Below are 121,896 nucleotides of genomic sequence, written 5' to 3'. Positions count from 1 at the left end.
AGAAAAACCTTTAGAAAGGAGGTAAAGGCATTGGCTGCAGATGTTTTTAAGAAGGTGAGTAGACTATTAAACCTGGAAGGATCCTCAGAATCCATCTAAATTAGCTCCTAATTAAACAGAAGAGAAATAGAAACAATCCACTCATTCAAGTCACACAGTTAAATAATACCAGAGCTAGGACTTTATTCTAGGACTCCTGGCTCCATTCCTGAGCCCTTTTACAACATGATGACTCTAGGTTCACCACCCTCTTCAGAGGGATAAAAGTTTAGCAAGTGTAGTATGTGGTGTTTGGGGAGCCTTATGTCTCTATAGCATATGAGAATTTATCCTTCCATCTTTTCTCCCTCTATCTTCTCCCTTCTGGTTTCTTCCTTCCTTCCTTCCTTCTTTCCTTCCTTCCTTTCTTCCTTCCTTCCTTCCTTCCTTCCTTCCTTCCTTCCTTCCTACCTACCTTCCTTCCTTCCTTCCTTTTACCTTTATTATACACTTACAATATCTCTGTGTTTTATCCTGGGAGAGCTACAAATATTAAATAGAACATGGTAATTGACTTCAGGAAGCTTACAGTTGTGAGTAGAGGCATATTAAATTTTAAGGTAAATAATAAAATACTTGATTTTACAAAAAGAAAATAAAGGAGACAGAGAGATAATGTCACAGGTCAGGAGACAGGTGAAATTTGATACAACAGGATGGGATCACTCCCAACTGGAGAGTATTAAGGAAGGTTTCATAGAAAAGATGTGCAAAGTGTCACAAACTGCACTAATTGTGTATTGAATTGAGACTTGAAGGATGGACAGTACTTTCACAGTTGCATTCTAGGGAAAGGCCTTCCCGGCACAGAAAACAGTAGAAGCAAAGGCATGATAGTAGGAAAACAAGGGAGTGCTAAGTTATCTGGTTTAGCTGAGGATTTGAAGGGGAGTAGACTGAATCAGACTGAAGTCAGATTGTGGAGAGCCTAGTCTGGCAGGCGTTTGGAAGGTCCCCAGCATGCAAGGTAAGTCACATAGGGACATAACCAGGGCTGGACTTTAGGGAGATTGATGGGAAACTCCAGAAACCTAGAGAAAGAAAGAATTGTTTTGAGATAGAGTAGGTGAAAATTCAATCCCTCCTACGATGGTACATAGAAGGATTCAAAAGAGAAAATTGTCTCCAGTGATGCTCTAACTCTGGTACCCAATGGACCCTGAAAAAGCAGCTGAAGGATGCGATTAGAACAAGCCTCTGTGATTGCTGCATTGTAGCATCTTCAAGAGCCGGGAGCTCTGTGGCAAAGGAATCTGTAGAAGTCAAAGCCTGAATGCTAGTCAGTACTATGAGCAGTGCTCTGGGACATCTGCAAAGAGTTTTGGATGCTTTTTGTTTCTTAGCATCCAAAGACCCTGGTTGTGTGACTTGGGGCTCCTCTTTCTGAGGATTAGCCTCCTAATTTACAAAGTAGAAATAATAATAATCCTTGTGCTACCTTCTTCCCAGGTGGATATGGGAGAAGGCTTTTTAAGCCAACTCCTGTTGATGTGGGAATTGTTAATATTATAATGACAATCCCTTTGAGGGCCCAGCTAATAATAAATTTTGAAAATCTACCCAATTGCTACCTCAAGGCAGTGCACTTGCTAAGGAGATGTGTTTCCTATCAGGGGAGGAATAAGTGGGATAGCTAATCAGGGGCAGGGGAGCTGTGGGGAAGGTGAGGTCAGGTTGCTGGAAGTGGCTCCCCAGCTTGTGCTGCACGCTGGGTCCTGTGCCTGGGACTTCTCCTCTCAGGGGGCTGGTTCTGCCTTTTCAGAGCTCTTGGATCTCCCACTGCTTCGGCTGGCCTTCCTGAAGGATGACTTGATCTCCTGGTTCACCATTTCTTGCCAGGCGTCTCTGGGAAAGGAGAGAAACATCAAGGGATGGGAGGAGGAAACGACTTCGGCCAAGAGGAGCCAGTAACCCTCTTTATGATGATCTAGGAAGGTCGACTTTGAGCTAGGAGTGCTGGTGTGCAGCTCTGGCTCTGGTTACCTGTGGTGCTCTCGTTTCTCTGAATCCCAGGCTCCTCAGCCACACAGTGGAGTTAATGACACTTACCTTACCTCAGGGCATTATGGAATCAGGTGAGAATGTGTATAAAAGTGCTTTTTTATGATGAATATGGAAATATGTTTAGAAGAATTGCAGATGTTTAACATACATTGGATTGCTTGCTAACTTGGGGAGAGGAAAGGAGGGTGAAGAGTGAGAAAAATTTCAAACACAAAGGTTTTGCAAAGGTCAATGTTGAAAAATTATCTTTGCCTGTATTTTGAAAAATAAAATGCTGTTAAATTTAAAAAAAAGTCTACATATTCAAACTAGAAAAAAGTGCTTTTAAAATATTATATAATATAGAAATAGGATTATTATAAGCAGGGGATAATGAGCTGAACATCGGCCCATACATCAGAAGATCTGGACTTGGCCACTAACTAACTATATAATGTTAAATAATTCAATTCCCCTTGCTGGGCTTCAATTTCCAATCTGTCAAATGAAAAGAATTGAACTAAATGCTCTTTCAAAACCCTTCTGGATGCTACAATCTATGTTCTCCAGTCCTTTTCAACTTAATAGTCTATTTGCTAAGAGCGCCTTCCAGCTCTTTTTTCCCTTCCAGCTCTAACATTCTGTGTTCTAAGATCCCTTCCAGATTTGACACTCTGTGTTCAGAGGTCCCCTTTTCACTGGTTCCCTTCCAGTGCTGCAATTCTTTGTTCTAAGGCTCCTTCCAGCCTGATATTCCACGTTTGAACATTTTGCCTTTGAGGATTCCTGCCAGTAGATATTCTATAACTTCAGGAAAGACGGCACCGTGCACACAGAAAGACTTCATGGGTCAACGACCCTCACACCAGACCTAACGATTGATCTTTCTTAATGGTGCATGTAATAGCAATGTCCACATATAGAAATGAGGTGTCTGTTACAAAGTTAACCTAAGATGCTCCCAGCCAAGCTGGAAAGCAGCCCTACAGTCCTCCAAGAAGAAAGGCTCTCATGAAGCTTCCTGGATCTAGGCAGAAAAGGTGTCCTGAAGGGTCGGAACCTTGAACCAGGTCATTTTGGATCTCATTCTGAGTCTCAAAACACTATTTCACAATGCCTGGTATGTAGTAAATACAAGCAAATACGTGTCAAATGAATGACTGTAATCACTGACCTTTAAATTATTAAGACATCAAAATGTCCCAAGCAAAGCTTAAGAAAGTTGGAAAGAAGCTGTTGATTGGTTCACACAAGAGACAACGCCAAAGAGATCAGTCTTTGTTGGGAGTTCAAAGCTGTCTGGCAAACCCATCAGAGCTTCCCAGCCCCCTCTCTGACAGACCTGTCCCAATCACCTTCCACCCAAGTTGCCGAATGCATTTTCCAGATGTCATCATTGGCCTCTTGGGGAGGGCTGTGTCTGGGCCCGTGGCTGGATTGATGCATCGGAGGGAGGCGGGGGGTGGGGGGGCACGGTGAGCAGGTCCCAGCAGTAGAAGAGCACTATATCTTGGGTGGGGGAGTTATGTGAGACAATCTCATTTCCCCCCTTACAAAACATGATCCTCTCTGTAGTGCACTCACCCCAAGAGCCCCCCTGCTGACTCCCAAGGCACTGGGATGAACTCTGTTTCCTACCTCCCATCTCTCCTATTAGATTTGTGACTTTTTTGACCTGTGACTTGACCCAGAAGAGTCTCTCATTTACTCTTTCTGATCACAACTTGTATCACATACTCTTTTCAAAAGTGGGTCACCCCCTTGGACCTTGTGGATTCCCTTTAGTCAGCAGCTTATATTAGGGTCTGTTGACTTCAAAAATGGGCTCCCTTTCTGTAACAATACCAGTATAAATATAATAGCTAACTTCTCTATAGCACTATAAGGTTTGCAAAGCACTTTACAAACACCATCTCATTTTATGTTTAGAGCAACACTGAAAGGGAGATGCTAATATTATCCTCATTTTACAGATCAGGAAACTGAGGCAGATAGTGTTTAAGTGACTATCTGGATAGTAACTATCACAGTTACTATCTGGATTTGAATTTAGGTTCATGTGACTCCAGATCCAATGCTCTGTCTACCTCCCCACCCAGTTGTCTATTCTAGGATGTGCTGAGGTGAGAGACTGGAAGATCCTGAAACCAAGTATTATAAAAATGTCCTTTAACTTGTTGAAAAGTAAGTAAGTTTCCTATGGACTCTGGTAATAACTGAGTGGGGGTGGGGTAGAAAATGGCAAATCTCGCCAGTATCTGTCCAATGGGGCCATACTGAAATGCCTGAACAACAGAAAAGAGTAGGAAAGCTAAAATGATAGGTCATTGTTGTCTCCTCCTTAGCCCCTATGACACGGACTTTCTCTAACCTTCAGAGTTAGGTCTAAAGCTCTCTGCTTATCTTCCAAATCTAGGAGTGAGAAACCAAAGTTATTAAGCATCTAAGATTATTAACTAATAATTATTATTATCTAAGATCAATAATAACTACAGAGAGGATTATTGATTAAACTGCCTCTGCAGCTACACCATTGTGTATATTTCTTACAGATGGTACTACTGAGGCAATCTGTGGCAATCTCTACAGCTGCCTCATGCGCCACAATAATGGAAGAGGATTCAACTCAAGAAACAATGTGTGTCCAGACCTGAGACTCCCACCTCCACGAGTCTTTCCCACAAGCCTTTTAAGCTTACTGGGCAATGTGTTAAATTAACTTCCCAAAGCACTTTGTTACCCAAATAATGAACAATCAGTCTTCAACACCACCCTCTTACTCATACACCAGTGCCTTTTAGATTTAGTGCTAGAAGGGACTTAAGCGATCAATAGCTCTGTTGGCCGTGGAAGTGCCCGTGATCCCTGCCTCCAGTTAGATTGAGGCTGGTGGATCTCTTGAGCTTGGGGTTCTGAGCTTCAGTGGTTTATGCTGAAAGAGTGTCTGCACTAAATTTGTCATCAATATGATGGGCGGGGTGGGGGGAAAAGCACCAGTGTATCTAAGGGAGGAAATGAAGCAGGTCAAACTTCCCTGGTGGTTAGAGTGGAACTGGGCCCTGCTTTTTCAGTCTGCACCTGATGGGGAGACCGGGTCTTAAACAAAAAATAGAGATCAAGCTGTTCACCCCCCTCTTTTTACATATGGTGAAGACAGAGAGTGCAAAGGACTGGCTTCAAATTACCCATCTGGTTAGTGGTAGAGACAGGAAGCCTCGCTAAAGAAAGGAAAAGTTTCTTCAACCAAAACCATCTCCTCCACTTTGATACCTAGATGTCAGACATGACTGCTATTAAAACCACTCCTTGGGATTATGATTTTGATCTCTTCTGTGCTGAAGAAGAAAATACTAGAGAAATGGGTGTATATTGGGAAATAAATATTTTCTTCTCAAATTTACAAAAGCTAATAGCCATAACAATGCTAAATCTATATCAGCTTGCTTGCCTTCTCAAGAAGAGAAGAGAGGAAAGCTGGAGGGTGAAAACTTGGAATTCAAAATTTAAAAAATGAAAGTTAAAAATTTTTGTTTACATGTAATTGAGGAAAATAAAAATAATTTTATTTTAAAATAATTATGTCTTAAGATCGGGTCAGTGCTTTACTTAGGTTATCTTACTTGATAATAACCTTATGAGGAAGGTGTTATTATCTCTATTTTACAGATGAAGAAACTAGATTTAAAAGATTTTCTCAGAGTTACCAAGCTTGAAATCATATGAGGCAGCATTTGAACTCAAATCCAGCCCTATACCCATTGTGCCATAATACCTGCCTACCTGGAGGTATGAGCCAAACTCTAGTTACCACATGCACAGAAGTCAATCAACAGGGATTAATTGAGACCCCCTATGTGTCCAGGCTGGCACTGTAGGGATGCTGAAGAGAAGCCCCTGAGCTCAGAGAACTCTTGTTGGTGGGGTGCCTATGTTTGAATGTAATCATGAGTGAAAATGTACAGGTGTGCATGGGAACCTGTGAATATGAATTTTGTTAAGTATAAACATGTATGAGTAAGACTCTTTTAGAGGTGAGGGTCTGGGTGTGAGCCTGTGTAAATGAAATCACTTGTCAAAGTGTGTGCAGATGTGAATGAGTGTCTAACAGATGTCCCTGAGTGTGAATGAATGTGCGGAAATGAATGTGTGAGTGTGAATGCTTATACAAGTATGTGGAATAATAATTTTGTTGTTGTGGAATCATTTGCGTCATGTCCAACTCTTCATGACCCCATTTGGGGTTTTCTTGGCAGAGATACTACAATGCTTTGCCATTGCCTTCTCCAGCTCATTTTACAGATGAGGAAACTGAGGTAAGCAAGATTAAGTGAGTTGCCCAGGGTTAGGTAGCTTGTAAAGATTTAAGACCAAATTTGAACTCAGGTATTCTTGACTTCAGCCTGGTACCCAGCAGTCCATAATAATAATAACTAACTACTAATAGCCAATGTTAAGATATATATAATCATAGTGATTTGCATACTCAGACATATTTATACTCAGACTAATAGATATTTACACAATATCTCACATACATTAGAGATTGTCTATTAAGCAATTAACAATCAACAAGCATTGATTTAGCACTTACTAAGTACCTAGCAAAGTGCTAAGAGCTGGGGATACAAAGAAAGGCAGAAATATTCCCTGCCCTTAAGGAGTCTGCATTTTAACGGAGAAGATAACATATAAATAATTAGGTAGGTACAGATACATACATACAGAGTAGATGGAAGGTAATCATGGAGGGAAGACTTACTTTAACATTTGCAAGGTATTTTACAAATATTTCATTGATCATCCCAACAATCCTGGGATTATTGGGATTATTATCCTCACTTTAAATGCTTATTGTTTAATTTTACAGGTGAGGAAGCTGAGGCACAAAAGGCTATATTACCTGCCCAAGGTCACAGAGCTAGCATCTGAAATATGGTGGAAACCAGATATTTCTGACATCAGGTCCAGTGCCTCCCAGGCAAGTTCAGGAACTCAGTTTCCTACTCTGTAAAAATGTGGAAGCTAGACTACATAGTCTCCAAGGTCTCTTTTGGGAATAAATCTATGATCTATGCTAGAGACTTCCCTAGTTTCATATTCTTCCCAGAGATAACATTCTGCAATTCCAGGAGTAATTTTCTCAAAGAACACAAGTAGGAATGAGTTGCACCTGGAGACAAAATGGCACAGCAAAGGGTTGGGAAACCACCCCCATATTCCCAACCACTGGAGGATAGCCTTCAAGCATCCAGGCCAGTGGGGCACGTTGCCCAGACTGCTCCATCAGCAGGAAGTGCTCCCCCCACTACATTCCCCCACCCAAGGCTCTAAGCCTTGGCACCCCTCATCAGCATCCATGGAGCGGAAGTACAGACTGATGTAAGTTTCCTCTGCCCAGAGAAAACAATTGGACCCTTTCAGAGAAGGTCCAGCCCTGTCTGGGGTCAGGGGAGTGGGGAACAAGGTCTTCCGCCCTCCTGTCATTAATCTGTCCATTTGATTTCCCCATCCCTACACCCTTCTGGTTAAGCCCTGGTGATGAATGGGAGGCCCTGGGAGTGCAACTCAGCAGGAAAACAGCTAGATCCAGACCAGAATTTTCAGTAGTTTATATCATTCCTGCCTTTTTTTCCTTTCTCACTTCAATTAAGACTCTCTAATCCTTCTGCCTTTTTTCTCCCCTCTCCAAACATCACTTCCAGTGAGGAAACCCCCTTTACCAATGCAGATGGGCACATGTTCTGTAACTTAAATCCTTAGAGAGTTCTGTAGTCAAGAAGAGCTTAAGTGATTTGTCCAGGATCATGGTATATGTTGGTATTACTTCCTCCAAGATCACTTTCCTATCCACTGCTCTACCTCAGTGACACACTAGCATGGTACAGTCAATGATGTGGCTACAGATGGTTAGTTTAAAGTAACCCCCTGTGGTAAGGGTTCTCAAACTGGGGCCCATGGATTTCAGGGAGTCTGTGAACTTGAATGGAAAAAAATGGCATCCTTATTTAACTTTAACTCTAACTGAAGTTTTTAGGAGTTTAGTGGATAGAGCACTATGCCTAGAGTCAGGAGGAGTTGATTTCAAATGCAAATTCAGACACTTATTAGCTGTGTGACCCTGGACAAGTCACTGAACCCGCTTTCCTCAGTTTTCTCATCTGTAAAATGAAATGGAGAAAGACATAGAAAACCATTTCTTTGCCAAAAAATAATAAAACAAAACAATTCAAGTGGGGTCACAGAGAATTGAGCATAATTGAAAAGTGACTAAACAACAACAACTGAAATTTAGCATTATTCTGAAAAGTACAATCTTCTTAGGTTTTACTACATTACCAAAAGGGTCCACAATGTGAAAATGATAAAAGAAACTCAGGCCAGTAGCATAGAAATATGCTCCCCATTAGTAGGACTGACCCAGGAGTTAGGATACATCACATAAAGCCATCTACACTTTCTTACCCAATCACCACCTTCAATAATATCCTGCCTTTATCCAAAAACATGAGGACTATTTGGATTCTGGGGTCATTCTGGGACCTGGATCAACTCAGTCTGGATCCTAAGGTCAGGCTTCAGGTACAGGGCTAGAGTCAGGGCTTAGAATGGGGTGGAATATAGCATTTATTCCTTCTGCTACCCATGTAGAAATCAAATCTTCCCCTCTCCCCTTTTCCCTATTCCCTTCCCCATGCCTTATCCAGGATGCCAAATACTGGCCTTTACCAAATTCTCTCATATCTGGCTTTAGAGCTAGATAGAGGAAGAGAAGGTCTCTTGAGAGTAAAACAAGCCATCCTCTCCTGCTTTTCTCTGTACTCCAATACTCTGGAGTACTCCGTACTCTTATTACCCCACTGCTCCTCCACTTAAACTACGACTGAACCTTCTAGGGAAGTACTTGGGGTAATTGGCTCTGGAAATTTCTCCAAGTCCATCTCCTCTCCAAATCTCATTCATCTTTCAAGGTCTCCCTCCTTCAGGAAGGCTTCCTTCACCACCACAACCCTCCTCTGAAGCTCCATGAGATTTTAAAATGACTTTTATCTCTTACCTATAGTGGATTCCTTGCTCCTACAGGTTTGTGAGGTCCCTGAGATTAAGGTTTATAGCTTCAATTAAAATTCAAGAAACATTTATTAAATGAGCTTCTACTGCATGGACCTCTGTGAACAATGCTGGGGGGAGATGTTCTTGTGGAGTTTATAGTCTAATAATGAATGAGACTAAACATGTAACTATACTATGTGAAAAATGCACCCAAGAAGTGCCAACTAGATGCTATGGGGAGTCCAAGTGGGAGAGGTTCTTAATAACTGAAAGGAGAAGGTAGGATTCTGGCAGCTTTCCTGGAGAAGATGGGCAAAAATTCAGTAGATGAAGAGGTCAATAAAGGACATTTTAGGGATAAGGGGCAGAACCATGCTTTCCTGCCCACAGCAGGTACCTTTGAGGAACCCACCATCACCTCCCCTTGCTAAATCCCTTGTGCTCACCCTGGTTTGATATCCATGGGTTTAGGGAGTTCTTTTGGGAAGCCTGTTTTCCCCACTAGCCAATAGGTTTCTTCTATTCCTTTGCCCTGGAAAAAAATGAAAAAAATGTTAATGTAAAATCAAAACAAATGAACATTTTTATAACCTATTATAACTTGAGATTTATTTGAGAATTTAGAATCACAGAATTTAGATTTTTAGAATCACAGACTCAGACACCCTCCAACCCTTTCTGGCCAACTTATTCCACTTTTGTAAAAATTTTATTAGAGGGGCCCATATGCATAATAAGTCACTGAAAACTTCATCCACCAGCTATTAAAGAAAGTAGAGACTTCTCAGTACTTGGGCCTTTTGTAATAAATAAAGTCACGTTAGTGTCAACAAATCTTGAGCTCTTCCAGCAGATCCTGACCTCTAGAAATAATATTGTGTTAGTTGCATTGAATCCTAAGACAATACAGGTCTCCACAAGGAAATCCCTGGCCATAAAAGATCAGTCTCATCTTTCACACATGAAAAATCAAGTGGATGAAGAATGTATATTTTGCTTGCAAAGATTGGAATTGAGGGCTGCCAGTTTGTGTGGGTGTGCCTATGACAGAGCATAGAGAAATTACACGGTGAGGTAAATGAGGTGTGAAAGAAAAGAAGGATCTTAGCTTTAAATTATATGTTATTACAGACTCTGTTATAATATGTATAGCTAGGTGACTAATTGGATAGAGTGCTGGGTCTGGAGTCAGAAAGACTCTTCTCCTTAAGCTCAATTCCACCTCAGAGATTTATTATTAGCTGTGTGCTCCTGTGTCATATAATCCTGTTTGCCTCAGTTTACTCATCTGTAAAATGAGCTGGAGAAAGAAGTGGTGAACCACTCCAGGATCTTTGCCAAGAAAACCCCAAATGGAGTTATGAAGAATGAGACACGACTGAAATGACTGAACTGATATATAAATGTATGTAACATATGGTTTCACACACATGTTTTTGTCAAATGTTGGCCTTCTCTAATGTGAAGTTAGGAGGGAGATAGTTTGGAACTCAAATTTTAAATACAAATTAAATAAAAATTTAAAATGCCATAAATCAGATCCTTATTTCTATCATAACCCCAATTTCCAAAGTCACACTAAAAATTTGACAATGGGCCTGGCTGTCATGAGCCAGTACATCTGGCTCCAGCACCATCTGGAAGAACTCTCCTTACCTTCAGTTCAGTCTGACCTCTGACTTCAATTTTGTAGCCTTCGTTCAAGCTGGCCAGGGTCTGGACAGTACTTCCGCTGACGTGGATCCTGTAAGCTGGCAGAGGAGAAGGAGAGTCAGGACATGGGTGAGCTTTACTTTCACAACAGGTTCATCCATATTGACAAAATCATGGCAATGGAGAAAACCTTGAACTTGAGATCAGAGGATCTTGTTTCACTTTCCTGTATGATCTTGGGTAAATCACTACTTTATGGGGCAGAGGTTTTGATATTACAGGACCTAGATTCTGTTCAGAGTTATTCAATTTATTATAATCTCGAGCAAATGCCTTTACATCTCTCTCATCTGCAATTTCCTCCACACTAAGGGAGTGGAACTAGATAATCCATAAAGATCCCTTCTAGGTTTAAAGCTATGACCCAAGCTCCAAAAAAATGGGGGAAATAATCATTTTGTTTCCTACTTCACGGGGTTTGAGGCAAGGATCAAATTAAACTGTGTATACAAAACTCAAACATTAAGGGATTACTGTTCTATTGGTCTTCAGAAGCATCCCGATGCTGATAATGACCTCTTTTGGGCCCTCATGGCTACATCTCCTCTGCCACAGCTACCTTTGGTTCTTCTGGGGAAAGATAGAAACTGGACTTGGAGTGGCTATCTCACAATTTCTTCCTAGGAAATTCATTTAAGATCATGAAAACAATATTGAAACCAATGGTTCTAGTAGGACGCTGGCAGCCAGTAGTCAGATACCATAGTGCACTAAGGTAATGGGTACCACTAACCTATATAATTGGGAATAAGTCCACATCTCCTCCATATTTATAATATTATAAATATTGTGGTTAAATTTGGTCAAATATTTCCCAATTATATTTTATTGAGGTCACTTAGCAAGTAATATTGCTTAGGGACAGAAAGAATTTTAATGTTCAGCTAATTCAATGTCTTCATTTTACAGGGAAGGAAACAAGCCCAAGCAAGAGGAAATCAACTTTCCCAAAGTCACACAAGCCAGTTTATAGCAGAGCCAGATTTCTAATTTCATTTTTCTGCTTTTAAATCCTTATTTGCTCTTATCACAGCCCCTAAGGAGAGATATGGTTACCTACGGCAGAGCCCTGAGAAACCCAATTCATAGGTCAACTGACAGATTGAAACCAGCTGAGTGTCTGCTGAGTGACAGTAGACTACCATGCATACTATTGCATAGATAAACATGATTGTCCCCTTTGGGAGCACCTTGGAAGACTTTGTCAGAGCAGTTAAGTTCGGTTAACACCTCTTTAAGCATCTTTGCATTTTGCTCTCAGGCAGCTGAAGTCCTTCACACCCCTTCAATTGCTTTGGCTAAGCCAGCAGAGTGACTAGGATGATGACAACCAGAGCAACCCTCCAGACGGTAATAATGTTGGGAAACACAATACCTTACCACATTGGCTGGAATATAGACCTCCCTAGAATGGATGGATGTATACTTAGGTATGCAAAGATAGATGAATAGATGGATGATGGATGGATAGATGGATGGATGGATGAACGGTTGGAGGGATGAATAGACGGAGGTCAACCATATCCTTAAAATAAGTTATACTTCCAAGAAAAAAAAATGTATATAGGTAGATGATGGAGAAGAGTAGTCATTATAGGAATAGGACATGCTCTTGTTTTACACAAAAATTATAATAGAAGCTCTGTTTACATAAGACACTAGTCATCCCAGGGTAACTTCCTTTATTTTTAACAGGGTTGCTAGATTGGTGGTAGAACAGAAGAATGCTATAGAAATAATTTACAAGGATGTCCAACACATAGCTTGCTAAGTGACCTCAACCAGATTAAAATATAATTGGGAAATATTTAACCAAATAAGTAAAACCATAACAGGATGTAGATAATATTAAAAGATGAATTTCTAAGTCATTATGTCCAAGTTTGGTGGTCTACATTTCTACTTGAGTTTGACACCACTGGGCTAGATAAATGATATTATAATTGAGTAGTTTGGGAGCTAGTTTAAAGTCATTGATGGTTCAATATCATCTGAGAAGAAAGGCTATAAAATAATGATAGCTAGCATTTTATATAGTGCTTTAAATTTTCAAAGCCCTTTAATAATATTATCTAATTTTATCTTCACAACCAGGCTGGAAGATTGTTGCTATTATTATCCCCATTTTATGAGTTAGAAAACTGAGGCAGTGAAGGGATTTACTCAGATTCACACAGTGAGTGTCTGAGATTAGCTTTGAACTAAAGTCTCCTTAATTCCAGTTCTAGATGTCCACCCGTTGTGCCACCTGGATGCCCAGAGGAGCATAACAGGGACCTGTGCATAGTGTAATATCTTTCTCTCTGACTCAGATAAAGGCATAGATGGTGTGCTTATCACATTGGCAGAAGACACAGAATCCACTGGATGACAGAGCCAGGATCCCCAAAGATCTTGATAGGTCAGAACAATGAACTAAACCTAACACTGTAAAATTTAATAGAAAGAAATTGAAAATCTTGCATGTGGGCTCCGAGAAATCAGCTTCATGAATCTAAGACGAGACAAGAATGGCTACACAGTTGCAAATCTGAAAATTAATCAGTCTTCATGATGCTGAGAAAGTCCCATAATGAGAATGTGGAGACATGGGCAGCTGGGTCTTGGAATCATGAAGAGTCTTCCTGAATTCAAATCTGGTCTCAGATACTTACTAGATGTATGACTGTGGGCATGTCACTTCGCCCTGTTTGCCCCAATTTCCTCATCTGTAAAATGAGCTAGACAAGAAAATGGCAAACCATCCTAGTACTTCTGCCAAGAAAACTGAGAGGAGTCACAAAAAAAAAAATCACACATGATTGAAACAATTCAACAACACACATGCTGCCACCAGGGGTAGCTTTGTTACAACCTAAAAAACTGCTAGGCTTGTATATGTTCAGTTAAAAGAAAAAATGAATTTATTTTGGCCTTCTGTAAGAATAAAGGATGATTTTCATGATAATTTTCTCCACAGAAGCCCTCCTTTTGCACTTTCTTGTGGTGTGGCTGCCATCCTGGGCTCTCTAGGGGTTTGTTAATGGCTCTAAGATCAAGAAAGAACTTCACATATTGGCCTGACAATGGACTGTCTAACTATTGAGGCTCTTGCTGGCTCAGTATGATTGCTCAGGTTGTTTGGAAATAAGAAAAATTTAAAAACAAAATTTACAAAGTCACAGAGGGCTTGAGATCCAGGTCAGTGGAGGGAGGAGATATGCACATAAAATCATGGGGTCTTGAAGTAGTGACATCTCATCATGCAATCCCCTACTCACGTAGTCCTGTGGACTCCATCCTGGATGCAGTGTTTACTGTGTCTCCAAAAAGGCAGTAGCGAGGCATAGTGAGACCCACAACACCTGCCACACAGGGCCCTGAAACCCCAAATCCCACCCCAGTGATCACAGGAATTAGAAGCAGAAAGAACCTCACAGATCTTAGATCTTAGATCAGCCATAATCATCTAAGACCACAAATTTCTTGATAGTTTTTCAACTGATTAGATCTGACTTAATTTGTGTGGAAAGTGTTTTGTAGTTGTGTTCATATAGTTCCTGACTTTCCCTTGGTTTATAGATTCCCAAATATTTTATAGTATCGACAGTTATTTTGAATGGAATTTCTTTTTGTATCTTTTGCTACTGGACTTCATTAGAAATATATAAAAATGCTGATGATTTATGTAGATTTATTTTGTATTCTGCAACTTTGCTAAAATTGTGAATTATTTCTAGTAGTTTTTTTAGTTGGTTCTCTAGGGTTCTCTAAGAATATCGTCATATCATCTGCAAAGAGTGATAATTTGGTTTCCTCATTATCTACTCTAATTCCTTTAATCTCCTTTTCTTCTCTTATTGCCAAAGCTAACATTTCTAATACAATATTGACTAATAATGGTGATAGTGTGCAGCCTTGTTTCACTCCCGATCTTATTGGAAATGGTTCTAGTTTGTCCCCATTACATATGGTGTTTGCTGATAGTTTTAAATAGATGCTACTAATCATTTAAAGGAAAAGTTTGTTTATTCCTATACTCTATAGTGTTTTTAAAAAGAATGGGTTTGGATTTTAACAAATGTTTTTTTTTTTCTGAATCTATTGAGATAATCATATGATTTCTTTTAGTTTGGTTATTGATATAGTTGATTATGCTAATTAAGACCACAAATTTCAAAGTAGGGATTGGAACCCAGGTCCTCTAACTCCAAATTTAGTGACTATTTATCTCTGTCCCCCATAGAGAGACAACCAGGTGGTACAATGAATAGAGTACTGGATCTGTAGTCAGGAAAACATGAGTTCAAATTCACACGCTTATTGGCTATGGGACCTGGATAAATCATTCTGTATACTTCAGTTTTCTTAACTGTAAGATGGGGATAATAATAGCACTTGCCTCACAGGGATGTGGTGAGGATAACATGAGATAGTAGTTTTTAAAATTCTTTTATACTAGGATAAGTCACATAGTAGGTGCTATATCAATCTTTACTCCCTTCTTCCTTGTCTCAGGATCTAGGGGAATGCAAAGATGAGGCTGGGCTCTCCCTCCTGTTCAGCTGGTAGTTGGGGCAGAAAGTAGATAATAGGAAGTTATCATTGACATTTGGAGGCTAAAAAAAGACCTTGGTATGCTGACCAGCCCCAGACTTCCAGATCTGATCTCTTTATCAGATGCTTACTGGGCTACTTCCTACCTTCCTCCTTTTCCAGTCCTTTGCCCTTCTCCCACTTTCATCACTTGGGAAACACTTGGAACAGTGTTGGTAATAGCTTCCCTTCTGAAGCACAATCGAAAAAGGATTAGATTTGAAATTAGGAAATTAGGCTGAAATTTCGGATTTAATATCTACTAAGTATGAACTATATATGATACTGGGCAAGTCATTTAAATTTTTTTGGGGGGAGGGACTTCTATATTCTCTTCTGTAAATTGCAAAATGTTTGAAAGAAAGCCTCAAGATAGTGGGAAGAACATTGAAAATAGATCCAGGAAAGCTAGGTTAGAATCCAGACTCTGGCCCTTCCTGGCATGTTATTTTTCTAAATCTTATTTTAAAATAAATTAAGTAAAATAGCTATACTTATATGGTGTTTTTAGTTTTTTAAAGTGCTTTACAGACATTATCTCATTTGTTTCTTGCAACAGCCCTGGGAGATAGGTGCTACTTTTATCCTCACTTTATAGTTGAGAAAACTGAGGCAGAATTTTAGTAGTTTATCTAGAGACACATAGCTAAAAAGTGTCTAAGGAAGGTTTTGAACTCCAGAACTCATGGGAATCACTTCAGCATCTTATTCCCTCATCTGTCAAAGAGGAATAGTCAATGTGGAAATATGTTTAGAAGAATTACACGTTTTTAATCTATATTAGATTACTTTTTGTCGGGGGAAGGGAGGGAGAAAACTATGCAGCACAAGGTGTTGCAAGGGTGAATGTTGAAAACTATCTTTGCATGTATTTTTAAAAGTAAAAAGCTATTATTTTAAAAGCTCTTTATACAAATCACTTTATACAAAAGTATAAGTGCCTTTATACATCTTTATATAAAGTATTTCACAGGTAATTTGGAACATTGGATAGAACCTTAGGCTGGATCAGGAAGATCTCAGACACTAACTGTGTGACCCAACTTCTGTCTCAGTTTCCTCATCTATAATTTGGAGACCTACCTTGCAAGGTTGTTGGAGGATAAAGTATGTAAAGTGCTTAGTATAGTATTTGGCACACAGTATGTCCTTAATAAACATTCACTTCCTTCCTTCCTTCTTCATCTCTCCCTGCGGAAGGCACCATACCCCCATCCACAGCCCCTACGACCAGACTCTCCCGGAGCCGTAGGCTGGGATTCCCGGGACCCACTTACCCGAATGCAGGCCAGCCCGGATACGGACGGGCACCTCAGGCACGTGCCTCATGCGGAAGTCCCCCACAGAACTGAGGATGTCCAGGGCCAGATTGGCGATTTCAGCCGCATGCCGGGTGCCGTTCCGCCGAGGCAGCCCCGAGGCCACCATGTAGGCGTCGCCAATGGTCTCCACCTGCACAAGTCAGGGCACCTCCCCTAAGAGACTGTGCTTAGGAAGCAGCCTTCCTCTGCCTCCTTCAGGCTGCTCCTTCTTGACCCAAGAGCTTAAGGCCCCCGGAAGCCTTCCTTGGAAAGCTCTACTCGTTTTTCCCACCCAACCCCGACCCAGTCCACCTCCATGGATGGGGACTAGCCCCCTGTCTCACTCCCCTTTGCTTCCTAGCTTCATCTCTTTCACTGAAGCCCTGACTCGTCATTACCGGGCTCACGTGCATTTCTTCTGGTGGTGTTCAGCCTTTGTTTTCAAGGAGGACCCAAGGCAACATGGGGTGATGTCCTGACTGCTTGCATTGGATTTAAGGGAGCCTCGCTGCCTCTTCCTGAGTCACTGGATCCCAGTGGCAGGACAAAAGGCAGGATGACCGATGATGGCCCGGGATGCAGCTTTGGCAACTTTAATGTGTGACCAAGCTCTAAGCTTTTCACAGTACCTGCTTTAGCCACCTTGGTAGTTCTTGGAACAAATTGTTCTCATTCATCCAATCCACTGAGGGAAGTCTTTGGGGAAGGGAACCCGGCTTGGGGGAGACACCTCTTAGCTCCCTGATACATTTGAGGCCAGTCATTGCCCTCGACCCGGTTTATTCCATGTGCTGAGATGGTTTTACTGGGCGGTGGCCATCCCACCCTACAGCTTTCTGGAGCCATAAGTGGAAGTGGATCCTGGCAGACACCAAAGGTGGATGGCAGCCCTCTCCCCATTCTAGTGCTCGTCTTCCTGAGCACCCCATGCACTTTCATCTGTATAGCACGTAGTGTAGCCAGGTAGTACTAGGAATGCTCAAACTATTTCCAAGAACAGAATACTTGAAAGAGGAAGGGTGCCAGAGTCAAGATGCTAATTGTATGGCCATTGTTATTGTGGTTCAGTTGTACAGTCATGTCCAGCTTCCAAAACCCCATTTAGGGTTTCTTGGCAAAGGTACCAGAGTAGTTTGCTGTTTCCTTCTCCAGCTCATTTTACAGATGAGAAAACTGAGGCAAGCAGGGTTAAGTGACTTAGCCAGTGTCACACAGCCAGTAAGTGACTGAGGTTGAATTTGAATTCAGGTCTTCCTGACTCCAGGCTCAGAATTCCATGTACTATGCTACTTAGCTTCCCCAATATTATCTTTAATCTCTGTAAGTGTCATTTTCTGCATCTGTAAAATAAGAATGGTCCCTTCCAGCTCCAAATTTAAAAGCCAATGGATTTTTTTTTTTTTAATTCCAGAACCTGTGATTTCATTGATGGAGGGAATTCCTGGTAAAGTGACATAAGCTACCCATACAAAATGGTACCCTTCTCCCCTTGGGCAGCTAGGAGGTGCCATAGTGCAAAGAGCATGGGGCTGTGGTCCAGAAAACTCATCTTCCCGAGTTCAAATGCAGCTTCAGGCACTTACTAGCTATCTGTCCTCTGCAAGTCACTTAATCCTGCTTATCTAAGTTTCCTCATCGGTAAAATGAGCTGGAAGAAAAAAATGGCAAATCACTCCAGTATCTTTCCTAAGGAAACTCCAAATAGGGTCACAAAGAATCAGACATGACTGAAACGGCTGAACAACTTCTTCTATAACTAATAGTTTTAGAGAAGCAGTTTGGTGGGTAGCTCAGTAGGAACTCTGGGTCTGAAATCAGGAAGACCTGAATTCAAATATGACCTTAGGTCCTTACTAGCTATGTGACACTGGACAAGTCACTTAACCCCATCTCAGTTCTTTCACCTGTAAAATGAGAATCACAATAGCATCCACCTCCCAGGATTTCATGATGATGAAATGAAATAATAATTGCAAAAAGTGTCTGGAATATAGTGAGTGCTACATAAATCTTAGTTATTATTATTGTTACCTGAGTTCAAATCAAAACACTAACTGCATTACACTGCACAAGTTATGTAATCTTATCTGTAAAATGGAGATATTAGCAGTGTTGAGGATCAAATAAGATAAGGATTATAAGTTCTTACAGAATGCCTGGCACATAGCAGGTACTTAATTAATATTTATTTCCTTCCTTATCCTTCCTTTCTAGAGAGTTCCCTAAAGGCATTGAAAGGTTAAGTGACTTGCCCAGGTTTTTATGGTCAGTCTGAATTTTAACTTAAGTCTTCTTGAATACAAGGCCAGCTCTCTCTCCATGATGCTATCTGCTTCTCTATTGAATCATAGAATCTTAAAAATTAGAGAACATTAGAATCAGTCACAGAAAGTCAGAACAAAACCTTTGGAGACCCATGCTTGTTTCTCCTGCCTTCCTTCACATGGATGGGGGACTCAAGTGCAGAATATTATATATACTCTCATACTAAGTTGACTGATTGCTTATTTTTTGCTGACCCTCTTTTCCCTCCTCTTTTTTATTCTATGTGACAAGAAAAAGGTGAAGAGGGAGTCATATATTTGGAAATGAAGGAGATATAAAAATAAAAATTATTAATAATTTTTTTAAAAGTCATAGAATCTAGGAGTTTAAAAATCTCAGATTCTTAGAATTGCAGAAACACAGGATTCAAGAATGTTAGGCAGGGGCCATGGAGGTCATTTGGTGGAACTTCACTCTGTGCAAAAATTCCCATTATAGCATCTATCCAGCCTCAGCTCGAGCGTTTCCAGTGAAGCTGAAAGCTCACCGCCTCCCAAGGTAGCCGATTCTGTTGTTGGACAGCTGTGATAGAAAATTCTTTCTTCTATTAAATTGAAATCTGCCTCTATGGAATTTCTACTTTTTGCACATGCTTCTGCCCTCCGAGGCCAAGCAGAACAATTTTAATCTCTCTCCTCTGTGATGACAGCTGTCATTTCTATCCACTTTCAACCTTACCTCTCTTTTGCACCCCCCCCCAAAAACCCAACTTCCTACAGTACAGACACTTCTCTGGATATATTCCAATTTGTCAATGTCCCAAGGAGTTGGCGTTTGCCAGAACCCGCTTGCCCAGCTGTCTTTGTTGTGCTATCTCTGGTTTTCATTAGCATCCCTTGGGGTGTCTCAAAAGCGCTGGGTATTGTGATTCTTAGCTGGTGTCTAGCAAGACTCCTCACTCTTAACTTTCACCTTCGGCTACTTTGAAGTCAGGCTTGACTCACTCCTTTCACTAAATGACTTGAGAAACAAGAATGTACAAGACTGCTGCCCAAGAGCTGTGACTCTCCCCATTCTCACTGCTGAGAGGGTGACTCAAGCACTTTGGTTTAATGGAAAGGACTCCAGACTCTGAGTCAGAAATACGGAGTGCTGACATTTATAAAGCTGTGTCACCTTGGGCAGATTACTTTCAGGGTGTTAAATGAGACAAAAACCAGTCTCTCCCCTCATAGAGCTTACAATCTAATGGGGGAGACAACATACAAATAAATACATACAAAGCAAACTATATAAAGAATATATATGAAATGATTAAGAGAGGGAAGGCACTGAAATTAACAAGGGTTGGGAAAGGCTTCTTTCTTTCTTTTTCTTCCTATTCTGAGAATCTAATCCAAAATTGTGGTGAGATATCACTTAAGAGAGTGACATAAAGTCCACTGGAACCAAAGGGTGTTCTAGTCAAAGAACATATATAGCATCAAAAGATATGGATTATAATTTTAGCATTGCCACTAACCAGCTACATGATCTGAGTCGGTTTCTTCTTCTATAAATGGAAATAATCACAAGTATTATCTAGTTTCCAGAACTGTTTTGAGGAGTGTTTGTAATGCACATGTACTGTCTACTTCTCAGATCTGTTTTGAGTAGTGTCGTAAAAATAGAAGCTTGTAATTGTGGTTACGCTTTATAATAACAATGATTAATATAAATAGTAATAATTGAGAAAGAGAGACAAAAGAGAAAAAGAATGGATTATAAAACTAAAGAAAATTGACTATGCTGCTCACTGGCTAATTCAGTTCTGGGTGATTAGAGCCTTCATTTTATTCTGGTAATGAATATGCTGTGTGGCTCTGGCCAAGGTGTCAAGTCTCTCTGTGCTCATCACACTTCATTTTGGGTCACAAATAACTCACATTAATTATCCTAACTATTCCATTAGAACTACTGTGAGGATTAACACATGAAAATGGCTTCCAGCCTGCTTTGCAAACAATACCAGATAAACAGTAACAAGATCCTGATGGAGAGAAAGTCCACCCCTGAGGCATGAGCTGTGAAGGAAGGTTTCTAATAATGCTGGAAGGAATGGGCCTCTGGACATCTGGAAAATGGTGTGCATTTTTTGGCAGAAAGCTACAGAGTGATTGGAGAGAGATCAGAGAAAGGCAGCAGGAGGGATGATTCAGGAAAAGGGGAGATCTCTGTGTAAGGAAAGATTAACCCGAAAGGAATGAAATCACCCTAGCCTAGCTGGGGTGGGGGCAGGAATGACTCAGTACTGCATCCAAGTCTGGTTGGGGAAGTTGAGGAATGATGCTGCATGATCCTAGTAAGATCTTTTTCCTTCTAGGGGCCTCAGTATTATCAGGTGTAAAAAGGGAGAGGAAAGTCTGAACTTTGTAAATTCCACATCTCTTCTAACATTCTCTATTCTGTCTTCTAAAGCCTGTTTTTACTCTAACATAACATGTTTAAAGATCTTCTCCTTCTCCAATATTCTCAACTATAACATTTTCTGTTTTAAGGTTCTGATTTTCTTTATTCTAAATTTTCTTTCTATTCCGATATTGTATTCTAAATAGTTCTGACACTCTATATCTAGTATTTTTCTATTTTAACATTATATGTTCTAAAGTTCCTTCTGCCTCTGAAATTATGTATTTTTTGGATTTCTGCTCCTATAAAAATGCATTTGGTAGAAGGGGTCCTTTTAACTATTGGTATTTATTCTATTCTAATTTTCCCACTAAAGCTCCTCCAATATCACATAATGGTACAGAGAGGATCCTGAATTCCTCCTGAAGGTTGTTAGTATAGTATAAGGTCTGACATGTTCCTCCATTGTGAAAAGGCTTGGCATTCAGACCTGTGATTGCAGACACATATATTTGTCATCAAGGACCAGCCTATTCAAATTTCAAGAATACTCAGCCCTGAGGATTTGCTGAGCCAAGGATGAACCATTAAAAAAAAAAACCTGAATGATATCTTTTTGGCCATTGTAGAAACAACTATAGGATGTCTTCTACTAAAGAACAGGGAGGTTGCATGCTCCATCAGCAGTGGTTGAATTCATATTGATGAAATGAGAGATTTTAAAATGTCCAGGGACTTTTCATCATGATTATTGTATTTTATCCTTCTACTAGATTGGAAGCTCCTTGAGGGTGGGGACCACATCGAGCACCATAGGAAACTGATGAATGGAGCATGTCCCAAAGAGGGTGACTAAGAAGATTTGCTATTTAGCAAGTAGTTGAAATAACAAGCCTTACTTAGCTAGAAAAAAAGAAGGCATAGAGCAAACACGTCTGCTGTCTTCAGATACTTGAAGATCTGTCATATGGAAGAGGGATTAGATTTATTAAGCTTATCCATGAGAGTAGACCTAGGACGATGCAGAGAGACAGATTTAGACTCTATAAAAGGAAAGATTTCCCTAGACAGAAGTGGAATCAGATGCCTCAGGAGGCAGTGTGTTCCCCCTCACTGACCATCTTCAAGAAAAGATAGGCAGGCAATAGAGGGGATTCTTGGTCGGGTATGGATCAGGCTAAACAGCTTTTACATTTCCTTCTTATTCTGAGATTTTATGATTCTTTATTTGTGGCTAAGGGCCTAATGACAGCTAGGTGGTACAGTAGATAGAAATCAGGCCAGGAGTCAGGAGCATCTGAGTTCAAATCCAGTCTTAGCCACTCACTAGCTGTGTGATCCTAGGCAAGCATTTAACCTTGTTTGCCTCAGCTTTCTCAGTGGTAAAATGAGCTGGAAAGGAAATGGCAAATCTCTTCAATATCTTTGCCAAGAAAACCTCCCAAAAGACTCATGAACACAATTGAAAAATGATTGAACAACAAAGGGCCTAATAGTTATTAGGAGACACAATAGTGTATTAGACCTACATGGGACTTGAAGAATTCATGGGTTAGAATCCCACCTCTTCTACATAGTATGTGACTTTGACTTTGGTCATGTTTCTCTGCTTTAATTTTCTCACCTGTGAAATAGGGCTGATCAGTATCAATACCTACTTACTTCACAGCAAAAAACACTGTATCAGGGTTATCCAAAAGTAGAATATATGTTTCAGAAAGTGGTGGATTCTCTCTCACTTAGATATGTTCGATGGGAATTGCTTTGAGATATGATTTGGACAGTGTGATAGGCAGTGTTTGAGACAGATATATCTGGGTTCAAATACTGCCTCAGAAACTTACTAGCTATATCAGTCAATCATTTATTAAGCACCTTCTATGTTCCAGGCACTGTACTGAACACTGGGAACACAAAAAAAGATAAAACATGATCTCTGCTCTTAAGGATTCACAGTCTAATGGAGGAGGCAAAATGCAAACATCTAGGTACAAACAAGATGTAAACAGGTGAGAGAATATATTATTATACGATTATATCAGTAACTAAACATTAATTTGTGACCCAGGCTTTTCTCTCTAGTTTATGTTTAAAATCCTAGTTCTTGTTAGGGTCAGATTGTCGAGGACATGACTGGTGGATGAGCTTAATTAAGGAACAAGCTTACCAATCTTGGCTGGGGCTCATCCAACTAGGTGTCTTAATTTCTGTCTGCTTCATTAGAGTGCAGGGTGACTCAGCTCATAATGGAGAAAACTAAGCAGAGAAGTCCAGATAGAGTGCAGTTTGCTGAAGGCTGCTGCAGGAGAAAATCTCCTCCTTTAACCCATTTAACTCATTGAATGTCCACCAATCGGGGTTGAGTTTCACTCATTAGGGGAGTTTTCGTCAGAAAGTATTTAAGGTATCTTAGGGTTTCTTTTGGCATACTTAGTTACCAAGAAAACCACTGACTCAATTTATTGATTGCTAGCTAGTGTAATTAATAAATTGATTATTAATTATCCAGAAACTCTTCTAGAGAGGTTTATTCATCATAAAGGATGACGTGGAGATAATCAATAGAGGGAAGGCATCAGCATCAAGAATAATCAGGAAGGGCCTCTTGCTGTGAATGGGTGGAACTTGAGAAAGCAAAGGAGACCAGGAGGCAGAGATAAGGAAGGATAATATTCCAGGCATGGGGAAAAATCAGAGAAAATGCATAGAGTCAGATGATGGATTACCATGTTCCAGTAACAAAAGGAGGAGGACTCTGTCACTGGATCAAAGAATAAGGATAAGGAGGAGAGGGTGTAAGAAGACTGGAAAGGTGTGGAGGGAAGATAATTAAAGGCTTTGAACATCAGAGGAATTTATGTTTGATCTTAAAGGTGATAAGGAGCCACTGGAGCTTATTGAAAGAAGTCATGTTTGGTGGAGGGAATCATGATATAGCCAGAACTGACTTTATGAAGATCACTGCTGAGTGGAGGAGTAGGGGGAGAATTTATTCAACAGGCTCTTGCAATAGTCCAGGAGTAATACAAGCAGAATCCATACTAGGATGGTGCAGTGTCAGAGGAGAGAAGGGAGAATATGCAAAAGATGTTACTAAGATGAAATCTAACAGTCTTGGTAGCAGGTCCAATATGAGAGGTTAGAAGAATTGAATTTGACACTTAGATTGTCCACCTGAATGATAGAAAAGATAATTGTACTTTCAGTGGTATTGGGGAAGTTTGGAAAGAGAATTCTGGAAGAAAGATAATGAAGTTCAGTGTGGGACATATTGAGTTTAATGCATCTATGGGGCCTCCATTTTGATAAGTTCAGTAGGAAATCTGAAAATCAATAGTATAGAGATATGATTAAATCCATAAAAGCTGATGAGATCAACAAGGAAAATAGGATAGAGAGATAAGAAAGAGAGACTAGGACAGAACACTGTGGGATATCCAATGTTGATAGGAATGCTATACATGAAGATCCAGAAAAGGTCTTATGGGTAGAAGGAGAACCAGGATAAAGCAATGTCACAGAAATCCAGAAAAGGAGAAGAGGGTGATCCACAGTGTCTAAGGCTACAAGAAAAGTCAAGAAGAATGAGGATTGAGAAAAGGCATTAGATTTGGCAATTAAGAAAATAATGTTGGAGAGAGCAATTTCATTTGAATAATGAAGTTGGAAGCCAGATCATAAAGAGTTTAAGAAGATAAAGAAAGAGTTAGCAGCAAGATTATGTGATGATCAACTATGATAGACTTAGATGTTCTCAGCAATGCAATGATCCAAGACAATTCCAATAGACTTGGGATGAAAAATGCCATCTGCATTCAGAGGGAGAACTATAAAGACTGAATATGGATCAAAGCTTACTATTTTTACTTTTTTGTTTTGTTTGCTTTTTTTTCTTATGGTTTTTCCCTTTTGTTCTAATTTTTCTTTCACAACATTACTAATATGGAAATATGTTCAAAAGTATAGTATACATATAACAATATCAGATTGCTTACTGTCTTGGGGAGGGGGAAGGAAAGGGAAGAAGGAAGAAAAAATTTGGAAAACAAAGTCTTACAATAATGGATGTTGAAAACTATCTTTACATCTAATTGAAAAATACTGTTGAGAGAATAACAGGAGGAGGAAGAGGAGAAGGTAGAGAAGACTACTGTGAGAGGGAAGAAGAAGAAAAAAAAGAAGAAGAAGAAGAAGAAGAAGAAGAAGAAGAAGAAGAAGAAGAAGAAGAAGAAGAAGAAGAAGAAGAAGGAAAGAAGGAAGGAAGAAAAGAAGGCAGGAGGGAGGGAAGGAAGAAAGGAAGAAAAAAGGAAGGAAGGGAAGAAAGGAAGAAGATTATGAGAGGAAAGAAGGAGGAGGAGGAGGAGAAAAAGGAGAAGGAGCAGACATGGGAGAATGAATTACAATTGCATTTTCAGAGGGAATTCCCAAATGGATAAGATCATAAATCTACTTGTGTTATTTGAGTTTTTTTCTGTTTCTTTGTTTTGAAATATAAATATTGTCTCATAGTTGTAACAGTAGTAGTCAAGAGATTGGGATTCAAATTTGACTCTATTTTTAGCTTACTCTAGACAAATCACTTCCTTTCTCTAGTCCTGATTCCATCATTATTAAACAGGTATATTACTCCTTTCACAATCTCTTTCCCTCATAGAGCAGTTAAGAGGAAAGCACTTTGTAAATTTAAAATAATAAAGAAATGGTTATTATAAGTTTCATATTTCATAGTAGATAACAAACATTTATGGAATTAAATCAAATAAAAGTGACTGTTTCATTTGTCATTTATCTCACCCTCCTGTTTCTACCCTCCCCACCCCCAATTCCAAAGCAGTAAACATCACCCTCTGACTTTGATAATTATTGGCTGAGTGGCAATGGCCAATTCTCTTCATGTTGAGTCTCAGTGTGGTCATCTATAAAATTGTGCTTTATGCCTCCTAGGGCTATTGTGAAGAAAGTACTTTGTAAATTTCACAGAACAATCAAATATGGGTTTTATTAGATCTAATCTGCTCCTGGGGCTCAACTTACCTTATACACATCGTGGCTATTCAGGACAGCATCAAACAGTGTGTAGAGGTCATTTAACAGGTCCACCACCTCCATGGGCTCACTCAGAGCTGAGATGATGGTGAAGCCAACGATATCACTGAAGTAGATTGTTACCTGGTCAAAGTACTCTGGGATCACAGTGGTCCCAGCCTTCAGAGCCTCTGCCACAGATCTGGAAGAAGAAAAGGATGAATCAAGCCAAGTCCAGGGGAGAATTGGCTTTGTTTTAAGGGATGGTGTAAATGATGGGCATTGTATTACAATAGCATCTTTCATATCTTTGTTCCTCTCCACTGATATAGCTGCTACCCTAGTTCAGATTGTAATAATTACCTCCTAATAGGTCTCCCTGCCTTAAACTTCTTCCCTTTCCAATCCACACCTGCCTAAGTGATTTTCCTAAAGTACAAGTCTGAAGATGTTGCAATATTGTTAAAAAAAAAAAATCCAATGACTCCTTATTTGATTTTAGGGCAAAATACAAATACCTCCATTTAGCTCCTTACATTCTAGTTCCAGTCAACCTTTCAAGATTTGTTACACATTGCTTCTTTCATACACCCTGTTAAAAAGGACCACCCTGGTTCTTTTATATTTCATTTTATCTCCATCATTGTGCCTTTAAATTGACTGATCTCCTCTTGCCTAGAATGCATTTGCTCTTCACCCCAGCCTCTTAGACTCCTTACCATTCTTGAAAGACCTGCTTTGTTCTCAAGTTCTATGGGAAGCCTTTCCTAATTCCCCCAGGTACTAGTGTGCCCCAAATTGTATATTTTTCATATTTCCAAGAATCTTTTTATCTATGAGTCCGTTTTTGTCTTTGGATACCCTGTCTGTAACAATTGTGCCTAATCAATCTCTATCTCTTTCTGTCTTTGTTTCTGTCTCTGTTTCTCTGTGTCTGTCTGTCTGTCTCTGTCTCTATTTCTGTGGGTATGTCTCTATATAAAGTCATACAAAACACATTTTTACATTAGTTATATTGTAGGGTAGTGGGGAGGCAAGAAAACTAAAGAAAGTAAATGAAAACATATTTCAATCTGCACTCAGTTAATCAGTTTCTCAGTTTGGGGGGTAGTTAACATTCTTCATAATGAATCCTTTGAAATTGTTGTGGATCAATGATTGATTATAATAGCTTAGTCTCTTATAGTTGATGATAATTATAATATTGCTGTTGCTGTGTACAGTGTTCTTTTAATTTTGCTCACTTCACTTTGCATTAGCTCATATAAATATTTCCAAGTTTTTCTGAAACCATCTCTCTTTGTCATTTTTTTATAGTACAATAGTATTCCATCACCATCATCTACTACAACTCATCCAGCAATTCCCCAGTTATTAATGGGAATCCCTTCAGTTTCTATTTCTTTGACACAACAGAATGAGTTGCCATAAATGTTTTTTTTAATACATAATTTTTCTTTTTCTTTGATTGCTTCAGGGGTATAACTTTAGTAGTAGTGTTGATGGATGAAAGGGTATTCACAGTTTTATAGTTCTCTGGGCATAGTTTTAAATTGTTACCCAGAATGATAGACCATTTCACAGCTCCACCAATAGTACATGATATATCTATTTTTCTACATCTCTCCAACATTTGTCATTTTCCTTTTTTCGCATCTTTCAGAGTTGTTTTAATTCACATTTCACTAATTATTAGAGATTTAGAACATTTTTTCCATGACTATTGATGGCTTTGATTTCTTCTGAAAACTGATCATTCATGTCTTTTGACTATTTATCAACTAGAAAATAGTTCTTTTATAAATGTAGCTCATCTCTCTCTACTTGCTATAAAAAATGCCCCCTAATGTTCTATTTTCCTTCTAATTTTGGCTGCATTGATTTTGTTTGTGCAAACTTCACCTCCCAGGATCTCTTGTTAGTCATGAACTGATCTATCTCACAAACATAAAAAAGAATAAAATAAGAGAGAAAACAGAGAACATTAATGAATTATTTTGTGTCTTTAGAGGTAGCCTATGGCTACCCTTTCCTATGTGTGTTGGAAGTTGAACAAATTACTTCCCCTCTGAGAACATTGTTTTTTTCAGCTCAAGAAGGACAATGAACTCCATGATTTAGCCAGTCCTAAGGCTTGGATGCAGTCCCTCCTCCCCTTTGCTTCTTAGAATCTTTAGTTTTCCTCCAAGTCTCACATCAAAACCTATACAATGCAAAAAGCATTTACTAACCCACTCTGCCCCCTTCTCAGATTTTAGGGCCATTTTTCCCTTGTCCCCATTAAAGTAACCCTGTATCTGTTTTGTATGTATATTGGAAATACTTTGATTATCTGTTATTTAAGGATTGGTTGAAAGAATTAAGCAAGTTTATTAGCTCAGAGGGGACTTGATAGTGCTGTTCAAGGAGCTTTAGACTAGTCATGTGAGTGACTATACTTGTTCTCTTGATCCCAGAGGGGAGGAGTAGAAGAAGAATAGCTATCATTTGTAGAGCTTTTAAGATTTGCAAAGCTCTTTATACCTGTTATCTCATTTGGTTTTCCCATAATAAACTTGCAAAGTAGGTGCAATTATTATCCCCCTTTTACAGATAAACACAGAATGAGTTGCCCACGGTTACACAACTAAGAAGTATCTGAGGTAGGATTGGAATCCAGGTCCTTCTGAAAGTCCAGAAGTCCATCTACTTGCTCTGAACAGGGAGAAAGGAGATCAAATGGTAAAGAGGCAAACACTTTCCTATGACTGTCCATAAATAGAATGGGTTGCCTTTAGAGGTGGTTAGAGGTATCTTGAAGAACTTCAAGCTGATGCCAGATGACCCTTTGTTGGGTATGTTAAAAGGGAGGCTACATTTCATGTAGTATTGTTTAGTCATTTCTGTCATGTCCAATTCTTTGTGACCCCATTTGGGATTTTCCTGGCAAAGATATTGGAGTGGTTTGCCAATTTTTTTCTTCAGCTCATTTACAGATGAGGAAATTGAGGCATACAGGGTTAAGTGATTTGCCCAGGATTACTCAGCTAGTAAGTGTCTGATGTTAGCTTGAAACTCAGATCTTTCTGACTCCAGACCCAGTGCCCTACACATTGCTCCACCTGGCTGACCTATCCCTTTCATGTATAGGTTGCAATAATTTGCTGTGGAAGAATCTTCCATACTTGTGAACTCCAATGAGTACTTAAATACATTAGTGAGCTAGAGGATTTGCTAAGTAGGATCATGCTAAATTAGGCAACTGACATCACTTTGTAAGAATTCTAATAACCCTAAGTCTAGTGTTCTTTCCTCCATTCTATCACCTACTAAGAGCTTATGAGATTTCCCAAAACAAGACTAACACAAACTCTCTGGAGGTTTTTTGGGAGGCACTGGGTCTGAAATTAGGAAGCTTGGTCAACATTTTGTCATATTAGCTGTGTGACCACAAAGTATCTGGGTCATTTTTCTTTGCTCATCTGTAAAATAGATAACAATAGGTGCACTCCTTGCCACACACAGAGTAGTTGGGAGGAGAATACTTTGGAAGCATTAAATCAATAGAAGAAATCTATTTATTTCAGGTGTTTAATTTTGTCTCACTCTTCATGACTCCATTTGGGATTTTCTTGGCAAAGTACTGGTCTGGTTTGTCATTTCCTTCTCCAGCTTCCTTTACAGATGAGGAAATTGAGCTAAGTAGGGTTAAATGACATGCCCAAAGTCATACAGCTAGTAACTGTCTGAGACCATATTTGAACTCAGGACCTTGAGTTTTCCTGACTCCAGGTTCAGCACTCTGTGTACCATGGCACATTTAATCTATAGAATCTATAGAAGCTGCTAACAGTAATAATTAATGATAATGATAATGATAATAATAGATTTGCCTAGAATCTCACAACAAGTAAGCAGTTATGGAGGAATGGGTATCAGTCCTGCTGAGGGCTAAGTACACTTAAGCTGGTCCTTCCTACTTACTGGGGAAGCATCTGTGAGAGCAACTTCTCTGTCTTCTGTTTCTCCAGCTCCAGTTCTTCTGTCCTCGCCTGGACCAGGTCCTCCAGATCATGGGAATACTTCTCTAGCAGCCGTAGCATTGAGTCTGCCACACTGCTCTTCTTGCCTTGGTTGATGCTTTTAAACTAAAGATGGAAGGAAGATGTAGAATGGTTCCCCCAATTGAAAAAAAGCAGGACCCCTCCATTGGAAATTGTGCTCTACAGTTTGGAGAATGCTATATAGAACTCCAAGATGCTTTATAACTATAATGCTATATAACTCCAAGATGCAGAGTATTTTGAAGTTATGTAGTTTATGTAGCAATGAAGTTTGTGTAGCAATGGTGCATCATAATAATCACCATAACATTTATGGAGCATTTGAACATTTTTGAAGAGTTATTTATAAATTATTCTTTTGGTCCTATAATCCCAAGATGTAGGGGCTATATGTATTGGAGAGAAACAGAAACAGAGAGAAACAGAAGCAGAGACAGAGAGTAACAAAGACAGAGATAGAGGGACAGAAAGACAAGGAAAGATAGAGAAATTATCATATATAGACTTTCTATATAGAAATATAGACAAAGATGAAGGAAGATTGTAGACTTTCTCACCCAGGAGGTACTTTAGAACACAAACTATCAGGACAGAAAACTCCCTAGAACATAGAATGGAAGAACTGGGAAGAATTTTAACACAGTATCAGAGCAAAAAGGGATCCTGGAACATAAGATGTCAGAACTGAAAGGAACCTTAGAACATAAAACATTAGAGCTGAGACAGAGTGCTAAACTTTTTTTGTCTCACATACCTTGTTTGGCAATAGCTTCACAAGACTATGGACTTCTTGTCAAAATAATGTTTTTAAACAAAATACATAGGAAATATTTATATCAATCAATCACTTATTAAGTACCTACTATGTCTGGACACTCTGCTAAGTGGTGGGGATACAAAAAGAAGTTTAAAAAAACAGTCCTTGTCTTTAAAGAGTTTAAAATCTAATGGGAGAATGAAATAAAACAAATAATATACAAAGCGAAACCAATTATATAACATATAGAAAACACATAGAAAATCAATTGAAATAGTTATCAAAATATTAAAATTTCCAAGTTTGTAGACATACAACCTCCACATCTTGACATTATAACCCAGGTTAAGAACTTCTGTCTGATGTAGTTCAATCCCCTCATTCTATGGAAAGGGAAACAGGCCAGAGAAGGAAAATTTATTGCCGGAGGTCCCACAAGTCAGTGACAGAGCTAGGACTCCTCTCCCTTCTTCTAGCTCAGGCCTTTCACTGCATTCCTTCTCTCACTTGGTTAACCTCTTTTCAACAATTTTTCTAAGAGTAGGGTGGGGATGGGGATGAAGAGGAGGGAAGCTGATGAGGAGGGGAATCAGTGGAGGAAGTCATACTGAGTGAAATCAGTTGGTCCCCTAGGAGTCATTACCCAGTTCAGTCAGCCTCACACAATCCATCACCATGAGGAATATAACATGCACAAACTTGTTGGGTCCCCTCTGCTCCTAATCTCTGCCCTCCTGGGGCTACTACATCATGGACCACAACAGAAGGCCTCACTAGGATTAGAATTAGGGAATGTTAGCACTGGGAGGATCCCCAGAGACCAAGCTGTCCAAGCCCCTTATTTTAGAGGGGAAAGAACAAAGACTCAGAGAGGGAAGGGACTGGGAAAGTAGTATACCACAGTAGAAAGAGCACTGGTTTTTACCATCAATGGATCTCAGACATTTAACAATCTGGATCACAGAAATTCTCTGCACCTCAGTTTCCTCATTTATAAAATGAGGAGGGTGAACTAGATGGCCTCTAAGGCCTCAATGGCAGAAACAGGACCAGGACCAGACCAGGGCTGTCTCTATCACTCATGAATGCCTCAAAGGTGATAGGGATCATGGCCATCCTTTACCATAGAATAAGTATAGGGCACACAAAAACAATGCATAAGTATGAACTGGAGAGGCAGCCTGGGCTAGGGCAAAGAGCTGGCTTGGAGTGAAGAAGATCCAGGTTCCAATGCTAGCTAGGTGATCATGGAGGAATCACTTATTCTCTTAAAGGCAACCCTTTAAGACTAAGTGGTTTCCACAGCCAAGGGAAAAGGAAAGTTGATACCAGGAATAGGAGAGTTTGAACCAGGAATTCCCTGTGGAGATGACTAAATAAATATAAAATGTGTGAATCGTTGTTGTTATTATATAGTACTTTAAGATAAATTTAAAATAATTGTGAGATAGTGTGAATATTATTATACTCATTTTTTTCTCATCAGGATTTAGGAAAAGAACACAAGATGATCTGAGGACCTGAGTTCCAATCCTGACTTTGCTCTTTATGGACTATATGATCTTGGACAAATCACATCGCCACTCTGGGCTAAGTTTCCTCATGTGTAAGTTGAGGGAGATTGAACTATTATGCCCATTTTGCAGAGAAGAGATGTAAGGACCAAATAACCAATCGTCTGACCTGCTCAGGGTCACACAGCTAGTAGGAACCAGTCTCCAAATCCCCACCCTCTTAACTCTGAGCTCCATTTCCTTTCCCCTTCATCATACTGCTTTGGACAGAGCAGACTGTTAATGAAAGGAAGTAGGAGATGGGAAGGAGGGGCTGGCTACTTACCTGGCTGAAGATGTCGTCCAGACTGGGTCTATCTTCTGGATCTTCACTCCAGCATTGTTTCATCAGTCTGAGGCACTCAGGTGGTCCCTGGTCTGGAGACACCACTGGACGGCAGAGGGGAGGAGGGGACACCAGCTTCCTGATGATTTCTGCAGCAGAGACGCATGGGGGTCTCTCCTCTGCATTTCCATGCAGGTGACCTTCCCCACCCCATGCTTGGAATGTATTCACTCATCACTGATACCCAATGAAATCTTCAAGGTCTAGCTTGGATTATGCTTCAGCCACAAAGCTCTCCTTTTGATTCTCCAGGAAATCTCTCCTTCCTCACCTGATTCAGAGTTCTTTGATCTCTCTTTAGCTCTTAACACACTCTAACTTGTGTCATATTTACTTATGTCCATGTCCATGACCATACATGTACTCCTCCTCTCCCCTAGCTCTGAATCAGATTGTAATAGGGGGAAGGCAAATGGCTACCAAGCCTCAGTTTTTCCACCTGTCAAGTGGGTTCTAAGGGCTTCTTCAGATATCAACTTGAAGCTTGATCATTCTCCTTTGTTTAACAGGGAAAGAAAGTGAAATCAGAATCAGAAGAAATCTCAAAATATAGCAAGTTACAGCTAGACAGGACCTAAGAGTTGGTTGAGTCCATTTCACAGATGGAGAAACTGAGGCTCAGAATGGAAAAAAAATTATGTCTACAAGGTCACACAACTGGAGCACAGCAGCACTGCGAGTTAATCTGAGACCTCTTCCCTTTAAGTCCAGTATAGACAACACTGCTCAATATAATGATGAACTCTTTGAACCTCTGTGTCAAGTGCCCAAACATGGGGCACAGAGCAGATGCTTATGAAATATGGTTTGAATTTGTTGGTTGTCTTCAAGGATCTTGGGATTTTATTGATATGGGAAGCTGTCCCAACAAACCACCAGTTCAGATCCTAAACCCTCTGTGACATAGTAGAAATTTTGATGCGTTTCTGTGGCTGAAAAATTAATTCCTGGTGGCCTGCCCTCTGGCGGTGAACCTTTCTACATTCAACTAATCTACAAACCCTGAGGGGCCAGTCCTTAAACCTTTTCCAGCTTGGGATGACCAGCTAGCACCTGTGTCCATCTAGCCTTTGGGAAAACAGAGGATTGCCTCCTACCAGGAGGCAGCATCTTTTAATTAACTAATCTTTTAAATTTATTCAATTCATATTTTAAAAAGCAAACACCCAACTTTCATTATATAATAGTTCCAGGTAGAAATTTTCATTCAGGATAAATAAAAAATAATTCATAGCAAATGAAATAAATCTTAGAATATGTATATTTAATATCTAACAATAATGATGAAATATAAAAAATAGACAATATCTGCAATCATGGTATAACGGATAGTAATTATTCACTTCTTGATTAAAAGAAGAGATCAAAATAATTATGCCCTGCTAAGGTAACATTTTTAATCACATTATAAATATAAGTAAATGTATGTACATAATTACATATATGTATACAGATACATATATGTTTACTTGCTATACCATCTTACTCCCAGTGGATAGAGAACTGAGCCTGCAGGCAGGAAGACCTAAATTCAAATCTGCCCTCAGACACTTCTGAGCTGTGTGATTCTGGCCAAGATATTTATTCTGTTTCAGTTTCCTCAGCTTTAAAGTGGAATAATAATAATAGCACCTCTCTCACAACAATGTTCTAAGGATCAAATAAGCCAATGTTTGTATTGTATTATTGTTTATGCTTAGCATAAAAGCTATGCTTAGCATAGTTTTTAGTTCATAGTAGGCGCTATTTAAATTTGAATGCTCTGAGCCTCTATTTTCCCATCTGTTAAAGGAACATAATTCCACTTATACTGCTTGCATTACAGAGTTGTAAGGGAAGTTTTGCAAACTTTAAAGCCCCATAGAAATGGGTGGTATTATTATTGTGATGACTGGTTTATATACCTCACCTTGCTTTTGCGGGACTCAATTTCCTGACCTAAAAATATTATTTCCTGACCTAGAAATTATTATTATTTCATAATAATATTTGGGGCTACCTATATTTTAGAATATTGTAAGGAACAACTTCCTAAGGGAAGCCTTTTCTGTTCCCTCTAATTTTAGGTATTCTCTCCCTTTTCAGATTGCCTTCTTTTGACTTATTTATAAGCATGTACCCATTTATCCCCAGTAGAATGTCAGTTACTTGGGAGCAAGTCTGTAGTATTTTTAGTCTTTGTAGTTGCAACACTCAGCATATATATATTCCATTGCCCTCAGCTCTTATTTTCCATGTCCCATGTTCTAAGCAAGAGTTGGTGCTTACTTAATAGATATTTCTAGGATTGACTTTGCAAATGACATTTTCCTTATTTTCCTAATTTAATGATAAATAGCCCAGTTTTACATAAACTTCCAAGGAGTGATGTCTGGCCTCGTTTCTAAGTCTTTGGGATTGACCTCTGGAGGCCTAATGGGGGTTGTTGGACAAATGACTGCTTAAAACCCCTTCCTCCTTCCTTCTCCTCCACCTCATAAATATTTGGCAGGAGCCCCAGCACCTGGAACACACATTCTTGCCTCTGGGTGAGTGTTTGTGGATGGGAGAGGGAAGTCCAAGCGGCTGAGGGGCGACTGAAGCTCACTGTTCCAGCCTAGGAGATGCTTGTACAAGACTTAAAGGTGGCAAACATAACTCTGCTCTCCCCACTTTGCTGAGTGAAGAGAGGTTAACATCTGCCTGGGGAAAACTCTCTGCTGGGGGAGGAGTAGGAGGAGAGGAGCAGTGCTAGAGGAGGGAGCAGGGCAACATCTGGAAAAGTAGGCTGTGGACCCCAGCAGGGGGGAGACATCATGCTGGGCTTAGTCTACAGGGATTCCTTGACAATATAACTGCCATGATGGATAAGATGAAAAGGGATGTAGTGTTTCATTCAGCCTGGTCCCCAAGCATCCAGGTCAAAGGCTGACATCTGAGGCTAATAGAGAGAAGAATATCTAAAGTCCAGGAAACCACAGCAAAGTAGTTCATTATTTTCTTATAATGTCAGGATCATAGTGTCATAGAAAGAAACTCAACTCAATGAATCATCAGACCCTGGGTCCCACTGATTCACTGTATGAACATGGGCAAGACACTTTCCTTCTCTGGGTCTCAGATTCAGCATCTGTAAGAGGAGAAGGATTGCTCCTCTTGATAGAGAGGTAGTCAACTTAAATTTTAAAATGAGATTTTTGTCATGATCAATTTATTTTACTTGATTATGTATATTTGTCACAACGATTCCATTTCTTTTTTCTTTTTCAGTGCAGGGCATGAGGAGGTAGTAGGAAGAGAAAATAAATGCTTATTAATTGAAAAATGTAATAGAAGTCTTTAAAAAGATGAGTCAGGTTGAATTAGGTAATTTCTAAAGTAGTTTCCAGCCATAATATTCTATTTCCAAAGGACCTTCCCATTTTATGTTTTATACTGAAATAGTCTACATTGAAGATTTCTTCCAATTCTATCTACCATTATATGTTCTATTATTTGAGGACTTTGTTATGCCTAAAAAATATTTTCTATCTTGTAATTTTCTAGGTGCTAATGTCCCTTCAAGCTCCAACATTCTGTGCTGTATGATCCCTCCCAACTCTGACATTTCACATTCCATGTTCTAAGTTCCCTTCCAGTCTTGCTATTCCATGTTCTATATCCTCAGCACCCCAAGGCAGAGGATAGTAGAACAATAGGGTATCTTGACCTAGACAACAGAATTTTTTTCTTTTGTTATTATTATTATTAAAGCTTTTTATTTAAAAAACATATGCATGGATAATTTTTCAACAATGACCCTTGCAAAACCTTCTGTTCCAACTTTTCCCCTCCTTCCCCCCACCCCTTCCCTTAGATGGCAGGTAGTCCAATACATGTTAAATATGTTAAAGTATATGTTAAATACAATATATGTAAACATATTTATACTGTTATCTTGCTGCACAAGAAAAATCGGATCTAGAAAGAAAGTTAAAAAAAAAAAAACCTGAGAAAGCAAACAAAAATGCAAGCCAACAATAACAAAGAGAGTAGAAATGCTATGTTGTGTCTCACACTCATTTCCCATAGTTCTCTCTCTGGGTGTAGCTGATTCTCTTCATTACTGAACAATTGGAACTGGTTTGAATCATCTCATTGTTGAAGAGAGCCACGTTCATCAGAATTGATCATTATATAGTCTTGCTGTTGCTTTGTATAATGATCTCCTGGTCCTGCTTATTTCACTCAGCCTCAGTTCATGTACGTCTCTCCAGGCCTTTCTGAAATCATCCTGCTGGTCGTTTCTTACAGAACAATAATATTCCATAACATTCATATACCACAATTTACCCAACCATTCTCCAATTATTGGGCGTCCATTCAATTTCCAGTTTTTTGCCACTACAAAAAGGGCTGCCACAAACATTTTTGCACATGTGTGTTCCTTTCCCTTCTTTAAGATCTCTTTGGGATATAAGCCCAGCAGTAACGCTGGACAGCAGAATTTTAATGTAGGTAGCTTCTAGATATTATATTTTTAAGCTGTGTGAAGAGTGGAATTATACACATCTTATATTTTGAATCTCCTCTCAAGATTACCACATTTCTAATCTGGAATTCTGACCAAAAAGCTATTAAATTGTTCATGCTCTTTGATCCAGCAATACCACAAATAAATATGTAACCCAAAGACATCAAAGAAAAAAAAAAACAAAAGGATCCATATGTACAAAAATGTTATAATACTTCTTTTTGTGGTGGCAAAAAGTTGGACATTGAAGGAGTGGTTATCAGTTGGGGAATGGCTGAACAAAATGTGGCATATGATTATGATGGAATACTATTGTATTATAAGAAATGATGAAATTGACGATCTCAGAAAAAATGTGGAAATATTTATATGAACTGATACAATGTGAAATGAGCAGAACCAGTACTGTGATTAGTACCAGTAATAATGTAAAGATAATCAATTGTAAAGGACTTAGCAACCCTAATTAATACAATGATCCATGACAATTCCAAAGAACTCATTATGAAAAATGAAAAAATTTCCAGCAAGAGAACAGATGAACTGTGAGTACAGATTGAAGTATATTTTTAACCTTAATTGTTCTTCCTTTTTTATAACATGGCTAATATGGAAATGTTTTGCATGATTTCACGTGTATAATGGATATTATATTACTTGCTTTCTCAGTGGGTGGGGCATAATGGGCTAAAGGGAAGGAGAACAATTAAGAATTGAAAGTTTAAAAATTAATACTTAAAAGGAAATTTAAAAATAAAAAGATGAGCACACTTCTTTGTGAGCAGTTAATATTAACAAATCTTGATTTAATTGATTTAAGTGACTGACTCATATTGAGTTTGCAGTCTTCTGAAGTTAATCATATCCCATAAGGAGAGTATAAACCTTCATAGCACACATAAGCAATAAGAAGTAAAGGTTATATGGTAGTTTGAAAGCCAATACTCAACGTATTATGTGAAGAGCTTTTCAGTGGTGGGAGATGGAAAAAAATGACAGGTGGGAATTTATCACAGTGGGACTGAGAGTTTGTATGTACAATATGTGATAGGGAGGTTATGATTACTTGTTTCTTAGCCTCTCTGCCTTGTACTTGTTGGTACCTTCTCTGTTTCTCTGAAGAATTGTGTGTCTTGTGCTATGTTGCTGAATTGCACAAGTTCTTAGGCATAGATGATGTAGCAATAATAAATAAGCTCTTGGCAGTGTCAGAACTCAGAGGAGCTTTATAGGCAGAGGCTGAAGGACCTTTATAGATACTGACTGACTCCACCTCCATAAAATAACCAATTACTGAGATCTCACAATTTTCTAATATTCTATATATGGCAGCACAGAGAGGTGAAAGGAGTATTGATCTAATTAGGCCCAGGAGACCTCAGTTTGAGGACTAGCTTTAACACTTATTACCCAATAGAATGTCAATTCCTTGAGAAAAAGAACTATTTCTTATCTTTGTGTATCCCATGAATCTAGCAAAATATCTGCCATTTAGTGAATGCTTAATAAATGCTTGCTGAATGGATAAAAGAATGACTGAATATGCAGCCTTGGGAAAATTCATTTAACCTCTATGGGCCTCCATTCCCTATAAAATGGGAATATTGACATTGTTCAGTCATTTCTGACTTTGTGACCCCATGGATTATAGCATACCAATATATCCATGGGGTTTTCTTGACAAAGATACTGGATTGCTTTGCAATGTCTTTCTCTAGTGGATCAAGGCAAACAGAAGGCAAGTAGCTAATAAGTGAGGCTGTATTTTAACTCAGATATTCCTTACTCTATATCCTACATTTTATCCACTGAGTTATCCAGTTACCTCTAAATATGGGGAAAATAACCCTTAGCTTATTTCCTTCATAAAGTTATTGGGAGAGAAAGGGATTTTTTTGAATTATAAAGAATTATGGCAATTGGAATTCTTGTATACATATGTGATCATGAGTCAGAGTAGCTTTACAATTCACAAAGCCCTTATTTTCGTTGTTATATATCTGCCAAGGTTTTCCAAGAGCTCCCATTGGGAGCTCAAAGACTATCAGGGAAGCAAATTTCCTATCAAACTATACTTCTTTCCTGCCAAACTGTACAGGTTTGGGGTTCAGGTTCAGCTGTAACAAGACTGGATATCTATCATTTCCTCATTGGATGGTGAATTCTGAGGAGGCCATAGCAATACACAATCTTTTTCAGTGAGATGAAGCTAGGCTCCTGGTCATTGGAAGGAAAGCATTTACATTGAGGAACTCTCATGGATCCTTGAACTTGGCTGATGTTTTTGGTATTGGCATAGGGAGCTCCAACTACTGACATTCCTCCATCCACGCAGATCAGACACTTGTCCACAATGTAAAGTTTTAGAGAATTGTCAGGAGCTTTGAGAAGGTATGTGTCTTGCCAAAGGTCACACAGAGGTATATGCCAGAGGCAGGGCTTCCTACCTCCAAGGACAGCACTCTTGGTCCTCTGTGCTACATTGCTTTTCTATCCTTGATTACAACATAATCATTGTTGGTTTCGATACATACAGTTCCCACCAATTTTAAGGAAAGGGGCATTTCTTCACCAATTGAATGACTGGGAACGTGTTAGTGATTAAAATGGGCCAATTCTCAGCGCTGTTTAGCTCTTTTCAGTACAATGGACAGCAGTTACCAAAGCCAAGATTAATCCCAAGAAATAGATTTCTAATGGTGACATTTAAGATGTTAGTGGGAGAGGTCATATTGGATCTATTAGAGGAGGTGAGGGTCCTGAATATACAAGGCCAGTCCTATGGAGAACAGAGGTAAGAAAACGACAGAGGATGAGGTCCTACCTTCCGCAGAGAGTCCTGATGTGCAGTAGGGTGGTCCCCGAGCCAGCACCTCTTGCAAAATTATGGCAAAACTATAGACATCGCCCTTGAAAGTGCCTCTCCAAGGCCCTTCTGCCTCCCTGAGCAATTCTGGTGCAGTCCACAGCAATTCTGCAAAGAAGGCAGAAGCCCAAGAGGAAAGGGGAGAAAGATGACTATGGGTTGCTTGGAAACCCTTGTTCAAATCCAAACTCTGACACTGATTAATTGGCCCACTCTGTGAAACTCAGTTTTTCCCTTCTATATCTCCCCTATTAAGTGAAGAATATGGACTGGATAATCTCTAAGATTCCTTCTAGCTCTGACATTAAAAATTCTAGCATTTCATGTTACATGGAATGGAACTAGCTATTCAGTATTCTAAACTAATGTCCAGTTCCAACTTTCTAAAATTTCAAGGAACTTGGCAAGGTATTCCCTACACTTATCCCATCTATTAGATTATAAATTCTATGTGATGAGAGAATAGGTCTTTTTAATTTCTGTCTTCCCCTTAGCACTAAAGTATAGGTCCTTTATAGGAGAGGAAGTTCAGTAGGGGGCAGTGTAAACAAAATGAATTTAGAATCATAGGACCTGAGTTCAAATCTCAGATTTTCCAGTGTACATATATCACCTCATATATCACCTCACATCTCTGGTCCTCATTGTTTCTCATGAAAAATTAGGAGATTGAATTAGGTATGGTCAAAACTAGGTATGGTCTATAGTTCTATAGATCATAATGTGTATTGATGGACAGAATAATAATAGTCAGCAGTTGCATGACATTTTGAGGTTTACAAAGCACTTTAAAAATATTTAATTTTATCCTCCTGGAAAGCCTAGAAGAATGCCAGTTTCACAGATGAAGCAATTGAGAATCAAAGATTTGTCAGAGGCAAGATTTAAACTCATTCAGGTCTCCTAATTCCATTAGTGCATGTACTATGGCTCACAGCATTAGTTGAAACCTATAAAGGAAAGGCAACAGCATGAAAAATGATGATGATGATAGTTATGATGAAGATCAGAGGGTGAACCTAAGAGGAAAATGGAACTAGACATAAATATTATGGAAACCAGACTTTTTACAGGAAGCCCTTTAGAATCTCCTTTGAGAAGCCTTCTCTGATCCCTTTTCCCTAGTAGAGTGTCATTTATATTATTGTTATATGTAATAGTTGTTTGTGCTTATGTTGTCTCCCTAATAGACAATGAATTAAATGTCCTTATGTGAAGGTCTAATGTAAACTCTTTATCTCTTCCAGATTAGGACTGGGATTTGCATACAATAAATACTTGATATATGTTTGCTAAATTATTGAACACTTTTCCATTGGGTCCTCCAATATATGCATCCAATTACAAGGAATTATAGAAGAAAAGTAAAAGAGATATTTGGATAGATATGGTAAGTTTCTAAGCTAGATCACCTCATGATTTACAACAGGCCACCTGTAGCTCCTAAGGGGCGACCCTAAGCACCAGATTAAAAAGAAATACCTACCTGGTCAAGAGTTCTCTAAGGAATAAGATTTCAATCTCCTGCTGGTCAAAATACCACCTATTAGACACAGTAGTTTTGAAGGGAGAAAGAACTATGAATAGCCCCTGGTGGACACTGACCTTCTGGCAGGGGCTGGGAATAAGGAACCCGCTGTCTCTCCAAGAGATCCAAATAACCATAGTCTGTGACCTTCAAAACAAAACGCCCATCCACAACACAGTTGCGAGACTTGAGGGAACCATGGGGAAACCCTCGATGGTGGAGATACCGGACACCCTGGAGGATAAGGAGAAGATGCTCCCCTATAATTTGCTGTAGAGCTGACACAGAACCTTCAAGTCCAGAATGTCTCACACCCTCATTTAATGGTAGAGTCTCAAGGAGGGGTTATAGCAGTTTGGAATAACAATATTTTTGATTGATGGAAAACTTATGATCTAGAATATCAAAACTATAAGGATCCTTAGACCCAAGAATTTCAGAGTTAAAAGGAACCTTAAAGCATAGATTATCAAAATTTGAGGAGACTTTAGAAACTAGAATGTTAGAATTAAAAAAAACCTTGAAAAATTGTCAGAGCTGGCAGTGGCCTTAACACAGAATGTCAGAAGGAACCTGAGATCATAGAATATCGCAGATGAAAGTGACCTTCCAGACCATTCAGAGACAACCACTTCCTTTTACAGGTGAGAGAACTGAGGCATAGAAGCTAAATTTAGTGCCAGAACCCTGAGTAGAACAGGTGTTCTGACTTCCATTTTATCTAGGGTCCTTCCCTATTGAGAAGATTATACTTATAAAAAATGCATTGTATTCATGGTGAAAAGACCTGATTTTGGATCTTTGCTCTACCAAGATATGTGGGGCTTTCCAAAGGAATTAAGAATTTATTGATTTTTCAGAATTTCTGGGTTGATGCAGAAGCTCTATTCTTTGGACAGATAAGGACAGCAAATAAGTTATCTGCTCATATGTCAAAATAAGGTCTATTTTTTAAAAGAACCAAATACTAAATATGAATGAACTCTCATAGTATGCTCCTGATGAATTGCTAGGGATATGACATTTCTAAGAGTACAAACTCTTAATGTGACAAAGTCACATTAACTTTGATAATCTTAATAGGCAAAATAATGCAACACATAAACATAAACATTCTATAAATAAATGGTCTGATTTATAAAAGAAACACATTAGAAAAATGGGCTATGTGATCAAAGTAAAAGCAAACAGACAGTAGATTCCTACAAAATTAGAATTTCAAGAAGAAAAGTTCTGGATGGAAATTTTCTCCAGTCAATCTCTGAAACTGCATAAAGGACCTCAAAATTATTCTGGATAATCCTTACAATGTAGCTACCATCTAGAAATCATTCATAAGTACTGAATTTTCCCCAGGGCCTAGCCATTTAAAACCTTTAAAAGTATGGTTAATTCATTTACTCAGTTTATTCATATTATTCCCTTATTGACTCAGTCAAAGGTATCTTTTAGTATTCACAAAGAAACCAAGGAATTCATGCATCCTTTTCAGTTTAATATCTCATTAATGTCCTATGACTATATTCTGCACCTTTCTTTACCACATTAACTTGGGGGGGGGGGTAGAAGAATATTCCCTTGTATATAAATAAATGATCAGAGCTAACCATTATTCATCATCTTGTTTTCATGACCACAAACACCTAAAGAATTGCTTCCCTTACTTTAATCAAATCCATCAGGAGGGATGACTTGAAAGTCCAGTCAAGCCTCAGGGCCTCATTTTTCAGCAAATCCTCCAAACTGCCTCTGCAACAGTGCTCAAACACAATGGCAGAAACACCCAGATCAGTAAAGAATCCCAGGCAGAGACCCACATTCTCATGTCTCAGATCCCTCATCTGTAGAAGAGAAGAGAAAACATAAAATATACTGGTGGGAAGCAATGAGGGTTCTCTTATCCTGATGAGTATAACAGGAAACTGAGGACTTCTCAGAATAATAACTGCTCCCACTCTTTTCAATTGTGAGGAATTATGTGGTTTCTCATAAAATTATTAACTAAGGTAGATTGAACCTATAATCTAAATTTAGTTTATGAAGGTCTGATGGGTTTGGGAAAATGAAATAGAATGCTCTTACTAGCTCAAATAAACAGTTGTAAACCTTGTAAAACTGACCACCATAAACCCATAAACTTAGGAAAACACACCTGCAAACAGTTGTAAACCCCGTGAAACTGACCACCATAAAATTTAGGTCAACCATATGGGTCTGACTAGAATTTAGCAAACCTGTGCTATTTCCAAGCACTAAGGAAGGTAGTGAGAATTAACCAGATAAGGGAAGGGGGTATGTGTCATAGATTCTTGTGATTTGTGACTATATAATTGCCTTTGATTTCTGTGGGAGTCGACCTCCCTTTACTGGAGAACTCCAGTGAATGGATTGTCTGTTTCTCGTGAGATCCTAATAAAACTTCTATTCGTCACTTTGAGATATCTCTGAGTATTTTTGAATTGGGTTTGGCATACCACACACTGAGTATCTTAGAATGCCAGAACTGTAACGGTTTTGGAGATCCTCTAGTAGTAAAGGCCTAGGGGTTGTAAGACATTTTAGAAATGTTCTAAATCAATTCTATCCCATCTCCTTCAGCAAGACTGCCCCCTTGTCAACCCTACTCTCTCACTTATCTTTAATTTCTTCCTGTCTACTGTCTGCCTTTCAAAGGCCCACAAACATGCCCATGTTTCTCCCACATCTTCTCATATCTCTCCTCCTTTATATAGTTAAACTCTTTTAAAACACTATCTATAACATGTATCTCTAACTTATTTACTCCCATTTTCTTCTTAATTTTCTATATTCTGGCTTTCCACCTCATCATTCTATTGAAACTTCTTTCTCCAACTTTACTAATGATATCTTAATTACCCCAAACCCTTCATTTCATCTCTTTACTGCACAGACAAAACAATTGGGAAACATAAATGGAAAACCACATAGCAAATTCATGAGAGAACCAAGACTCTTTTGACTTTTAGAACCTTTCCATTATACCACATTACCTTTTATTCAAGAATTTGAATAAATTGGGAACATAGAAGACTTTCTCCAATTCTTGCTGATTGGTTCATCTTTATGTATAGAGAGGGTAGATCTAAAATGCTCTTTGAAGGGCACCACCAATTTCTGTTATTCTTTCCTTCATCTATATTCTACAATTTTCCATTCACTCATATCTGAAAGCTATTATTAATTATTCATTCATTTGTTGTAATCATTTCTTTTTCTGAATAATATGTTTTGAAATATAAAATTCCCCTGTGAATGAAGATACTTCTTTTCTCCTCTGATAAGAGAATTGAGACAGCAGGAGAGCTTAAAGATCTCGATATGGCCTTGGGTGAATGGAAGAAAGGGTAGATAAAACGAGGAAGTGGAGGCACTGAATTCATCATTTTGCCACATCAAGTTTTCTGATTGGCTGATCCTCCTTGCTGACTATGTTGGTTTTTTTCTTGACATTTTTCTGGCTTTCTTTCTCTGAGACCCTCATGGAATGCCATGTGGCTACAGTTATGTCATTTGTAGGGAGTAAAAATCCCAGTATTTAAAGGACAGATAATACAATATATATTTTGTTCCAATGCGACAAGCATTTACTAAGCACTTACTTGAGTATCTCCACTTACCCCTTTTCATTTTCTTCTCTTCCCATTCATCCATACACAAACCAGGAGCCTGCATCTCTATATATCCAGTAACAAGTCAAGTCCCTGGATACTTTTAATAGATGTTTACTGAATGCTTATTGAACATACATTATGAACACTGGGACTGGAATCATTGAAGCTATAGAGATGAAAAATCCATGGTTCCTGCCTTCAAAGAATTTAGAATATATCTGATTAACTAAAATACAAAATGCTATCATGAGGGAGAAAGGTGGTAATAATGGTATAAGTAATAATCTTGATAATGGTAATGACAACCATCATTATGATGGTGACTATAATGGTGTTTATGGTGTTATTGGTGATGATATTTATGGAAAGTGGTAATTGTGATGATGATATTGATGATAGTGATAGTAATATTTATGTTATCAGTGATGGTGCTCATATTGGTAAGGTGCTGACAATAATGTTGATAGTAGTGGCCACTGTGCTATTGCTTTTCACCCTGTACCACTTATCACTTAGGGTCTTTTCAACCTATAACTGTCATACCTACATTTCAATATTTCTGCCATGCCTGCCCCCTTCTCCCATAGGTAAACTCCTTTGGGGACCTACATTTTGGAGATGAATCTAGGATAGTCATACATAATTTTCTTTATTCTCTTTGTGATTGTACTTTGATTTCTCTAAGCTTAACTACTGTGTCCCTATATGTATATTTTCTCTCCCAACTCCCAGTTTTTCAGCTCCCTTTTTGTGTTGTTTATCCCCCTTCCCTATTTAAATGTAAGCTCCTTGAGGGCACTGTTCCTTTTTTTGTTTGTGCTTAGCACAATGCCTGCCATCATGAGCATTTATCAAATACTTGTTTTATTGTCTGTTGCTTAATAAAAATATGAGTAATAATGGTGGGAGTGATGTTGACCATAAAATCTATAACTGCACATATGATCATATTGGTTATATCAGATTGAAGTTAAAAAGAAAAAAATTTGTAGGAATAAATATATAATCCAACACTTGGATTTTTAAAAATCATCTGAGACAGCTGGTAGCACAATAGATAGAATGAGGGGACTAGAGCCAGGAATATTTGAATTTAAATTCAATCTCAGATACTTGTTTCTTCAACTGTAAAATGGGGACCAATAACAGCACCTACCTCCCAGGATTGTTGTGAGGATCAAATGATGTATTTGTAAAAGTGCTAGGCATATAGTGGTACAATACACACACACACACACGTATGTATGTACGTATGTATGTTTAATCAGGATATAGTAGCAGAAAGCAGTTTATGTGGGGGAAAAAACCCAAACACATGAATAATAGGTAGGGAGATGCAAGCTCAATGTATAAATAGCATGCAGAAAATGGCAGAGCATTCAGACCTAGGGAAGTGACCAGCCTATTGTTCTCTATGTTGGGTAATCCCTATGCCATGACCCACTGCATCCTGGGCCATCATCAAGTGCCTTGACTTTTGTTTTTCCATTGGACTTTGATGACTCAGAAGAGAAAGTGAGGTTAATGATTTTGCGCAAGTTTGCCTTACTTAAATCAAATTCACATGCAAGTCAAGATATCAGCCTATGATGTCAATGGTCCTCTTTAAGAACAAAAAATGAACAACTCTACCCTTAGGGAGTATGGAGCCACATTTTAGGAGTGACATTGACACACTGAAACATGTTCAAAGGAAAGCACAAAAAATGACTGGATCATGAATGACTTTAGACAAGGCCTTATTAAAATCAGTCGAAGACCTGAGAACAATTAGAATGTAGAAAAGAAGATATGAAGGAGATGTATTCAGTTTAAATATTTGAATTGATGCCTTGTGGAAGAGGAATTTGATTTTTTTTTATGATTAGCTCCAAAAAGTAGATCTAGGAACAACAGGGTAGGTTAATTTTGTAAGATGGATTTGATGGAATATAGAGAACATTTTTTTTTTAATAATTAGAACTTACCAAAAATGAGATTGGAGCATTCTTCATTTCAGGTTTAGATAGTGGTAGTGAGCTTCCATCACTGGAAGCTTTAAAGTAGAAACTGGTTGGGCATTTATCCAGGATGTTGTAGTGAGATATCTGCTTTATGTACCTAGTATATCCCTATTGTCCTTTCTAGCTCTGGGTACTCTAACTTTTTTATTCTCTGATAAAGATAAGAGTTATAATGAGATTGACTATATGGTAATGATGATGGAGGATAATGGGTGATTATTGCAATCTCAGTGTTGCTGATGCTAATGATAGGAATAGTGATGAAGGTAGTGGTGAGGGTACCATAGCATTACAGAGTCATAGAACTTTCATGTTCATTAATATCTTAGGATTACTAGTCCTTAATTAATTACTTAGTCCAAATCTCATTTTAGAGACAAATAAAATGAAGTCCTCAAAGAAAAACCGAAAACAAAGTTAGAATTCAAGCCCAGATATTCTGACTTTAAATACAGCACCCTGTGAAGGTGATAGTGATGATAACGTTCATAGAAATACTATTTTTCATGGAGCTAAGAATAGGGACTAGATCTGTAATTTTTTTTAAATTAGAGAATTCTCAAATGGGGAAACTTTCTGTACCAATATAGACTATCACCTTTTATGAAACTTATAATCTTAGAAAGTTGTCTAGACATCTATCCCAAGGAGGTCATTGATAAGAAGATAGTCTCCATATTCATTAACATAGTTACAGCAGCAATTTTTGTGGTAGCAAAGAAGTATTCATCATACAAAGAAGCATGAAAAGATCTATATGAACTGAATCAGAATGAAGCAGAGCCAGGAAACCACATACATAGTAACTACAACAATGTAATGAAAAGAACAGACACAAAATGACTAATATGGAAAATTGCAACAATCTTGACTATACAAAAAAGACATCTCTCACTGTTTTGTGAAAGTACTAGATCCAGATCCAAAGGATAAAAAATTGTGTATATTTGCAAACATTTTTTCAAGGCTAGGTCTCTTTATCCCAAGGAGGCTTGAAGTTCAAGAAGCTATTCATAGTTCTGATCAAATTCTGATAGCTAGAAGATCCTAGACCTGCTTTGTTTCCTACTGAACTAGTTCTTTTGTCCTTGGACAATCTGGTAGCCCACCATTTCTGGAGGTTCATCATATTGGTACTAAACTTAGCATGGACACCTGATTGTTTAAGCCCACTATAGCTTAGAACTCCTGAACCTAAGAAATTCACTAGCCTCAGTCTTCTGGATTGCAAGGAATACATGCTTTACTTTTCAGAATTTTTCAGGGTATTGATTGATTTTGCTGATTTTTTTGGTTGTTTCTCTTTTTCTTTTTTCACTTCTAAAAATATCATTAAGAAATGACTTTCTAGAAGAAGGAAGAGGGAGGAACTCTAGGATAAGTTTTTAAATATAAAAATCATAAGATATCATTAAAATTTAAAACTTTTAAAAATAGAAAAGAGAGTTGTCTAAAGCACTGAGATCCTAAATGAATTGTCCAGTGTCACAGAGATGAAATGTGACATCAGTGAGACTTTGAACCTGGGTTTTTCTGACTTCAAGACTAGTACTATGACCTCTACAAGGTAGCAGAAAGATGATGGTGGCTATAGTTTATAGACTAAACCTTCTGGTATGAGTAGGGCTTTCTTAATGAAAAGGAAACTAGCAAGTTTCTGAAACTACGGTTGTACCTCAGCAAGAGTTCCCTTTACACACAGGGATCATGCACACATATGAACATGCACACACATACATGCACATATGATATGACCAAGAGTTTAGTCTTTCCTGAGCATTATTTCCCTATCCCTGCTCTTCCCCCTCCCACATTATGCCAGAGGAGTGCGCTTCCTCAATGTACCTTTTTCAGTAGCTTCACAGAACTCTGACGGAGCTCAGAGGATGTTCCAGTCTTGAACTTCTTCAGCCAAACCCAGTCTCCCTGTTGACAGAGTAGCATAGCTCATCAGGCCCAATCTTCCCAAAGAAATGTCCTGCCTGGGGACTCAGGCCTTGGGCTAGTGGGTTCTGATCAGGACTGCTGGCATTCAAAGTGTCTTCAAAAACATTGTTATCACATATGCAATCATTACCCAGGATAGCTAACTTTCTTGTGATGAGCCTTGGGGAATCATCCTACCTTGTTCAATCTCCCCTATCCCTCATATGCCATCTGTGATCAGATCTTGTCATCTGTACTTCCACATTATTTCTATATACTTCTCTCTTTCCACTCACCTTGCAAATCCCTAGGAATTGCAAGGAAACCTTGGAGTTCATTGAAGTGTTGAGGAGTGATATGGACAGGCCAGTGACAGGAAAATCATTTTGGCAGCTAAGTGGAAGATGGACTGGACTGCAGAGAACTCTGAGACAGGCAAAGCAATCAGCAGGCCATTATAATAGTCCAAGCATGAAGTGATAAAATCCTGAACTAGGTTAGTACAAGAGAGAATGTTGAGTGGAGGGAGTTGCCCCTCCCCACTCTATCACACCTGGACACCCCCCCCCCCCCCCCCCCCCCCCGCAAATGGAGATTGGTTTTAGCCAGAACAACTCAAAGTCTGTGAGCTGTATCAGTGACTAAAGGATTTATACTAATAAGATCATTGATTCTTGAAGTATTATTATCCTAATATTGAGGCAGCTAATTCGTGCAGTGAATAGAGTACTGATAGTTATAATCCAGCCTTAGACACTTACTAGCTGTGGGACACTGGGCAAGTCATTTAATATTTGTATGTCTCAGTTTCCTCATCTGTAAAATGGAGATAATAGTAATATCTACCTCATTGGGTTGTAATGAAACATTATTTGTAAAGCACTTAGTTTAAAGCCTCTCACATAGTACGTAGTTAATAAATATTTATTTCTTTACTTCCTCCCTAATGATCAATACTTAAAAGCTTTATGACTCTAGGCAAATCATTTCACCTGACTGAGACTCAATTTCCTCATCTGTGAAATGGCAATAATAATGTATGTAGTACCTACCTCCCAGAACTCTAGAGAGACTCTAAGTGTCTTGCTTATCCAATGTTCTCCTTAATGGACTGGTGATGGGAGGCCTCACCTGGTACAAGGCCATGTTGGAAGATTCTGGTGTGGCTGGGAGGGCCCTCCCTGGAGACTGGACATCTGAGCTAAGACTCTTGACATCTGAGGGATTCCGGGAATTGCTGAGGGTATCCAAAGTGAGTTTCTGGGAAAGGGTCAGAATCAACCTCTCAGGACAACTGGGGTAATAGCCATAACCCCCTCCCCAACCCTCACCACAAGAGGCCCCGTGTGAGCTACGGAGTTTACCCGCTGGTTCAGTGGAGGATGAGTGAAGGTGAGGTCTACCATAGTCAGTATAACCTTGTTGGGCCCTCCTCCAGGCTGGAACTGCAGAGTCCTGAATGTGGGAGAGACATTCCAGCTGAAAGATTCTGTTTTCTATAATCTAAGATTCCTTTCAGTTCTGATATTTTGTTTTTTATGGGCCCCTTCCAGCTCTGATATTCTATATTCTGAATTTCTTTCCAATTCTAACATGCTATGTCCTATGGCCCATTTCAGTTCTAAGATTCTATTTTCTAAGGTTACTTCTAACTTTAATATTCTATATTTTAAGATCGCTTCAAGTTCTGAAATTCCATGTTCTATATTCTAATCCTCTACCATCTGTGTTCTAAGGTTCCTTTCAGTCTTAACAGTATGTGTTCTCATTCTCCATTCTAAGATCTCTAAAAATCTCTAACTGTTCTAAGATCCCTTATAGTCTTGACATGTATAAATCAATGAGGCAAATGTTGAGGGGAATGAAAGGGGGATGTTTAGAAAGGAATCATCTTTACATGCAAGGTCTTGGTTTTATTTGAGAATTCTTACCTCATAAGGTAAATGAGACCCAGGCCTCCAAGCACTAAGGTAGACAATGATATCACAGCCAGGAGGGGAATCAAGGACCACCCATCTGCAGAGGGAGCAGAAAACAAAGATGCCATTTGGTGTATCCATGGAGAGTATCCATGAGAATACAGAGCTCAAAAAATATGGGGTTTGGGAAGAGTTATTTGGGCCTGGGTCTGCAGGTCATTTGTTGTCCTATGAATAGCCCTGATAAAATAGCTATTGTGAAGCACATTGCCTTGGGAGTCAAGAGATAATGGATTCTGGATTATTCATTGGATAATATATTCATACTAATTTAATGTGTAACCTTGTTAATGCACTGTACTAGTCCTAGGAGCAGAAAGCAGAGCAAAGAGAAACTATTTCTTTCAGACTCTATTTCTACCTGCAGACTATTCATTCATACCTGGACCAGCCTAGCTGTCTCTCAGGGTTTCTAAAGGGGCTAGTTGAAATGAGACTGACATGGAAGAAATGAGGCTTTTCTTCCCTTTACCAGTTTTTTTCACATCTTGAGGGTATATGGCTTGCTCAGCACCACTTCCAGATAAGATAACATCTAGAACCCACAGAAAGGAAGAGGGTTAAAAATCCCTGCTTTGTCATGGAAACCAAGGAATCAGAGAAAAAGTAAGTGCATAAAGTGTGGGGCTTAGAATTAGAAAGATTCTGGGTTCACTTTCCTCCTTTGATATTATTAGCTAGGTAATCACTGGTAAATCACATAACCTGAGTTTCAGGAAACTCCCTAAGACTGTAAGGGACCAATAGGTCAGACCTTAATATATAGACATATAACCTGGCTAATGTTGTGGGAATAAACAAGAGGAAGGTGGGTAAAAGCTGGGGCCAACTCAGTGAAGGGAACTGTGGCCTAGTGAGAAAAGTTCCGAGATTTGGTGACAGGAGACCTAAATTCAAATTCTCCTGATTCCTCTTACAAGCTGTGTGACTTGACCTACTGTTACCCTTGCATTTCCTACTTTACAGATGCAAATCAAAAGATCAGTATCAACGTTCTTTGTTAATCCCTCACCAAAGACTAGGGCTATTCTTGAGGGATTTAGCTAAGCATCAGCTAGCCCTTTGACCAGTCAAGAATCACATCCCAATAGAAAAGTGAAAATCTTTGATTGAGTTCTCTTAAGGCTGGGTGTACTTTCCTTACAGTAGTAAGGTGTGGGGCTGACTGAGCGTTATGGGGATGGTGGAGACAATCAACCCTTTAAACAATTGTCCCTTCCCCATTGAAGAATTCATAGAGTTTACATGTGAGAGTTTAGAGAAATCAGAATATATTATTGTGTTGTAATATATCATGATATATTATTATATTATAATGTAATATAATATAAAATAGCTGCCTTGGGGAAAGGGAAAGGGAAAGCAGGGAGTTTTATAAGATTGTGAATCAGAAATGTGTGGCAAAAAGCATTAAGCCTTGGGGAACTCTACATTAATAAAAAAGCTATACAGAATTTAGTCTCCAAGGGATCTGGTTGTTTCTGGAAATGTCTTCCACTGTAACCACTTGCAGGGATTAAGAACAAATTTTCTGGTCAGTAGATCTGTCTTATGTGTTGGAGCTGGGAAAATTCCTTTTAACAGAGACCATTGTACCAAAACTAGAAAAGCTTTTAGAAAAATAGAATACTAAATCTGGAAAGAACCTTAAAATACAGAAGGTTAAAACCAGAAGGGTCTTTGGGAGTGTATAACATAGAATGTCAGAGCTGGAAAGAACCTTAAGATGTAAAGAGGATTATGAATACAAGGCTGAAATTTTCATCAGGAAGACCTGAGTTGTCAAAATAGAAAACTTTGATTATATCAAATTGAAAAGTTTTTGTACAAACAAAACTAATGCAGGCAAGATTAGAAGGGAAACAATAAACTGGGAAAACGTTTTTACAGTCAAAGGTTCTGATAAAGGCCTCATTTCCAAAATATAGAAAGAATTGACTCTAATTTATAAGAAATCAAGCCATTTTCAAATTGATAAATGGTCAAAGGATATGAACAGACAATTTTCAGATGATGAAATTGAAATGATTACCACTCATATGAAAAAGTGTTCCAAATCACTATTGATCAGAGAAATGCAAATTAAGACAACTCTGAGATACCACTACACACCTGTCAGATTGGCTAGAATGACAGGGAAAGATAATGCAGAATGTTGGAGGGGATGTGGGAAAACAGGGACACTGATACATTGTTAGTGGAATTGTGAACACATCCAGCCATTCTGGAGAGCAATTTGGAACTATGCCCAAAAAGTTATCAAACTGTGCATACTCTTTGATCCAGCAGTGTTTCTACTGGGCTTATATTTATATGTAAAAATGTTTGTGGCAGCCCTTTTTGTAGTGGCCAGAAACTGGAAACTGAGTGGATGCCCATCAATTGGAGAATGGTTGGGTGAATTATGGTATATGAATGTTATGGAATATTATTGTTCTGTAAGAAATGACCAGCAGGATGAATAGAGAGGATTGGCGAGACTTACATGAACTGATGCTGAGTGAAATGAGCAGAACCAGGAGATCATTATATAGCTCAACAACAATACTATATGAAGATGTATTCTGATGGAAGTGGATTTCTTCGACAAAGAGAAGATCTAACTCAGTTTCAATTGATCAATGATGAACAGAAGTAGCTACACCCAAAGAAAGAATACTAGGAAATGAATGTAAACTGCTTGCATTTTTGTTCTTCTTCCCGAGTTATTTATACCTTCTAAATCCAATTCACTCTGTGCAACGAGAGAACTGTTCGGTTCTGCATACATATATTGTATCTAGGATATACTATGACCTATTTAACATGTATAGGATTGCTTGCCATCTGGAGGAGGGGGTGGAGGGAGGGAGGGGAAAAATCGGAACAGAAGTGAGTGCAAGGGATAGTGTTGTAAAAAATTACCCTGGCATGGGTTCTGTCTATAAAAAGTTATTAAAAAAAAAAAGGAAGACCTGAATTGGAATCACATCTCAGATACTAACTAACTATAAGACCCTGGGCAAGTCAATTGATTCAGTTTGCTCATCTATAAAATGAGTACAATAACAGCACCTACATCACAGCTTTGTTGTGGATCAAATGAGATGACACAAATAAAGCGTTTACAACACCTCAGTGTGCTATAAAAATGCCAGTTGTATTTCTTTAGTCTTTGGAAAATATTCTATATTTGAGGCACTTGAGAGATTCTATCTTACAGATGAGAAAAGTGAGGCTCAAAGATGATATTATCTAAAGCACTTTGAAAACTTTACTGTTACATGCGTGCCAATTATTCTTGTCATTATGATGCCATTCTCATGCTCTTCAATGTGATTCAGAGAGAAACATCCCAGGGACAGATTATTATTCCACCATTATGCTTAAATTAAGGTTCTATGAATTATTATACAGGGGAAGAACAAACAAATGCTTTTTTATAATTACATAAAAGTATTAGGCTGTAAGTATGTCATGTGTAGGTTCTTTGGGAGGCATCCTATGCTTGGTACACTCCAATAGTCCACAAGATTACAGGACTGAGAAGCATCTTATCATTTCCCCATGTGATTTTGATTTCCCCTTCTAGGTCTCAACATACATTTTGAAAGTTTTTTTTCCTCCTCTCTTCTAATACCTTGAAGCTTAGGTATTAAATCTCCTTGGTATTTATTTTTCAAATTGCTCTTCTTTTCTGGATTAATGTTATCTCCCATTGTGGGCAACAGTTCAGTTAGTGAGGATTATTATTAAATGGGGGTGAGAAGGTCACATGTGAACTAAGGTCACATGGCTAATAGTTAGCCAATACTTGAATCTTGATCTTCTGCTACCTAGACCAGTTTTCTTTTTATTTCATTCCATATTCTAGGACTTGACAAGAGCCTCCAACATGTTAAAAAATACTCTGAAGAGAATTTTGCCCAAGATTCTCCCCCTGCTTCCCTTCATATCTTCCAGGAAGCCTTTCCAATTGTCCCAAGTCCAGAAGGAGGAATTTCTAGTGTGAACCTTGTAGTCCTTTTCATGACCTTTTCTGAGACCCTTATCATACTGCCATGGGCACTAATTATTTGTCTCTCTATAGTGTATTCCCTAAAGGCAGGACCTCTGTTTTATCTATTTTTTCCACATAGGTTCCACATAGAACCTTCACATAGAAAGAACCATGATCCTGCAGAAAGCATGTCCTCAGAAAATATCTGTTGAATAAATTCACTCAATACTCTTCTTAGTGATGAAAAGAAAAATCCCCAACCAGACCATGTCAAATATTAAGGAAAGAAGGATCTCAGAAGCTATGAACATAATCTGCCTTCGTTTCTCTGTACCTTTTCATCAACTTGATTAGTTACACCATTCTACATGAAGAAAAATCCCCTCAGTGGAAAGATTTGGTTGGGTCCCAGGAAGAGTTTTCTAAACCCTAGAGATCTCAACCCAAATGCCGTTATTCCACTATTATAGTATCAATCTATTTTCCTTCTTTGATCTCTTTGAGGTCAAGGTATAGGTGTGGTATGCTGCTTAGTCAAAGGCTTTATCACCATTAATTTGGGGTATAACTCCAAATTGCTTTCTAGAATGTTTGGGCTCACTCACAGCTCTATTAATAGACATTAATATGCTTATGTGCTTGTTTTCCTACATTTTTGCCAATCTGATGGGCATGAGGTGGAACGTCATAATTGCTTTAATTTGCATTTCTGTAATTATTACTGACTTGAAGCATTTTTTCACATGACTATAAATATCCTGAGTTTCTTCCCTTAAGAAGTTCCTGTTCATATTCTTGGACCATTTATTTTTTGCAGAATGGAGGGATCTTGGATTTTGAAAGGCCCTTTTTCATTTTCCAAAGTCTCCTACACATGCTAATGTCCCTGGTAAAAGTTGTAGCCTGGAGCTCATCATGATCAATTAAGTTTTTAAAGATCAGTCGCAACCATCACAGAGCAGAAATGAAACCCACGATTAGGATCAAGGAATAGAAAGAAAGAGAAGGAAGTTAATCTTTAGCAATAACTTGGGTCTGCCCATGCTTGGCTTTTCAAAAGATGTTATGCACCCCTCATCTTTTACAGAGGTTGAAGACTAGGTGTCTAGGACATTGGCTATGCTAACAGAACTGGGTGTGTATGTGTGTTTATGTGTGCATATACACATATGCATGCATACACACACACACACACACACACACACACATAGATATATATATATATATATAGATATATATATTTGTATCTGTACTTAATTGTAACCCTTTTGGGGAGGGGATGAGAAGCAAGGGGGAAGAAAGAATAAAGTTTTTTTAAAAAATACACAGAAAGAACAAAAGAAAACATATAAGGAAGAAAAGAAAAGATGGCCAGTTATGAAAACCATGTGTAGTATTTATTATATAGGCTTTCTTGAAATGGAAATTTATTGCTTTATATTTTGAATCCTCTCAGGTTCTGCTGTACACATCGCTGTTTCTTCTTTTTCTATTTCATATTTATTTTAAATTAAATAATTAAAAAAAGAAAAAACAATTGTTTACTGAACTAATGTTTCTGAGTAGAGGGGAGAGATATATTTAGAAATCAAAATGATATAAAAACAAAAATCAATTAAAAACATTTTAAAATAATGTTGGTCTGACTATAATCCACTTCTTTCTTCCTGAAGAGGATTCTATATGACTCCTAATCAATAATGTTGTTGAGTGTATATCTCTATTTTTTTTATTTTAAAGATTAGACTATAACCTACATTCAGATGCGGTCTATATTTTGATTAATACAGGATTTTTCTTTCTTAGAATTCTCAATAATTCTCATTGAATAAGAAAATTAATTACCTCCGGTACATAGAGTATCTGGATCAAACCAACAGTTGGAATCAGGGGGAGGGGATATTCCTTGTGGAAAGTGAATAGGTCTTCCCAGTGATTGCACTGATAGAGTGGACATGTCCAGCAAATGGGTTGGAATAAGCTGATTTTTCTGACCATCTGTATCTAAGATTACATAGCGGGCCAACCTATTTCCTCTCTCATCTGTCTGGATCCTCTGGCTAAAACCAGCTAGGTCCAGAGACATAATGTGATCCCGAAGATGGTTTCCTGAGAGCTGACCCCCTTGTTTCTTAGAGTGATTCAGAGCATTGGCCAGAAGAAAGATGGCATCATAGATGGTCCCAAAGAGTGGAGACACCTGTAGGATCAAAGGCAGTATTATTTGTTCAGCGTATAATAAGAAAATTTCCCCTGACTTAGGCTGCTCAAAAATCTAGGGATACAAACCTTTTGTATTCATTGTCACAGCTTTAATACCATTAATTTCTCTAAATATTCTTTTTGGCTGGTTTGATCTGATTTCATCATAAAGATTATTAGGACCAACAGGACCATTCTCCCAATCTCCATCACTATTATTGCTATTACAACGATAATCCGCATCATCACCATCCATATCATCATTAATATCATCAGATCATTATCATCACTAATACTCATAGTGTAATTATCACCATCATCATTAATACCCATCACTAAAAAACATCATTATTAATACCCATACATATTTCCAGCATCACCAATCATAGAATTATTACCATCTATGGTACCTATAGACATTATCATCACCATCATCATCACAATACATCATTACAATGTATTGTAATCATCATTATGATCATGCTCACCACCACCACTACTGACGTTTATTATGGTTACCATGGCCTCTACCATGTAATCAATAGCCATCATCTTTATCACCACTGGCACCATTATTGTCATCATCACTTTTGCCAGAACTATCATCATAGCATCTGTGCTTCCATCACCACCATATCCTTACTGCCACTTAATGATGGCTATGACCACCATTATCATCTTTATCATGTCATCATCTTTACCATCTCTACTCTATCATCAAATTTTGCCAATGAGACAATTGTAAAAAGTACTTAGGACAGTGCCTGGTCCATAGTAGTACTATATAAATGTTTATTCTTTTTAATTCTTCCCTTTCTCTCTTCCCAGACTCTTCCCAAGCCCTTGCCCCTAAATCCATGTTCCAATCTCTAATATGAAAAAGAACTAAGTATATCCCTGTATCTTTTTCATAGAGAGTTAGTATTTTTTACATAAATGTGATCAATGACAACATCAGATAAACCAAATTTAGGGAAAATAAAATTCCACCCTTTCTCTTTTCATTACAAAAATAACATTAGAAATCTCACTCCTCATTCTCATGCTCCATTTCATACTCTTCCTTCCTTTCCAACAGCCTAGTAAGACAGAGACAGAGGCAAATCAATTACCAAGCAAGCAGGCAAGCAAATAGAGACACATAGGGAAAGAAGAGAGAGACAGACAGACAGAGAGAGACAGAGAGAGACAGACAGACAGAGAGAGACACAGAGACACAGAGAGACACAGAGACACAGAGATAGAGAGACAGACTGAGAGAGGCAGAGACAGAGACAGAGAGAGATAGAGAACGAGACAGAGACAGAGAGACAGAGACAAAGAGAAAGAGATGATGATGATGATGATGATGATGATAATGAAATCTGGAGAGAGGAAATAATGGGGGGAACACAGCTAAAGAGACAAAAAAACATATTCCCACCAAAAAGGCATAGGGATAAAAAGTAGGACTTATGATTTTAATAGTGTAGAGAAATCCAAAAAAAAAAAAAAAAGAAAGAAAAGAAATTCCCTCCACCAATGCATATCAGTACCATCTCTCCAGTTTATATTTTAAAGGAATCACTTAGTTTTAGAGCATTGAAAGGTTAAGTTACTTGTCCAAGATCACACAGGCAAAATTTATGAAAGATAGGAACCAACCCAGGTCTTCCTAGTTGCAAAGAGAGCCCTTAATCAAAGAAAAAAGAAAAAAAAATACTATCCTCAGGAAGGCCTAAAAAAGGAAGGAGGGGCAGAAGAAGGCAGAGGAGAAAGAGGAGGAAGAAGAGAAAGAAGAGGAGGAAGAGGAGGAGAAGGGGGGAGAAGGAGGAGAAAAAGAAGAAGAAGAAAGAGAAGGAAAAGGAGGAAGGAGGGATAAAAGAGTTAACATGCCAAATAGCACATATGCTGTCAAGTCACATATAGGTGTACACACACATACTGTTAATTTTAGAGTTTTGAGGTGTGTGGCTAGATGGTGGGGAGCAGAGGGATCTTCTGCCCCACCATATTGTTACTTAACCACCATAAGTTGGGACTGACTTGTTCAGGCTCTGTGTTGGCAGTGATTTCCCCACTCTTCCTGGCAGCTGAGAAGGCTCCATCGAAGTCAGTTGTACCAGATTCCAGACTGATAGTCAACACGGCATCATAAGCTTCCTGAAGGCCACCAGCATCCCTCAGCACTGGGTAGGACCGGTTGCGATAGGGCGTCCCATAAAGCAGCGCATCATAAGGGATGAAGACATACCTGCCATCCGTCAGGCCAAGTGCATGAGCTTGGGCAAGCAAGACTTCCTGCTCAGAACCACCAACAAGAAGTGAGTGCATGCACATTACCACCACTGCAAAGCAAACAGGTGAAAGAGTGTTAGACCCAAGATCCCCACAGACCCAGGGTAATGATCCAAGAAGAAAGAAAACAACAGCAGCAGAAGTATTATGGAGGTTTCTTCTCAGGAAGTGGTTGGATTAAATCCAAGAATGGAGTTTGTAGACTTCTAATACAGTCCTGGACATACCATGAGTATAGTATGTAATCTTAGCAAAGACCTTTCCCCAATTTTGGTTGTTTTCTCCTCTATAAAATAATGGGTTGGAATTAATGATGTCTAAACTTAATTAATTGGTTAATAGCATCATATCATCCTAGATCTTAGAGTCACAGAGTGTTCAAAGAATATAGAATCCAACCTGTATTTTTGATCAGGAATCTCTTCTATGGCATCCCTAAAACAAATTATACCCAGCCTCCACTGCTGATACTCCTCCAATGAAAGAAAATTCTCTAACTCCTGAGCCAATTCATCCCTCTTTTGTTGTTGTTCAGTCATTTCAGTCATGTCCAATTCTTCATGATCTCATTTGGGGATTTTTGACAAAGATACATTTTACAGATGAGGAAACTGAGGCAAACAAGGTGAAGTCATACAAGTAGTAAGTATCTGAAGCCAGATTTGAACTCAGGAAGATGAATCTTCCTGACTCCACACCAACTCTATCCATTGAACCAACTGACTGCCCCCATCCCTCTTTTGAGGAAGCACCAAATTTGGAGAAGTAATCATCTATTTGACTATAATTTCCTCTCATTATGCTGGCTTCTCCTTTCTAGGATCAAGCGGAAGAAGTGCTATCCCTCTTACATAAATAACAATTTCAGTTTTGGAAGCTAGTCATAATCCCTTTTCATCTCTTTTTCCAAATATACCCAGTTCTTTCAGCTTATCACTGAATGCCCAGCTCTTCCCTTGTGGTCCTGTCATCTTGGTGTAGGCTTTCATCATTTCATGTCTAGACCATTACAATAACCTGCTAGTAAGTCTCCAGGTCACCCTCCATTCAGCTGTCAAACTGATCTTCCTAAAACTGATCTAACCATGTCACCATTTGTTCAATAAAGTGTTCATATCACCTCTAAAATAAAGCATAAAATCCTCTATTTGGCCTTTAAAACCCTTCATGTTTGTAAAAGGATCCAACCATTCTAGAGAGCAATTTGGAAATAAAATTAAAGGGCTATTAAACTGTGCATATCTTTTGAGACAACAATACCACTACTAGATCTGTATCCCAAAAAGATCATAAAAAATGGGGAAAGGATCCATATGTGCAAAAATATTCATAGAAGCTCTTTTTATGGTGGCAAAGAATTAGAAATTGAGAGAATGCCTATCAGCTGGGGAATAGCTGGATAAGTTATGGTATATAAATATAATGGAATATTATTGTGCTATAAGAAATTATGAACAAGTACATTTCAGAAAAACCTGGACTTATGTGAACTGATGCTGAGTGAAGTGAGCAGAACCAGAAGAACATCATACACAGTAACAGCAACATTGTGTGATGATCAACTGCAATAGATTTAGCACTTCTCAGAAATACAATGATCCAAGACAATTTCACTAGACTCATGATGGAAAATGCTGACTACATCCAAAGGAAGGCTATGGAGTCTTAATGTAAATTGAAACTTTCTAATTTTTTTGGTTTGTTTCTAGTGGTTTTTCTTTTTGGTCTGAGTCTTTCATAATGTAACTAATGTAGAAATATATTTAACATGATTGTACCTGCACTATATAAAGAGACCCAAAGGTCTTGGAGAGGGGAAAGGAAGGAAGAACCATCTCTGGAAGATTTTAGCTTGCCTAATAACTGTCTTGAAACATGGTGCCCAGAATTGGGCACAACACTTCAGATGTGAACTATGAGAGAACAATTAGATAATCACCTTCCGTATTCAAAACACTATGCTTTTGTTCTTTAATATGGCCTTTAGGCTTCCATATTGCAGTGGGTATTGAGAAAACTAAAACAGGTCTTTGGCTGGTATTTCTCCATCTAGAATTTGTGTAGTTGATTTTTTTAACCCAAGTGGAGGACTTAACATTTATTCCCTTTAAATTTCATCCAGTTATATTCACTCTAATTTCTAGGCTATCAAAATCTTTTAAACTAGTTTTTCTATTATCTAACATATTAACCTTCTTATATCATTCACCAAAGTGACAGGTAACCCATTAATGTCATCAAATCATTAATTAACATGTTGATTGAAGAACCAAGTGATTGGGACACTCCACTAGTATTCCATACTGACTTCAACCCATGATTGTGTAGTCTCTGACTTCAGTCATTCAACATATTCTGCATTCCCCTAACCATGCTATCATCTAGACTACATTGGAATATTGAGGAAGACAGTCCATGTCTGATTAAGTTTGGAGGATATTTACCTCCACCTCAAAAGAAAGAATAACATTTATGCAATGGAGGGAGGGAACAGGATGTAACCTTACTTACCCTTCAACCTACTTGTATCTTGAAGCTGCTTCAGGGCTCTAATAGCTCCCTGGCCTCCAGGCCCCAGAGAGGTTACTGGCCCCACAGGCAGTCCATGAGTCCTGAGGGCTGAGATAACCTGTTGGGCTGTGTCTACCCAGACATCTTGATGGGAGGAAATGACAGCCACATGAGCCCAGCCAAAGTGCCTCAGGACAGCCAATAGGACCTGGATGGTGGACGGCAAAGTGGGGACCAACGTGCCTCCTGATTCTGGGGCTCCACATGCCCAGGAGAAAAGGGCTTTGCCCCAGTTCTGGCCCAGGAGTGCTGCTGCTGGGCAGTAGCCAGGATTGGAAGGCCCCACAAAGGTAGACACAGCACTTCTATAGGAGAGGAAAGTAGCCAGAGACTGGGCAGTATTGCAGCCCTCCTCAAGGATCACATAATCCAATCGAGTGCTCAGCTCCAACAAGAACTCTCTTTTGGCTCGTGTGATGGCTAGGTGGGCAGCCACATGGGGGAGTGCTTTGGTGAAGAGGAGGTCACACTCCCATGGACCCAGCACCCCCACAGTGAAAGACTCCTCATCCTGTGTTGAGTTGGGGCTCAGAGGAGCCCCTAGGAGGAGACAGCATAGCATGACACTGAGTAGCACCAGCCAAGGGGCCCTCAGAAAGCTGAAGGGAAAACCCCATACAAGTCTGGGAAGCCATAGCCACAGGCTATTGTACACCAGGCAAAGAAGGTCCAGAATCTTTCCATTCAGAAAATCCCAGAGGGAGGCTTCAGGTATCATAGTTCTCCATGGTCCTGGGGAAAGTAACAGAAAGCAAGGTCAAGGTCATTCTTATGTCCACCTTCCCATCCATACCCAGCTTTGACTCAAGCAGGAAGAAAATTGTCATCAAATTTTAGAATCTTTGATGCAGAATTTCAAAGTAACTAGTCCAGACTGTACTTAAACAAGAATCCCTGCAATATCCATTCATGTAAGCCTTTCTATGCTTATTCTGTTTTCTTCATGTTTGTAGTTTTTTCTGTTTGTTTTTTTTTTATTTCACTTTTTACTGTTTTCTTTTTCTGGTTGTACATGTACAATAATTTTTAATACTCATTTCTTTATAAATCATGCTGGGAGATAAGAATCAGAACAAAAGGGAAAAATCATGATAGAAATGAAAAACAGAAAAAAAAAAAAGTAAACATGGCATATGTTGATTTATATTCATTCTCCATAGTTCTCTCTCTGGATGCAGTTGATGTTTTCTATCCAAGGTTTTTTGGGATTGTTTTGGATCATTGAACCTCTGAGAAAAACCAAGTCTTCCATAGTTGATCATCACACAATCTTGCTGTTATTGTGTACACTGTACTCCTGGTTCTACTTGTTTTAGTCAGCAGCAATTCACATAAATCTTTCCAGGCCTTTCTAAAATAAGCTCATTCATCATTTTTTATAGAACAGCAATATTCCATTACTTTCATATACCATAACTTATCTGACCATTCCCGAACTTAAGGGCATCTACTCATTTCTCAATTCTTTGCCAACATAAAAAGAGCTGCTAAAAATATTTTTGTATATGTGGGGTCTTTTTTCCTCCTTTATGATTTCCTTGAGATAGTATTCAATAATAGCACTGCAGGATCAAAGGGTATGCACAGTTTTATAGCCCTTTGGACATAGTTTCAAATTGCTCTTCAGAATGGTTGAATCATTTCACAACTCCACCCACAATTCATTAGTGTCCCAGTTTTCCCACATCCCTTCCCATATGTGTCATTATCTTTTCCTATAATGATAGCCAATCTGAGAGGTATGAGGTGGTACCTCAGAGTTGTTTTAACTTGCATTTCTCTAATCAATAGTGATTTAGAGCATTTTTTCATTTGACTATGGATGACTTAAATTTTATCATCTGAAAATTGTCTTCATATTCTTTGACCATTTATCAATTGGGGAAAGATTTGTATTCTTATACATTTGACAGAGTTCTTTATATATTTTAGAAATGAGGCCTTTATCAGAAACATTGGCTATAAAAAATTTTTCCCAGCTTTGTACTTCCCTTTAAATATTGTTTGTGTTGGTTTTGTTTGTGCAAAATATTTTTAATTTAATGTAATCAAAATTGTCCATTTTGCGTTTCATAATGTTCTCTAGTCCTTCTTTGGTCATAAATTCTCCCCTTCTCCAAAAATCTGATAGGTAAATTATCCTCTGCTTTCCCAATTTGTTTATGATGTCACTCCCCCCACCCATGCCCAAATCATGTACCCCCCTTAATCCTATCTTGGTTTGGGGCATGAGATTTAAAAGGTCTATGCCAAGTTTCTGACATGTTACTTTCCAATTTTCCCAGCAATTCTTGTGAAATAGTGAGTTTTGATCCCAGAAGCTAGAGTTTTGGGGTTTATCAATTACTAGATTACTATAATCTTTGATTATTATGTCATGTGTAGCTAACCTATTCCACTGTTTTATCACTCTCTTTTTTAGTCAGTACCAAATGGTTTTGATGACTGCTGCTTTAATAATACAGTTTTATATTGCTATTTATACCCAGTCTGAGCCATCAAAATCCAAACAATGAGCAAATGAGAGTTCTGGCTGGGACCTATTATTTATTGGTCAATCAGTGATTGTCAGAGAGATTTGAGTTTAAAGGCAAAGTAAAGTAGCTCTATTTGAATCCCTGTGAACATTATCAAAGCATGGTTTTCCAGAGCTTTATTTCAAAAAATCATAAATGAAAAATACATGAGACAAAAGACATTGTCCCAGTTTTTAAAAAAGCAATGATAGAATAATTAAATAGGAAAGGAAAACAATCTAGCCCCCAAACCCCAACGTATCTTGCAAAGTTTAAGCAATCAAAATTTGTATTCCTTTACACAGAGCACCCACATGTAAGGGTTATGATTCCCCTCATGGACAAAGGGAAAAACTGATACTAAATGACCTCAAAGCAAAGTTAAAACAGAGAAAGATAGCAAATATACATTGGAAAACATGTATCAGGAGTAAGGAATAAGAAACCAAGAGCTGGTATACTCTTCAGAAACTGTCAGCCCATATTTTATGTATATGTTTTTAAAGAAAAACAATCAAAATGTGGTAAACATGGAAAATACCTAAGAAAACCATAAGAATGATACTAATTTTATTTTGAAAGGAAACAGCTTGTTCCTAATGTGGAAACCATTGCCAAATACAGTCAAATCAGCTTTATGTTAGGAAAAAATCTCCAAACTATTACAAACAATAAAACTGAGAAAAGGATATTATGCTATTAAAAGACTGCACTCTGGCATATTTAAGCAAGTAATGGTTGCCAGGAAATGGGAAATGAATGGAAGAAAAGACACTGGCAATGATTACAACAATTTTATGCAGATGTTTAACCTATGTAAATCAATCTCCCACAATTTACAAATCAAAAAAGCCAAAATATCACCATAGTTAGCAAATGCTTGGCTTACTTGCTAAGCAAAGAGGATTCCAGCCAAACAATATAAATTGTTTCATAAAGTTTTATGAAGAAGAATGATGGAAGAGTTTGAGTAACATTATAAGAAGCTGCAGAGAGGTACCCGAGAGAAGCTAGATGAAAGAATCCATTAATGAAAGCCATCCCAAGAGAATATAAGGATGAAATCTAAAGGACAACAAACAGAAAAATTATGACGATAATTTTCAAGATTTTATAACAAACTCTTTTTATGATCAAGCTTCCCCTGCCCTCTCCTAGGGTCTCAAAGGGGTACACTTCTTTTAGACTCCCATTTCCCAACCCTTGGGAGGAAATGAAAATAGAATTGAAGAAAACAAAAAGATAAAAAAGCATATGAACCAAGCCAAAAAAGACAGAACAGGATGGTTGTACAGTATCTGCATCTGAAGAAAGAGAAGCCACACATATAATCACAAATCCTTGAAGGATTACAGTAATTTGGGATGCATAAATCAAGAAGTAGCCTTCCCTACTGCCCTGGACATAGGATTTTCTCAACCTCTAATGATTTTAGATAGGGAAGCATTTCTTAAAGTATTTCTTAAAATACTATTTCTAACTAGAACAATAACTGAACTTTTCTCCAAACACTCCAGTACTATACCACCTCCATACCTTTGTTTATTGAGTTCTCCATCCTTTAGAATGAATTGTCCCTTCATCCCATACCTATCTTTACCTATTGATATCCTATTTATCCTACAAGACTCACTCAAGTGCCTCCTTCTCTTGGAATCCTTACATGATTCCCATTTGAAAAAAAAAAACTTTTTTCCTTTTTCTGAATAACAATTACAAGAGTCAATATTCTAATTGTATTTCACAGGTTAATAAAAGTTGTTTTTTCTTACATGATTTCATTAAATTAACTGGTCAGAATACCAGTTATTTGTACTTCTCCCTTACTCTTGCCATGTCCAGCCTTATTTTGCAACTATATATCGTATTTTCACATCTGTTTGATTATAAACTCCATGAGGGACAAGCCTTCTCACCTGGGAATAGGGCCATTATACCTAGATGACCCTTAATAAATGTTTACTGAATGACTGAATTCTCAAGCAACAATTGTTGAGCACCTTCAACGAGCAAGGTGCTCATACCTCTGGTGAGGTATGTAGGAGAAAAGTAATATGGGAATGCTCCAGTTATTTCAAGTAAATATGATCAGACCCTACCATATACTAAGTTTTAAAAATTTTATTATAGCCTTTTATTTACAAAACATATGCATGGGTTAAATTTTCAACATTGACCCTTGCAAAACCTTCTGTTACAAATTTTCTCCTCCTTCCTCTCCACCCCCTCCCCAGATGTTAAATATATGTTAAATCCAATATATGTATACATATTTATACAGTTATCTTGCTGCACAAGAAAAATTGGATCAAGAATGGAAAAAAACCTGAGAAAGAAAACAAAAATGCAAGCAAACACCAACAGAAAGAGTGAAAATGTTATGTTGTGGTCCACACTCAGTTCCCACAATCCTCTCTCTGGGTGTAGTTGGCTCTCTTCCTCACTGAACAATTGGAACTGGTTTAAATTATCTCATTGTTGAAGAGAGCCACATCCATCAAAATTGATCAACGTATAGTTTTCTTGCTGTGAATATACTAAGTTTTAAGCTAAGCTTAATGGATCCAAAATTAAGCTAAACTGACATCAGCAGCTTACAATTTTTTTTCTAGGAGAATGGGTAATGGAAGTTAAAATGGAAAATAATTTGAGAGAAGGGGAACAATTTAAAGGATATTGTGGAGATAGAATTGACCATTGGTTTGGAGACATCAATTTTAAACATGTTGAAAGATAGCTAATGACACAAAATAGGACAGAAGTACCAAGTGAATGATTCTGTAATTCTGAATAGTTTTGAATCATCAGTGATGGAAGGAACCTCAGAAACTTCCTAAGCCAACTCTTTTATTTTATAGGAGAAGTTATAGAATCTCCCACTGGCAGGAACCTTAGAAAGCAACTAATCCAACATGCACTTGAATAAGAGTGTCTCCTACAACATCCCTGACAAGTGGCCATGTAGTCTACAGTAGCTAAGAGATATGGTAGATAGAGCAATCAATTCAAATCCAGCCTCAGACACTCACTAGAGCATGACCCTAGGCAAACCATTTACCTCTATCTGCTTCAGTTTTTTCAACTATAAAATGCAGGTAGTAATTGTACCTACTTCCTAGGATTGTTGTGAGCATCAAATGAGCTCATATTTGTAAAGCACTTTGTATATACAGTGCCTGGCATATGGTAGGTACCTAATAGGTGTTCATTCTCTGCTGAAAGACCTCTTATGATACGAAACTCATTACTCCAAGAGCCCATGACATCTTTTTTACAGATGTTATTGTTAAGAAATTGCTTACACTATCAAACCAAAGTCTGCTTCCTGCCACTTGGTCCCATTTCAGAGGAAGGAGATCATGGACTGAGTTGGTCAGTAAAAGCAGTAAAAAAAAAAAAAAAAAAAAGTAAAAGTTTGTGATATTCTAATTGTTTCTTAAAAATTTGTATTGGCATAGGACTGAATCCAATTTCATTGATATATTTCAGGATTTCCCATTATCTTTACCTTGGATATATAGAACTTGAAGGGACCTTAAAACATAGAAAATAAATGTTTAAGACTATAAGGGTCATTAGAACATGTAATGCCAGACATGAAAGAGATGTTAAAATTACAGAGCAGAAAAGATTTTAGAACATAAAATATGCAATCTCTGAGTTGAAAATGGCACTTTAGGTAATCTAGATGCTGAGATATCATAGAATAATGAGAGAAACACTGCATGTGGAGTCAGGAAAATCCGGATTCAGATCTTGTCTCAGAGACATGCTAGCTGTGTGATCTTGGACAAGTAACTTTGGTTTTGTTTTATTTTTTTAATTTCAGTTTTTCAAAAATGTTGTTAATTTTCCAATTAAGAAGCAGATATTTTCTTTCCCTTTTCCCCCACCCAATTTAGAAGGAAAAGAAAAAGAAAACTCTTGCAACAAATATGCATAATATGCATGTCTAACAAAGCAAATTCCTGCATTGTACAATTCCAAAAGTATATTCATTCTTGACCTCTCTGTCAGGAAGTATAGTATTCTCTCTTTTTCACTTTTTTTCCCCTCATTTATATGTAAACAAAATAGCATTCTTCATAATTAGTTGCCTGGACTAATGGGACATTAAATTGATCAGAATTCATAAGTTTTTCAAAGTAATTTGATTTTACAATATTGCTATTTTTTGTGAATTGTTCTCATGGTTCTGCTCAATTAACTCTGCCTCAGTTCATATAAGACTTCTGAACCCATCTCTTCCGTTTTTAATGGCCCAATAGTATTCTATTATATTTAATCATTTGTGCAGCCATTCAACCAATTATTGGGCATCCCCTTAGATTTCAGTTTTTTGCCACCATGAAAAGAACTACTATTTTATACAATTGGCTTATTTGCTTTTTTCTTTGATTCCTTTGGTGTATAAGTCTAATAGTGATATCACAAGACCAAAGTATATGCAGGTTAGGGACTTTTGGGGCAAGTGCCAAATTATTTTCCAGAACAATTGTACCACTAACAATGCAATTGTGTCTGGACAAGCCTATTTAACCTCTCTGATCCTCAGTTTCCTCATTTGTAAAAATAAAAACATTGGCCTTGATGGTCTCTGAGATCCCTTTCAATTATAAATATAGAATATAGATCCTATATTTAGGAAACTGAAAGCCAGAAAAGAAAAAGAACCAGCCTCACGCTCTCCATTTCCAATATGGGCTGCTTCACCCTTACTTGGGCAGCCTGGTACCACCCTGCTCCACTAGTGCTTTTGAACTTATCTCAGAGAAATTTTAGCCCTATTGGAACTCAGAGCTCCAGAGCTCAAGTGGTCCACCATCTTCTGCCACCCAGGAACAGGGATTACAGACATGCATCACCAGGACTGGCTTTTTTATTCTTTCTTATTAAAAATAGCTTTCTAGATGCTGGGGTGATGGTGGTGTGGATTGGAAAATTAAATGAATATAAAAACAAAAGTTTAACTTAAAAAGAAAGAAAGAAAAGGATGGAGCAGGACTCAGGAAACCAGGATTCCAATCTAGTTTAATGTGTAACTCTAGATGAGTCTAGGTGTAAGTCTCCTAATTGGTCAAAAAGGAATAAAATCCCTACTTTGCCCTACTTTCTTCTTAAGCCTGTTGTGAGAACCCAATGAGTATTTTTTGAAGCACTGTCTTATCCCATTAACTTTCTTCATTCAATTGCACTACTATTAATTCATTTCCTACTACATGCTCATCCCTGTTGTCGATCCCTGAGGATACAAAGAAAAAACAAGCAAACAATAATCTCTTCTTTCAAAGAGGTTAAAATCTAATAAAGAAAAAAAAAACCTGTGCACAAATAAATACAACATAGTATAGAATATGTTTAAGTACATAAAAGAGAATAGATTTCTCTCAGAGATTTGGAGTAGGAGAACTCACTTCTATCTGAGAGCAACCATAGAATTCATGGAAGAGGTATACTCTGAACTATATTTGAAAGAGGAAAAATTCAATAGGTGAGAGAAGATGTAGTATAGGGAATCTATTTTATCTATTTTAAGCATGTAAGAATTGTGTGCTGAGGTATACTGGTAAAAGACAGAAGGAGAAGAAGGGGACACAGTGGTTCAATTTGTCTGGAACATAGATATAAGTGAAGCTTAATACTGAGAGTTAAGGATGGAAAGGTAGGTTGGAGACAGATTGTGATGGGCCTTGAATCTCAAGCTAAGAAGTTTGAAATCTATCTTAAAAGTCATAGGGAGTTGCCAAGGGTAGTTTTGCTTGTTTGTTCTATCAGGGGAATAACATGATCAAAATTGTGCATTAGAAAAATCATTTGGATAATTATTAAAAGGTTCATTAGAGAAGGGAGAATGTGAAGGTGAGTAGCCCTTTGGGAGGCTACTGAAATAATTCAAGTGAAAAATAATGAAAGTCTGGGCTAGAGTGGTGACACTGAGTGAATAGAAGAAATGTGAGGAAAATGAAAATGTAAGACATAGCATTTGGCAGATTATTGGATACAAGGATGTGGGGAATTTGAGGAATCATAGGATCCACAAATTGGAATGAAATCTAAAAATTTATCAAATTCAACCCATAATGTTACCTTCTACTACATTCCTGGCAAATCTAGCCTCTGTCTGCAGACCCTCTAGTGAGAGGGAACCACTATCTCCTGAGGTAGCCCATATCACTTGTTCTAATTGCCCTAAAGGAAGGGCAGCTAGATGGCTCAGTGGTTAGAGTGGTGGGCCTAAAGTTAGGAAGACTCATCTTCCTGAGTTCAAATATGACCTAATATACTTTCTAGCTATGTGATCCATGACAAATGACTTAGTCCTGCTTATCTCACTGTGGACTGAAGAAGGAAATGACAAATCACTCCAATATCTCTGCCAAGAAAATCCCAAAAATGTTTGTAGAGAGTAGGACATGACTGAACAATACCAAATTGTTAGCAAATTTTCACACCCCCATTGCTTCTACTTGGGGATTGAGAATGGCAGTAGAAAATAACATTATATATACTCAGATGGTTCCAGATCCCCTAAAAGTATCCATTGCCAATAATTCTGGTTGAGGTCAAGGTGAGTGGGTATAATTCCTATTTCACACAATGGTCCTTAAAACACTTGAATAGAGTCATCGTATGGGAGAATGGAGATGTTGTACTCAATTTGAGATATGTTTGTGTTTGGGAAGCTAGAAAGATACTTATATGAAAATGTCAAGAAGAATTCAGGAAAGAGTTCTTGTAGTTGAGGAAAGAGTATTGGATTTGGAGTCAGATAATTTGGGTTCAAATCTTCCATCACCCACTTACCACCTCTACAATCTTAAAGAAATCAATCTACCTCTTAACCTCAGTTTCCATTTGTAAAATGAGGGGTTTGGGCCCTTTTTGACAACCCACTCTGATCTAGCTTTGTGATCTGATAATTCACCAAGTCTCTCCTGATATCTGCTTCAGATTCTAATGCCCTTGCTCCCCAAAATACCTTGTATTCATTTTGTGTAGGTTCTCTTTTTATTTATACTTAAGCTCCTGAGGGCACACACTATTTCACTTTGTATTTATATCTTGATGCTTAGTATAATGCCTAGTATATAATAAGTGCTGAATGAATTCTTATAGATTGATTGATCCCTGTGAAAGTCAAGACTGAAATTATGTCCATTTTATAGCTAAGAAAACTGAGTCTCAGAAAGGGAAAAAGGAAAAGTGCCTTGCCTAGGTTCTCAGAGCCTTTTTGTTTAAAAGCTCAATATAGATATGAATGATGATTATGTGCCTTTGAAACATATGTGCATGCATGCCCAGGATTAATTGGCAATTACTCTCCTTATTCTAACCATCTGGACCCAGGTGCAGCTTGGAGGGAAAATTGTGAAGTAGTTGAAATAAGTTTTAATATTCCCTCTGCTACCTCGCTTTCTTCCAGGGTTTTAGGGTTTTCATAGTAGCTCTTGGCTATAATCCAAATTTTGCCATGATAGAGTCCTAACTTAGATTCAGAAAGAACCAAGAGAGATTTGACCTATCCATATGTTCTTACTATGACCCTGAGCAAGGGACTTTCTCTTTCTGAGCCACATTTCTTGCATCTGCAAAGTAATAATAATAATAATACCTTATCAGGTGATTGTGAAGCTCAAATAAAATAAGTACTGTGGTTGTTTTTGTTGTGGTTGCTATTCCCTCCCCCCACTTTGTGGATAAAGTTGGCCCTGCCTCTTATCTCTACTTCCAAATGGTATAATAAATCATTATTACCATCAACAAAAACACACGGTCAAATGGAAAGAATATTGGACTTAGAGTTGAGCAGCCCTGGGCTGTGGGGGAAATACTTTGTAAACTTGAAGGTATTTCAGAAATATGTTTTAGTCAAAGTGGTAAATTATGTAAACTCATTAAGGCATATAGTTAATAACCATGAATATACTGTAAAGGAAGATGAAGCAGGATCCTAAGAGAATGGGATACAGGGTAGGGTAGTTCTAATGGGCAAGGGAGGAAGAGGATGGATATTTGGGAGCACAATCTAAATCAAAGTTTATTGTCTTTATAATATGCTATGATAAAGATAATCATAGTTTTTATTAAAATGGTACTGTATATTCATTATCTCATTAGACCAATCCTATGAACTCTCCAGAATTATTATACAAATTTTACAGGAAGGAAACCAAGGCTTGGTGACTTGCTCAGTTTTTCACAGCAAGGAGGGTCCCCTAATCAGGCTGCTCAACTCATTCAGCAACTACCTATTAAGCAAGTTACCATGTGCAAAGATCTCTGCTACCATTGTATATAATACAAAGATAAATAAGATATAGTCTCTAACTAAATGATCAAAAACTCTTTGAAAGTCTTGCAAGTCTGGTCAGAAAATAACTAATTCCTTGTCTCAAAAAGTAGCAAGTTTCCTGTTGCTCAGTGTTACTTTAAGAAAAGACTAGATAAACTAGATGGCTAAGGTTGGATAAAAGTCAAGGCTAAAGAAAGATAGCAAAGGTATCTGACACAGAAGTGGAGATGGTATTAAGTATCTCTGTTTATGCCTCCTCTGATATAAATTGTATTAGTTACATTCTTAGATTACTTTTTTATGTCTTTGATTTTATGTCTTTGATTCTATAACATGTTCAATGTAATAAAATATTAACTTATTTGGTGTCAGAATATCTGGATTGGGATCTCAGTCCTGATGCTTTCTATTTATATGGTCTTGGAAAAGTCACTTCCTCTCTCAGAGTCTGTTTCTTCCTCAATGAAATGGGTTGTAGAAGGAAAGTGCTTTGTGAATAACAGAGCACTAAAATGTGAGGGTTTTTTGATCGTGTCAAAGAATTTGAATTTTGAAGGTGAAAGGTGCCAAAGAAGAAAAACTCTAATGATGACATTTCAGCCCTCACTCATGGAACCTGGATGGATAGAATGATATTTTACATTCTAATGATTGGGATAAAGGAGGGTCTTTAGAGGGCTTCCTAGGTCAATCCTAATAAACAACCCTCTAGTTAACTATTGGTTAGTTTGTTACTGGTTTTTATCTCTGTGAGGTTAAGAATCATTATTAGCAGTACAGGTCACTCTTTAAAGGCTCTTTCCACTACATACCATACAGAGCCTGGCCCCAAATTAAGGTCTAAATTCAGCAAGTGAAGATGCAAAAATGAATAATCACAACAAAACCCTGATTTTAAGAATGGATTCAGGAATTCACAATGCAGAAACTCAGGAGAAAAAAATGATTCCACATCACTTCCAAATAAATCCTCAAAGAAAATCACAGGTCTGTCACAAACTCTACTAAACTTCTTGGAAGAAATGATTGATCATCTAAAAGAAAAGAGACCTCTAGAGAAAAGAATTGGAAAGGAAATGAAAACTCAAGAGAAAAAAAATTAAAAAATAAACAGCTTGGAACAGGAAATTTAAAACCTTATTCAAGTAACACTTTCTTTGCAAATTAAGTTAGATCAATGGTGGCTGAAATAGGGTGAAATTTAGTAAGCATAAAGGAAAAATCCTATACATGTGCTTAAAAATATTGATGGCACAAGTAAAAGATAGGAAATTCATGGCCAAACAATAATTACATAAAATGGCCTGGAGGCTTTGGTGAACTACAAACTCAATGTGAATTAGCAAAGCGACATGGCACAATAAACCACTAATTCAGTCCTCAAAGGGATGTAAAACAAAAGAGGTACTAGATTTGTTCAGATTGGCCTTCAGTAGCAGATCAAAATCTACTTACTGCCTGCCTGCTTGTCAGAAACAAGGGATCATCTAGTCTAACATCCTCAACTTATGGATAAAGAAACTAAGGCCCAAAAAGGAAAACTACCTGAACCATTGTCCTACAATTTAGTAAAGAGTGGAGTTGGACTTCAAATCCAGTATTCTTGATTCCAGAAATTGCAGCAAGGCAGATTTCAATGACTATAAGGATAAACTTTTTAACAATTAAATCTGCCCAAGATTGAAGTGGACTGCTTCAGGAGACTGGGAATTTCAAGTCACTTTAAATAAAGGCTGATTGACTACTTCCAAGAATGTTGTGGAAAGGATTCATACTAGAGGAAGGGAAGAAAAAAGGGAGAAAGAAAAAGAAGGAAAAGGGGGCAGGGAAAGAAAAGAAGAAAATAAACAGATTAAGATCTGTCAGAGCAATTATAGACTTCCACTTGGAGTTATTTTTTATTTTGCCACCCAGTTATTCTTCTACTTCATTGCCCCAGAGCTAACATTTGGAAGTAAAGCCTAAGTTATTCAGAGACTTTCTCTCCTCCAAATGATAGAAAATATGGAAATATGGGGAGGATATGCTGCAGTTAGAAGTATCCATAATGATTCTGAAATAGAGTTATTCCTTTTGCCCACCATTTCAAGACACTTACCTGCCATGTCTGGAGAGGGAGAGGGGATAGTTAAATTGGATCCCAAATTGAAGTTTAGCTCTCCTAGTTTTGATGAACCTGGTGTCTTGCCTCCAAAAATATTCTACACCTGAGTCTGTAGTCACAAAATGCAACAGTTGGAAAATTCTTAAAGGTAAATTAGGACAATCTTTTGAAGAGGAATAACATGAGATCAAGAAAGAGAAGGTATTTGTCCAAGGTCACATAGTTTGTCAAGGACAGAAGTCAAGACAGCTGAAAATTCTGCCTAACCACCCAGGGCTATTTCCACTATGCTGCCACATGGAGTCAAAATCAATCTGCAGCTGCAGTTCATCCCTGCCTTTGATTTTCTGTCTAAATGCCTGCACAGTGAGCTTCTGATCCACTTGAGTGAAGCCTTCTGGCTCTGGGCACCCCAGAGAAGTTCTTGTGCTTTGCTCTCTGCAGTATGTTCTTCCTATGAAGCTGATTACAACTCTCCTCCTCCATGACCTTGTCTTAAGCCTCAGGAGAGAATAAATGATCCAGAGAAATGAATTCCAAGGGCCCAATATTCTTGTAGTAGCTAATGATGGGAAGAAGGCGGGGAGGAGGGACAGGAACAGACTTGAATTGTTTTTCAGAACCATGGACAGTTCTATTGAATTTCGGAGGAGGGAAGGCAATTTCTTGACATTAGAAGGTAGGGTGGACTGGAGCAAGAAAACTACTCAGGGGTTGAGATCATGCATCATAATACTTCAGAGTTCAAAGGGACATCAGAGATTTTCTAATTCAATCTGTACCTGAATAGAAATCAGTTCTACAAAATCTCTGACAAACTGTCATCCAGTCTCTGCTGAAAGATCTTCAGTAACTGGAAGCTCACAGTCCCCAGAAGCAGTTCATTTGCAATTTCAATATTTTTCTTTGTTAATAATTTTACTTACTCTATTTAAAAGAATTTCATATATTTAACCTATATCAAATTGCTTGCTATCTTAGGGAGGAGTAAGGTAAGGGAGAGAAGAAGAAAAATTTGAAACAGAAAGTTTTACAAAAATAAATCTTTACATATATTTGGACAAATAAAATACTATTGAAAACTTTAAAAAAGAATTTTATTTACATCAACCTGAAATATGCCTTGCTATAATTTCAAGGGGTAAGAACACTTGGTCTAGAGTTAGGGAAACTGGATTTGAAACTAATCTTTTTATGGAATGAGAGGACCTAGTTCAAACGTTGCCCTTTGCCTGTCATGAACTCCCCAAGATTCATTTTTCTCACTTGTAAAATGAAGTTTGGACTAGATGACCTCTGAGATCCCTTCTAACCCTAGATTTATGAGACTATGAGCCTTCAGAGGTCATTCCATTCAATCCAATTGAACAAACAGTTACTGATAACCATCATTGTTCAAGGCCCTATGTACACACTGTGATATGAAAATACAGTCAATGCCTCAGAAAGCTTACAATCTAACTGTGGGAAGGAAGGAAGGGAAAAGTACACAAATAATTGAAGAGTTCTGGTAGCAGAAATTCCCTATATTATTGAAATCACAGTTCTTATCCAGAGCATAAGCTAGATAGTGGTAGTGATGATAATGATGATGATAAATCATTATTGCTGATAATCGCACAGAGTTTACAATTTGTAAAATTCCTTCCCATCCATGATTTCACTTGGATTCTCATAACAAAAGGTGATAGGGAAGGCATTTTAAAGATTTTAAAGGATGATAAAGGGGAAAAACAAAAGAATCTATATGTTCTAAAATATTTGTAACATCTTTCAGTGATAGTAAAGAATTGGAAACTGCAGGGATTCCCACTGGGGAATGTCTGAGCAAATTGTGGTTCATGATTGTGATGTAATACTGTTATGCAATAAGAAATGATGACATCATTGATCTTAGAAAAACACAGAAAGACATTCACAAAATAATGAAGAGTGAAATGAGCAGTACCAAGAAAATACTGTCCACAGTAACAGCAATATTGTTTTAAGAAGGACTTTGAGTAAATAAGTCATTTTGATTATTATAAATACCCAAATTAATAACAAAGGACACATGAAGAAAGACACTGTCTGCATTCAAAGAAATAACTGATCAACAGGAGTATATATAGAATGATTTTATAGAAATTATAAATTATATAGAAAAAGAAATTTACATTATAATATTTAAATGGAATATTAAATTGTATATAATAGATTTGCAGTTTGATATGCAATCTTTTTTGTTGTACTGTGTTATGGAAATGCTTGTTTTATCTCATAAATATAAAATGAATAAAAACTTTTAAAAGATGAGGAAACTGATGGGGATGGATAAAAAAATTAAAGATGGGAAAACAGAGTCAGAGAAATAATGGCTGGTCCAAGGTCTTACAGAAAGTCTATGGCATTGTTTTGACTCAATTCAGATTCCCAAGCTTCTAGGATAGGGCCATTTGTATTTAGCTCCCTTTTCCTCCTTCCCTGAGTCCTATCCTTTGTCTAAAATATATAGGTTTCCATTTATGAAAGGCAGTATGATATAGTAGTCAGTACCATAACATGACAAACAGAAGACCAAGTTTGGAGTCACATTTCTCTTACTTATTGTGTTTCTTTGGGCAAATCATTTCACCTTTGAGAATCTCCATTTCCCAAGCAAGAAAATGAGGGTGATAATCCTCACAGGAATTTTGTAAACTGTGAGATTATTGTGGAAATGGGAGTTATCTCTGTCAAGTAGGAATTTTTGAGGGCGTATAATAACCTCGCTCTCTCTACTCCAGTCTTTACTCTACATTGAATTGTCAAGTCCATGTCAGTGTGGTTTGGAACTTTTGTAACCAAATGAGAGCTTATTTCTTGTTTCAGTCTTGATCAAAGGGATAGAAATCTGAGGCCTGAGCCTCCTCCTCATTCCTGAGGGGCTTATGGCAGTTCTAGATTCCATCAAAGTTGTTCTGGCTTCTAGAAACTAGTTGATCTACTTACTGAGAGTCACAGGGACACTTGGTAAGATGGAGAACTTTGCCATGAACCTAAAACTACAGGCTGCATTTGAAAGCATGCACCCCTCACAGGCTATGTGTTTGACATTTCTCCTTCACGTCTCTTCTGATTCACTTCTTGTTCAGCAGCATATTGTGTCTTAAAGTTTTAGAGAATTGCCTGTGAAACATAAAGTTGATATGTATTAAAGACAGAACTTGAATTCAGATCTTTCTCACTCCAAGGTTCACTCCCTTTTCACCAAAAACTGCCTCTCAATGTGTTTCCTGTTCAAAGTGCTCTCCATTGCCCTTCCGTGACCTTAATAATAATTTCAGCACTTAAACTTATAGGGAAAATACCCAGAGGAAGACAAAGAGAATGGAATAATAAAATAGCAGTTATATTGTCCTTGAGATTACAAAAACACTATATGTGTTATTTCTTTTGCTATTATTATCCCCACTTTACAGATGAGTTAAGTGTGGCTAGGATAAATGAAATGACTTTCCCAGAATCATATAGCTAATAAGTATCTCATGTAGGATATGAACTCAGATGTTCCTGACTCCAAATTTATCACTCTTTCCATTGTGATAAACAGTATGAAAACTGATATACTCGTTTTAAAAATCAAAGTAGAATGCTGTGTAATTATAACTAACAAGCATGACCTCAATGGAAAGATATGAGAAGGCACTTTCCTCTTTTCTTTGCAGAGATGGGAGGCCATAGGTATCCATGCCGTATATGCTATTAGACTATTAATGCATTGCTCAGTTTTGCTGAACTGTTTTATTTTCTTAATTCTTTGTATTAAGAGATGGCTTTCTGGGTGGAGGCGATCAGAGACATACATTAGGAAAAGCAGATAATATAAAACAAAAGATAGTAAAAAAAAAAAAAAAGTGGAAAAAATAATCCTTTTCCAGCAAACTCAATAGTAGACTTTACAGTTTCAGTTATGATCTTTCAAAATCTTATTTTTGTATATTTGAGTGCTTATTTGTTTGCTACAGGTAACAAAATTTAAAAGAAAACATTTTTCAAAGGAAAAAGAAATGTAACTATCACTGAGAGTTCTTCCCATAGTTCATCTAATCTGCCTTCCTTGACTTTCTCTGGTATTCCTAGTTTTGCTCTCTGGGGCAAAGAGGAAGGGGTGCAGGATAATTTCTCTATCTCCTGACAACTCAGCAGGGATCCAGCAAATGTGGATAATGTGGATAGAAATCTGGACATAGTCAGTTTTCTCTCAAGGTTATCATTCTGAAGACTACCCAGCAGAGGGCTCCCTATCTCCACTGTCTCTGGCATTTTAAAGTCAAAAAAGGATGCTGAGGAAAGGTTTTTCATCCTGCATATGAAAAATTGTACCAAGGAAAGAGGCTGGCCTCAGCTTTGGATTTAAAACCTAAAGGATACAAAAGGAATTCACAATATGCTCTTATAGAGTCAGGATTTTGGAAACTCAAAACAGACTCTTAAACAACAGTTCCAATTCAATCTAATAAGCATTTATCAAGTGCCAACAATAAACATAAATAAAACAATAAACATTTATCAGTGTTACAATAATTATGCTAAGTGATGAGGATACAATTGCTTCCCTAAATTAGTTTACAATCTGATAGAGGGAGAGAGGAGACAAGAAAGCATGGGGGTGGATACCAAAGGGTACCAATAGAGGCATCTTGTTCCATGGAGCTGAATCTAGGAAGAGTGGAGTTGAGAGTCTGGTTTTTGTCCTCTTGCAACAGAATGCATTGGGAGGAGTTGAAAGGATGATATATTTAGAGCTGGAAGGGACCTTAGAGGCCATGTAGCCCAACCACCTCAGTTTACAGATAAGAAAACAAGATCAAAGAGATTGATTTATTTGGCCATAGTGAACAGCAGAGCTGGGATTCCAATCCAAGTCCTCTAACTCTGAATCAGAACATCTTTTCACATCATGCTGTTTCATGGGATTTTAGAACATAGAATATCAGAACAGAAAGAGGCCCCAGAACATACTGACAGAGTTAAAAGATATCTTAGAGATTATCTAGTTTAAGTCATCTTCATTTTGCTCTGTAGGAAAATATAGCCCAAGCATTAATCCAAGATGGACTTTGTTCTAGCATCCCAAATTCTAAGCTCCTATAAGAGTCTATAAATTTGATTCCTTCAAATGTCATGTTCTATACTTCAAACACTTTACAAAGAAAAGTACCAGATAGGTAAAAAATACCAGTAATGCCCTTTATCACAATGTTTTAAGCTTTACAAAACCTTCTAAAAGGTATTTGCTCTAAATCTGAAAAGAAAAGTGTCTACTTGTTTTACAAAGGAAAAAAATGAAGCTCAAAATGATGAACTGACTTATCTAAGTAGTTAGCAAGTATCGGAGCTGGGGCTTGAACTAGAGTCTCTTTCCTAGTGTGTAAAGCTATTCCCTAAGTGGAACATATGCTGATCTTATTGCTTTTGGATAAAATGAACCAAGGATGATTTGAGCTTTTTTGATAACTCAGTATCATCTTTATCAGTGTTAATGGCAACTGGAGTATTGGTCAGTCAATAAATATTTGTTAAGTGCCTACAATATGTCAGGCACTAAATTAAGCACTGGAGATACAAATAGAAAAAAAAAGAAAGGTAGTTCCAGTCCTGAAGGAACGAACAATCTATTAGGGAAAGATAATGCAAAAAAAAAAAAGAAGCTGAAAGAGAGTATTAGGGAAGAGAAGGTATTTGGAATAAGAGCATGATGGAATACATGTAGGTGAGCTATGTGGGCATAGTGATGACCTTGATGAGTGATGACATATTGAAAATATGGCTAGATCTGAATCTACACTAAATGGTCCTAGATGGTTTATTTTATTCATTTATTTATTCATTGTTACTGTATTGAACAAACCTCTAATATACCCAAGGGCCTATGGCAGATCCTATAGGGGTACAAAAGAGGAATGAGACACAGTTCTGGTCCTCAGGGAACTTGAAGTCTAGTATGATAAATGCCACATCGACCATCTAAATATAGAAATAATTTCTGATAATTCATATTTCCCAGAGTGGAATAGGCTACCCATTGCCCTATAGCCTTTAATATGGCAAGATCCATGATGCCCTTCACTATCTCAGTGACCAACTTCTAGACACTTATCAATAGTCTTCCTGAACTGGTTCCCAGAATGGCACTTCAAATCGGTTTTAGTTCAATGGAGTTATCACTTTCCTAGAACTAGATCGTGGGCCTCTAGACTCAAATGCATCATAAGATAATATTAGAATTGGGAAAAGGGGCACTTAAACCCAGTGTACCAGCACTTAGCACAGTGCCTGCTACATAGTAGGCATTTAGTAAATGTTTATTGATCTCCTGGCTGGCAGTCATCTCAAACTGGTAACATAATTCTTAAAGTTCAATAAAACTTCCAGATAGTTTTGAAAATAATTGCTGTCAAATTATGTCTTCCCTACCTTCAACTAGTAAAATTTTATTAATCCATGAATAAAACTTTGCAGTTATCCCAAGTGAGTTTTGTATTTTGAGATTTCTCCCAATATTCTAACTTGTCAAGATACTTTTCAATTCTGCTGTCCCACTTATTGGCTATTCTTCCCAACTTCGTGCCCTCCACAAATTTGCTAAGCATGCCACCTATTTCCTTACATAATTACATCACTGAATAAGTCATTGATTTAGAAAATGCTTAACCTCAGAGAGCCAAGGATAGATACCTGAAGCACTGTAATAATAATGACTTCCTCCTCAGCTGACATTGAACCATTCATGACCAGTCTTTGCATCCAGTCAACCAACTAGTCTTAAATTCATCTAGCATGTTTAGCTTGGATCTCTCTATCATGTTTATCAAAAGTTTTGCTAAAAACTAAGACAAATTCTATTTATAGCATTTGCTTAATCTACCACTCTGGAAATTACATCAAAAAAGAAAATGAACTAAGTTTGGCATGAGCTGCTCTAGGAAAAAATCATTTTTGTGATCACTGCTTCCTTTTTTAATTCCTTTAAAACTATGTTTTAGAATTGTATTCTGAATGAATGTCAAGGTCACTGACCTATGCTTGGCAGACTCCATTCTTGTCCCCCTTTTGAAAAGCAAAACAGTGTGAGCTCTTTTCCAACCCTCAGCATTTTTTCCCATTCTTTGTCATCTTTCAAACATCATTGACTGATTTCTGCAAGTCACATCTCCCTTTTTTCATCTTCTTTCAGGAGCCTAGATAAAATTCATTTGGGTTTGATGATTTTAACTGATCAAGCTCAGCAATATTCCCTTAATGATCTGTGCCAATTCTCAATTATCCCTTTCTATTGTCTTTTCCAATCCAAAGATCACTCACCTTGACAGGGAAAACAGAGCCAGAATAAAAGAGGAGCAGGTTTATCTTCTCTCTGTCATTCTGTTGCCACCTCATTTCAATACTATGCAGGTAGTCCTAAGTCTTGTGGTTTTTCTTCTTTACCCCCAACTCCCAACATAGCTTGGAAATTCTTTTTTTTCTGTCTTGAGCTTTTGTTATCTCCTCTAGCTTATTAGAAACTTCATGGCTTATGACAGATCCTTACAGGGAAACCTCATGATTTTGCTTTTTTTCTCCATTAACTTCCACTATTAATCTTCTATATGTGCTATTCAAAAATATGTCAGCTGTTTAAGTTTTTCTGTGTCCACATTGGTCTCTTTAGACAATTCCAATTTTCTTATTGTCTTATTATTTTCTTATGTCATATTATTTCTCTTTGTGTCATCAGAATTTCATTCTTGAGAGCTTCTATCCTAGATTGACTTACCCTGTGCAATCTTTGGCTATGGGATCTTATCTGTACTTTCCTTGAACCCTTTGAAATGTGTTCTCAATGTTTCAATCAAATGTTGATTAAACTCCTGCTATGTGATGCTGTGGCACTGTGCTAAGCTCAGAGGACAGAAAAGAAAAAGGTGAAACAGTCTCTGCCCTCAGGGAGTTTACATTCAATTAGCAGACACAACATGAACATGTGTAGGGAAGTACACGTGCAAGGAGATGGGGATAGTGGTGATGGAATCATACTAGCAACTGGAGGAATGAACAAAGTGATCTTTGACCAAAAAAAAAGACAAAATTTGAAATGCTAGGAGATGTGGCCACTCTATTTTGGAATTTTTAATAGGGAAGGAACAGAAAAACGAGCATGTTATCCTAAATAAAATGAAAATTCCTTGAGAGCAAAGACTGTTTTACTTTTATCTTTGTATTCTCAGTAACTAGTCCTAGGAGATATTTTATAAATGCTTATTGAATTGAAATAGTATGTGGAGCACTCTTCAGTACCCCAGTTGGCACTAGTCATCCCTCATGTCTAAAACACACTCTCCCTTTACTTAGTTTGAGTATCATCTTCTATATGAAGTCTTTGTTCGTTCCTCTAGTTGCTAGTATGACACATGGCATAAAAATTTGACAAATTCCATAAGAAAAAGGAATTTTGAGGTAGAAATCGAGGAAAGCTCTATGGGAATGCCAGAAGTCCCTGGAGAATGTAAATGGTTTGAAAAGAAGAATTCAGGGTGATTTAAGTAAATGCACAAAATTTTATGACATGTAGAAGTTTTAGAGATAGTATTGCATATTCTACAAGAACTTTGTAAGGTCAAAGATAATTTGGAATTCAATACAGTGAGAATTATTAAGCACTCAAATCTTACCTAAAACAACAATCTCATTTGACTTTTCCCTCTCTTCAAGTTATCATATATTTCTCCTTAGTTCATAACCAATCTCCTAGAAAAAACTGTCTATACTAACTGCCTCCACTTTTCTTCTCACTCTCTTCATAACACCTTATACTTTTGTCTTCCAATCTCATCATTCAATAGATTTTGCTCTTTTCAAAGTTAGAGTTGCCAAATCTGATAGCTTGTTCTCAGTCTTCTTTCTTCCAGACTTCTCTGCAATATTAGACCCTCTTGACCACCCACTCTCTTTTCTTTAGATTTTCATGGCAATTCTCTCTCTCATTCTTTTTCTCTCTCTCTCCTTCTTTCTCTCTGTCATTCTTTTTCTCTTCTCTCTCTCTCTCTCTCATTCTCTTTGTCTTTCTTTCTCTCTGTGTGTGTCTCTGTCTCTTGTTTCTTATCTGTGTCTCATCTCTTTCTCTGGGTATCTTTCTTTCTCTGTGTATTTCTAGTTCATCTCTCTCTGTCTCTATGTCTTGTCTCTCTGTCTCTTGTGTCACTCTTTCTCTCTTTGAGTTTGTGTGTCTGTCTCTCTGCTTCTCTGTGTGTATGTCTCTGTCTCTTGTCTGTCTCTATTTCTCTCTGTGTGTCTCTCTGTCTCTGTTTCTGTCTCTCTTTGTCTCTGGGTCTCTCTGTATCTCTGTCTCTGTCTCTTTGTCTCTCTCTTGCCTCTTCTCTTCTATTTCCTATCTAGCTCCTCCTTACTGCTCTTCCTTGCTGCATCTGGAGGTACTCCATAATACTGCCTTTCTTCTCTACAATCTTCTCTTGATAACTTTATCATCTTCCATGCACAAATAATCATCTCTGCATGTTATTCCCAGAACTATGACTGCAACCCTGGTCTCTTTTGAACCCCATTCCCATATGCCTGATCACTTTAGACATTTTGAATTGGATGTCCCATAGGTATCTTAAAGTCAACATGTCCAAAACAAATCTCATCTTTCACTCCATACAATTGTTCTTCTGGATTTTTTTATTTGTGTCAAGAGCACCATTATCCTTTCAGTCCCCTAGGCTTACAACCTCAGAATCAGTTTTAACTCCTCACCTGGAACATAACAGCACTCAATCAGTACCCTTCAGGCACTGAGTTACAAAGACAAAAAAATGAAACTTTTTATCCTCAGGAGCTTACATTTTGCTGAAGAAATATAAGAGGTTCACATACAAAGTATGAACAAAGTAATAAAACAGTTATCACAACAGAAAGAAAGAAATAGAGATGGCATTAAAAATCTCCAGTAGAGACTAGCACCTGAGCTGGATTTCATGGAGACTAGGAATTCTACAAGGGCAAAATGGGGGAGGGAGAACGTTCCAGACACTAGGGACTTCTTTTTCCCAGGCATGAAGGCAGGAGGTAGAATGTAAATTTAATCCAATCTAATAAATATTTGTAGATATCTACTATGTATCATAAACTATGCTAAGTACTGGGGAAACAACTAATTTTTTAAAAGATAGTCCCACCCTCAAGGAGGTTACAATCTGATAGGTAGAGAACACACAAAAGGAAGCAGAAAAGCTAGAGAGAGGGAGAAACCAGGGAGTACCTGCTATAGGGACATCTTGTTTTGTGAAATCGAAATCAGAGCAAAAGATGTAGCGTGAAGTGAGCCAAAATGCCCAGTTTCTGCCCTCCATAAAGGAAGATATGGGAAGTTGGTTGGTATTCTGCCCTCTGGCCCTTCAAAGGGAACAGGAGACTAAAGGAGGCAATGTGAGCCAAGTCTTGAGTTAGCAACATGATGATGAGATTAGAGATGATAAATTTAACTTGGGAGGGACCAAGTAGAGCCGCAGAGGCAGAGTGGAATGACATCCAGCAATAGCTAGTGGACCAGTTTAACTAGAATAAAAGTATATAAAGGGAGGAAAAGTGAAATGATGCTGGGAAAGTGGGTAGCAGCCAGATTGTCTCATGTTTCAAATATCAGGCTGAGGATCTCATATTTTCTCCCAGAAACATTAGGGAGGCACAGAAGGTATTTAAGTTTATATGTTCTATGTATGTATGTTGCAGGACGGTGAGAATCAAATGTCTGTTTTTGATAATCATATAGAGTTTAGGAGATTCCGTAATAATATGGAAGGGTTGGGAGAAATTCAGAATGTTCCAGAAAGCTGCAGAATCTTTTCTGAGCCAGTAAAAGCATTCCAAGCATTCTTCCAGAATTTAAAACACTCTACAAGATTGTAGAAGAATTGATGAGAATCAGAAACTTCTAAAAAGATGCAGAAGATTCCACAAGGATGTGGAAGGCCTGAATTGGATCTAGATGCTCTTCTGAGAGTGAGAAGATTCCCTAAGAAAAATAAGGAATGCTCGAGGAAAAGGAAGTAAAAGGCTTTCTGTGATTGGGAAGGTTCTATGAAGATGTAAACAGCTTTGAGCTAAGTGAGCTCATCTGCACTCCTTTTGGTATTTATTAAGTATTCATTTAACAGACCAGTTAGTAATCTTTAGTGCAACATGTGTAAAATGGGAACAAATTAACATTTTTATGAGATCTGTAACTTCAACATTTCCTGACGTCTGTGTGTTTAAATTTGCAATCTTAATGTTGCAGTTTGGGAGGTAGGATTTCTCTCCTTTTTGAATTTAATCATCCTGATGATTATAACACCCAATTTATACTCCAGACACATGCCAGGGTTTGGGCTGGTTTGGGAGTAACTGATAAGAATGCAGCATGAGGGAGAAAGCCAATCCCAGATTTTTAAGGCATAAAAAGAAAAAAAAAATTCCCCCAAGAGTCAAGTCTACACCAAGGTTAAAGAAGTTTCCTTCTGGGAATAGAATATATCATCAAGACTTTAGGATTTACACAGAGTCCTTTTTTTTTTCAAAATCAGCATGCTAATAATTTTCATTTGCAGTTTTTCTTTGTTTGAGCCCACCAGTCTTGCCATAAATTTCAGGTGGCAAAAAGAATTCTGGATTTGGAGTCAGAAGACCTATGTTCAATTCTCTAGGTGATTATAGGCAGATTGATTTTCCTCTCAGAGTTTCAACTTCTTCCTCTATCAATAGAATGGACTGAGCTAGATGGCCTCAAAGATCTGGTACACTTTGGGCATTCTTTGATTCTAAAGCAGGTTTCTGTCAGCACCAAGTCTAGAGAAAATAGTCCTAGAACGAATGTGGAGATTTCAAAGTAGTCAATGTCCTACTGTCTCTTTTCATCATAAAACACTCTTTGAGTGTCCAACAGATTAGTTCAGTGAATTAGAGGCTTCCGCTAAAGAGGACAAAGCCATAGGTTTGACTTTCTGAGACAGTTACATGTTTTCCTTTCCTTTCTCACTAATTATATCCAGCACAGTTCTTTCTGCTGTCCTTCAAAACTCTTCTTCTCTGTCTGTTCCTCTTAATTCCCTCATGTACTTTCCTAGTTCAGGATTCCCCACCTTTCTCATAGATGATTGTAACAGCCTTCAATGGTTTCTCTGCCTCCAGCCTCTCCTATCCTATCATCCATCCTGTATATTCAATAAAACAGCCAATAAACAGATATGAAGGGCTCTCTATGGCCAGGTGCCATGTTAAGTTCTGGGGATATAAAGAGTTAAAACATAGCTCTCAAGGGGCTCCATCTAACAGAGGAGACAACCTACAAACAACTATGTACTAATAAGCTCTATACAGGATAATTTGAGAATAATCAATAGAAGGAAGGTTTTAACATTAAGGGGCATCAAAGGCTTTTGGTAGAAGGTGAGATTTTAGTTGAGACTTGAAGGAAGCCAGAGAAGAAGAGAGAATTCTATGAAAGAAAATGGCTGATGCAATATGACTATGGATAAGGATTAAGGTGTAAGAAGACTAGATGAAAGGCAAGTTATAAAAGGTTTGAAATGCCAAAGAGAGGGTTTTATGTTTACTTCTGGAGGGTGATAGGATAGCCACTTGAGTGTATTAAGTTAAACCTGCACTTTAGGAAGATAACTTAGGCAGATGAATGGAGGATGAACTGGAATAATGTGTGGCCAGCAGACCAGTGAGCAGATTGTTGCAATAGTGCAAGACTAAAATAAAAAGAATCTATAGCAGGGCGGTAACAGTGTCAGAGGAAAGACATATGAGAGAAATATGAGATATCATGAAGGTAAAATCATCAAGTTTTAGCAACATGTTAGACTTGAGAAAGTGAGAATTCAAGAATGATACCTTGGTTGCAAACTAGGAGTAATAGTGAAATTAGAAAGGGGGAAAGGTGGGTTGGAAGAAAAGTAATTAATTGAGTTTTGGACATACTGACATTTAAATACCACCATCAATTTTCAAGTCAGTATTGGATCTCTGAATCATAGATTCAGAACTGAAAGGGACCTTAAAAGTTATCTAGTTCACATCCAAACCCCTACCCTCAACACATACACACACACTATTCCTTACCCATTTTATAGCAAAGAAATGGAAATCTAGAGCGGTTAAGGCCCAAAGCCATATACGAATCAAGTAGCAGAGTCAGGAACCTAATTCTTCTATCTCTAGATCTAATTTTCCAAAGTCCCACACTGTATGTCACTCCTCACCCTAACTCAGTAGCAGGTATTTCCTAAGCATCAATTGTATCCTTCCATCTTCACAGAATCACGATATATCAGAACTGGAACAGAACTTTGAGACCACATGATATAGAAAATCTGAATCTTCATCGAATGATTGGATGTAGAGTTAATCATCACAAGATCACTATTTTAGAGCTGGAAAGGCTTTTAGAAGGAAGACAGGTAAAGGGTTCCCAAACTAGCAAATGGTAGAACCATTGAATTTACAAAAAGGAGAAATGATATCTCACCTGCCCCACTGAAGAATGAAAGTTAGATGTTCCACCTGCAAAAATAACTATAGTAAAAATGATTTTGACATTTAATAAGACCTCATTTCCTTGATGTAGGTGCTCCCTTTACTGGTGCAGATTACAATTCTCTGTACCTTCTCATTCTGAGTTTTTTTTTAATTAATGGCTCCCTATAAATCATAGAATCACAGATTCTTAGCCATAAGGGACCTTGAGATCATCTAGTTCAGCACTTGATGGCTAGAAGGTATGGGAAGCTGAGTAGCACAAGCACCAGGTTTGAAGTTGGGAAGATTCCTCTTCCTGAGTTCAAATCTGACAACAAATACTTATTATCTTATGAATTTAGGCAAGTCATTTCACTCTTTTTGCCTCAATTTTCTCTTCTGTATAATGAGTTAGAGAAGGAAATGGCAAACCACTCCAGTATCTCTGCCAAGAAAACCCCAAATAGAATCAGGAAGAGTCAGACATAATTGAACAACAAGTTCAGAATCCATTTTAATAGGTGAAGAATCTGGGGCCCATACAAGTGTAGTAACTTGCCCAAGATTATATAAGGAGTAAGTGTCAGAGATAGGATTCTGCACTACTGTTTATTAAGACCCAAGCCAACTTTCTCATATACCATTTTGAACTGGTTTGTACTGCTTTTATCTTCCTCTGCCTTCTCAGAGGAGTAGCTATGGAAATCAAACAAACTGAACTGTGGATTTCCTAGAATTCATGGGTCTAGAGAGCCCTGTGTATTCTTTGTGGTTGTCTGGGCCTAAAAAAAACTGTGGGCATGAAGTTGCCAAGCAGATGTTTTTTTATTTGCTTGTTTCTTTGTTGATTCAAGTAGTATCTAATCACAAAAGTACAAGGTGCTGGACCTTGAGAAAACTATCTTCATATGAATTTGGAAAAATAAAATACTACAGCAAATCAGAGAATCCAGAAAGAGTCCTCATAATTCTCATAGAAACACAAGAGACAATGAAGAAATGCAGAGTGGACAGAAATGGGGAACAGCACATTACCCGCACCTTGAACTCAACTTAAGGTCTCCCCACTTTGTAGCAAGTATTCTTTCTACTGCAATAATCATAACTAATATTTACATAGTGCTTTAAGGTTCACAGAATTCTTGTTTGTTATCTCATTTGATCCCCTTTAAATTCTAGTACCTTCCTACTATTGCTTATATCCAATTTTTCTTGCATATAGCTTGTGTGTAAGTAGTTGTTTGCATGTTGTCTTCCCCTTGGAAAGTGAACTCCTTGAAAGCAGGAACCAAATCACCCTTCTTTGTATTCCCAGTGATCAGACACATTAGGTACTTAGTTAAATGTTTATTGACTGACATCCTCCCAACAATCAGTTGGTAGAGCTAGGATCATATAGCTACATAATTGTCTGAAGCAAGATTTGAACTCAATTCTTCCAGATTCTGACTGAAATCTACTCTGTCACTTACCTGTCTCAAAAAGACTTCCATTCTACAAGAGTGGCCTTAATGAGACCATATGAATCTCTTTTATCTAAGACTAGAAGTATCAGCCTGTCCCTCTGATTGTCTGGTTCCTCTCAGAACCACCATTTTAAGGAGGCTGCCCTGGCCAAGTAAGTGTTCATTGCTCTCCAGGCTATCCTTCAGATTCCTAGACGTTCTCTACCATAGCCTTGCGACCAGACATCATCATCTTCCCTTTCCCATTTCCCTTCCAGCCACCCCCCAAGTGAATATATCCTCCTTAGGTGAGGGGACTGTCTTTATTTCTGCTTGTGTTTATGTTCCCAGTAATTAATGCACTGCCTGGATAATAAGTACTTAATAAAAGCTTGTTGATTTGACCAGTCTTTAAAAAAAAAAACTATTTTGGGGGAGAGCCAATCCTGAACACTTATTATTAAAACTCAAATACAAAGTCAGAAGGAAACCAAAATCAGGACTGAAATGCTGGTAAGTTCTGATCTGGATATCCCTATATAGGAACAGAGAATCTAAGAATTATATTAGACATAATATTTGATTTGGAATTTAAAAAGTCTGAGTTCAGAATTCTACTTCTCAGGACGATCTTATGATCAAAGTAAATTCTGGAATCCAGAATAGGGATGAATCTATAGGTGGGGGCCCATATGTGAACATTTTAAAGGCATGAGAGTAGTCATTTTCCACATAGGATAACCAGTGGGGTGTAATTCCCCCCCAAAAGATGCTAACAATATCTTGGACTTCTGTAAGGGGGCCATAGCATTCAGGAATGACTATTTTCTGCCCTGGTCAGACAGCACTGAGCTGTCTGAGCATTGTGTTCAGTACAGGATACTCCATTTCAGGAAGGACATCAATATAATGGAGATTATCTAGAGAGAAACCATCAGGAGAATAAAGATTCTTGAACTCTTGCCTTGTAAGAATCATCTGAAGGAACTGCAATGAGTGAAAGTTCCTTGCAGTTCCTTCATGTGATTCCAAATCCACATCAGGAAAATCTTCCTCACAGCAAGACCTTTGCAAGAATGGAATGGTCTGCCTGGGGGCCAGGAAGGAGGGAGGATGGCTTACTGGGAGTCTTCAAGCAAAGATTGAATGACCACTTGTCAGATAAACTGTAAAAGAGATTGGAGGGAGATGAATAGGTAGAGATAGATCTATTATTTCATTTCAACTCTGGAATTCTGTAATTCAACCATCAAATGTCTAAACTGCCATCCCATTTGGTGATACCTGCATTTTGAGACTCAAATGGAGACTTGAATAGGAAAAGACTTCAAGAATAAATAAATGTCTGTCTAATGGTACAATTTCAGGCAGAGTAATTGAAAGGAAGCTATAGGGAGAATAATAACTTGACATTTAAAGGCATTTTAAGATTTGCTAAGTGCTTTCCTTCTACATATGATCTTGATGAAGCCCCCAATTGTGTAGTAGGTAGCATGGATATTATTATCCTGTTTGTAGTAAATGAAAGACTCATGGCTTTTAAGATCAGTCCATAGCCATTTATTTTGATAGCAAGTTTTGACCTCCAAGTCTTCCCAACTCCAAATGCAGTATTTGCCATCCTTCACCGTCTCTCAGGAAGAATAATAGAAAGAATTCTGTACTTAGGGTCAGGCTCTGACTCTCTGACATAAATTAATTGTCAATAATGGAAGAATCATTTAACTTTCCTGAGCCTCAGTTTTCTCATCTGTAAAATTGGGAAAATATTACTTGAGTTGATTTGTGGCCCTAACTTTCTAAAATCATAAAGAATCATAAAAATATAAATTGTTCCCAGTTATATCACAGTGATTCATGAGTCCAATCAACTAAAATCCTATGCCAGGAAATTCTAATGATTGGTTAGTGACAAGGGATGTGGAGGCAGAGGACACTTGGGTTTAAATCCCAATTCTATTACTTATTACTCTGTCTCTCTTCATTTCTCTATGTTTCAGTTTCTTCATCTGCAAAATGAGGACTTTGCACTTAATGTAATCTAATGTCCCTTTCAGCTTTAATGTCCAGAATTTTAGATGATCAGAGATCTTCAAAACTGGAAGATGTTCTGAGTGCATCATCACTGTGCATTCCCCATCATTGGAGGTCTTTAAGCTAGTTAAGCTAGTTTAAGGTAGTTGGGGATGAAAAAAGGAAGACAGGAAAATTATAGGGTGGCTGGCTGGAAGGAGTTTTGCCCAGCCCAAAGTCAAGGAAGAATAAATACCTTGGGAAATTATTCTTAGTATGTTTCTTCTTCCCTGCTAGTTGCAATTTATTATGTTAGTAACATTACTATTAAATTCTCTACCAAAGTTTTGTTTTTAATTTTTCAAAATAGTACATACAGTACCGTAAGATTTGCACAATGGATCTTTATATCAACCCCATAAAGTAAATATTATAGTTATTGTCATATAGTTATTTTATATATGAGGAGAGTAACTGTCATAGAGAAGTGATTCACTCATGTTTTGAGAGCTAGTAAATGTCATAGGTGGAGTTTGAACCTGACTCTAATTCTAGTATTCTATCCATTCACATAAACAATGTCTAATTTAAACTAAAGGAAAAAAAAGGTTTTCTTTCTACTCCTAGATAAGGAGAGCTAGGAAAATCTGGGCATCCTAGAAGATGTCTGCTGGGATGATTTGGGGGATCCTACCTTTAAAATATAATAGATTACAATGCCTTTCCCTTTTCCCCTAGCTATTTATTATAACATATGTTCTGAGGAGGCTATCCCAACTCCCACTCTCACTGACAAGTCCCCAAAGTATAATTATAACTTCAGGGTTCTAGAGTTAATTCTGAGGGATAAAGGGATTGCCTTTTGAATATATCTTTGATTATGATTGCCTTTTGAATATATCTTGTTTATGAGTCAGTTAGACTTAATCACACTTTCAGAAAGAATATGCAATGCTGTGAGATAGTTGATTAAAAATATCCTTCTCCAAGTTTTAGTCTTTCATTAGTACACAGAGAAAAGAGTACAATCCAGTCTAGTAGAAAGTGGACTCATACTCCCAGAACTCGTATTTTAATAGGGAAAGAGTATTTACATGTATCTGCATAGATATAACTCTAGGATGCACTATGTTATGTTCTTGGTCTGTTGATACAGACCTCAAAACCGCCAAGTTCTTAGTAAGATTGCCTTTGAAAACTAATGACTGGTTCATAATTATGTCCCAAATGAGACTCCTAAAGTAGGAAAGGTCACTTTATTTTACAAAGCTCCTGGAGCTGCCCCACGGCATCATGCCACAAAAAGGAGAGACAAGGAAATGCAAAGGGTAGAGTTAACCACAAGTATTTATGACAAATAAGATTAGACCGGTCAGATGCATGAAAGGACATGAGTAGAAACAAGTACCAGTCACAACCAGCTGAAGTCACATAGGGCAAAGTGGTAAGGACTGCCAGTTCTTTACTAGCTGTTTTTTTATCATGATTCCAGCCACTTTAGTAAGTGCCTACAATTAAAAAAATCATTTTCTTATACTTTATTATTTATTTCTTTAGCTTTCACCTCTTGGAGTCTTCTTTGTAGGCAGAGGTTTGAAGAAGGGAATCACAGATTTTGGTACCACTGGTTGAAACTGTGGGGATGCTGCTCCTTATATCTGGGAAAACTCTGTTACCTCCCCCCTCTCCATGTGTTCTCTTTCAAGAGAACTTTAAAACTCCTCCCTCTGTAATAGCTTCCTCTCTTCCTATAAAAGGATAAAAATAGAACTTTTTCAGCATCTTTACCAAAATAATCTCCCTTTCAAGGCAGCCAGTTGAAGCCCTGTCAGAAATATCTTTCCATATGTATATACAAAATAGGTATATAGAAAATATACAAAGAAGATGCAACATATTCTTTGTAGCCTTTAAGCATAAATTATGTGTCGATCTTGTGCTCAGTTCTAGAAATACAATGAGAGAAATAATCTCTGACTTCATAGGAGCTTACACTCTAAAAAGATAAAGTTTTATAAACTAAGATTTCTCAACTTGAATTGATATGACTTTACCTGTCCCCTACTAAAAGTCCTGCTCTGATGTCTTGCTGTGGCAGAGGTGTCCCTGGGTTCTTGAAGATTCTGTTGGCAGAGTCCAAGATCTAGCAGATCCTATCAAGCTCAGAAGGCATCGGGGCTGTATGTCTGGGACTGGACAATCAGGCTAGCTAAGTTCAGAAAAATTGATTACCATAGTTTGGCTATCTAATGGGATGGAGGCTTTAGTGGGCTACAGCAATTGGAAAAATATTCAACTCAGGTGTATAAACATTGGTTCTTGAGTCCATGGATACCAAAAACTGATGAAATCCAAGTGAGAGGAGTGGACAAAAATCTTTCTACTTCCAAAATGCTCTAATATTCCATACTTTTCTTTGGGTTTTGGGGTCAAGTGCTGCATCTAATTATAGACATATTCAGACAATACAGTAACCAGCTGTGAAGAGAACCAGCTGAGAAGAGAGAGAAGACAGCACAGAGACAGAGAGCAGAGGGAATGGAGAGAAAGAAAAAGAAGTAGGTCTGGAAAAAGACCTGAGGTATTCTAGGAAGTTCCATTAGCTGCTCCTTGAAGGCAGCCCTACCTGACATAGATAATTTACCGGACTGGACTTCCCATGGATCATATTGGAACAGAAGACCTTTCTCTACACAACGTGGGAACACGAAATGGAACCACATTGCTTCAGGAACCTAGGACTCCAACTGTGATTCTTAGTCTAGAAATCTAGACAAGGCTAGGTAAAGGAAGGAAAGGAAAGACAGAAGGGGAACATGCAATGAGAAGAAATTGAAATTGAATGGAGCCAGAGAAAAACCTTTGAGGAGTAAGCAATAAATAAGAGGAGGGGAAGAACAAAGGAAAAAAAGGAGATATCTCCACAGAGGTAAAGAAGGTAATAGATAGAAAGATAGACAGAGTGATAGAGAAAACAGAGAAACTGGGTGCAAATGGAAAGAGAAGGGAGGTAGAGAGAATTAAATCAAAGACTAAGTGAACAGGGTAAATGTATATGGTAGGGAAAAAGGAGAGAATCAGATAATATTAGAGCTGAGAGACATGAGGGAAGAAAGAAAGAATCATAATATCAACTAACATTTGTATGGTACTTTCTTCAAGAGAGATGGAAAGAAAGAAAGCTTATGAGCTCACAAGGTTTAGAGATGAAAGGGACTTGAAAAACATTTCAGGCTGAGTGACAGTACATGTGCCTGCAGTTCTTGAAGCTAGGGAGGTTGCAGATGGTGGTTGGCTTGAGTTTGGGAGAAAGGAATGAAGATTGATTCAGTCCCCTCTTTTACAGAGGGGAAAATAAATACTTAGAAATAGAGAGAGAACGTCGCAGACAGGAAGAAAAAAAGTATGAAAATAAGAACAGATGGAAGAAAACAGAGAGTTAGAGAGGGATAAAGACAGAAAAAAGGAGGGCAGAGAGACAGAGCAGCTAGAAGTCAGAGAGCAAGACTCAGGCCCCTGCTGATTCAGCTGATTGAGGCACGGTTTTGACAATGATTTTCTGGCATCAAGGACAGACCTATGCTGCTAAGGGCCCTTCCTCTCCAGTAGCATAACAGGGCTCAGGGAACCTTTGCATGGACTCACATCATAGCTTTAAACAGAGAAGAGTATGTGAGAGAATTGGTGTGAATTTTGTGATTATGTTGTGTTTATGAGAACAAATGTGGGAATAATGCCTGTGTATGAAGGTGTTAATGAGTGGATAATGCATGTGCAATTTATATATAAAAATAGTATGAATATGCAATATGAATGTGTGTGTCTGTGTTTAAGGTTGGGAGTCAGGAAACGAGAATTAGCTTTGCCATTGGCTTGATGTGTGAACTTGAGCAAGTCACATCTTCCTAAAGATGTCGCTTCTTCAATAAAAATGAAGGTGAGCTGGCCTTGATAGTTTCTAACAGCTCTCTCAGCTCTAACATTTTCTGATTCAGACTTATCACTTCTCATCTAGACAACTAATTGGTCTATCTCCTTCCATGCTGTTTCCTCTTCAATCTATCCTCCAGCAGCTGCCAACTGATATTCCTAAATTTATTGAAAAAGTGACCTTGAACCATGTCACTCCCCTACTCAAGAAACTTCAATGATTCCCTATTTAACATTTAAGGACCTTTATAATCTAGCTTGTGCCTATCTTTTTAGGATTAACGTATATTGTTCTCTTTCACATTTTCTTTGTTCCCACAAAATTGACTTATTATTTTCTATAAATGACATTCCCTTTCCTATCTCCAGACCTTTGCCCCAGTGGTTCTCAAAGTATGGTCTGGAGAATGCTGGGGATCTCTGAAACCCTTTTAGAGGGTCTACAAATTCAAAAATAGCTTTTATTTCCAATTCTTTGGAGAGATCCTCAATAATTTTTAATAGGATAAAGATACTGAAAACAAAAGTTTGAGAACCACTGACCTAGGCAGTCAACCTTCTCTACTTGGAATCCTCAGCATGTTTCAAAGATCAACTGAAGCATTATCTCCCTGCATGAGGTTTATACTGAATCTCCTGATTACTGGTGTGCTTTCCATCCCATGAAAATTACTTAGAATTTACTTTGTGTATTTTGTCTTTACTTTTTTTGTAAATACATCATTCCCTCCCATAGAATATAAGCTCCCTAAGGGCATGGACTCATGTTTTGTTTTACCTTACATCTTCATAACTAAACGATTCCCACAAATGCATCCTTAATTAATTCTTGTTGAATGAGTATTCTAAATCTCCCTTCAGTCCTAAAATTTTGTCCTGTGTTACAGCTTAAATTTCATTTAATGAAATGAAATTTTTAAAAAATAAATTTCATTCATTTCTATAATGCTGTTAAAGTATATATGGCACTTCCTTCACAACCATCCTGTAAGCTAAGTAAATGTCATTAACTAGGCTGGTGACATCTGGGTCACTGTGATAATACTAGCAGCCCCCACTAACTCTTATACTGTCTTCTTTAAACATTCTATATTAATGTTAACCATATTAAGTATTTGAAGGAGTACGATATCTAAATGGTCCATCAGATGGCACTATACTCAAGCCACCAATCATGGTTCAAGGGGTTCCATTAGAATTGCTATGGTACTCCTGTAGAAGAAAAAAATAAAGGCTATCAGAGAACATTCAACCTGAAAAATCTATTCCATCTCCCACCATTGAACATTTTCTCACTTTGGTGCCAGATTCTTTTGGTGGCCTTCTCTCTTTTCGGGACCAGGTTCTGAATTTAAGTTAGGAAATGATAATGAAATATCACTCCAAAATATTAAATCCAAAATTTGTACCCATCCTGTGTCTGAAATTTTTTTTCTCACAGGTGAAAGGATCCATTCTTTTCTCACAGGTGAAAGGATCCATTCTCTCTATTGCCCCATCCAATAACTTAATCACTCAATATATTGGAACTACAAAGATTAATGGACATAGGAAAAGGTGAAAAAGATATAGCGCAAGAACTCTGAATGGATCATCTACCCAACCATCTCCTGAAATTCCTCCCTCGCCCAAAGGTTGTAGAAATGAAATTAGGGAGTCATTCAATAAAAAATTATTAAACTCCTACTATGTGCCAGTTACTATACTAAAGTTCTGGTGATTCAAAGAAATATTAAAGACATTCTTTGTTATCAAGGAACCCACAGTCTAATGGAGTAGACAACTACAAACAACTACATACAAATAGGGTCTAAACAAAATAAATTGAAAATAACCAGCAGGAAAAAATGTGCAAAAATGAAAAAAGAATTAGAAAATATTTACTGTATAAAGTGAGACTCTGACTGGGATTTGAAGAAAACCATTGAAGCTAGGGAAGGAAAGGATAAAGGAAGAGGAGTTGGGGTGTGTGTGTGTGTGTGTGTGTGTGTGTGTGTGTGTGTGTGTAAACCCAGCTCAGTAAGAAAACAAGGAAGAAAGGAAAAGGGATTTGAACAAATCTGTCTTCCTCTCTATCTCACCAGTTGAAGAAGTTTTCACAAGCTATACTACTTGGCTATCTCTCTACCTTCATTTCCACATACCTAATCTTGATCATATTCTTTGATACAGATTCTCTGTCAGGGAAACTGAAGAGGGTATTCCTACACTTGGGAACAATTTATACTTGATCCTTCTGAGTTTTCTTTCTATCTTGATATTCTATGATTCTAACCTCTCCTTGGCCACTCAGCCCCATAGAATTTCCCTTCTCTGCATTTTTAGCTCTTAAGACCTGAACTATATATTTGACTAAATTTACCTTTCCCAATTAGTAAAATATGTCTTATCCCTATTAAACTAAGTTTAGTTTGGCTGGGTGTGAATCCCAAAGAAATCATAAAAGACAGAAAAGGTCCCATATGTGCAAAAAAGGTTTGTAGCAGCTCTTTTTGGGGTAGCAAAGAACTGAAAAATGAGGGGATGCCCATCAATTGGATAAAGGCTGAATATGGTATATCAAAGTAATGAAATATTCTTATTCTATAAAAATGATAAATAGGATGATTTTAGAAAAGCCTAGAAAGATTTACACGAATTGATACTGAGTCAAACAAGCAGAACCAGAAAAACATTGTACACAACAACAAGAAGACTATGTGATTGATGATCAACTATGATAAGCTTGGTATTTCTCAGCAATTCAGTGATCCAAGGCAATTCTCATAAACTTTGGATGGAAAAGGTATAGAATGTGGATCAATACATTTTCTTCTTCTTTTTTTAATCCCATGTTTTTCCCTTTAGTTCTGATTTTTCTCTCCCAACATGACTCATATAAAAATGTTTTTAAAAAAAGAATGTACATGTATAACTAAAAAAATTAAAGAATAGATCATACCAAATTTTAAAGGATTCATAATGAAAAATGCTATCTACCCCCATAGAGATAAAACTGATGAACTCTAAGTACACATTGAAGTAAACTTTTCTCAGATGCTCCAAGTCATTATTAATCAGAGAAATGCAAATTAAGACAACTCTAAGATACCACTACACACCTGTCAGATTGGCTAAGATGATAGGAAAAAATAATGATGATTGTTGGAGGGGATGCGGGAAAACTGGGACATTGATGCATTGTTGGTGGAGTTGTGAACGAATCCAACCATTCTGGAGAGTAGTTTGGAACTATGCTCAAAAAGTTATCAAACTGTGCATACCCTTTGATCCAGCAGTGTTACTACTGGGCTTATATCCCAAAGAGATTATAAAGAAGGGAAAGGGACCTGTATGTGCACGAATGTTTGTGGCAGCCCTCTTTGTAGTGGCTAGAAACTGGAAACTGAGTGGATGCCCATTAGTTGGAGAATGGCTGAATAAATTGTGGTATATGAATATTATGGAATATTATTGTTCTGTAAGAAATGACCAACAGGATGATTTCAGAAAGGCCTGGAGAGACTTACACGAACTGATGCTGAGTGAAATGAGCAGGACCAGGAGATCATTATATACTTCAACAACAATACTATATGATGACCAGTTCTGATGGACCTGGCCATCCTCAGCAACGAGATCAACCAAATCATTTCTAATGGAGCAGTAATGAACTGAACTAGCTATACCCAGAAAAAGAACTCTGGGAGATGACTAAAAACCATTACATTGAATTCCCAATCCCTATATTTATGCCCACCTGCATTTTTGATTTCCTTCACAAGCTAATTGTACAATATGTCAGAGTCTGATTCTTTTTGTACAGCAAAATAATGGTTTGGTCATGTATACTTATTGTGTATCTAATTTATATTTTAATATATTTAACATCTACTGGTTATCCTGCCATCTGGGGGAGGGAGTGGGGGGTAAGAGATGAAAAATTGGAACAAGAGGTTTGGCAATTGTTAATGCTGTAAAGTTACCCATGCATATAACCTGTAAATAAAAGGCTATTAAATAAAAATTTTTAAAAAAAGAAGTAAACTTTTCTCACTTTATTTTTTTTTGCAACATGGTTGATATTAAAATGTGTTTTGCATGATTTGAAAATAAAAATAAGAGAGATCTGGAGTCTAGCCTCTACTCTATATCTGTGTGAACAAGTAGCCTCTCAAAACTTCAGTTTTCTTACTTACTCAGAGTTGGGAAATGGCTCAGAAACCATATAATTTAACCACAACCTAAACATGAATCTCATCTGCAAATGCCCCACTTTGGTTGAAATTGCCAACAAGAGAACAGCCTCTCTCCCTCCTCTCAAGTATTAGGAAACTTTTGCTTATGCTAAGATCTGCTTTTCATGATAAATGTGGAAATAAGTATAGCAGAATTGGACATATTTGACATATATTGGATTGCTTGCTGTCTAGGGGATAGGATTGGGGAAGGGAGGGAGAAAAATTTGGAGTACAGGGTTTTGCAAGGATGAATGTTGAAAACTAACTTTGCATGTATTTTGAAAATAGAAAGTTTATTTTAAAAAATATCTGCTTCTCTGCATCTTCCACTCATCACTCCCAGTTCTGTTCTCAGGGATTAAACAAAATAAAACTAATATCTTTTCTACAGAACCAGGTTGTTCTACATGTCATCAATGTTATTTATTCCATTTAACCCAAGCAAGACATCAAAGTTAATTTACAGCAAACTATTTTTTACCCACACTGCATTTCTACATTGCACTTTGTGCCATGTTTTAATTTTGATTCTTCTAAGATCATAGTGTTCTACAATTCACAGCAATGTAACGTCCCCATGAGAATAATGATGTAAAGATTTGGAACTTTGTGGTGCTAAGGAGTTTGGAATCACTGAGAGCATTACTCAGTTTCCCAAATAAGATCAAGCTCAACCTTCTCCCTCAATCTCTTCTACAATTCTGGGTACAATTAATCAGTCATCTGTACAATCTGTTCAGGATATATTAATAATGTATAGTCAAGAGATGGGCTACTCATCCATTTAAACTGTAACTCATAGTCTATATGATAAGAGTTCTTTATTTACTTCATTTTTTTTAGTATGGACAGCTTGAACTAATTTGACAAGCATTTATTAAGCACCTATTATTCACAAATCCCTGTAAGAGATATTGGGGAGAAAGGAAGAAAATAAGCATTTATATAAAGCACATACAATGTGCCAGGCACTGTGTTAAGTATATATATATTTACAAATACTATCTCATTTGATCTTCACAATAATCATATGAGGTAAGTACCATTATCCCCATTTTAAGGTTGAAAAAATAGAGGTAAACAGTGGCTGTCACTTAAATTCTATGATCACACAGCCAGTTAAAACTGAGACTAGATTTGAACTCATTTCTTTCAGATTCCAAGCAAAGTGGTGAGTAAAGGCCTTTGGTAAAGTAAAGACTAAAATGTAACAATGTCTACCATGAAAGAGCTTACATTCTCTGAGAAGAGAAGGTAATATAGATAAATAGCCTACAAAATAGGGCATCATAAGAATGAATCTCTTTCTGTGCTTTTTGAAAGCCCATTGCAGTGCTCTAAGACTTGATGGAATTAATGCAATGCTATCTGGGTATGTAACAGAAAAATATATAGAACAATAACATAAGATGATAAAGGGAGGGATCTATCTGAGCTCTCCCAAACCACTCTTCTTCCTTAAATAACATTGAAATAACACCACAAAATGAATTCTGGAGCCGCAAAACCAACAAAATAAAAAACATAAATATAAAACAACAACATATAATATATGATAACATATTATATATTTATAACAATGATATAAGATATAAAGAAATATAAAAAAATAAAATCTATAAAAAAATTTCCAGCTAGATAGCACAGTGAAAAGAGTACAGATTCTGGAATCAGGAAGACTCATCTTCCTGAATTCAAATCTGGCCTTGGAAACTTACTATCCATGTGATCCTGGACAAGTGACTTAATCTTGTTTGTCTCCATTCCCTCATCTATAAAATGAGCTAGAGAAGGAAATGTCAAAACCACTCTAGTATCATGTGTGAAGTATTGCTCTCAATCTAACATCTACCAGATCGTGTTCTGGTCTTCACAGAAGTTTTTATTAAACAGTGATGAAATTTTTTTGCATAGTGAATATCCCCCAATAAATGGGGTCTTTGGATTTATTGAACACTAGGCTATTAGGTTTGCTTACTTCTACATATTATGTGCTTATTTATCTCCACTGATTAATATAACTATTAATCTATTTTATATATAGGCTACTAAGTATGTTATATATTTAATCTGTTCCATTGATCAACCCCTTTGTTAACCAGTTCCAAATTGTTTTAATGATCACTGCTTTCTAGGAGAATCTGAGACCTGGTATTGCCAGGCCCCTTTCTTTTTTGTTTTTGTTTTTTTTTTCATTATTTCCCTTAAGATTCTTGATCTTTTGGGGACTTTGCCTTAGTAAAGGCAAAGATTCTTCCGAGCTCTCTCAAATTCACCTCCAAACAATGTTAAAATAATTCCTCAAAACAAATTCTGGAGTAGTAGAACCAAGGACCAGGTGAAATAATTTTCTAGCCCAAGAAAAATTGGAAGATTGGAAGAAAAGGTTTGTCTCACTGAATAAGAATAGAGCACAGTGCATTTCTGGCTTCACCCAGCAAGCCAGAAGCAAGTTTTGGGGGTGACTGGATTGGAAGCAGTTCTTAGAGCTCTCAGTCAACAGATAATAAAGGAGTCAGTCAATTGGACAAAAGGTGGTTACAGGGGACCCTTTAGTGCCATTGGGAGCAGAACTTTGTTTCAGTGCCCATACATTATCCCATGGCAAGGGGAAGGAACACTACTAGCAGGAACAGGGATCTAAGCTACATTTCTAAAATGGAAAAGAGTCCCTGTGATCAGTTAAGTGAAAACTAATAACTCCACAAAACATCAAGAATCAATCAAAATAATTAAAAATTAAATAAAATGTAAAATATCGGATTTGAAAAATAGCTCACCTAGAAAACAGATCAAGGAGAAAGAATTTAAAAATTATTTGATTACATAAAAGCTATAACTTAAAAAAAAGTCTACACATCATATTTCAAAAAATTATCAAGGAAACCTGCTTATATCTGGAGGGTAAAATGAAAATTAACAGAATCCATCAATCACCTTCTGGAAAAGATCCCAAAATTAAAATTCCCAGATATATGATAACTACATTCCAGAGTTTAACAATTCAAACGCTGTGAGATCAATCAGACTGACACAAGATTTAGCACCTTCTACAGTAAAGGATTGGAAGGCTTGGAATATGCTATTCCAAGGGCAAAGGAGTTGTTATTACAATCAAGTATCACTTATTCAGCAAAGCTGAATATAATTCTTCAAGGGAAAAAAGATATTTAATGAAATAGAGGATTTTCAAGCATCAAGCAAGAAGAGAAGCATAAAAAGATAGGAAAGAAAAATCATAAGTAATTCAATAAGATTAAAGTGTTTACATTCCTACATAAGAAGACAAAGTGTTATCTCCTAATAACTTTATCATTATTAGGGCAGTTAGAAGAAGTAATTAGATGTTAGAAGAGGCTATGGGTATGAATTAACTACCCTAGGATAGTATTCAAAAATAAAATTAATAGTTAAAAAAAAGGGATGTAGTAGGAGAAAAGGGAAGGGGGGAGATAGGCTGGTTACAAATTATTTCACATAAAAAATACCAAAAAACTTTTACAGTGGAGGAGAAAATGCAGAATGGCTAACAGATAATACTTAAACTTTAGTCTCCCCAGAATTGACTCAAAAAGGATAAAAATATAGACACTCAGTTGTATATTGAAATGTATTTTACTTTATAAGGAAATAAGAGAAGAAGGGGATAAGACAAGACATGGAAGGGGGAATGGACTGCTGACAGAAGGGAGGGTAGATTGCAGGAGGCAGTGGTCAAAAGCAAAATACTTTTTGAGGAAAGACATGGTGAAAGGAAAGAGAGAGAATGATAAACAGGAAGGAAATAGGATGAAGGGAAAGACACAATTAGGAATTAATATGAACAGATGAGTTTTATCCATAAAATGAATTTTTAAAATGCATAGCATGGATCATAAAGAGTAATACTGTAAGCAAATTAGCATGGAATAGTTAGCTATCAGATAAATGAATAAGAAAAGAATTTGTGATTAAACAAGAAATAAAGATCATTACTAGAAATAAAATGGATAATTTTGATTATATTAAATTTAAAAGGTTTTACACAAACAAAACAAATTCAACCAAGATTAGAAGAAAAGCAGAAAACTATTGGGAGGGATAACAACAAGATAATGGCCTTTGATAAAGATCTCATTTCTCAAATTGATAGAAAATTGAGTCAAATTTATAAGAATACTAGTCACTCTCAATTGATAAATGATCACAGGATGTAAACAAGCAGTTTTCAAATAAAGAATTAAAAGAAATAGAGGACTTTCAATCATCTATAATCATATGAAAAAATACTCGAAAGCATTATTGTTTAAAGAAATGTAAATTAAAACAACTCTAAGGTTCCTCCTCACACCTATCAGATTGGCTAATATGATAGAAAAGAAAAATGACAAAAAGAAAAATGTTGAGGGGATGTGGGAAAATTGGGACACTGATGCACTATTGGTGAAGTTGTAAACTGACCCATCTATGTTAAAAGAAAATGCTGTGCCCAAAGTGCTATAAAATTGTGAATAATGCAGGAAAAATGACTGCTAGCTCTGTATCCCAAAGAGATTTTAAAAAGAAAGAAAGAAAAAGGACTTATATATACAAAAACATTTATAACAGGTCTCTTTGTGTGGTAAAGAGCTAGAAACTGAAGGGATACCCATTAATTGGGGAATGGCTAAGCAAGTTACAGTATTTAATTGTGATGGAATACTATTGTACTATAGGAAATGACAAATAAGCTGCTTTTAGAAAAAGACTGATGCAAAGTGAAATGAACAGAACCAAGAGAACAGTGTACACAGTTACAGCAATATTAGACAATGATTACCTGTGAATGATTTGGCTATTCTCAGCAATATGATGATCTAAGACAATTCTGAAGTGTTTTTTTTAGCTGTATTGACATTAAAATTTATTGATGTATTTGGTTGTTCCATCATCCTGATTTCCAAATATATCCCTCCCAAAAAAGTTGTACTTGGTGAAAAATTTTTAAAATGGAAAAACTTAGATTTAGCAAAACTAATTAACCATGTCTTATAGTATATATAATGATTACCCAAAGTCCCCTACATCTGCAAAAAAGGGAAGGAGGTATACTTTCTCATCTTTTCCCTGGGGCCAAGGCTTAGTCATTATAATTACAGAATGCTCAGTTTCAATTTTTTCTTTCCATTTACAGTTATAATTATATAAAATGTTTTCCTGAGTCTGTTTACTTTACTTACATCTTCATATTCTTAATTCCTTATAGTACAGAAATACTCCATTTATGTAATATAGTCTGTTCTGTCATTCTCCAATTGACAGACTTATTAACTTTTTAAAAATACCATCATAATTTTTTCTCAGTGAAATATAAAAACAATTTTTAACTTTTTAAAATTTTAAGTTCAAATGCCCTCCTTCTCCTCGCTCCTTCTTGAGAATTTTGAAATAGATTTTACCTGTGCAGTCATGCAACACATTTCCATGTTAGCCATGTTGCAAAAGAAAACAATTCTGAAGTATTTATGATGAAAAATGTCATCCACTTCCAGAAAAAGAATTGATGGAGTCTAAATGCAAATGGAAGCACAGTTTTAAAAACTTTATTTTCCTTTGTTATTATTTTTGTTTTGTCTGTGTTTTCTTTCACAACATAACTAATATGAGAATATGTTTTGTATGACTGCATAGATATAACACGTCAAATTGCTTGCCTTCTCATGAGGGGGTGACTTGAAAGTTAAGAGAGAAAGAATTTGGAGCAATGAATTTAAATGAATTTAAAATTGTTTTACATGTAATTGGAAAATAAAAGAAAATTTTAAAAATATATATATAAAACCTATACAATAACTGAATTTAAATCCTGGTACTGCTATCGATTATATGTTTGATCTTGGGCACATTATAATCTCTATGGGCTTTTCTTTTCTTATTTTCTTATTATTCTCCTTATAGAAAGGGTTGAACTAGATGAACTCTAAGATCCTTTCTAATTCTCTACCCATGATCCCATTATTCTATAAAACTTTCTGATGTCAAGTTCATTACTCTTTCCATTATAACGAATTGTGTCTCCACTAAGATTGTTGGCTCATTGCCCTAAATAGAAGAAGCAAACAGCTTAACCCTAATTTATTCAGCTCAGTAAATATTTAGAGTCTAAACTCTAAAAGAATAAGAATGATGTTAATCTCTAGATTTCTCTGGTGCTTTTTACACAGAAAGTCTGAGATTAGTTCATAGAATCACAGATTTAGATTTTCAGGAGATCTTAGGGGTCATTGAGGTCAAATCCTTCATTTTACAGATGAGGAAATTGGAGCACAGGTAGTTGAGATAATGGGCATGGCGGTCACATATTAAATGCCTGAGGCAGGATTCAAATCCACACCTGTCTGACTCCAAATCTAGCAGTCTAGCATTACATTGCTAGTAAATATCTGAGCTAGTCTAGAGCCCTGCTATCTGACCTCAAATCTAGTATTCTTTATATCATACAAAAATGTCCAATATGAGGTATGGACCACAATATCTAATAAAGTTGTTATGCATGTAAAAGGAGCTCCCCCCACATCATCAGAAGACCCAGAATATAATTACAGAACATCAATGACATATTCAATTTATTAAAAAGATGTCCTTTTCCTTTATATTAAAAAAATGTCCTTTACCTAGCTTAAACCAAGAAGAGAACAATAGGATTGGCTAAACTGACAAATTAACCAAACCCCTGGGAAATTTAAATAACTAATCTCTAGACAAATTTCAGTGATTAGAAAAAGTGGGAAAAATTATAAGCCATGGATTGCCTGGGGAGAAGAGAGGTTGGGAGAATAGAAGGCAATCTCCTTCTTTCTTATCAGCCATGTAGTTTTGAAGAGGAGCTGTTCAGCCAATAGGAGACACAGTAGGATATATCCTGTAGGAAGCAGAAACACTCACTTTAAACATTCATAAATACAGGCAGTCATTCAAGAAAGGAAATACCTTTGAGGAACAGGATCCCTGGCAACAAAGAGAGTCAGCTATGACTAGAAATAGCTTCTGGGAACCCACTTGAAAAATCCACCTAGCAGAGATGTGGTAACCAGTAAGAGGCAAATAGAGCATAGCAATGGAGCGACACAAAGCCCTCGGTACAGATGCCAAACCCAGCAAGGAGTTTTTGAGAACACTTCAAAAAAGAAAGGACATTGAGCCCCTACTGTGTCAGTTGCCTGAACCATGTGTTCCATATATATATATATATATATATATATATATATATATATATATTTCAATACTACTGTACTCCACATTTATATCTGCTCTTGCTATAAATGACACGCGTTTGTGAGTATTCTACAGGGAGGGAAGAGATATTTTATAGCTACTGTTTTTACTATGCCAGCTTATTAAATGCTTGTTAGTTCTCTGATAAGAGCTTATTGTCTCTACTAGCAGCCTGTTAACAAGAAACATAAAGTGAAGGCTCATGAGCTATATTGTTCAGTGCTATGGAATTACCTCTAGAATCCAGGATAGTAGCAACACTTTGAAAAATCAACCTATTAATGTGACTGTGAATTGAGGAAGACACATTGGAGAGTGCTACATGTATTAAAAAGATAAATCAGAGAAGAACTTTGATTAACTTTATGAGCTTAAAGAATGATGGGTATTTGTTTTGAACTTTGTGTCTTCAATGAAGGGAATGATCATGTCCATGGGGACATTTTATAAGTCCCATTTGTTGGAGATGAATTAGCTGGCTCAAGTACCTGTAAATTGAAGTCACTCATTTGTACTGGTTCTGTGTTTTGGGTTTTTGTTTTGTTTTGTTTTAAAAAATACATTGGGATAGGGGTCAATTGCAGAGTTAGCTACCTCCTCCCTTTTTTCAGAGAGTTAGATTCTAAGAGAATTGAGAGCATAGACCAGAAAGCAACACAATCAAGAACCAAGGACAGTCTAGGTCCTATGTAGTAAAATCCATGCATCTTCTATTTGTTCATGGTGGTGCATGAAGCTATCATAGAGAATGAGACTAATTAGTGGATCTTTTAGACTTGTTTTTTGTGAACTATAGTGGACTATGCAAATAAATATGGCACCTATACGGTGAGCCCCCCAGGAGGGGGTAGGATGGGTAGGGAGTAGAGAACCAAATTGCCTAAGGAAGGGGTAAACTGACCTAAATGGAGAAAAGAACAGAGGAAAATACCGATGCAGATCTAGAGTGGGATTAAGCTAGTGAATATTGTTTGCCTCTTAATGAAGTTGAAGAGACCCAGACTGTAAAACAAACAAACAAAAATCTATGGATAATATAGAGCGTCTTCTCCTGACTTCATTGCAACAATTATATTTTAGTTACTAGTGCTTCAAAGCACTGAATTGTAGAGAAAAGTAGTACCTGGACTCTGAAATCCTAGATCCATGGAGAAACAGTGGTATAAATTCTCAGTCCAAGAGATAGTAGTCATGGAATAAGGAACCATCTGGCTAATTAGTGGAACTTTCTGAACCTTACATTGATAGTCCCTGTTCTCAATTCCACCTTCAGATATAGATAAAAGGAGATTACTTGAGGAAAAAAGTCAAGTTTCTGAAGAGTTCTATAAACCTGGATAAGAGAGTGAAGAAAAGGCACAATGGCAGAAGATAGATATCCTGGTAAATGTTTTATTCCTAAAGAATGTGGCTTTGTAGTCTTTTTTACTTTATTCTTTTTTTCTTTCCTCTTATTTTTCTGTTCCATTTTGAGTTCTGAGCTGTCTCCCTTATGTATATATATATATATATATATAGAGAGAGAGAGAGAGAGAGATAGAGAGATATGACAATACATACTTCCATATATCAGTTTCCCCCCCCCCCTCTGGAAGTGGATAACGTCTTCCCTCATAAATCCTTTGTACTTGATTTGAATATTCATATTACTCAGAATAGCTTAGTCATTCAGTTACTCTTTGAACAATATTGCTATTACTGGGTACATTGTTCTTTTGGTTTTGCTCATTTCCCTCTTTATTATTTTATGCAAAGCTTTCCACATTTTTCTAAAAAAAATCAACCTGCTCATCATTTCTTATGACACAGTAGTTTTCCATCCCAATCATATATCACTACTTGTTTAGCTATTGTTCAACTAATAGTCAGAATTTCCAGCTCTAGCTCAAAGAGAGCTGCTATAAATATTTTAGAACATGTAAGTTCATTTCCTTTTCCCTTGATCACCTTGGGAAACAGACCTGATAGTGCTATTGCTAGGTGAAAGGTATATATTTGAACATAACTCCAATTTGCTCTTCAACATGGTTGGATCAGTTTACAGTTCCACTAAGAGTGTATCACTGTCCCAATTTTGCCATTTCCTTCTTTAGTGGCCACTGGATTGGAAAAGATCATTTTGTACCCCAGTTCTAAAGAAGGACAATGTTAAAGAATGTTCAAATTAATATGAAATTATGCTCAATTCACATTACAGAAAGGTTATCCTCAAGATTCTATAAGAATTAAGTAAAGAGTGGAGAAGTAGTTGTGAATATGGGTATGTATATATATATATATATATATATATATATATATCATTATACACACATATGTAGACCTACCTACATATATAGACACATACACATATATATGTACATACACATATTCATCTAAAACAATTTTAATATGGCTGATATATAATGTAGATTTCTCTCTTGACTGAATCTTTAAGTTTGTTTGTCTGAGATCAATGATTACTGGCCCTACTTTTTTTCCCAATAAATTCTACTCCTGATGATTGTTATTGTGTTTGTGTATATACCATACAGTTTTGATAATTACTGTTTTATAATATAGCAAAAGATCTGGTATTGCTTCCTTTATATTTTTTCATTAATTGTTAAATTATTCTTGATCCCTTATTCTTCCAAGTGATTTTTTTTTATTTTTTCAGGCTCATAAAATCATTTTTGGTAATTTAATTGGAATAATACTAAATACTATTAGTTTAGGTAGAATTATCATTTTTATTACATTGGTTCTGCCCACCCATGAACAATTACATTTCTCCAATTTTAAAAATCTAAATTTATTTGTATAAAAAGTTTTTTATTATAGTATTTATATAATTCCTGTTTTTGTCTTGGCAAGCATATTCCAAGATTTTTTTATAATCTATGATTATTTTAAATTAATTATCTCTTACTATGTTTTCTTGAAAGGTTTTGTTGATATATATTATATCCTACTTAATTTGCTAATTTTATTTGCTAAAATTATTGTTTCAATTAACTTTTAGTTAGATTTCTAGGATTTTCATCTGCAAAAAGTGATAGATTTATTACTTCATTGCCTATTCTGATTCCTTCAATTTCTTTTTTTTAATTGCTATTACTAGAATTTCTAATGAATACTGGTAATAATGGGAATCCTTGTTTTGTTCCTGATCCTACTGATAAGGATTCTTGTTTATCCCCATTACAGATAATGCTTGCTGATAGTTTGAAGTAGTTACATCTTATCATTTTAAAGAAAAATCCATTTATATTGCTGTTTTCAAGTATCTTTAATAAGACTGAATATTGTACTTTGTCAAAAAATTTCTGCATCTATTGATATAATCATAAGATTTTTGCTGCTTTTGTTATTGATGTAATCAATTATGTTAATAGTTTTCCATATATTAAACTAGCACTGCATTCCTGCTATAAATTCCACTTGGTGACAATGTATAATCTTTGTGATATATTGTTGCAATCTTCTAGCACTAGCTATTTAGGATTTTTGCATCAATATTCATTAATGAAACTGGACTATAATTTTTCTTCTCTGTTTTAATTTTTCCTGGTTTAGGTATCAGCACCATATCTGTTTCATAAAGGGAATGTGGTAGAACTTTTTCTTTGCTTATTATTCCAAATAATTTATTTAATATTGGAATTGGTTGTTCTTTAAATGTTTTATAGAATTTACTTTTAAATCCATTTAATCCTGATTTTTTTTTCTCTTAGAAATCTCATTTATGGTCTGTTCAATTTCTTTTTCTAAAATAAGTTTATTTAGGTATTCTATTTCCTCTTCTTTTAATCTGGACAATTTAATTTTTGCAAGTATTCTTTCATTCATTTAAATTGGTAAACTTATTGAGTATGTTTGAACAAAATAACTCCTAATACTTGCTCTGATGTCATCTTCATTGGTGGTATATTTACCCTTTTCAGTTTTTTAAACTAGTGATTTTTTTATCTCTCTTTTTAATCATATTAAAGATTTACTTTATTGGATTTTTTTCATAAAATCAATTCCTAGTTCCATTTATTAATTCAATTGTTTTCTTACATTCAATTTGGTTAATCTCACCCTCAATTTTAAGGATTTTCAATTTGTTCTTTAATTGAGAATTTTTTATTTGTTCTTTTTTTAGTTTTTTAAATTGCACAGTCAATTGAGCTAATCTTTATTTTATTGAAGTAAGCATTTAAAGATATAAATGTTCTTCTGATTAACTGCTTTTGCTGCATCCTATAAGCTTTGGTATGTTGTTTCATTATCATTCTCTTCAATAACTTTATTTATTGTTTCTATGACTTGTTCTTTAACCCATCCATTCTTTAAGATTAGATTATTTAGCCTCCAATTAATTTTACTGTGTTTTCATGATTTCTATCAAATGTAATTTTTACTGTATTATCTGAAAAGGTTGCATTTAATGTTTTTGTTTCTCTGCATTTAACTATAAAGCTTTTATATATCTTAAGATATGGTCAATTTTTTTGTAAAGCTATCATGTATCACTGAGAAAAAGATATGTTCCTTTTTATTCCCATTCAATTCTCTCCACATTTCTATCATATCTAGCTTATGCAAGACTCTGTTAACCCTCTTGACTTCTTTCTTTTTATTTTTTGGTTAGACTTATCTAGTTCTGAGAGAAAAAGTTGAAATCTCCCACCATTATAGCTTTGCTATCTATTTCCACCTGTAACTTATTTACCTTTTCCCTTAAAATATTTGGATGCCATAGCATTTTGCTCCATATATATTTAATTTATATTATTTCATTATATATATATATATAATATATATGGCATAATGTAGTTTCCTTGTTTATCTCTTTTAATTAAATCTGTTTTTAGTTCAACTTTGTCCGATATGATAATTGCTACCCCTGCTTTTTTTTACATCACCAAAAGCCTAATAAATTTTACTGCAATCTTTTATTTTTCATTTTTATATGTATTTCTTGTAAACAATATATTGTCAAGTTCTGCTTTTTGATTCATATTCTGCTATTTGTTGCCCTTTCATGAGTAAGTTCGTCCCATTAATATTCTTTTTTATAGGTTATTGGATTTTTATTTTTGTTTTATATTTATTTAATATTTTCCTCAGCATTTTTTACATTTGCTTTTAAAATTTTTGAGTTCTAGGATCTCTCCTTAATTCCCACCCACAACTAAGAAACCACATGTGAAGTTTTGTAAAACACTTCCATGAAAGTAATGCTGTGAAAGAAAACATAATCTCCTACTCTAAAGAAAATAAAAACCAGAGACACAGACAGTTCGTTCTCTGGGTATGGATAATATTTGTCATCATAAGTCCTTCAGAGTAGTCATGCATCATTGTATTGCTGAGAATATCAAAGTCATTTATAACTCATCTTATTCATATTCAAAGTTACAATTACTAGTTATGTGTTTTCTTTCATCCTATTTTCCTCCTTGTTTATCCTTTTCTCTCTCTTTCTTTTTACCCTACCCCTACACAGAAATCAAATTTTCTTCTGGTCACTGCTTCCTTAATACATATACCCTTTTAAGAGTCTTTCCCTTATTCTACCCTCTCACCCTCCTCTTTTTCTGTAAATTAAGACTTTAAACCAAACTAGATGTTATTCCTTCTTTAACTCAATTCTGATGAGAATAAGGTACTCATACTATCTGCCCTTGATGTCCTTCTCCCCTCCACCGTAACAGTGCTTCCATTTATGCCTCTTTTGTTTAAGACAATTTGCTCTATTTTACCTATCTCTACCCAATTTTATTTAGGATTTATATTAGGATTATTTAGGATCATCCCATCATAATTAACTCAATTCCAAAGCTTATATCTGTGGAATGTATGAGGTATTCAAGGAGGGCTAGTATCTGTGGTGTAAGAGTTTGCAAAGCTCTTTTCAGGGACTATTCATCCACCTTTGGCGTTCAAGTCTCATCCAACTTTCACATGTGCTTCTAAGAAATTGTAGCATACACAGTGGCCAGAACCATCTCAACAGATGAGCTAAAACAGGTTGAGGATAACTGACAGGTCTCCAACTTTATGAGTTAGGGAGATATCTACTCTGAGCATGTGAAGACTTTCTCCAGCAGAATGGCCAGATGAGAACAATTGGACCATAAGGCAGCTAAAGCAGATGCTATGGAACATTTAGAACTTGGTCAGACATCAAAGATACCAAGGTCATTCACTGTATCCTGGCCCATCAAAAGTCATCAACAGTCATTGTCTTGTCACTGGACTTTGATGAATCTAGAAGAGTGAGGCTGATGAGTTTGTACAATTCTGTTTCATTTAAATCTGATTACATCATGACTCAGGACATCACCCTGTGATGTCATTGGTCCTTTTCAAAAACAAAAGACAAACAATAATGTACTAGGTGACACTGCAATCAGACTGATACCATAGAAAACTAAATAAATAGTCACAAACAACAACAAAGGAATCCAGGGATGTAGGGAGAGATGATAAAAGAGAATATTTTAGGTTGGGGAAGAAGAGGTGGCCAGAGAAAATTCTTAGAACCAAAAAATAGAGTGTCTCTTATTCATGTGGATCCATCTAATTGATCATTGGATCAAAGAATTCAAATGGGGAGGGAGAGTGTAAGATATAAGAATACAGAAAAGGTATGGGTGGCACAAGGGTAGTGGGGAATAAATTGTGAAGGACTTTGGTGATAGAAGGCATTCGAATATTTTGAGTATGGGGCTGATAGGTCTGACTGCTAAGGAGAACCTAAGGTCTTAGGATATCACCACAGACAGGTCTTCATGATTCCCAAAAATGAAAATGGAACTTCATGGGAATGTCTCTCTAGCAACTCCATCTTCATTTCCTTTCCAAAGAGTGTTCCAAACTACAGGTGCACTATGAGTGTTAGGGGCCATATAAGTTAATAAATCAAAAAGCATTTATTAAGCATCTACTATGTTCCAGGTACCATGTTAATCAATGAGGATGCAAAGAAAGATAAAAGATAATTCCAGCTCTGAAGGAGTTCAAACTAATGGGGTAGACAACATGCAAATAACTATGTCCAAATAAGATTAAAAAAAGATAGGATAAATTGGAGAAATTTTGATTGGATAAAAATTAAAGGGAAGGCCCTGATATTATGTAGAACCAGAAAAGGCTTCTTTCTTTATCTAAGACTTGAAGGAAATCAGAAAACTGTAGATGAAGATGAAGAGAGAGAGTTCAAGGTATGGGAGGAGAAGCATGTCAGTGAAAATGCAAAGTTGTCTAATTTGAGGAAAAACAAAGAGGTCAATATCACAGGGTCTCCTGAGTACACAATGAGGCTTAAGGTGTAAGAAGACTGTAAAAATAAAAAAGGACACATTTATGAAGCCAAACAAAAGATTTTATATTAGCTCCTGCAGGTAATAGGAGGCCATTGGAGTATATTAAGTAGGAGGGTACCATGGTCAAAGCTGTATTTCAGAAATGTCTGTCCCTCAGGAAAGACAAGACTTGCAAGAGAAGGAGAATTATTAATTGCTTATGGGTTAGCATGAATCCTTTATTTTTCTTCATTTCTTATAAAGTAAAAAAAAATAAAGCTGTCCTTTCTCTGATATGCCTTATATTCTTATTCTTATATAGATAGTCCTCTGACCTTTTTACTACATATGGGGAACTTTAGACAGTAACTATTTGTGAAGTTCACAGAAGAATTTCTAGGTAAGGACACAAATGAGACCAAGAAATATAATGTGAGGGGAAGATTACATTAGAAGATACACAAGATTAGATTCAATTCATATAAGCCCACAAGCCAGTTAGATGGTACAGGGGATAATGCACCAGGCCCAGAGACTGGAAGACCAGACAATAACTATCTTTGTGACCCTAAACAAGCCAATTAACCCTGTTTATCCCAGTTTCCTCATCTTTAAAATGAGTTAGAGAAATGGCAAACCATTTCAGTTTCTTTGCCAAGAAAATCCCAAATGGGATCCTGAAGAGTTGGACGTGACTGAAATGACTAACAACAACATATAAACCCAAAGTCCCATGATGGCTAATTGTTGTATATCTTCCTATGTTTAGAATATTTTTCACACTTAAGAAACATCTGTCCTCAGGAGTTCCCCAGTCTAAGGAGAAAAAATAACCCTGAGTTTTCAGGTGGGGGGGTGCCATGATCCAAAGAGTCCTTGCCCTCAGAGAGCCTTTAGTCTAACTAAGGACACAGACCTTATCTCTCCTTTCTCTGAGAGAGAGTTGCTAATGAATTCCAGCTAAAGAACACCAGATGTTTGTGCCTTTTTGTTCTTGCAGGGGTCTTTCTTTCTCCTCAATGAGGGTGATTGTCCCAGTGTTCTGATCCTTACATCCTAATTCTATGTTCTAATTCTCAGATTCTATTTTTACATTCTGATCTTTGCATTCCATTTGTTAAATTTGTATACTTGTATTCGAATTCATCTTTCTCATACTTTATTTCTATTTCTTATGGTGTAATTCCCACTTTCAAATCCTTATATTCTAATTCCTTCCAGCTGCGGTGAAAAGCAATTTTCTGGCTGTGTGAGTGTGTGTGTGTGTGTGAGTGTGTGTGTTGGAGGAGGAAAAGAAGAACAGCTGAAAGGGGTGGAGAAAGAGGCACAGCCTCGCAGAGAGTTTCATGACTACTTTCCTTGTTCTGAAGGCCCCTGCCCCCTTCCCCAATCACAAGTAGCTTTTGTGATGGAAGTTTGAGGACAGAAACAGAGGGAAAGATTTGGATTTACTGAAAATGCTAGCAGCCCAAACTATCCCTCAGATGCAGGACTAGAGCAGACCTGGAAACACAATCCTTGCCTGGAGGGCTCAGACTAAAATATCTCAGGGGACAGGAAGAGCAGGCTAGTGTTACTGGGCCTTCTCCCTTGGGAACAAAGCTGGTTCCCTCATCCATTCATTCATTTATTCATCCATTCATTCACCGTCAAAGGAGAATGGCATAGGTGACAAAGCCTTAGGCTAACAATCAGAGCATTTGGGTTTTAGTTCAAGCTCTGTCCCAGGTTCAATCTATGACCTCAAAGGAGGCCCTAGCTAGGGACTTTGGACTCAGTGATTTCTACAGTTGCTTCCAATTAAAAAGATTCTAGGACTAAGTGATAGTGGTGCTATGGACCTGCTGAGAAAGGATCATTGCTGGAAGAGAAAACAGAAAGGAGAAAGTTTTCAAAGCCCATCTGGAAACAATCAGAGCCCACCATCTATCCTCTCCCCACCCTGACCCTGTTCACCAGGCATCTGGCCAGGGAGAGATTGCTAAAACATAGGTATTAACATTTGGCTCTTTCCAAGTCCTGCTGCATCCTTTTTATAACATCACTCACACACAGAAGACTAGAGGGCTGGATTGAATGAAATCACTGGATTTAAGGCTACTGAGATGGAAATTGGATGGGAAAAACCTGTACAAACATGCTTGTACATAGGTGGAAGTCATAGTTGTAATGCCACAGAAACTGAGCAAGACAGAGATTAGAGACCAATTCAATAATTTATTAAATGGAGAGAAATACTGGGATCAATGCATCCATGTTGATCCCAGGACTAGATGAGACTATCATCTTAAAGAGTCTAGCCGCAAGTATGGGGGCAGCAAGCTTTTTATGGAATAACAAGAACAATGACATTACTGATATTCTAATGACATCTGAAATGGATAAACCTTTATCTTGTCAAACATTAAGGAGTGTATAAAACCTTTATCTCAAACATTAAGAGGGATGGTTATAACCTAAGGCAGAATTATGAAATAGGACAATTGGAGGAACTGGTCACCCCATTAAAAGGGAACTTTGGCATAACATTGTCATATTGGGGAAGGGAGCAAGTATTTATTAAATGCCTTACTATGTGCCAGGCCCTGTATCACCATACAGATATTATTTCATTTCATCCTAACAAATTTGATCCTATTGTGAGATAGATGCTACTATTATCCCCATATATTTCATAGTTGAGAATAATTAGGTAAAGTGAATTTTAAGTAATCTGTCCAGGATCACATAGCTAGCAAGTATCCAAAGCTGTTTTTGAATTCAGCTCTTCTTGATTCTAGGCCCAGCATTCTATTCACTGTGCCACTTAGCAAAAATCTTAGGATTTGGAGAAATCTAAGAACACACAATCAGAGCTATGAGAGATATTAGAACAGAAAATGTTAAGCTGGAAGGGTCTTTAGAACAAAGAATGTCAGAACTAAAAGAGATTAAAAAAGACAGGATCTCAGAACTGGAAAGGACCTTAGTAGCTACCTGGTCCAGTCTCTATTCAGAAAAGTAATCCCACCATAACACAACTGACAAAGGACTATCCAAATTTTACTGGAAGACCTTTAATGATGGGAAGGAGCAGATACATGGTTTAGTGGACAGAGTTCTAGACCTGGAACCAGAACTTTGTAAATTCAAATTGGCCTCAGATACTTCTAGCTGTGTGACCCTGGGCATTTATTTAAATGGCTTGCCTCAGTTTCTTCATTTGAAAAAAGAACTGGAGAAGGAAATGGCAAACCACTCCAGTATCTTTATCAAGAAAATCCTAAATGTAGTCTCAAAGCATTGGCCATAACTGAAAACTGACTAAACAACAGCAATGAAAGGAAACTCATCATCATCCAAGAAAGCCTGCTCTACTGTTGAATAGCTCTATTTATTAGCAAGTTTTCCCCTTATGTCAAGACTTGTGTTTAATAAGAGAGAAGTTTTTCAGACTTTTTCCTCCAATATACCAAGAATTCATCCAAGCATAGAGTACCAGTTTTCATATTTCTAAACTTATCTCTGAGTTATTTGCCATGGAGAGGCTCTATAGAATCAAATGTAAGGCTCAAATATTCCTTATTATCTTATAGTGGGAAAAGCACTAGATTTGAATGTTTGACTTGACCTGAAGTGAAGCACTTATCTCTCTGATCCTCAGTTTCCTCAAATAAATAAATGTAAATAATATTTGCACAACCTGCTTCAGTCTGGTGGCAATGAAAATAGCATAGTACAGTGCAAAGAATGCTAACTTTGTAGTCAATGGACCATCATTCAGATTTGATAATTTGATAATTCAGATGATCAAATTTGATAATTTGATCAAAAATAATTTGATAATACTTGTATAACCTCCAGTAAATCATGTAACTTCTCTATGCCTCAGTTTCTTTACTTGTAAAATGAAAAAGTTTAAACTGAATGTCCTCTAAGATTTCTTTCAGTTACAGTTCTATGGTGCCAGATCTCTAGTTCTAGATCTGTGGTCCATAACCTCTCTGAAGCTCCCTTCAAAAATGTTGATTGCAACCCAGGAACACTTTTATTCCATGCAATTCTTGCCCATGTTCTCCAATGAATTGGATTAATCCATTAAAGTTCTCTAGTACTTTAGGTCTTTTTACAAGTACAGACCTTGACTCAGAGAGGAAAAGACCCTTAATATTATCCCACTCTTTAATTTAACTGTAGAAAGCAGGATTTAGATTAGATGTCTCAGAGGTCCTTTCCAGATTTAAAATGATGAAACTAAAAAGCTATAAAACTGAATTCCTGTTAAAAAATAATCATTATCATAGGCTTGCCTTTTTAGTAAGGAGACAATAGTGATTTGAAAGATTATCCAGTAGAATTAAAATATATATGGGAGAAAATATGCTTGTTCAATGATGTGATACAACAAATCATGATGAAAGGTGTATATAGTGTAGAATACTACACTAGGAATGAAAGGAAATACAATCTAGATTAAATAGCAGATTCTTGACTTTAAGGAGCTTATAGCCAAATATGAAAAGATACATAGAAAAGATACATAGATAGATAAATACTATTCAAAATCATATAAGTGAAGGGCAAATAAAAATGTTATGAGAAATGGATTTAATTATCAAATTACTAACTTTGTCAGCTATGTGCAAGATAATTAAAGTTAGGATAATTTTCCTTAATTAAAGTCAAAAGTCAAAACATGGATTGTGTGTGTTTTCCAATGTTTTCCAATTTTCCAATTCCAATTCCTAATACTTTAAGAGTCATCATGGGTATTAAATAAAGGGCCAGTCTTGGAGTCAGCAAAATCTGGGTTCATGTTATACCTCTGTCATATTCTGACTGTGTGATCTTGGACCAACCATTCATCTTCCTAGTTCCCCAGGCAGTCCTCAAAGACTAAAAACTTCAGAGAAATTACTCATTTCCATGACTAGAATTTACTCAGCAAAAGTTCCCTATTATCAGTGGACCAAAAGCAAGAACACTAAAGCTTAGCATCAGTGGTGAAACAGCCAGAATGACATTGATCTAGATTTGAAGATTTGATTTTTCAATAATGCAACTGGTTAACTGAGTCAATTAAAGAACAAGGACAGGGTCATAGATCCAAATCTCTTTGTAAGCTAGTTCAGTATTGCCCTGGCCCATAGCCACATGCTGTGGATGTAATCCCAGACTGCAGCCTGGGTAATGCAAGTCCTTGGTCACAAGGGCATCCAAATGACAGATTGGTGCAATCTCATCCCCATACTTGGCAAAACAAATCAAGGGCACCAAAGATGGTACTATCAGGAACATTATCTTCTTATTCTATTTTTTTATTAAAGTCCAGATTTTTTTAAAGGTATCTTTTCTCCCTATTCATAGAATTGAATTTTAAGATTTTTTTTAATATTAGAGGAATTCTAGGTCATCTAATCAACAAAATAGAAGACTAAGATATTTTCTTTAATTCTTACTACCTCTGCAAACCTTTATAAAATAGGAATTATTCACAAGAGAGAGGCTTTTTTAGTTCTCTTCATGGCCTGAGATACTAAGAATCCTAGTGAAATAGTGAGCTAACAGCAACAAAAAGCTAATACTAATCTTAAAACATTAAAATGTTCACTTAGCATCCTCTCTCCTATTACCCACTACGTTTTAGTAGGGCTGCATAAACTAACACAGGAGCTTATAACAGAAATCAGCCCTCCACTATTTCCTCAGGGAAAACCAAAAGACAAGAGGTTGTCCTGACATGCTGGGATAGTAGTATGTCTGCTCTGTGCTGCAACAGAACTCAGCCAGAGAATTGAAGTACAAGGGAAAATGGGACAGAAAACTTTATGTGGCTGTGATACTCCACTAAACTGCTAGGGAAAAAAAAACAGCTTCTAGCTGGGGGCAGTTCTGTCCCTCTAGACGTCACTTAAGGCAGAAACTGAAACTATTGAACCATAATTGTCTGTTAAGGGGAGGGAGGGTGGCTTTAAGACTCAACCCTCAAAGAAGCTGTCTTCAAAGGGAAAGGAGTCAGAAAGGGATGGATAGGAAAACATAGTGAGAAGGCATAGACCCAGGAAGGAGATTTCATGGCAAATAGGAAAAAATAATGAAGAGGGAAAGGGCATAAATATAAATAACAAACTGCATACTCAACAGATGCAGGAAATTTCTTACTATAGGATAACAACCTTTCTCTCACCTGTAGAAATTGTTATTTATAAAAGTGAGATAAAAAAAAAGAGAGAGAGAGATTCTCTTTGGACATAGAAACTATTTGTAAAAGGAAACCCAGAATAGGTTCCTTAGAAGCTTAGAGACTAATGAAGGACTAAAAAAAGTGTTAGGGCCATAAATCAAAGAATAGACATCTAGACCACCAACAACAGCAACAACATAATTAAATAATAAAGATAATGAAGGACAGAAATTATTTTTAGGAAAAAGCACAAAAATGAAAAATAATGGACAAAATAAGTTAATGGGGAAAAAAGAAAGAGATTTTATTTACTTACCTCTACTAAGAGGAAAGAGGGGAAGAAATTAAACAATGAGGTTAAAAAAATTCTAAAACTGGAGAAAGAGGTAACAAAGGTGGGAGAACTTTAGGATGAAATGGGAAAGAGCTGTTGGGAATAGAATTGTCCTAAAGTAGATTAAGCTAAATATCAACTTTTTAAATGTGTTTTATTTTTAATTTATGAAATAAAACAAGTATTTCTATAACATAGTATAATAATTTTAAAAGAATGATTGCATGTGAAATTGCAAATTTAGTATGTATAACTTGTTATTCCTTCTTTTGTTTTGGGTTTTTTTTGCAAAGCAACTGGGGTTAATTGATTTGCTTGAATCATCTAGTTAAATGTCAGTTCAGAGGCTAAATTTGAACTTAGATCCTTTTGATT

The 121,896-nt window shown here is 37.1% G+C and overlaps 1 protein-coding gene across 1 annotated transcript; it reads right to left on the bottom strand.

The window, feature by feature from the left end:
- Positions 1-511: 511 nt before the first annotated feature.
- LOC100932093 (olfactory guanylyl cyclase GC-D-like) lies at positions 512-63,211 on the bottom strand. The gene is made up of 18 exons (XM_031961410.1): positions 62,434-63,211; positions 59,671-59,972; positions 57,289-57,643; positions 51,417-51,501; positions 50,850-50,940; positions 50,617-50,745; positions 49,405-49,485; positions 43,589-43,765; positions 42,002-42,158; positions 40,355-40,504; positions 32,979-33,127; positions 30,303-30,466; positions 26,349-26,541; positions 16,638-16,812; positions 14,046-14,144; positions 10,729-10,823; positions 9,519-9,604; positions 512-1,884 (listed from the first exon to the last, which is right to left on the bottom strand). The coding sequence occupies exons 1-18, from the start codon at positions 63,209-63,211 to the stop codon at positions 1,776-1,778; spliced, it is 3,375 nt and encodes a 1,124-aa protein (XP_031817270.1). The 3' UTR covers positions 512-1,775.
- Positions 63,212-121,896: the final 58,685 nt, after the last annotated feature.

This window comes from Sarcophilus harrisii, chromosome 3 (genome assembly GCF_902635505.1).
Source record: "Sarcophilus harrisii chromosome 3, mSarHar1.11, whole genome shotgun sequence".
Lineage (NCBI taxonomy): Eukaryota > Metazoa > Chordata > Mammalia > Dasyuromorphia > Dasyuridae > Sarcophilus > Sarcophilus harrisii.
The sequence above is the reverse complement of the archived record's forward strand: the minus strand, read 5'-3'. Positions and strand labels throughout refer to the sequence as shown.

Coding starts and splice junctions, on each gene's coding strand:
- LOC100932093 (XM_031961410.1), bottom strand. CDS start 63,211: ATGATACCTGAAGCCTCCCTCTGGGATTTTCTGAATGGAAAGATTCTG. Junction 42,159..43,588: donor TCCTGATGGATTTGATTAAA/GTAAGGGAAGCA, acceptor CTTATCCTCCAG/GGTGTCCGGTATCTCCACCA. Junction 14,145..16,637: donor CCGGGCTGGCCTGCATTCGG/GTAAGTGGGTCC, acceptor TTGGGGTTTCAG/GGCCCTGTGTGGCAGGTGTT.